The sequence below is a fragment of the Chelon labrosus genome, assembly GCF_963514085.1.
Source record: "Chelon labrosus genome assembly, chromosome: 12".
NCBI classification, from domain to species: Eukaryota; Metazoa; Chordata; class Actinopteri; order Mugiliformes; family Mugilidae; genus Chelon; species Chelon labrosus.
This window is the reverse complement of record NC_140345.1, coordinates 19,901,831-20,023,726: the sequence shown is the minus strand read 5'-3', so window position 1 is coordinate 20,023,726 and position 121,896 is coordinate 19,901,831. Positions and strand designations below refer to the sequence as shown.

General features: G+C 44.2%; 1 protein-coding gene across 3 annotated transcripts; it reads left to right on the top strand.

Moving 5' to 3' along the window:
- The first annotated feature begins 18,372 nt into the window (after positions 1-18,372).
- Positions 18,373-62,170, top strand: znf516 (zinc finger protein 516). 3 transcript variants are annotated; one of them, XM_084557557.1, is made up of 7 exons: positions 18,373-18,395; positions 30,027-30,112; positions 47,063-49,276; positions 51,861-53,249; positions 56,336-56,440; positions 58,965-59,035; positions 62,003-62,170. In XM_084557557.1, exons 3-7 carry the CDS (start codon positions 47,524-47,526, stop codon positions 62,060-62,062), a joined length of 3,378 nt encoding a protein of 1,125 aa, XP_084413683.1. In that variant the 5' UTR covers positions 18,373-18,395; positions 30,027-30,112; positions 47,063-47,523; the 3' UTR covers positions 62,063-62,170. The 3 variants fall into 3 exon arrangements, with proteins under 3 accessions (XP_084413683.1, XP_084413684.1, XP_084413682.1); XM_084557558.1 differs by lacking the exon at positions 18,373-18,395 and adding an exon at positions 20,700-21,112 and having other exon boundaries at positions 47,063-49,264; XM_084557556.1 differs by lacking the exon at positions 18,373-18,395 and adding an exon at positions 20,700-21,112.
- Positions 62,171-121,896: the final 59,726 nt, after the last annotated feature.

Below are 121,896 nucleotides of genomic sequence, written 5' to 3'. Positions count from 1 at the left end.
AGCAGAGCAGCGTGGACGTCCCTACAGTGCGCAAACACGAGGAAGTCGGCGCGCACACACAGAAATGTTTTTACACTCTCTTCTTTCCGTACGTCAGGATCCGTGTGCAGATGCTGTCATTTTTTTGTGGATGAGATCACGAATGCAACCATTTAAGTGACGTGCTCAGGATGAAAAGATGGCAATGCGAAGATTGCTTCTAGTTATAGATACTTGCTAACTTGGTACAAAGAGGTGCAGGTAGGTAGCGAGTACAGCAAACAAGAGGGTAACAAAGTGAGGACTCAGATTGTAAATCCTTTTTAATCACCCACTACATATTGAATAATTACAACAGAGTTCATCGCAATTAGCCTTTTTCACGGCAGACATCTTGGCTCGTCGTTACAGGAAGAGCACACAAGAGCTAATGATGGCTTGGTTCCATCGAGCAAAGTACCAGTAAACCACGACAGTGCACCAGAATGTACAAAAGCAGGACCTCCCCGTAGTGGTATGCAGCCACTTTTTTTTACTGTTAGTTACAAAATAAACTTTACTACAGTATAATTACAGGGGGAAAGGGGGGGTGAACATGGAACCGCTGCATTTTGCAGTCTGCATACTCTATGGGTACGCTGTCATTACAGAAAAAAAAGGCTTGACACAATGCAGCATTTAATGATCACTGTAAAAACATAAATGTGACCGTTGAAATAACATATTGTCATTGAAGCATACATATAAAAACAGCTCCTTATTCCCAAGATAATCTTTTTGTGCAAGCAACAGTAACATGTGTGAATACTTACAGATCTGGATCAACCATGTAATTGTTAAACAAGTACAATTTATTGTTAGATACGTCTTAAATTCTTTATTCACAAACCTTTTGACTTTTTCTTTTCTCAATGGAAAAAAAAAACACATTTACTTTTTTTTTTTTTTAAAGTTGCATACACTAAGCATTTGCAGAGGGACTTCTGGTGTGCGATCTAAGTTGGCACCTTTGACGTGGTCGGCTCCATCTCCTCCTAATTACAATTTCAAGTTGTTTCGATTGGTCTAACGCGATCCCCCGCGATAATTTGCCCTTAATATCTCAATATTATCGCAGTTTTTCCAATCAGCGCCCATCTGTTCAGCCCAGATTACTGTTAAATATTAATACGTCTCCATCTTCGCTGCATTATGAAAGCGCGCTCATCATCACCTCTATCGATTTCCCCCCTGGCTTCCGCACATCTGGATGTTAAATTATTCTGACCACAGACCAGCCTCTCTCTCTCTCTCTCTCTCTCTCTCTCTCCTCTGCCACTAGTAACACAAAACATGCACACACAGTCGCCCTTTGTATTCACGGCAATATTCGTCTGTCTGAATGCAATGTACATAAAGTTACAAGCTCGGGACCTCATTCCCCTGAATGCTAACTGTACTCTGTAGTTATATTTGCCTGCACGGATGCACATAATCGCACACCTGTATGCACACATGCATGCACCCACCTCATCACACTGTAAAAGCCAGAATGCAGAGTTACTGCTCGTGCACCGAGGATGGCGCATAAGGATAATCAGCCTCCTTCCACGTGAAGCCACGGCCCCATGACAGCTCAGATCAATTAGACACCATTAAAGGCCGGTCTCAGAGCAGCCATGGAGACTACCTAATGTCTTCCTTTCCCTCCGCACGGTGCTAACAAAATCCATCTTCTCCCTCGCCCAAACCTAATTACAGGTAGAGATGCACTGCGCGAGATGAAAAGCAGGAAGACGCTTTGATGGATGGCGAGCTCCCGCAAAACAGAGCAAACAGATAATTAACATGACAATGGGGGCGAGGCGGGGGCCCTCGCACAAAGACACTAGTGTGGTGGTGTGGAGTGCGGGAGCAGAGGTGCGCTTATGTGCATTATATGAGGGGACAAAAACACCAAAGTGCGGAAATAAAGGGAGCTGGGCACAAGGGCTTGAAACTTTGATGTGTTGTGAAATGCTTTCGCTATGGGCGCTATGGTGAAGTGGGACAAATAACAGTCTTACAGAGCGCTGCAGGGAGTGACCAGACACTTAATGGAGGTGTTGAAACCTTGTGCGGGGATAAATAATTTATCCTTTGACAAAGTATACCTCATTAATTTTTCATCACAGCATATTTATGGGTGAATCACGACGACGTTATGGCTCTATCAGTTTAAATTGTCGGGTGCATGGGGTGCAGCTCCGGCTCCTCTTCAAACAGTGCATATTATTTTTCTCTCTTTTATTTGCCTGTCAGTTTTGAAAGCTGATCTCAAGGAGAATATGACTCATTTTAAACCGTTAATGTTTCTTTTCTTTTCTTTTCTTTTCTTTAAGTGCCACATTAAAGCAGAGACAACACCGGCACACGCTCCGTGATTGCTCAGGAGAATAAAAACGCACACCTCGCGAGCAATGGATGCACTGGGGGAGTTGCAGACAGTCGTAAATGGCACTACAACATGTTTCCTCCATGGGCAATGTCAGCGTTTCTATGTGAGGGTGGCAACAATTGCTTGGCAGCAAATTTGTTAGGTGGTGTCAGTAGATAGTGTCGGTTTAAACATAGGCGGTAGACTGAATAAAGAAAGCATTTACATTCACTCTGATAATAAACCATAGCTTCCTGTGCGAGAAACAAAGACCTCTGACAATAGATGCGAGGCTCGAACACACAGGAACCCTGCAGCAAGACCAAATCCTTAAACAGCGAGTTCAAATATTTTAGGTGTCGGCTTGGCCGGCTCGTTGCACATGACGTCAAGAGCTGGCACCAAAATCTCATCTTGTGTCTGTAATGACTGTCTATTATGTAGGCAGAAGGTCATACATCCAGCAGCTGTTGACAGCTAACATTGTTCTGAAAGAGCGAGGTTGGCTATTTTAAATCACATGTCACAACATGATTAAATTTGCCTGTCTGGTAAAACACTTCTCAAAACCGAATCCCTCTTCCCCCCAGGACCTTGAGCAAGTATAACTTGTTTGTTAAAAGTATCAGGACTTTTTATGTAAAATGCCATCGTTAACTTGGAGGATAAACTGGATCTGCAGCTGATATGAATCTGAAATATTACCAGAATACCAGTACTGATGCAGCTGTACTGACAAGTATTGTCATAGCTAATTCAGGTGAAGCCAGGATTATCTACTACATACAGCGATCAGGCATAACATTATGGCCACCTTCCTAATATTGTGTAGGTTTCCCTTGTGCCTCAAAAACAGCTCGGAATCATCAGAAAGTGGACATGGGCCTTCTCAGGGTGTCCTGTGGTGTCTGGCAACAGAATGTTGTTAGTGGGGACCTTTGGGTCCTATGATTTGAGGGGTGGGGCCTATCCAGATACTTGATCAGTTTGGGATCTAGTGAATTTGGAGGCCAGGTCAACACCGTGTGCTGTTCTTCATGTTGTTTTTTTTTAGTTGTTCCTAAACCATTTTTGTGTGTGTGTCTGTGTCAGGCTGCATCGTGGTGGGGGCCCCTGGTCTGATCTAGATGGGTGCTACATGTCTAAGTAACATCCACACGAATGCCAGGTCCAAAGGTTTCCCAGCAGAACGCTGTCTTGTCACAAGATGGTCAATGTTATTTGCTTCTCCTGTCAGTGGTTTTAATGTTGTGGCTGATCGGTATACATAGCTTTAGTCCCACAGTTGTGAAACTAAGACTCAGGCCGCTATGAAGGTTCTCAAGATGAAGCTAAGGAGTCAGGAGATGATTAATTGTGCAGGGAAAAGGAAATTCTGAAATTGCATTTTATTTTTTAGAAATTTACACTAATCTTTTTTGTCTTTTTTTGATGTAAAAGATCTCAAATAATTATTAAATGAAATCATCTCAGAGGTTTGGAGGTCAAATGAAACAACCAAAATCTCAAACAAGGAACTGCAACCAGACAACATCTGTAATTAAAAAGGTCACAATTCAAAAAAGGGTTTGAATGCGACAGACATTCCTTCATATGTAAAATGATAGCTTTAGAAGCATCCAGTAAAGCTACAGGGCAGGTTCTTTTACATATAAATAAACGTTCGTTACCGTCAAACCCTTGCCAAACATGCTCAGTCAACGGTGATTAAGCTCATCAGGCCTTAACAAATATCTGTTTTGTAGCATGCTGGAGTTTAAGCTCAAGTGTCTGTGGCAACATTCCCACAACAGGGCACAGCAATGTGTTTTACGTCATTCGCCGATGATTGTTTGTCAGAGCTGAACAGGGAAGCAACTGTAGTGATGGAGACGGGGTAGACAAAAAAAAGAATGACGACGATAGTTACGAATGTAACTACGGTTCTATGAATTTCAATATATCTGGCAGATATGACACAGATATGATGAAATAGGATCAAGGAAGCTTCTAAGAACAATAAAAATGAAAGTCAGAGTTCAGAGGACGGATTACAGTCTAAAAGGAAAGCAATCAATGGTGAGGGCAACACAACACAGTTTACTATTGCTGTGGCTTTTAACGTCAGAGAAGACAGAAGAGAAGGGAATGTAGATTGTATGCATGCATAATACAGCATTTGTGTGATTATTCTCACTGGCACAAAGGGGAGACAAAAGGTCCACACTGTACGGAAAGTACTGCAGTTGGCTTGAGTAAATGTCATCCGTTAGGACAAAGTTTATACTTTTCATATTGAATGCACCTCACCAAGTGTAACAATTTAAATAATCTGTTTTCAGAGGTTTTGAATTTGCGACAACAAGAGACGAGAAGCCAGTGCCAGAATTCAATTACAATCAGATGAAGAGATTTGTATTCACATATTTGTCATAAGTGTCACGGCTAATAACTGGATATACACAGCAGTACACAGAAAAATGCTATGGTTTATAGTACAATAGAATTGCATTGTGATCAGAGGCCCCGCGACCCTTAACAGGAATAAGCGGGTACAGAAGATGAATGAATGAATGAATGTGATCAGAGGTTGTTGTCAGTTTGGGCTGCCGACACGTCTTGTCCGTACTCGGACCGGGACTACTAGGCTACCAGCTCTTAGATGGCACCGGAGGGCTGAAGTGCTTCAGTGGCATTTTTATTTTTTATTTTTTTTGCACAATTTGCACAAAACTCCGCTTTTATCAAGGCTTCCATCAGGTAGTTTTGTAAAATATCAGTCCTAGCAACACGCTTTCATCTGATTCCTCCATTTTGGTGCATACATACATATATATTGTATATGTGTCTATGGTTACCGGAGCTCTGACTTGTGCATCAGTGTAATCGGTGTACCAGGAAATCGTGCACTGACAAAAGTTGCGCGATGTTTGGAATGCAAACTGCACTTAGAGACAAATGCCAATTAATAATGTCACTCGCCACCAAGTGGTCAAGGGTGTGAATTGCAATCTGTCAAAATGATGGAAAATATTCTGTTAACGCGACCCCTGATTGTGATGTACAACACATGTTTCTGTTATTTTAACAGCCCCATTTTAGTCCGCGGGCTATGCTAAATAACAGAAACGCTTCAGTGTTTAATTCAATCCAGTTTAACAGCGCCGCAAACTACTACATCTTGCAGAGTGATCATACAGCTTAATTACCACCTCTCTGATGCTACAGTATTTCGACATAAACTGAACGTTAGAACGGTCGTGAAGGAAGATTTAGTGAAGGACTACTGGATTGTAAGGTATTTGTTCTCACTAGTGTTCCTAATGTGGCAAAGTGGCAAGTGAGCACGTATACGGTATATGTTTCAACTCCTAAACCACAAAAGTTTACTATTTTACATTGCGTTGTTATGATTATACTGCTGTGTGGCTGTGAAGAGAGAGTCTTTAGAAATGTTAAGACCTTGACCTTGCGTTATTTTTACATATCTGCTTTTTTATACACACACACACACACACACATATATATAGAGAACACTCCAATTTGCTGACTGCGGTGAGAGATAATCTACTTAATGTAACATATTTCTCCAGGTGACCCCTTACTGACCCTCTCAAAGGGGTGGGTTATGAGCAAAGCTGTGATCCTTCTCTGTAGCCCTACAATTTGTACAAATAAGATGATGTGTTAACATGCCGGAGTGCAATAAGTTTCATTCACAGCCTAAATAGTAAAATACAGGCAATATAAATTCCAAGCCCCTGCCCATCAGCTTAGATTACATTCAGACCCCAACACACAATAAAATGCTGTAAAGCCCCCCGCTTGATGGCCCATCACATGATTGAAAAACACAGTAATTCTCAGTCTATGGCAGAAATGTTCCTCCAGGATTAGTGTTGCGGGACAAGACTCCTTTGTTTTTGGATTTCAGTGTAGCATTCTCTCCGCTCTCAAATCATTTCGCAACCACAGAACTGCTTTCCGTTCGGGCGGCTAGAAACGCCGAGCGTAATCGGGCCAAATCGCGCCGACCTGTCTCCATCATTTTGTCATTACAAGCCGAGGCGACTAACAAAGATAAGGCCCGTGCGCGCCGCAAATCGCCTTTTCATTACAGTAAATATTTCTTCCCGGTTTTTCAAGCGGATACCAATTAAGCCACAATGACCATGCGTGTAGCGCCAAGCTATATGCCTGCGCTAGCACAATGCGGGGTGTGTATCAGAGCGGCGGGTGTGAATGAGAGACTTGCAAGCGCTCTCAAGGCGAGGAGGGGGGGACGACGCTCTGAAACTTCCCAATGCACATTTGTCATGCTTTTAAGTGATTTACAAATGAGAGGCATTAGGGCTTTGTGAGGGAGACGGACAGAGAGAGTTCTTCAGAGGGGAGCTTTGTGCGTCCCTGCCTAACCGCAGCATATAGATGGAGCTGCAAGTTGTGTTTGTGCGTCATCAGCGGTCATTAAACCAGGATGTACACCAGAGCCACCACCGGCAGTATGGTGATGAAGGGGTCGGAAAGAAGGAGATGATGGGTTTATTATTGAGGCTGCAGGAGGATTTAAGAAATTAAGAATGTAAAACGAATGAGCACATGTTTTTCTTTTGACATTTATCTAGATATTCCAAATATGCCTGAGTGAAATGAGTGCGTTTTTCTCTTCTATCCCTTTCCACTTTGCTTCAACTCCCATGACACCACACCCACTCATTCCCACATGCACACACATATTTTTCTCGCTTTCTCACGCACACACACCACCTAGAACTACCGCGCAACGACAGCAACAGCAACAACAGCAACATCAACAGCGTACAAGTATCTCGAGCGAGGGCACAGGCTCCCAGTCAACGCCAGCATCACGGCGGCTTGTTTTTTTTTTTTGACTCGCGTCTCACTGCTCAGCGTTGCAGCAGCCGCTCGTTTGAGCCGGGCAGCCCTTGAACAAAGATGAGAGGGAAGGAAAAAAAAAAAAGACAGAGGAAGAGGGAGGAGGGACAATCTAAAAGCCACCCATCCCCCCTCTTGGTTAAAAAAAAAAGGTCGCACGAGGCCTTCCTATATGAGGCCTGTGTGGTTTTTCAGTGTTTACTTTGCATATTTAAGAAGTCAAGATAATGCAAAACACTCGGGTGTATCTTTGATTACGTGATTTTTGTGCTTGTGCCTTTAATTTGACTTTAATTTGTTGTTTAAAGTTTGCCACCTAAGGCAACAGGTTCAAGCATCTACCTCTAGAATTTGCTAAACAGTCTTTGGTGTGATCCCGCACAAACTTTTACCAATATGATCTTTGCTTCTTTTGGAAAAAACTAAACCTGACGACTTTAAAGTGGCAGGTTTCTGTCAGCTGTTTTGAACATGGCTTCTGTGTTGGAGCTATTGTCACCGGCTGGAGCTGTGTGTGTGTGTGTATGCGGGTGTGTGTGGGTGATCCGGGCCCTGCTCTGCAGTAAAAAGGATTGGGGGTAGGGTGCTGTGAAGTGGGACGGTGCTGCTGCTGTTGTTGGTGGTGGCGTTGCAGGGTGGGGGTTTGCGGGGCTTCATCCCCGCCACGCACACTCATCACTTGAGTAAAGTAAAAAAAAAAAAAACTAAAAAAAAACTAGATAGTGCTAATTACGAAGTCGGTTTGAGCACTTGGGGGCAATACAAACAACAGCTGTCTGTGGCATAAGTAGGAAAGTCAAACACACACACACACACCTAAGCACCTTGGATATAATTAGCAAGATCAAGATAAGTGGAGGGTAACACAAGCCGCCTGTTATGTGTGTTTTGTGTGTTGTGGAAAATTTTTGAAGTTTCACAGTTGCAGACGTGCGTCAACTTTGTGGTGAACGTTCATACATTTTCCACTGCAGGTAAATATTCCAAAGACAGTTCTAGTAAAATTACTTCATTACTAAGTGTACTCAAAGTATTAAAAGCAGAAATACTTGTTGGCTTATATGTATTAACATGCAAAATGGGAAGCCATTAGACTGAGGGTAGTATTTTAATGCTGCAGCTGGAGGTGGAGCTAGTTTATCTTCTGGCTCAGTCGGCTACATGGCCGGTGGTGGTGGTGGGGCGGCAGGGGGGGCTCAGCCTGAGGACGTCCCCTCCGACGGGTCACAAGATAAATGTGAGAGGTCGTGAGGTGATTCATTTTCTACCTCACTGGTTTAATTTTTCAGACTTTTTTTTTTCTTATCTCCGGGCAGTTTTTTATTATTATTTTATATCCGTCCTCATCTTATATCTTTATTTATGAAATATTGGATTTTTGATTCATAGAGGGAATATTTCTCAAGTATACTGTGTGACATCCAGGTGATTGTACGTCTAAAAAAAAGACGTACGTAGATTTTCTTGAGGCCCTCCGCCCTTCTTTACTCCACTTGAGTGCTTTAGAACGGAAGAAACCACTTGGATGAGTGGTGAAAAGTTGCCAAAAATACTCAAACAAGTCCAGCTGTCTTTGTTTTAGCTTTGTTTCAGATTTATTCATGAATTTGTTGTAGAACCCAAGCCCGAAAAGTTGGAAATCATTGCTTTGATCTGCTTTAGTGATTTCTGTAGTTTCCCCTATGAGTTCACGAGTAAAACCCTAATGAATGCAACATAAAATGGATTTAATCAGGTAGAGGTCAAATGTTCAAAAACTGCACAACAGTATAGTACAGAGTACAGTATAGTATAGTATAGTACAATAAATGTACTTACTATACTCACACCCTTTTGACCATAGTTTTGTATCCACCATAAAACTGCTGTAAATTCTAATATATTAGTTTTTACATTGGAGGATGGTGAATGTACAATAGAAGAATGAAGAGCCAGGGTTTCTGTGCAGGTCTCTGACCAACAACAGGTGATTAACCCGTTCATCCAGAGGAGAACTAATAACTGACACCACCTGCTGCAGACTTTGGCTGGAGTCCCAGGTTGCACACACGTGCCCCTCGATCCTGCAGGAAGAGGGCTCGCTTTAACACATTTCACTCCTGCATCTGCAGCAAGCACAAGGAGGCAGATACCGGGAAAGTATATATTCCACGACACAAGGACGTAACTACAGCCCAGACGCCACAGTACAGCACGCATTCTCAGAAACACATTTAAAGATGAATCAGTGAGGAGGATGTTTATTTTATTCAAGAGATTTTGGTGTTTATTTTATTCAATAGATTTTGGCTTTGTTTTTGATTCTGTTACATTTTGTCAATACTAACAAGGCCCCCCTTATAAAGGTTTTAAGTTGTAATGCTTTATCATTGTTAGATTATTATTTTTTTCCATTCATTCTTTATACATAAGTTATGGTGGTGCACCAGAAAAAAGAAAACTGCATCAGTATGATGTTATGTGAAAAGTTTCTTCTTATAACAAGATATTTTTTTTTTATGTTATAACGTGATACTTACATGTTATAGCAAGAACTTCCCCCTTATTACACTTGTACAAATATACAAAATCCTAATGTTATAATGTGAAACATTTCACCGTATGAAAATATCGCGTTATAACTAAAAAGAACATCTTGTTATAACGAGAGCTTTAACATGATACTGTTCCGTTTTTCTTTTTCTGACGTGGCAGCAATCCATTGATGCAATCCATTAATAAAGGCTCATGGTTTTCCCATTTTCTGATAAGCCATCAGCTCTAGTTATGTGAATAATTAATGAAGAGTTTCAATATACAAGTCTGCTGTTATAAAATGGCTTTTAATCCCAGTCATTTGCAGGAACATGTGCTGAGATAGCCTCAGACGTTTTACAATCTGACCACCCCAACATTAAGATAAGATAAGATAAGATAAGATAAGATAAGATAAGATAAGATAAGACTTTATTTATCCCCGTGGGGAAATTAGGGTGTTACAGTGGGGCAGGGAACAACAGTGCAAGATACAAAAAGATACAAAACAACAGAATAAGATAGACAAAAGAAACTAAAAAAATAAATAAAATAAATTATAAAATAAAATAATAATAAAATTAAAAAAAAGTAAATGTTGGAGGAGTTGAGTGAGCGTGTGAGTAGGCTGCAGATAGCTATAGTGCTGCTTCAGATTTTAGAAGTGTCTGCAATGCAGGAAATATGTGACAGCTGGAATCAGGTTTCCTGTAGAGCTGAGTGATAAATTCACAAAGTAGTGACATGGTGAGTCTCTTGAATTTGTTCATGATTGAATAGACTGAATATGGTTGGAGAATTGCTCATTGAGGTAGGCTTGGATAACTGCAGGTGATGAAGACTGGGCAGGGGAGGGGGAGAGAGGGACACACAGCAGTTAACACGCTAGTAATAGAAAAGAAATTAGATAAGAAATTAGAGGATAGGAGCTCGGTGCCAGAGAAAAGAAGTTAGAGGATAGGAGCTCGGTGCCAGAGAAAAGAAGTTAGAGGATAGGAGCTCGGTGCCAGAGAAAAGACATTGTAGGATAGGAGCTCAGTGCCATAGAAAAGAAGTTAGAGGATAGGAGCTCGGTGCCAGAGAAATGAGATTAGAGGATAGGAGCTCTGTGTGAGAGAGAAGAGAGTAGAGGACATGTGCTCAGTGCATCGTGCCCAAGCAGCCTAAGCCCATTGCAGCATAACTAAGGGATAGTTCAGTCCAGCCCTAACTATAAGCTTTATCCAAAAGGAAAGTCTTAAGCCTAACCTTAAAAGTAGAGTACTTTGAATGTGTTCCAAGAAGTCATCAGTTTTACATCCGTGGGGACTTGGCCTTTTTTTTTCTTCCTTTTTATGTCACCTTGAATCTCTAACATTGTCGTCTATAAGAAATAATAACTGTCATAATATCTCTAAAAGCTGTGCGGCTAGAGCTACTGTAGGGTTGTTACTTTAATTTCTGGTTATAGAAACGTTCTAGAAAATTTAGCCTAATAAATGCAAAAAGCTTCCATTAATATTTGTCTGACCTCGGCCATCACCACCACAGAGTATTTAATAGAAAATGGGTCACCTGAAAGCACTGGTCTTCGTGCCACTTCCGCCTCTGCCGCATCACATCATGACAAAAAAAACGTACAAATAAAGTACCACAGCCTTGATGGGCGTCGAATCAACAAGTTTCTGCAACTTGTTGAACTTTCGCATTACACAATATGTTAAAAACAGCGAGCAAAGGAAAGAAAATCTTGCAAGAAAACAACTTTAAGGGACAGAGGTGCAGCAATTCTCTTTGTCTGCCTTAGAAACTAACTTACACGTGTTTCACTGTGCAGCAGGTACCAGACCAAACAACCCATATGTGATATAAGACTCACAATGTAAATACATGCAGCAAACAGTCACAGACAGTCTAATTAAACCTGTCCAAGTGATTTTTGGGAACATGCAGTGAGGTATGTTTCTATCAGTTTCTCATGCCTTTCTAGGAAATTTAGCTCATTCCTTTTGCAGAAAACCCTTCTATATGTTTTGGTTCCTGTGCTGCCGGTGCTTTATTTAAATCCCTGGTCCTCTTGGGGGTCTTTGACAGCAACACAAGTGTCTTTCTATGGAGCTGTTTTCCTCTGACTGGAGAAATCTTGCTCTTTATCCCCACAAAAAAGAAAGTTAGCTTATACTCCTCAATTAAGGTTAGGCTTGTGTATGGTGCTGCCAACTATGTCTCCTGGAATTTGAAGTATCTTGGGAATGTTTTTGTAAATCACTGCATTTTTGTTTGTTTGTTTTTTTTACTGAAATTATTTTTTTCCTCTAACTTTTCAAGCAGCTCTTTTGCTTTTTCCATATTTGGTACTCACTTTTATTGAAGGGCTTTATGTCTGTATCACAGCCGAGGCTAATTCAGCAATTTTCAACAACTTAAGAAAGGTTACTTTGCACATTTTCTTAATAAATGTATACCACACGGATGGATTTCAAAGAAAAAAAACCTAGACCATCAGGAAACAACTTAATTTAAACCCCTAAACAGTTTGCTTTCTGTAACCTCTAGCAGTCACATAGCCAGCTCACCTTCTAAGATCATTATACGGTTGATAAGACATAAGTAGGAAGAAGTAGGTCTTTAAATAATAATATAGAAATATAACTGTCCTGTTCTGTAACTTAGCCAAAAAAAACAATGAATGCAGGTGAAACGTTCCGCAGCCTCGTTACGCGATCTCACACCTTTCAACAGCGGCGCATTTACTGCCGGTTGGAGAGCCTGCTAAACAGAAATAATAGAGCCTCATGCCAGACAATAATGTGAGTTAAGTCCTTTAGGGCAAGGAGCTGCAGAGATAGCCAAACAAAAGATAATCAATATCATATGGTGTGTCGCCTGGAGTCTAGACTCTAGCCTCTCGCCGGCATACTCATCACATGCCTCTGAGCGCTTGTCTACCACCGCAATTCAATGTCAGACACAATGTCAAAGAGGCAACACGTCCGGGCCGGCGTGTTAATTACAGCATCATCGCACAAACAAAACCCCATGCTATTATTACGACAGGTTTCAACGCAAGGTGTCATTGAGGATGCGCGTCGGGTGCAAATTGGATTTAACAACAAAAAGAAAAGATTAGATTCATATTTAAGCACCGATCAACTTCACGTATTAGTTAGATGTTACTAAAAACCACTTGAAACCTCTGCAAAATTAAAAAACAAAACAAAGCACAGTAGTGGTGGCTTCAAATTGCCGTGTGAGCACAGGATTAGGTTCAGATGCGAAGATGCGACACACTCAACACGCACAAGCTTTATTCACCTTTTCCACACAATCCACCTGCCCCAACCTGAGATTCACCTTTCGCACAAACGAACCAACACCCTTCCCTTTCTCTATGTTTCTTTAGAACCTGAGGTGCTGACAGATTCGCCTTCTGTGTTTGGATTAAGGGGCTACTTGTGGCTAATATTTTGGGCCGTCACCATCACAGTAAAGCAAACCATTCGCGCCTGTTGGCGGCGACGACGGCTTCCTGCCCTCACTTCCTGTCTGCCTTGTGCAAGTCAGACATGGGATCCTCATGTGGGCTCTGCGGAGAATGTCATAAGAGCTAATGATGAAATTCCACGCCGTGATATCCATCATGGCTGTTTTTGTCTTATTGTTTGCTCTCCTGGCACCTTGTGTCTGAACATGCATGGCCGCCTATGAATGGTTGGGGAGGGGGGGTTTGTGGGTGCTGTATGCAGGGAGAGGTGAGCAAGAGTTTTTTTGGCTGTAGGGAATATGTACCTACCATGTGAGTGCGTGCCAGCACACTTTTGGTCACCAGCTTTATCATCAACGTGTGTGCAATGTGCACATACTGTATGCGTTCTTGCAGCGAATGCGAGGCTGCACTCGGCCCCGCATCTGCAGCTGTGCGTGTGTTCAGGACTCGTGTGTGTGCATGTGTGTGTTTTTTTTAGAGTGATAATTCTGCTGAGAGGCAGGCAGACAGTTGGGGAGGGTGAAGGAGGAGGAGGAGGAGGAGGGGGAGGAAGAAGAGGAGGAGGAGGAGGAGGACTGAAGACAATGTCAGCGCTGCAGTGTGATCCTGTATCCATCAGGCTGGCTCATGCAGTCACTGCTGCTTAAAATGCACTGCCACTGACACACACATACAGGAAATGGTCTCAATCACTGTGGCAAACAGTCCACAGTTTCTCATTCCAGATGGGATTATGATGTTATTATTGCACGATTACGCCACATAACTACATTAGCAACAGAACACAACCTGGGACTCCTCAATCAGTCACCTTCCCTTTATACCGAGAGGACTTTTCAACAACCCCTCCCTGCGTGACACAGAGATACACTCTGCACCCACCCTGAACTAACAACAACAACAGGAGTCAGCCGTCCACCTTTATCTTTATCCCCTCTACTGCTGCTACCGCTGCTACTGCTGGCAAATTAGCTTTGATAAGCATGCTTTAACGATGTTTGCGGCGTGACGTATTGCCGTTTTTATGCTCTTACATTTGTGCTGATCCAGTGATGCAACAAGATCTGTGTTGCACTGGGAGCATTTCTTTCTCTCTCTCTCGCTCTCTCTTTTTTTTTTTTTTTTTTTTTGCAGGTGGATGTTGTGGCCCCAGCTGAGAACTGCGCTGCTAAAATAGCAATGAATGATCACTCATGTGGGTGGATCCACCCTCACTTCCCCTCCCCACCCTATGGAATTTGATAAGTTGGACAGGAAAAGTGGACAACCGAAAGAAAAGAGGAGGGATCGAGAGAGAGAGAGAGAGAGAGAGAGAGAGAGAGAGAGAGAGAGAGAGAGAGAGGGGAGCTGGGGTGAAATGAGAGGGATGTGAACGTTTTCAAAAAAAAAAAAAACAAGGGGAGGGGAGGAGTGCAACCAGGAAATAGATGAGATCCAAAAGCTCTTTGAGATCGAGTCAACAAGATAGAGAACGAGAGAGCGAAAGAGTGAGAGTTGAGGGAGCAGCACTTCCTCTTGTACAGTAGTAGCAATGAAGAAGTAAGAGAGCACACTGTACTGTAGCCTTCTTTAATTCAAAACCACACACAGGCATTATGGGAAGCCTTCGCCTCTATTGATACGACACCAAAGAAGAAATAAATGTGGGCAAAAAAGCTGTCGAATGATGATTTGCATTTCTCTAGAGAGTACATTTAGGTTGTGCCTCTCTTCTGTTTAGCTGAAGTGACTGAGGCGTGGCATCAGAGACCAGAAAAAGAACAAAAAAAAAAACAAAAAAAACAAGGAGTGTATTTGTCTAATTCAAAAGAGGGAATGTGATATATCCCATAAATATTTCAGACTGCATGGCAAGAGGTGGGCTTCCTCCTGCTGCTCGGAGATACTGTATGTGCTCGTGGGCTGGTTAGGCAACAAAGCACACACACACACACATACACACACACACACCACCACCCGCACCCCCCCACCCCCAGCACTCCCCGAGGTATCTCCTTGAGGGTTCTCCTTGCACTCCTTTGCCAGCTGACAATTAGCATGCGGTCGCTAATGCACTACAAGCTAATTGAGCACAAGGGGGCTGAAGGTGTCAGTCACCGGAGAAGGCTTGCCATAGCGGCATATTCTGGTGGTGGACACTGATGCCGTTTTAAGACAAGAGGGGAACAACTTTAGAAAGAAAAAGCGGGTCAAAAAAACCCCCATCCACCCAAAAAATATGTGTCACATGTTAAGTTGATTAAATGAGGAGCCCCAGTCCCGTACTACTGCTTAACTTAAATTGGCTTTCTCATATAAATGCCATTAATATATATTCTTTTCTATTCGTGTCAATTCCGGTGCAATTAAAACTGCAGCCAGGTCACACAAATCGGCACCGACACCACGCGCAGTAAGGCAAATCAGTGTCGGCTGGAACACCGAACATCATTGTGTTGATACCAGGGGTAGCTATTATAAGAGCCGCCCTGAGGTGTGTGTGTCTGCCACGCATGCACAAGCAGCTGTGCATGCAGTCGTCTGCAAATGCACGCACGCGTTGTTTATCTGCATGCTCCACCAGCGCAGCAGGAGAATTTCCAAGCCCCTCTTTTTTTTTCTTTTAAAAAAAAAAAAAAAAAAAAAAAAAGGTTAAGGTTCACCGAGGTATGTTTCAAATTGCTGAGTGGGTGCAGGCGCAAGGGCGTTCAACAAACGAAATAGAAGCCTCTCTCCTGCAGACTGGTTCACAGAGAAATGGGGAGAGGGAGACAGAGGAGGGAGAGAGAGAGAGAGAAAGACACAGTGAGGACACCTTGGTGTATGTTTTGCCTGACATTCCCTTCAACTGGGAAAGCAGGAATGGAGAGAAAGGGAGGCTGTTTTAAAGACGGCTCTCTTATAACAGGAAGTATCTGAACAGTGACTCACACACTACAGGGAGAACGAGAGAGAGAGAGAGAGAGAGAAGGGAGGCTCAGTTCATTGTGTGTATCACTAATGTGTGTGTGTACACCCTTTAGAGTAGATTTATTTCACGCATGTAATAATGAACGTCAGTAATGACACTGTGTGTGTGAGTGTGTGTGTGGGTAGGAAGACATCTCCACAGCACTGAATTTGATATTTTAAAAGCCACGTTGCATTTTGTTTTCACATGCATCTTGCGTGAGAGGAAGTCCACATACGTGAACGTGTATTGGTGTGAGTGCACATGTGTGCGTTATGTGAGCAAGTGGATCACATTTCAAGAATGCCGCAGTGCAATTTGGTAGACCTGTGCATGTGTGCGTCTGTGCTCTAGGGGCTATCAGAATGTTCTCAGGTGTGTGTTTCCTATGTGTAGCCGAGCAGATCGCGTTTCATCAAGGACATAATGACAATTGTCTTCATGTCGACGCTCCTCCGGACACTGGAGTTTGGCCCCGGCTTGTTTTCGGAGGAGGCGGGCGGCGCATTTCGGCCCTGATGACACACGTCGATCAATACGGACGGGCCTGTGTGTGTGTATTTTAGTATCTGTGCATGTAAATGTCCCCGTGGAGCTCCGGGAACTGTGTATACAAAGCACAGCGCCGGCCGTTTAAATTCAAGGCCCTGCCGCTGATTAGATGTCCGTGTGTCTTAAGTCACTGGTACATCAGCAGTCAGCAACATGGTGCTGAGCAAACAAGCCTGACCTCCGCACAACACCCACAACAACAACAACAACAACAGCAGCGGAGTGACAGTTATTACACATGACTTCAGCGTACGATGAGCCGGAGTACACTGCATCTGCAGCACTAGTAGATCTGTGTAGCATCACATCTGATACATGACGAGTATCCCAGTACAACACGAGACATACTGATTAGCCACATTCATTGGAGCTGAATAACCACAATTTTCCGCGCCTTTGGATGATCACAATCATTTTTCATGCTTTTCTAGACTTTCCAGTCAAGCAAGGGAGGCACACATCTCCTGGGTGTGTCAAAAAAACATAATTAATCCCTTTATTGTTATTATTATTATTATTATTATTTAGCCTAATATTAAAAAATAAAGCTGAAGCTGTATTAGAGATACAACTAGCAGCAACCATTGTGAGTTGTGACAGTAACTGTAACAGTAATGTTTTTAAATGTAAACTGTCGGGCACAGGTTGACCTCTGGTCATTTCCGGGCCACTCTGTCCGTCATATCTGTGCGGATGCGTGGAACAGGACTTGAAAACCTGCTCGACAGAAAATAAAGCAGACTTTAGTCATGCATTCTTGCGACGTGAAAACGGCGAAAGACGCCGCCTTCATTTTATTTTGCCGTCTTAAAATGAAAAGTAAAAGCAAAACTAATGTATCATACTTTTCCGCATGGATGAATAAATAAATAAATACATAAATAAATGTTTTGCAACCAATGAAGGAGACAGTATTCTGGCAGACTAGTGTAACAATGCATCAGTGTATGTAACATGTATGGCAACGGAGGTAGGAAGTTTTCCTGGACTTAAACAGAGAAGTTTTTCAGATTTTAACTGAGCCATGTTTTCTTAGAATTGTGTTTACTGAAATCAAATTATATGTCACTTTAGATTTAAACAGTTTTTTTTTTTTTTCTTCTAAGAAACATCTGTTCCTGTTCTTCAATAGGGGGCATCGAGGGGATGCATTCAACTGTCAATACAATGACACGGGTTTGGCAAAAATTCAAATTACATCATTATATAATTTTGTACCTCTGCGTCACGTTTTTTTTTTTCTGAATAAGTCGCTAAGTAAGACATATCGCACTCTTGAAGCACTTTTTTTGAGTCCTTAGCAGTATCAACAACTTTTCGCTGATGGGACAATAGCAGACAGTTCCATTTAATGTGGGAGAAACCATTCGGCTGCGGAAAAGGGGTGCCAGGAAATTACCAAAATCGCTCAAACGGGGACGAAGCGAAACGCGTCTTCGCGGCGGGGGGTCGGCGTGTTTCGCGCAAACGCGAGCGGATTTATTTATTTGATATTAAAGCGAAACGTACACGTGACGTGGGGCAAAAAACGGATGAGGGATAATCGCCACGCCCCCTCCACAAGACCGAGTGGACTCGACCTACTCAATCATGCACTTCAGCATACACTGCAAAGAGCATGCTTTCACCTTTAGGATTGTCTATGCTTCTTGAAGTCACCCTGGATTAGTCTTTGGATAAAGCAGGTACGCAGATCTCCTGTTTCCTTCTCTTTTATACACACACACACACATACTGTAGTGAACAACCCTGTGTGTTTTGAATTGGCTGTAGGTGGAAGGCGATTGTCTGATCTTGGTTTATAAATAGGTTACACACTGGCAATGGTGTGTTGTTGGATTAGAAGAATATATATCATGTATGACGTTCTGTCGGTGATCATTACATGCGGCAGCAGACAGGAGAATGTAGGAATGTATTGATCATTTTCACTTTACATAGACTCTCTATGACTTGTGGCTGCCAATCGGATTAATAGCCTTGTCATGTCTGTAAGTCATCATACTTATATCAACCTTAAAAAAGCGGACTAAACTTGTGGTTTTCGGTTTAAAAGTGTTGGGATAAAAGGAGCACAAAGGACTGATGTCCTTCACCGACATCAGTGCAAAGTTTCCACCAGCTCTCCATACACACTCATCTCTTCCTTGAGTAATGTTTGGACAACATACTTCATCACGGATAGAGGGCACTTACAGAGTTGTTAGCAAAAATAAAAAAAAAACTAAAAAAAAAACTAAAAAAAAAAAAAGGCATCTAGGCGCAGGAAACATCCAAAGGTTGGAAAACAATGTTTTATTCACACGGAGACAGGCATACAGGGTGGAGGTGGACGTTAGGGAGGGGTAAAGGAGGAGGAGGAGGAGGATGGGGGTGGGGGGTGGGGGGTGTATCCATATTAGGAAGTGGTGTCCTACATAATAGACATGGCACAACTGCCACTGAGCAAGGCACAGGTGCCAGCAGCCGGAACGGTGGCTCTTCTGCTCACTCACATGAGGATCTGAAACCGCTGGAAGCTCTCTGGTGTGTCGCATTTCTTGTTCTTTCAATCTCTGCGCCTGCTCAAGCTCACGGAATCTGCATGCGGTGCGTGTGAGCGTGCGCGTTGGGGGGGGGGCGGAAACATGTGGCGAGGGAGGGTGTGTGGGGGGGTCAATCGTGTGTTGCGTGTGTGCGTTGGTGGTGGTGGGGGGGGGGGGGGTCATTGCTTGTAACTTTTTTTCCCCCTTTACATGATGATGCACCTACAGGATGTGAGCTTACTGTTATTTTAAAGGGACACAATAGGACTAAGCTGCGACTGCAGGGGAGCTCAGTGCAAGACAATGCGTGGTAATGACGGGTTGTGTAGGCTACACACAGGTGACTGTGCCAAACTGAGTGCGCGCGTGCGTGCGTGCGCAAAAGTAAGTATGGAGCCCGAACCCATACGGTGCCATCGGCATGACATGTCCTTTTTACGCACGGAACCGATTGCGCACGTATGTACGGGGCCACCGGTGAGCCAGGTAGAGACAACTGTTCGGCGTCGCCTCTTCACCGGACACTTTATAATTAAATGCGCGCGCACGTGAACGCGCCAGCTGATCCTCCTCCTCCTCCTCCTCCTCCTCCTCGTGGTAGGAAGCGATAGAGATATAAATGAAACGAAAAGACAAGGGAATTTGTGCGCCCTCCGTGCACGCGCTGAGGTTTAGTGACACTGACTAATACCGCGGGGACAAACTTTCTGCTTCTCCTTTTTTTCGCCCTCGATCTTGCCCTCGCTGTTTCGCACACACACACACGTACACGCGCGCGCACACACACACACACGCTTCTTTCCATTCAGGATGCGTTCAGGTGCTCCCATAAGCTCCGCCGTTCCCATGCTATAGCAAATGTGGTCAGAAATAGCGTGGGGTTGGTGCTGTGACATGGGTGATGTTGGGAGGGAGGGAAGGGGGTTTACACGAGTTTTATTCATAGGCTACGTAGTGCACTTCATTTGTTTGTGCATGAATTATGGGAAATCTTATAGGTCTCAATCATTGTGGGGAAAAAAAGGACAACATTCGTGATTGTTAATACAACAAAAACACAAACAAGAAACTCTCTTCTGTTCCAAACGAAAAATTTCACGTGTAACATATATTTAGATGGAAACGTATTAAACATATTAGCAACAAGAGCAGGAATCTGCTTATTAAAAAAAAAAAAAAAGTTTCATTGCCGATTATAATCTTCAAATCTGAAAGTGTCAAATTCTCATGAAACTAAAAGCCAAATGCAACATGCCTTCTCATTTCGGAGACACTAGCAAATATTTGTCATTTTTTTACTAGAAAAAAAAAAATCCAAATCATCAACATACTTACTTGGCTATTAACGACACATTACAGCTTATCGCCTCTATGGCAATGCGCGGCTAATAACTCACATGACCTATATATGTACGCCTAAACTCCCCCTGTGAAATAATATATACGATGACTTGTGGCTCAATCTAAAATAAGCTTCACCTTATTACCCAAATTTACCACTCCGTATCCGTGAACCACGATATTTCCGACACCACCTGAAGGCAGCAGCAGTGAAACGACAAGACACGAGAAAGAGAGACATAGAAACAGCGAAGGGAGAGAGAGAGAGAGAGAGAGAGAGAGAGAGAGGAACCTGTACTGTTCTACAACACAGGGGGATAGGAATTCGCCAGAGACAACAATAATCATTCTACACTTATTTGAGCAAAGTTGATCCGCGGGTTGCTGTTGTCAGTCGCAGCACTGGAAGACACAGCGGACCTTCCTCTCTATCTCTAGCTGGATCTGGACTCTTTAACATTTGGCTGCTGGAGAGCTGCACCGGTCCCATTTTTTTTTCTTTTCTTAAAACGAGAGCTCAACTGTGTTTTTAACTGGTAAGGAAGTGGCCGTGTATAATTATTATTGTTTCTTATTTTGAGGGCGTGTTCGCCAAGTGCTGCTTTTTTTTTTTTTTTTTTTTGCTGCTGCTGTTGCTGCTGCTGCAATCTTTGGCTATTACAAGAGTCCTGAGTTTTAACCTAGTCATTTCCTTTAAGGGTGTAGAGTAGGGGACTGATTAAGAAACGGGCAGCAAAAAAAAAAAAAAAAAAAAGTATACAACGTGCGGGAGTGGAGATAAGGCTCATATTGAGGAATGCTTGATAAGAGAGTGGGACCTGGCGAAAGGGAGCAATCATGTGATACGAATCAAAGACGAAATGAAGTTCCTGAAGGAATTTCACAGCCATATATATCTATCTATTTATAACAATGTCATAAAGAATCATAAGACATTTATACACCAACTAACCCTCAGCACCGGTCCAAGAGTGTAGAATTGTAGCCATGGCATACAACAACAACAACAACAACAAAAATACACACACACAAAAGATGCCTAGTACTGCTATAAAATAAAAGAATATTGTAGCGAGAGCGATCCTCCTTCAGGGACAACCAGGAGCAGTTATCAGAAGAGATAGTTATGTAAACGCACGGAGAGCAGAGGCAGAGAGAGAGAGAGAGAGAGCGAGAGAGTGCGCGCATGTGTGTGCGTGCGCGCGTACGTGTGCCAAAGCGTGCTCACCTTCATTTTGTTTGTGGAATTGCACTGATAAAGAAAGAGAGAACAACAACAGAGACTAGGTTTTGTCTTTTCACACTTGACACTGAAGCTGTTATATCAAAAACTATATATATATATTAAGAAAAGTTCAATTGATAATGTGTGATATGGTATGTTTGCATGAAAAGACAAATTAGCAACTAGCTTAGCATTTTACCTCAGACAAGTTGGGTGCGAGAGCTTTAACTACTTTATTGTTTTGGTTTTCTGGTCTCTTTACTGCTCTGGTGAGTTGATTGAGAGGTTTTTTTTTTAAAAAAAATGTTGCAAAGAGTAAAGTCCTTAAATTGTTTAAGGATTGAATGTTGCTTCATATCTGACGTGTAATGTGTAAACCGACTATTGTTTGCTGTTACCCACAAAACCTGTTTTTTTTTTTTAAAGAACTTATGATGCCAGTAATACAACAGTTGATATTAGATCTCCCATATGTATGTATATGTTAACAAAGTTTGAACTGATAATGTTTAATATGGAAGTTTTGCCTGTGGTGACAAACCAAATGAAAATCAGCAACCAGCTTAACAGTTTACCCTCAGCTAAGTTGGGTGCGAGAACTTATTGTTTTGGTTTCCCGGTCTCTTCACTGTTCTAGCTGCGTCTCAAAGGTTATTTTTCCAGCTAAGGGCTGCGAATACAAAGTTAGCAACTGGCCGGTGTTTTTTCCGAATTGGTTGAGAGTAAAAACGGAGCAACAAGTCCTTACATTTTTTGTTTTAAGGTGGCACAAAACAATGCGGTCAGATTGAATGTTGCTTCATGTAATGTGTAAACAAACTATTGTTTGCTAACTGTTAGCCATAAAACCTAAACCTATTAAATGAAAAAAGGTTTAGGACTTGTATCTCTTGTGGAAAGTGTCTAGATATCTTATGAAAGATGGACAACAAAGACTAGGCGTTGTCTTATCTGGTGGAATTTTGGCTCCTAACAGTAGCATAAATAAGGGTGGATTTGTATTGGTAGAGTTTGCTCACACACTATTATATAATATTCACTTGCGCGTGGTAACTTGAGTAAGTGTGTAGTCATTTAGGTGTTGCCATTGAGGTTGCATTCGGTATTCATTTAGTGTATTCCAGCAATTATCTTTAAGAGACTAATGGTGTTCGTCGGGTGCAACTTTTTTCCGACTTGATGACTTCTTCTTCTTCTTCTTCTTCTTCTTTGAGATTGACTCTCCGTGGGGTGAGGTTTTTTTCTCTAGCTGTCGAAAGATACAGCATTTGCTTCTGTTTAAGGTCACGCACACTTACAGAAAGAGAAAGAAATAGAGAGCAGAGGGAGGGAGGGAGGGAGGGAAGGAGGAGGAGGGAGGAAGAGAGACAGAGTGTTGTTTTGCAGACAGGATTACATTGTCTCCCCTCACCCTCCATGTCAGATTTCAGACATTATGTTAAACATTTTTTCTTCACCCTGCAGCTCTCGCCCTGTAGTTATACTGGCGAATACAACACCCCACAGAGACGCGCAGCAACAATAAATGATCTAACTTCCCCAAATTGACTGTTAGATAATAAATGGCACTTTAGAGCACCACCTGTTCTGAAATGCATGAATAGTACCAGGAAAAGAAATTGAAGGTAGACACATTTAGGGAATAAGCACATGACTTGCTTTTAGAGCAGATTTCTACTGAAACTTGTTTGTTATGTTCTGGATGTCTGTTAAAGAGAAAGGAAAGTAACAAACATGAAACGCCACCTGAGTTATGTCATACATGTAAATAAATACTTAGGTCACTTGTTGAGGCGAAAGAGGAACATGATCTATGTTTAAATGTGACTTATCGTGGATCAGTTGACCCCGCAGTGAGTCACAGCGTCTGTCTGCACAGCGTTTGCAAAATGACTGAGTCTGTGGAGAAAAATGTGATTTTCAAAGTCACCAAACACACCCCTGGAGAACTCGCACGTGACACTTCAGTGACACTTTTACCATTGTTTGTTTTTTCGCACGCTGAATAACCGCTGCACACGTTCGGCTTCCATCAATAGGACTGTTTGTCTTCTCTACGTAGCTTGTGTGCTTACTACTTTTCCATCCCCTTGCTTACCATGATCAAACTTTCAAGTCCGCCGCGACTCTTTATCTCTTCCAAAGACTGGACTTTTTTTTTTTTTTTTGCAAAGTTCATACGCTCTCTAAAAGCCCCCTCCCCTCCTTTTCCTGTATCTGTAGGAGTAAAATTAGCAATTTCATTTTTTTTTTTTTTGTCTCGTCCCTGTACTATGTGGAAGTGTTTTATTGGTGTGGCGAGAAACAATGAGGACAAGGCAGGGCTTTGTGGTGGCAGAAATGCATTTTTAACCCATGTGAATGAATGGCGCCTCACATTCCACAGCAGCAGGCCCTTTGCTGAATGGCAGCACTAACTCGGCTGTTTTCATTACTCATTACTGCCTTGTGCCTTTTCACCACGGACATAGTCATTTACCTTCACCGTTTGAGAGGGAGGGGGTTCAAAACTATAAAGACCCTGTCATTATTATAGATCTTTTAAGGTGATGTCTCTGGATTTGAAGTGGGGCAAAGTTGTGTTTCTTTCTTTCTGTTTTTCTTTTAAACTAAGTGAAAGGATGGTCAGATTCTGTGACACACGACAGTTGCTATTAAAGCTGCTACTACTAAAAAAAAGTTAACAAAAAAGTGATGGACCCACAAAAAATTAGTACCCAACTTACAGCTTACTTTAGTTGGGGGAGGGGGGCGAGATCTTGAGTGACTTGTAGCGTATTGTTTTGTTTTTCTTGTCCAGTCTATACATTTTCAAAGGCAACTAGCTAACTAGCGTACACATTGCTGCACATAGCGGCCACAAAACCCAGGTATTTTCTATTTCTGAGTTGGCTGAGAGCAAAGACAGAACGAAAGAAAATATGTAAATGTTAGCATTAGATTTACGGGGTGACAAGAAACAAAGGCGGGCTGCTACTGCTGGATGTGTAATGTGTCAACAGACTATTGTTCGCTAACTAAAAAACCCTAAAACCAATAAAGTTGGTAAGTTAGCTTATGCCGTCGGTCGGCCAAAGTCGTCAAAATCAGCTTTCTTCTTAATTCCTGTTTAGTGTCTAGATCTTTTAAGAAAGATTAAAAAAACAAGTTCATTTTCATGTAACAATGACAAGCACTAGCATGGATCCAGGTCTCTGTGGGTGGTATCCCTCCCTACACCTTGAATTCACTCAGAGAGCTTCCAGAGCAAGTTAATTGGGTACGCATAGTTAGGTCGTAAATTAAATTCATTCAGTCCCTTCTTTGACTGTAATTACTACCCGGCTTTGACTGTTCTTTCTCATCTCTGTCCCAACCGCTCATGTTAATGTAGCATGGCTTATAACTGCAAAGGATATAAAAAGTTAAGACATCAAATCACAAGACAGACGTGTTTCCCTAGCAAAGTTTACTGAAGTGCGCGCGCCCACTCCTATTTGTTCTTCCCTCAAACCCGTCTTGTTGCGCTTTAGATTGCATCGATCCGTTCTGCGCGAACGCAAACATGCATGTGCCTTCGCCTTTTAGTGAGAGTCAACAAGTGCAAAAATATTTTAACCATTGCTAAATGTTATTGTTGTTAGCGTCTATTGGAGAAAAAAAAAGAAAACAAGAAGAAGAAATAACTAAAACTAGGAGTGAATCTCTCTCGTGCTGGTGGTCCAGACAGTCACATCATTTTTACATGGGGTCTATTCTGGCATTGCTTCCCTGCCTCATGGTGGGGGTTTCCACTCTGAAAGGGCAATCTCTCTGTGTTAGCCTAGAAACACCAAGCTCCTGGATTAAATTATAAATGAGCCCTCCATGGGAAACGTATTGCTTACTGCCTGGGATAATCAGAAGGAAATTTACATTCGCTATCTCCCTGCACACTTCACGTGGACGTTTAAGCCAAGCCCGCCGCTCTTATTCAGTTATTCTTAGATGCCCGTTTTCTTGAAAAGTTTGGTAACAGGTGGGTAGATAATCCGTTTATTTGGGTCACACCTGCACCCTCCTCACTCGCACGGATCAATATAGTCTCTGCCAATCCAAGCAGCGCTGTCCAGGTACTAAACCGTGGAGCCCGATAGTCTAAATTAGACCCAAAGAAAATGATGTAGTAATCAGGGGATTAAGACAGGAGAGGGGCTAGAGGGGTTAGAGTCGGTGGGGGGGGGGGATAGGGGAGGGCGCTGACCAGGGGGATTTAGGCACCGGGCCATTTTAGCCTTTCACACATTGTAATAACTTTGGGGGAGAAGAATGGAATAGTGGTCTTGCATAATGTTGCGTATCCTTATTTTGTTTTTTCCCCCCATAAAATCTGAAGATACATGACATCTGTTGGGAAATTGTGATCTTCAAACCGAGAATTTTTTAAAGTTCATTGTTACTTTGGTGGAAATTCCCTCTGAAAGAGCATGCACGATGATACTAAGAACTCCCCACTGTAAGATATTTTACATGGATTCTGGAAAAACTACTTTGACAAAAGACTAACTGTTGTGTGTGCACAGTTATATATAACTATACATACACCAAGCCTGGCACAACAGTATGACCACCTTGCAGGTCTCCCTTGTGCCTCCAAACAGTTGTGACTCATCAGAGAATGGACATGGTCCTTCTGAGGGTGTCCTGTGGTGTCTGGCAACAGGATGTTGTTAGTGGGGGCCTTTGGATCCTATGGGTTGAGGGGAGGGGCCTCTGTGGATCATCCCACAGATACTTGATCAGTTTGGGATCTAGTGAATTTGGAGGCCAGGTCAATACCTTGTGCTGTTCTTCATGTTTTTTTTTTAGTTGTTCCTAAAGTGTTTTTGTGTGTGTGTCTGTGTCTGGCTGCATCCTGCTGGGGACGGCTGCTGCCACGTCTGCTCTAGGTGGGTGGTACATGTCCAAGTAACATCCACACGAATGCCAGGTCCAAAAGTTTCCCAGCAGAACATGGTCACAATGTTATTAACTTCTCCTGTCAGTGGTTTTAATGTTGTGGCTGATCGGTGTGTGTATTTATATATATATACCTGCTACAGCTCAGTTTAGTCATACTCCCTCCTTGTTTGAGCCATCTTTATCAGAGCGTTGACAGAGAACAGGTCCGCTCATTACAGCAGCCGCAGCTGAGTGTGAGAAACAACCGACACTAATTAGCTGCAGCTAAGTCCTGCGTTCTTTCAGCGCGCGTTACAACAGCCGCACTATTAGTGCCGCCATGTGTACACATCCGCCGAGAGCTTAAGGCATGGGATTATTTGAAATTGGAGCAACATTAGAATGAAATCGGCGTAAATAAAGCTTTAGCCGACACGAAAACTGAGGGTGCACCTGCTTTTCAAAGACAGCGATCAACACATGACCCGACATGTTCATAGGAAACATTTCCAGTCATTGTGAGATTGCTCAGAGACATGGGGACATTTCCTAAATATTTTCGCGGTGAAGGAATCCAATTGGTGTTAGTGGTAGTTGTGGTGTAAGTAGTTTAACAAGAAGTTACACCTCTTATTGGAATTTCCTTTTACTGTGAGTGTGAATGTATGTATGGTACCTCTGAATCTTTCTTTTTATGTGTAAGCCTTATTGAAATAGCAGTGTGAAGTCATTATAAACGATTAAATAGGAAATCAGTGGCAGTGTGTATGAAATTTTGTCCCATCTTTTGACATGTCTTTATGTGTCTGCAATATTTGAACATGTTACTAGTTGCAGTAGTAAATGATAATTAAATCAGAGGTGCACCACACAGATTGGCAGATAATCTGATAACCAGGGTTTGGATATCGACTCCATTTATCAGTGCCACCCAGATCCCCTCATTTGAAGTGAGCAGCATGAGTTTTGCCTAAAAGTTCAAACGGAAGCCCGTTTACATCATTACAAGCCGCATTATCCATCACCATCGCTCTTGTGATTTTCCGGCTCGCGCGTTATTGATGATCTGGTAAAATAATAAACCTCGAGCACACGTGTCACCGAGCTGAACGCGCCCCCCCCCCCCCGGATTCATTAGCGGCGCTTATCAGTTCTGAGCCGACATAGTGATCATAGTTAATAGATTTCGGGGCCTGCGTCTGCGAGCCCGACGCTTGGCATTGTTGCTGTGATTGCTGCGGGATTAAAGAAGAGAAATAAGCTTAGCTGGGAGAAATAGCCCAGTGAACCACGTGGCTGTGATCAGGGATTGAGAGACAGAGAGAGAGAGAGAGAAGGGGAGAGCTGCCTGCCGCGGGAAGGAACAGCACTCTTTGTCCAGCCCAGATGTCACTGTAGTAGACTACCATTATTGATCCACTGCTTCACGCACACACCCTGCACTCACCACACTCACATGCACCCGTGCTTTTATTTGATATCATTCAAATAAGAGTTCAAAAGGGATATCGCTAATTTTTGCCATATGAGCACATTTTACTGTCCATTTATACTTTTTCAAAATGAATTTCTCAGTGCAAATCATTCTCTTAACCACGATGACCGACGGGCAATGACCGACGAGTCGAGCACGTCCGATCCAGTTAGTGCATTTTGACATATCCTGCACAATACCTCACATGTTGTAGATCAATTGATACCCCGGCTTTTCTTGCCTCAGCATTCTTTCTGCCTCGTCTATGGCGGAGCCTTCTCTCAAACGTAATAGACAAAGATATGAGGCAGACACTTGAAATGTAGGTGTGTGTCTGTGTGTGAGTGTGTGTGTGTGTGTGTTCTGCACGACCCGGTAGGGAGGGGACATGGCACCCAAACTTAATCCAAACTCACAGCAGCCCAGAGGGCATTAAGGGTGGGTGGGGGTTGGGTGAACTGTTTCCTAAGCAGAGAGGCTCCTTTTTTTTTTCGCCATTCTGTTCCAGTTAATAAACACACACTAAGTGGGGACAGAGAATTTATTTAAAGGTCTTAATGTATATGTTTATATAAAAAATAAAGAATAAATAAATGAAGAGCAGTGCAGGAAACTGTGCGACTGTGAGTGAAAAAAAGAAATAAATCAAAAAAACGTTAGCATGGATTGATATCCACTATGGCAGTGGAGAATAAGAAGATACATGTCATTTACAGGAACTTGAAAACCTTGTAAATAGATCTGATTGTGATTTCGGGGAAGTTGGGAGAGGAATTATGACACCAACGAATATTAAGCACTTCAGCTGAAAACTAAACAAAAACATAAAACAGGAAGTTACGGATTGCCGCTGTAAAAGTACGTCGTGGTAAAAGCAATAGTAGTAAATGTTAGTTTCACTTATATGCAAATATGTACCCGCATGTGTCACATACTCCACATGCACACAAACACACACACAATGTTTCCTATTCTTCCAAATTCAAATACAAACTTCCCATCTCAACTGCCCCTTATTTACTGGATTGTTAGCTTCGCCCATTAGTCCCTAAAAGTCTTCTCTCTACTTTTGGTACAGATCCTGAGAGAACTGGAGAGAGTGGATGTAGTTAGTTCAAACTGAAGGCCTGTGATGTTGCATGTCTGACTAACTTAGGGAAACAAGCTGGAAATGTCTCCGGGCTACTGCAGCTAATCATTCAGCCCACAGAGGAACTGATCGTTAGCCACTGATGTCAGCCTAACCTTGCCGCGATGCGTTTCACTCAGTTTTCTGTGTGTGTGTGTGTGTGTGTGTGTGGGTGTGTGTGTGTGTGTTGGTGGGGGTACAAAAAGATGGAAATTTGGACTTTCGTAAAATGTTTACCGATCATTATAGAGTAGAAGTCCAAGATTCATGTTCTCAATTATGGGAATAGGACTCGGAAACGCCACAATTAGCATAACAAATTCCCACAGTACTGTATTGCTTTTTAAATGAGCGGCTCGGTTATTGACTTGTTGTGACCTTTTTTGCTGTGGGAAAGTGGGAAAAGGAAAGAAATGTCTCCGTGGTGGGGCAGATCCACTCGCATGGAAACGCAGAGGGCGGCTCGACTTCTCCCGTACTCCCTGAAACTGTTGGCCGCCTCAAAACGAGTCCCAACTATGAATAATAGTCGCAAAGAAAGTGGACACGTTCGTGCATCGCAAGACGTCGCTTTTATTACAACAAACAGAAAAGGAGCTAGAAAATCCAAACTGGGCCAGCGTTTAATCTGAGACCCTTGTGAATTAAGACAGAGTGAACTTTAAGCCTTCTTAGAGAACCATCGCTGTCAGTCTTACTCTTTATGTTTTCTTATGCTTGCAGTGAAGGGAATGAAGAGACGCTGAGGATGTGGTAACAGGAGGTGCTCCGGCAGGGTCAAGCAGGCTTTAGGGTCACTGAGGACAAAGGTGAGGAGGAGGAGGAGGAGGAGGAGAAGGGGCGCCTGGGGGCTAATTTCAACTGAAATCAACATGTGGATCAGACATATAGTATGAGCATGCCTGTCAGATGAATGTCCACATGCATCCATTATCTATTTCAGTGGGTTCTTTTCAGCAAGGGAGGGAAAAGGAAGCAGGAAAGTTCTTATCTTTGCATCTGCATGTCATAGCGCCAGAGGGTCATACTGTAGTCGGCAGAAAAAAATAGTACAAATGCTAAAGTGTTGTTATGAGTGTGAGTGATATACTGTACATGACGTTACACTCTGTGAGCAAGAGCTTTAGCCCCAGATTGTTATTTTAGTCATTCAGTGAGTGTCTTTCTATTCCACAAGATTCATGCATTACATAATGTTAAAGTGAAAGTGCAGTAATCTTACAAAACTCAAAGTCTGTGTACATGTTTTGGGGAGTGTGTGTGTGTGTGTGCGGGGGAGGGGGAGGGGTGCTGTCTGGTAAATGTCCTCAAGGACTGAGGAAGGAGTCAGCATCTGTTAGGACTGAGGAATACACGTTTGACAGTGAAAGTCTGCCACTCTGGGAGGGTGCCCGTCGGAAAGATGTGCGGCGTTAGACCTCTGCGCGCTGCTCCTCGTCTCTGCTCGCGGCCAGCGGCTCAAGGCTACTACATTAGCCGCTACCAGAATCCCCGACCCGAGTCTCGGTCTGAAGTGTTGGCGGCAAAACGGCGGCATTGTGAGGTGTGATGGTGTCAGAATTTGACAAAGAGGAAGTATGTGTAGAGGAAAAGACACTGGTTGTGGTTGCCATAGTTGAAAAGCCGACAAAAGTAACTGCATTCAGTGTATTTTCCTGCATACTTTATCTTGACCATGAAGTCAAGGAAAGATGTGAAGGAGAAACCATAAGGACTCAGGAAACAGCCATGGGGTTAACAGCATCTTACTGACGAGGCTACATAATTATGTGATGGAAGATGTTGTCGACAAGGGTCTACAAAATTCCACTACTAAAAGCATTTCTAAGATACTTTGGTTTGTTTTGTTTTTTATGGGCCATATAAACGAGGACAAGCTATATACTACAATATGTTATAACGCTGCCTTTGATAAGACAAGGGTTTCTGCATCTGCATCTGCATCTGCAAGAGTAATGTTTTTCCTAAAGTCTGGCAATGCAACAAAGCTCAAAATAAGTATGAATCAACGTATACAGCCTGATCCCAACTTCATAAGATGTTACAACAGCGGAGCTCACGGCTCATATTTGAAACTAAGCCCTTAAATGGAAAATGCAACAATTGCATAATGACCTGCATCCTTTTTTGGTTGTGTTCGCTGGACGATGTGCCGCCATGAATGCCGCCGCTGCTGCTGCAAGGAATTGTGGCTCGGTATTATCGCCGTAAATGACGGTGCGGTGTATTTTACGGTAAAAGAGATAAGAAAGGAAGCATTAAGTTCGAGAATTTAGCCTCCTCTTATCACGGCTGCCGCTTACGTCCTTTAATTTCTCTCACTTAGGAACCTTCCATTGGAGAAAGGTCTCAGTTAACTAGATTGGTTATGGAGGGCAGTCTAAACCTTGAGGTGTTGTCAAGTTATATGCAGTGTATACCCCTTGTTAAGAGCAGAAAAAAAAAAAAAGATTTTTACCTCATCTGGGTTCATGCTCCCACATTGTGCTTCCTGGGCTGCTGTCTGCTGCTTACCTCAGTTCCCAGTTGCCTGTCTGTCAGTCTGTTGCTCGAGGGCTTTGCAGTCAACTACACAGGGAAGAAGAGACCAAAGCCGAGGAGGTTTTAAGCACCCCCCCCGCCCTTCCCCACCACCACCACCAGCACCACAACACACACACACACAACCTTACTGCTCCAATATCCACCACCACAAGTAGCAGGAGCACACTCTTGATGTTTTGTAAAGAATCCCTCCTGTACACTAATACCTTCCCTTCAGCTATCCCCCTGGTCTCTGTACCTTGCTCCCGCATTGTATCCAGATGTGAGGAGGATAGTCGAGGGGGAGGAAGGTGGGGGTACTGGTACTGCCCCCCTTCCCCGCTCCGCTCCAGGCCCCAAACATCCCAAAACCACAGCTTTCCCACTATTAGAAATTCCCTATAAACGAGTGAGACGCGCAGTAAATAATCCAACTTTAATCTTTATCTGAACACTTTCATGTCAATATTCTTTTATGTTTTTTTAACTGTACATGCGGAAACAAACATCTGTCACTATGCAGTCACTGCTCCTACGCTTTTTTTCCCCTCCTGCTACTAAAACCATAGAGATATAAATCTGTTACTTTTCAGCACGGCTGGCTGTGATCATCTAATCCCTGGCTGCAGAACTCTATTTAAAGAGCGTAGCCGCTAATCCCATCAGATTATACCTGACCAACTCCGCAAAATCACCCAATTAATAGTCTTAAGGATGGTCACAAAAAGCCTGTCTTCCCTGAAAAACAAACCCCAATGAATCCCGTAGAAAATTTTAACTCGTTTACAGAGTCCTAATCTCATACTTAATCTCAAACAGAGAAGCAAGCAGGACTCACAGTCAGGACTAGAATAAAAGATGGCAATGGGACAAGACAATATATTTGCATTTTGTGCCAGTAAACGTGTTGCTTTGCACTAAATCGTATTAAGACTGTCTGAGATGTGAATTACATCCACGAAGTGCAGAGGCAACGCTTGTACCATTTCCTAATGCGATCATTTAAGGTTGTAGATGGCTGCTGTGCATATTTTGGCATGACTCCTTACAAATGCATATTGATTTTCACGGCCCGGGTCTGAATCCCAGAAGCAGTTGGTGTGCTTAGATTTAAGTACCTGGGCAGCAGGCTCTGCAGGCATCATTGTCCCAGATAGATCTGAGGTGGATGTTTGCACGGCACACTTGCATGTATTAGGATTTTTTTTCGGGAAGGCTGTCACCACCAGTGCTTTAATTTAAGCAGCAAACCACCTCGGGCAGGTTTGCTGCGTTTTTTAAAAACCGGCAATTTGTTAGATTTTCTAAACTTGAGAGAAAAGATGTGCAAAAAAAAAACGGCTTTTGTTTAAACAGCTGTTGCTAGAAAACATGTGGAACCAATGCGATCCGTTCAGTGTGTTTTGTATTACTTTATTTTGCAATAAATATAAATCAGTTAAGCTGCATCAGATAAATAATGTCAGATGGCATAAGAGTGAGTGATCTCCAGTAAATCAACATTATCATCCTGTTGTAACACATCAGTCTCTTGTGTATACAGCACAACACAAGCTCCGCTCATAATTGCTGCTGTTTATGTGGTATTTACAGTGGAATTTACAACACTGTCAAACATATTTCATACTGTTTTATATTGTTGTGTCAATACCGACTGCCACAATATTTCCTTTCTTTCCTTTCCGTGTTTTTCCTCAGTTCATACCCCGTTAGATTGGCTCGTCTTTCATGCGTGCCACTCGCCTTTATTCGTGTGCGAGTGTCTCATTAGAAGTGAGTCGTCTCCATTTTTAGCAAGCCACCCCGCAGTCCCTTGGCCGCTCGCTACGGCGTGTTGTGTAAAGCTGTCCACTGGTGCGATGTGGAGAGAATGACAGTGCGTAATCCTCAATGTCCTCCGCTCATTTCTTGTGTAACAGGGAGGTTGGTTTTTTTAGCGGCGGCAGGACTGGCTGTTTGCCTGGCTTAGTTAGTGGCTGTTTTCGCTGCCCGGCTGATGCAGGTACCCCCCCCCCTTCACCCGTCCTCCCTCCCCCCTCCCACCCCCCGCTGGGAGCCGCCGGCCTCTCCGGGGAAAGCTGCGCAAACACGACTGGTTGATGCAACATTTGCCTACTTCTGTATATTACCCTCAGCGGCCTTTCCGAATCAGGAGCGCAACATATTAGTGAAGTGTGGAGTCAGGCGACCACAATAGAGAAAACGGAATATCTCATAGGATCAACAATTTGGGTTTTTCCTCAAACTTTTGCTTGTTCAGTATATATTTTTATATATAAATGAAGGTATACAGCCATTGTATACAAAACTGCATTCAAATTCTAACCAGAGATATTGAGCCAAGGTCAAGCTACGAAAAACAACATTTTACACTCCTGTTTCACTTGCTCATTTCTCTCAGTCCCAGAATAATCACAAGTGATTGATTATTAGTGCCTTCTTGCAAGCATAACATTATTTATTTTAAGTCATACCTGTGTTTGTCAGCGGAGAGACACGAGCCTGGAGGCAGCGGCAAAGTGTGTTACATCTGTGAAAGTTATTTCAAGGACGGTGCGTGGCATCCCCCAGCTGAATGATGAGCTGTTCGGCTTCACAAAATCTGTATTGATGGACAAAGTACACGGGCCACGATGGCACAGTGAGCGCACTGTAAGAGCCAAAGGAGAAACAGCACCGAGCGACACTATTGCTCCACGAGGACATAAATGGGCACAGTGCTGCTTTGAGCCAACTGCTAACACGAGGCCCGTTAGCATATTTACAGCTAATATAATGAGATGACGACTTATTTAGCAGCAGGATTTTAGCGTGCAAGCATTTGCCAGTTAGCAGTGGACCAGGACGAATTGTACTAAGTGCACTAAATGCCGCGGACATTCAGTCAGAGGTTGTTTTGCGCAGAGCCAGAATAGTTAAAGTTAATGGGGAGTTAAGGGAGTTTTGTAGACTGCAAAAATATCTTAATAGCTTGTAAAGAAGCAATCAAATTACAGAGCACTGAGCTAATGTAGCACTCTTCTTTGAATCTGTGTACATTTTAAGAGTAAGCAAAACTGAAAAGGTGTTAACCAGCGTAGAGATTATCTACTTCCTGCTGGCATTAGTCCTTCAAATTAATCTTCACCCGATCTCCATGAAATGATAAAATGCACGCTAGAGAGACTTATTTCCTATAAATAACTGTGCAACTTCATAGAAGTCTGAAAACCTAGTGTATCCTATCCAAACTATCCTACAGTTTTCCTTCATTTATAATGATGACACGGTTTCCTCTTGACAGCAATTTGTTACCATTAACTTCTCACTGACATTAAGCAGCCTATTACCAGACAGGTTGTCTGGCACCCTGACATTCATGGCGGTATAGGTGCTGCTGCATATTTCCAGGTGTTGATCTGGTAAACCCGCTACTGTCTGAACACAGTAACTGGTGCAGATCAGGTTGTGCTGCTGCGTTTCAGTGTAAACAGACGGGGCTGAGGAATGCCGCTTGTTTACCGACAGGATGCTGTGATCTGGTTTTTTCTTAAGCCCACCTGCACCGGGATGGAAAAAGAACCGAAGGAGCGGCAGATGCATTTTACTTTTGTCGTTCTTTATCGCATTTACATTCTTGTGCCTCGGACGTAATTCGCTGTAACTAATTTTTTCCTATTTTGAACTCTGCGTGTTTCATCTATGTAGGTGGCGTTTAGCTTCGTTCTTCGTCATGTGTTGTGAGAAGACCTGTCACACCTCAGCTTGTGTCATTTCTAGCTGCTTTCCTGCGATAAGCTTTTCCTATCGAACCTCTGGAGACAGATGTTTTCCAGCTTTACAGACGCGGTTGAAACTAGGATGATTTTTTTTTTTTTTCACGGTTTAATCACAGAGATCATCTCTCGGGAGAAACTAAAACATCGTCAGAACAGAGGAAAAAGTAACTCAGATTTTCTCACCATCTTCGACACACGGCCGCCCGTTGTTTCACATGCACACCTACATGAAACCTGACAAGAACACAAGCGCAAGCATACTGCATTCACGGACGCATTTGCACTTTACTTTTTCGGGTGTGGGGGGGTTGGAGGGTGTGAGAGTGTCACTATACTAGCAGATTGCTCATGTGGGGCTACGGGATAAATGTTGAGAGAATTATTCCTTGCCAGTTTCCTGTGTTGTGGTTATACTGCGACGACTATCTGTTGTAACGAGCTGTGAAGTCTTGTATTGAGTGGTTCAGTCATGATTGCTTAATATAATATTTGGAGGAAAACAACACATAGATTTATTTTCATCTTCTCCTCAGACAGAGCTGATCAATAGTCCAAATTCCTTTAAAAAAAAAAAAAAGTACTCCTGCATGATTTTTGGAGCGTGCCGGCCTCTCCCTCTTTTTCTTGTTCTCTGTCTGCCTCGATCTCCGGCATCACCCTTTCTCTCTCCCTCTCAGTCAGCTCTTATTATCCCAATCCATCTCCTGCTGTGACTTTACATCACTATTTACCACTTATCTTCCCTCTGCTGCCCTCCCTCTCATTATTTGCGCTGCCTTTTCTACTCTCCTTGACATGCATCTCTCTCCCTCCCTCTCCTGATGCTGCCTTGTTTTCCTCAGTATTGGTTTAGGGTTTTTTTCCACTGGGCGGGTTAACAAGCCGGCATGATTTCATCAATGTGAATCAGTCAGCCTGATAAGACGTGACCCAGATGGGATCTCCATCTCTCTTTATACAGCCATCCATCACGATCACCTAGCCACATAAGCTCCCTCTCTCTCTCTCTCTCACCGTAATGCCTGTCAGCCGGCGTATGAAAGAAATGTGTCCTTCAGTTTACCCTCCAGAAAAACTCTTTGTCCCATATAAAACCCTAACAATGTTTGTTATTCTCATCTAGCAGCTCCAGTTCCTGTGTGGTGCCTCTTTTTCTTTCCTTTTTATTATTATTTTTGGCTATGAAGTCCTGGGCAGATGTTGCAGCACACACTAACTTTCACACACACACACACACACACACACAAACAGAACACTCCTATAATATTCCTTTAGGGACGTTCGATGGTCAATAATGAGTTTGGGGTGACCTTAGTGAACTTTGTGGTATTTTGTGTTTCCAGTGGTATCACTTTCATATTCCCACTATGAAAATCCCACCGGGACTAAAAGAATGTTTTATCGGCACACCATTAGAGCACATTGGACTTTTAAAAAAAAACATTAAAAAAAGTTTTTGTTATGCTTTCCTATCTTGCCAAGAACTGGACACCAACAACCTAGCTTCGCACAGATGATTAATCTAAACAGGAAACACCCCAAAGGTACCCACATTCACTTGTCACACGTACGGTCATTTATTAATATCTAAATATCTTATATATTGCTTCAAGTAATGGTGATAATACCTGATAAATGTTAAAATATTAGGTTGAGTTTGCTACCTTTGGACAAAAACTGGCTGGCTTCCTGTTTTTTGTCTTAATGGAAGAAAGTGAACATCAGGAAGTAGCGTTTCTATAAATACAGCCATGTGTATGTATGTATGCAAACTGTAAGCTAGCAAGCGATGTCTGCAGTGACTGCTTTCAAGATTCACCAGCAGAAAGAAGTTCTGAAGTTCTTGTTTTTATATGCATTTGGTCTGATGCAATCTATATAGATATATATATATCTATATAGATTATAGATTATATCCAAAGACATGCTCATTAGGTTAATTGGTGATTCTAAATTGGCCGTAGGTGTGTATGTGAGTGTGAATGGTTGTCTGTCTCTTTGTGTTAGCCCTGCGATGGACTGGCGACCTGTCCAGGCTGTACCCCCCCACGGCCCTCAAGAGGATGGAAAATGAATGAATGAATGAATTAATACTACAAAAATGTATTAATATTTGGATATTGGTTTTCACCGTGTTAAAATGCCCAACTTTGCAGCCTCCTGTAACCGCGTCTCTTAAGCTAAGCTAATTTCTTAGCTAAGCTAATTTCGGTGACGGCCAGAGTCACCACACTGAGCTTCAAAACTGCTAGGTAGTTTAGTTTAGTACACTTATGGGATCATCTTTATATGCAGTTATATAAAGATGGATATATATATATATATATATATAGATGGAGAGAGAGAGAGAGATAATATTTCTAGATTCAATAATTGAGACTGTAAGTCAGCAGTTTGTCAGGGTTTCAGATAGCTGTAACTACAGAGAATTTGTTGTGCCCAAAAAGAAACTAAATCTAGCGGGTACACCATTTTTGTTCTTCCACAAAAAACAATGGTTTTATACACAGTTCACACCTACTGTACACAACAAAAATGGATGAAATTGGATTTTTCCCACAAGTTACTTTGTTAGGAATTGAATTTCTTTATAATGCGTACGTCTTTTTCTTTTGGTGTTTTTTTTTTTTTTTTTTTTGGTGTGTGTGTTTGTGTTTGTACTTCAAATCTGTTTGTGAACCCCTTGCAACAACAGCTGCCTATTTGAGCCCACACACTCCTTCTGTAGTACAGCCATCAGGAGATCTCTGTGGAAACCCTCCCATCCTGGCTGCCAGTGCGTGTTTGTGTGTGCGTGCGTTACAGGCAGTAAGAAAGACTCAAAAGCAGATCTGTTGCCCTGCTGTGTTCCCATATCTGCTCTTGACAACTCTTACAGGATGTGTTCTTCAGATTTTGCCTTGAGGTGAAGGCAGGTTTGAAAACAAGGCGAAGAGCAAGTAACAAAACCGCATAACCAAGGGTGTGAGTGGGCATAAGAAAGTACAGGCATATTGTGTTCATGCACAGCTGCGAGAGAGCCAGTGCATAGACGCTCCTGCATTGACTGTTGTAACTCAAAGCATGCATTGATAGTCAGATTAGCTAAAAAGAAATGAGATGGCAGTGAGCAAAATCCATCAGTAGAACACTTAGTTAAGTTTATGCTAAAAGACTTTAAATACTTTGTTGAATATTTGAGATAATGCTGGTGGAACCACCTGGGTGAGCTTAATTCCAGCTCTTAAAATGCTATAAAGGTGATTTTGCCGTCAGCATTTTTTTTACAGTGACTGAAAGGTCAGCTTTCTGTAAACTGATGCCCTTTAATAAGACACAAAAGTGAAAGTTCTCTTTTTTTTTCAAGCATAGGATGCAGAGTTCCCACACAAGTCTAGCTGTGTGAAATACGAAGTGTCTGCAGTAGATTTTATCAGCTTTGGCTTATTAGTGTTCATTTTGTGAGTCATACAAACTACAAAATAAACCGCTTGGCTGTCGCATTCATCCTGCAGTCTGGACTATTTAGATAGAAACGCTCATTTACACAGCAGTGTAATTAATGTACACTCTCTCATCTCTCATATCGCTTTTGTATGAGTGATGTGTACATGTGCGGGTAAACTCACTAACCGCTAGGCCATCTTGCCTCAGCGAGCAGCAAAATAAAACGGTTATATCAGAAAGTGTGACAGTGTGAAAGACTGGTGGCCAACTTTGAGGTCACTGGTCTAATTACACTTCAGAGAGACTGATTTAGGTTCAGCTGCAGAGGTTGTTCCGGGCTGCAGACAGATGAAGGGGAACACAGAGGAAGAGGGGTGAAGAAAGGAAAGGGGAGTTGTGAGGAGAGTGGACAGTGGAGAGCGGGGGTGAAAGGAGATGGAGGCGTTTCAATTTAGATTTAAATCGAAACGCCATTACTAGGCGGGCCCCTTCTACTGTCGCCGCTGTCACGCCAGCAAGTTGCAGTTGCACTTGTTTTGCCTCTGCTCCTGGTTTCTTTTAGGGGAATAAGGAAATAAGGGAACAGGTTTAGCTGGTTTTTGCATGGATGTAAAGAAAAAGCAATGCAACGCGTTACCTTTCATGGATCACGACTGTTTTTTTAATTTCAAAATGAGGTTTTTTTTCTGTAACCGGAACAGCTGAGCGTTCTTAAATGGCTGTCCTTGTAAGGAACATAAAAAAAGATCCTGTTACGTAAGCACATTTTGATCATCCTTACATCCACTCCAATAATTTAGGATTAAGAGTTGGATTTAGCCATGTGGTTAAATAAAGGTTCAAGTTTGATTTAGGGGGGTTGAGAATAAGCGATTAAAACCGGCGAGTCTGTGCAACAAACACACTGTACTCTACTGTTTGCGAACTACTCCGAGGTGACTTAGATCAGCGTAATGATAGCTCGGTCTCCACTGCACAGTGATAGAAGACCTCACCGTCTGTATATGTGTGTGTGTGTGAGGAATGCTGCCGTGGTTCAGGAGAGGGGGTGGGGGGTGGTGGAGGGCTGGAGTGGGGGCTCCACGGGCAGGAGCACCCAGGGGTTAACGAGCGGTGTGAGAAAAACAGGCAGACTTTGAGAAGGAGGGGGGAGGGAGGCGTATGCGCACACACACACACAACACGTACACACACACACACACACACATGTGCAAACACACAGAGAATCCCAGCGGAAGCTGAAGATGGTTGGGCCCACGGGAGCAAAGCACTGCCTGTTGGCTTTAAATGCAGCTGAATTATAGCAGCAGGTATCACTCTGTGCTGATCAGCTTAGTGATATAATTAAGAATGGACAGTGGAAAATGGAAAACGCGTGCAATGTTCAAACATTTGCAGGTTTAAACAGGCACAGTTTAGACTGAGAAAGAGAGTGTGTTCGTTTAAACTAATCCTGGACCTTTGCTTTCTATTTGTTTGCACCGGAGGAAGTCAAAAATCCCCCACGAAAGCACAGCATCCCATGGTGTAACAGTCCCATGGTACATCTCACATGTCCATGCCAATCATATTGACCACCAATTCATGCAATATCATTTCTTGGTGTCCAGTGTGCACTGTAGGACTAAGTAAGAACTGTCCCCTTGTCCTCTTGACTGGATAGTAATCCCACTAGCACGGACTGGGCACCAAAATGTAACATGACAGTATTGACCCAAACACCTGCCACTTCCTACACACACACATAAACAGAGACCCAGTGGACTCTTTTCTATCCAAAGGCCCTTCTCACGCAAATGGAGTAGGCAGGCAGGATCCCTTCTCAGCCTATTTATCAGAAGGGGGGGTGGTTTGAGGAGGGACAGACAGCGTGGACCCCCTCTATTGTTCTGGCTGGGTTTAAGGGATGGGGGGGGTAGGGATGGAACCAGGGATAGGATGGGAATTGGAGACCCCAACAATGCCACAAAGCCCCCCACTGCTCTTTCTGCTTATGAGAATGACCTGCTCTGACAGAGCAGGGACTAAAGGGAAAACTAGAATATAGCTCAGCCAAGACTGGACCCGAACTGATCATAGATCTGGTCCTAGATTAGATAAAAACAGGAGTCAGTTACATCAATTAAACCTGAATAACACGACCAAAGCTCAGTCAAATTGCACCAAAAGCTTCTTATAAGACACAGTTTAGCATCGGGGCAGACCTGAATCAAGCAAACGGGACTAGAACTACCCCAAAAACACACATTTAGTCTGCAAACTTGTCCTGCCTCGCTTCTCTACACAAACGCATGTATGACCAGATGTGGTTTCAGTACAAATATGCAAGAAATGTTGCACACATACACCATATATTCAAGTTTATGTGTCAACCTACACATATATCAGTCTTAGGAAAGTGCATTTGATATATGTGTTTTCCACTCACAACTTACTGACAGATTTTTTGACATATGGGATGTCAGTGAATCAACAGTACTTCACGGTAGCTGAACCAAAACCTTCTGTCTGTGTGTGTGTCAACCACAAAGTTTGCAAAAAGTTTTTGTGTGCGCTTTCCACAGCTGACAGGTTTGTCACCCTAAAAATGCCTAAATCTACAGTGCGTGTGTTTTGCAAACAGCCTCTAGGTATGTGTGTGTGTGTGTGTGTGTGTGTGTCCAGCTGTGCTTTGCTTCTTTCTGTCTCTTCGTCGTCGAGCGTACAGCAGACCTCTTTGTCTGCCGGTTTAGAGCCGGGTGGGAGGTGAGGAGCAGTTTGTTCATAATGGATTATTGATTGGTCTGAGAATACACTGGCTCTGCACTGTATGTGTGTGCGTTTGTGTGTGTGTGTGTGTGTGTGTGAGCGTGCTATGGCTCCATACCATCGCCTCTGTCCCGCTCTGAGCGTCTCTGAATGTCTCCACTTTATGAGCAGAGGATAGTGAGGTTTTTTGTAAAGTGCTCTCTGTATGCTATGCTCCATGGAGCAATGTATGTGGACGTTTTTATGTGTGTGTGTGTGTGTGAGCGACTCTCTGTATGGGCCGTTAAGCTTTCAATGCTGCCTGTATGAACCAGTGTTAAAAGCCCACAGTGTGTGTGTATATAGACTTTCAAAAGATGAGTGTGGACAACATTAAAAGCCCCCTCTGTTTTGCTTCTTGATTCTTCGGTCTCCCAGCATGTATGCGCCGAGTGTGTGTTCATTTTAACAGAAGGTCCACTCTTCATTTTTTCGCTGCTGTGTTGTAGTTTTATTTTTTCGCCCCCCCTCACCTCAACCTCAAATGCTAGTCTCTGTGCTGCTCTGTGTGGGAGGGAAACTGATCCCATCACGGCTGAAGGATGTCCCACACGAGAACGACCCACGGTCATTACCAGTGATAAGGTGACAGTGTGAGTGAGTCAGTGCGTTATGAAAGCCAATCTCCGCACCCTTGGGTGCGGGAGATTTGTGTCACTGCTGCCTCCGAGATGATTGTCGTGATGAAGGTGCTTCCTGGCTGGGTGACAGCGTTTTTCATCACGGGGGAACAAAACAGCGAGGGCCCATCACCTTCTCCAAACCTTTATATGACTCTTTAAAGAGCAGAATCCTGTATGACCAGCTACGAACGCCCTTATGCAGCTTATCGCACTAAATGTTATCTGTAAGCAGAATGTATGCCCTCTAGGGGGCGCTGTTGAAAAAGCTGTTGAGCTGCCATAGTCAGGGTGCTTCTTAATAACTTTTTATTTTTTCAGTACCACATTAGCATTTCACTTTTCTATAGTATCCTTGGGTTTTTAAGGCTTTTCAACATCACCACTGTGTAAAAAACAAATACAAAACAGAAAACCTGACACCTGTCTGCTGGCCTGCAAGCGCCGTTTGACACTATTTGTTTCCAGATTCACTCCAGATGTGGACCTCAGGAGTCTGAGAAACAGAAATACCCAGGCCTCTCTGTAAAGAGCGGGTATGGATGGGAAAACAAGACTCTTATTTAATCCTCTTGCTCTAGCTGCTGCAGTTAAGCGTTCAGGGAAGCAGAGGGTTGAGCGAGGGCCGCTTTTTGGGACAAACACTTCTGGTGACTCTGTGAAACTACCCCTTTTTTTGTGTGTGTTTGTGGCAGTAAGAACACTGACGTGACATTTTACCCAGCTGGTACAGCAGTGTCACTTGTTTCTTTGCAATATACCGTATCTATAAAAGCCTAGACTTCATTGTGGATCCATATCTCAATGTTTTGAGCCTATCATTAAGCTTGTTTGCACAGTTTACGCTTTGTATACATGTCTTTGACTAATCAACGTTGACTCAAGTCACAAAAGGTTCCTCTTGCACTGGGAAGGTGAAAGTACCTTCACAGTATTAGGAGCTAAAAAAAACAACAACAGAGTACTATCATCGTTCTCAGTTCCTGCAGAGCAAAAACACACACACACCCAAAAACAAACAAAAAAAACAGGGTGCTTTCTCCAAAAGTTCCAGAAACTGAAAACAAACAAAAAAAAAGTTGATGCGGTCCAAAATCTTCTCATGTTAGGAAGGAGAAGGGGAAGAAGAACCGTTCGGTTTTGTTTGTCTCGGTCTCATTATCAGCTGAGTGTAGACCTCGTTCACTCCCAGTGACTCACGGTCGGGCACCTTAAGTGTCCATGAATGGCACGTCTGATATCAGGAGTGGTGATAACAACAAGGGGTATTCTGAATAGTCATTTTCTGGCAGAAAAAAAATTAATAAAATACAAGTCAATGTTATCAGTGTGCAGCACTGAATCGCTAAGAAATGGGTACACCAACTTCAGCTCCAATTCCAGCAACACACTGCCGCTGTCTCCTGTCTCATTAAGTCTTCTTCTGGATGTGTGTGTAAGGTTAATTAGCTGGAGGATGTCAATGACAGTCAAGGTTTACAAAGTGGACCTGTAGTTTCAGTTCATCTGGTGTATGCTATTGGTTTGTGATTGAGCTCAGAAGCCATCTCTCTCGGTTTGTTTTTTTTTTGTTGTTGTTTTGTTTTTGATGACTCAGATGACTGGTAATCTACTCAGTCTCTCCTAGACAGTTTCTCCCTCCTTGAGCCAATTTGTCTTTTATTTTATTTTATTTTATTTTTTTTTTAACCCCCCTTAGCCTGGATGGTGTGGAGCCTGCATTATTTCCCTTCTGGTGGTTAATCTCATTACCTTTCAATTTGCACATGTGACTGTCTGGTGGATGACAGGCTTACTGTTGAGGAGTCTCAACCCCTCCCAGTCCTCCTGACCCCCAGTCAGTGAGGCCATTTAATAGGAAATAAGATCATTATCCTCTGTTTTTAGCGCCAGAACTGGAAGAAACTACTAAGTATTAATGAGCAACATTAACATGAGCAGATGGAACAGATGGTGGGGGGAAAAAAAACTACTGTGGATAAATGATTGGAGTTGGAAGGCTTTGTTTAGCTTATTTTCTTGTTATATGTCAATCACCACATGATTGTTTGTCAGTTTATTTCTTTCTTATAACGAAATAAGTGTGTGATGCTTAGGCCTCTGTACAGTACAAGATAATGTTGATGCAACGCGTTAGTAAGATTTGGAGCTGGTCCTATCCATCCCTGTGCCATAAATAATCAATAAGATGTCATATATAATAAGTGACATTTACAACAGCATGTTGCGGTGCACTTTCATGTGATTGAAACACAGATGTCAAGGTTACTTCCCCTACATGCAATGATGATAATCACAGCAGTTCCGCGAGACTGTACTTACAGTTCCTTGAACAAAACATCAGCGTGGCCAGAATCCCAGCAGGTGCAATAGTTCATTTTCTCTTGCATTAGCAAGAAATTGCTAATTAGCGAAAAGGTATAGCTTCGACAGATAGGAATGCGTTAGTTTTGCACGTATTTAGGCTTAAAATCACCCAAATTATTACAATTAATCCTAAGAAAGACATACATGTTTAGGATTATCAAAGTCAACAGAAAACAACCACGAATGTCTGCCCAGTTTTAAATGTCATTCGCTCTAATAGGTGTTGAGAAATTTCACAGGATACATATTTATCAGGATTAATTTTGTGTGGACCATGGAAATGGGCAGACTTGTTCATGGTAATCCATCTAAAAGTTGTTGAGACATTAATCTGAACTCAAAGCAGCAGACTGGCGGCAATACTTCCTGGCTGTAATATTAGCAGTAGGGGGTTTTATAGATGCAGGCAGAAATACTGTAGGGATCCTCCACCCAGTCAAGATCAACGCTGGTTATAATATGTTTAGAAAGTACAAGGTCAGGATCTGACAGTATACTTTGTTTTTAAAGCAATGTCAGCTACAGCTACACTTCTGGCAGGAGTTGTCCTTGTCCGTTTGGAAGCCCGAGCATAGTAAGCCCCGCAGGAGAAAAGCATAGCGAACAAGGTTGATTTCAAATCCTTCCAGATAGATAGGTGACTCTGCTGCAGGGTAGTCATTTTCAGTGGAAGGGTTTAAGACATATGATTGTTCTTGTGCTAGCGTCCCTCCTCCACCACCTTATCGTCTTATGATTATGATCAATTATCCACTTATAATTAGAGCCTGGCAGTAACTCAGCTCATGGGCTCTGACACTTTGTGTAATAGCCTGTAATAATGTTGTCAGTCACATTTCATTGAGTCCACACTTTGAGGCAGGTTTCCCATGGAAATGTCTTTTCGTGTTTCAGAGTTTCACGAGAGGGAATTTGGAAACGGCTTTCTAGTTTTATATGTAAGATGTGTCTTTTTTTTAATCAACAAAGCCGTCTCGTTTAATGATGTTGATGTTTAGTGAGCTGACGATATAATTAACCTTTAATCGGTGAAAGGTCACAATAAAGAAAGCAATGAAAACATCTAACAATGGTTTTATGGAAAAAAAATGTAGAGAAAACCAGCACAGATTGTTGATATGCAAATCATGGAAGTATTCCACCTCCTGAAACATATGCGGTATCAACTTAGTCAAAGTTGAAGTCTTTGTCTGTCTCTTCTTATCTCTGTTTCTGTTTCTGTTTGACTCTCTAACCGAACCCATTCAACTCCAGTTTGAGAAATAGAGCAAAGCAAACTGTCTGAAGAGCCACTTCCTGTTGTGTACTTAAGATCCCTGTCATGTGATAGTGTCAGTTGAGGCGGGTGCGTGAGGCCAGTACGGGGAGGGAATATGGTGGCACTGCTGATCTGGCTGATGTGAACACGGCTGCCCTCCCCTCCACTACCACCCCGATTGTGTAAAGTGTCGACTCAGCCGGTGTGGCGTCAGAGCCCCCCCGAGCCCTGCACGACCCCACGCACAATCACAGCACACACGCCTGCACTTGCACAGTGGTGCCGCTCAGTGCAAGCTACAGACCAGAGATGTCATACCTTTGCATTGTTCATTACTTAAGTTGACAAAGACTAAAACCAAATATATTGAGTCAGTTTTGTAATTACACAATATTGTTTCAGTCAGTTTTTCTTTTTCCTTTGCACTAAAATGTCTCTTCCCACCTAGTTTTAGTTAACCACCGTATTGATTCCACCGACCATGCAAACGTTGCAAAATATAATATGTCACCTAATTCTGTGTTACACATTTTTAGCCAACATCCTTTCACCTAATTACTATATACACATTGCAATAACCCGCCTCAATCTCAATTTATAGTGGAGTAAACCTTCTTGGAGACTGTTTTACCCCTACATTGTACTTTGAGGTTTATTTTGTGACGGTTGTGCAATCTTTAACCCAATCTTTACCATACCACATTCATATAGCGATAGGTATAAGTACATATATTGTACTTTTCACTTTCACTTGGAACTTGTTGGTGTCTGCTTTCACAGAAACTGCAGCTTCTAAAAGTGTCATCACCAATCAGTGTTTTTGTGGTGCATCAACAACCTGAGGTCTTAGTTTGATCTCTGCGCTAGTAGAAAAGGCATGCAAATGTCACACGCAGTCCACCGACTGTAGCTCGCTTAGCTGTGCATTCAAATGGCAGGCGAACGTGCCCGAAAAGTGAAAGTGTTCTCAAAGTGAGGAAGCTTCGCTAACGTAGTTGCTCTGTCTTTTTTCATTCTCAGGTGGATGTATACGTTCTGCTATAGAGGGCTCGCGGCTGTGTCACACTGAAGCTCGAGACGCTCGCAGCAACCGAAGACGATGAGGCCGGCGGAATGAAGAACAGAAGAGTGGTGGATTAGCTTCAAATGGAAAGACAAAACTCCACTCTGCGACTCCAACTCTCTCCCAGCTGTATACTGTATGCCCGGCCTTTGTTAGCATGAAAAAGCGAATTATTTTTATGGCTTTGAGTCACTGAAGATGGATACATTTCGTGGCACCCATTAACTAAACTTTGCTGAATCAGCTGCGTTGGTAGCGGCGCGATTGTTGTATGATTGATGTGCAGCTGCAGATAGCGTTTTATCTGACCAGCAAAGGCTCACAAGACATCCCTAGATGTGCAGCTGCAGATAGCAGTAGCTTCAATTGTGATTGAACTTGTTAGAGGCCGGATAGACAGGGTAGTTTAATTTACACCATGAATCCCAGAGACAGCGTGGAGGTAATGGAGACTCAGGCGGGAGGTCAGAAGCTAAGTGAAGACAAGGCCAGCCCTGGGATAGAGGGAGAGGATGACAAAATCCCAGGGGCTTACGACTGCAACATCTGTGGACGCAGGTTCCCTTTCCTCAGCTCTTTGTCGCAGCACATGAGACGCCACACGGGTGCACGCCCTTACAAATGCCCCTACTGTGACCACAGGGCTTCGCAGAAGGGCAACCTCAAAGTCCACATCCGCAGCCACAAACTGGGCACGCTGTCCAGCCACCACTCCAACGAGGATGAAGTTGGTGGGGCTGAGGAGGAGGAGATGAGGGTTTCGGAGGGTCTCGATGGAGGCACGAGTCCGACAAAGAGCAGCTCCGCCTGTAATCGCATGATCAATGGGGACGGCGGCGAGGAAAGCCGGAGGAAAGTGCCTGCGAGGAGCATGAAAAGGGAGAAGTCTGTCACCGATCAGCGGCCTTACTGTTGTCGTCTGTGCGGCTACGAGGCCCAGCGGGAAGACCAGCTCCTCAGCCACATCGAGAAGGTCCACATAACAGCAGACACAGAAGAGGAGGCCATTGTTAAGGAAGAGGCTATTACTGAATCCGAAGCCATCCAACCCCAGGGTGACGGGACCTTCCCTTGTGAGACTTGTGGCCAGGTCTTCACCCAGGCCTGGTTTTTGAAGTCACACATGAAGAAACACGCAGGGATCCTGGACCACTGCTGTCGCATTTGCGGGAGACGGTTCCGCGAAGCTTGGTTCCTCAAGTCTCACATGAAGACACACAACACCAGGTCCAGGTCACGGTCAAAAGCAGATCCAGCTGAGCACCCAGCAACCATCAACGATGTGGCCCAAGATCCTGATACTGCTACCAGTTCTGTCGCATCAAGTTATCATATGTGCTCCAAATGTGGGAACCTGTTTCACAGCAAAGAAAGCCTGAGAGCTCACGAAAAAGTCCACAGTCTCAGTTATGGCAGGAAATCCCAGAGCAAATGCAGACCCAGTGATGACGAGGACTCTCCAGCTGCTAAGAGACGTTTCCTTGACTACTTAAACCTCCAGCCTGCTGAGGGACAGACCCTGGATGAAGAGGAAAAACGTGAGAAAAAGATTCTGGGTCAGAGAATCCCAGAGCTAGATCCAGTTTGCAGCTACCAGGCCTGGCAATTAGCCACTAAAGGAAGGGTTGTGGAGCCAGTGGAGCCTAGTTACAAGGCCTCTTACGGGGGAGGAAGCATGGGGGAAGAGGCCCTCGCCGGAGCCGCTGTGGTTTTCGAGAAGGAGAGCAGCCGATATGTCCTGCAAGGTCAGGAGAAACGCGGCTCGGGCAGACGCAGCAGCTCCGGGTTGGGAAGCCACACCTCTTCAGGGGACCGGACACCAGAGAGCCTCAGCGACTCGGAGTACCGACCTTCATCTCGCCAGGACAGGCGGCGCCCGTCGCAGTCACAAGCTTCCTCGAAGTCCAACGAGTGCTTCGAGTGCGGGAAGGTGTTTCGCAGTCGCCACCAGATGATCGTCCACCAGCGGGTCCACAGGAAGGATGGAGGCAGGGCATCCGTGGGGGACAAGGAGAGAACTGCCAGAGACGACCGGTGGGGCTCAACAAGTGATCCAGAGTCAGGCTCGCCCAGCCGGCCCAGCACTCCAGGGTACGGAGACTCTCCACCAGCCTCCACCCTTGTAGACCAGGCCTCGGAGATGGGTACCTCAAACTCTGGTGAGTTCACAGGTTAGTCAACTGTCATTTTCTATAGCTTTTACCTGTTTACTTCCTTTGTACTAAGTACTAATTGTACAAATGACTATTTCATGTGACAGTGACCTATATAAAGAAGTCTGAGTCAAGTTGAGATTCAATTTTCTAGCATAAACACAGTAAAATGTAGATGCAGGAACTTGCTCTGCTGGATTTTAAGTGGCAGAAATGACTAGCCCTTTTCAAGCCTCCCACTCAAAGCTCCTGTCACTCTGTAGTAAACATCTGTTGCTGAAATGTGCTTTGTGGAGGCGCTCCTCCTCAGATCACTATGGAGTGGAAACTGGAGCCACCACGTGGCCAAATGTCAAAATGACATCCCCGTGAGGAGCACTCCAGACGAGAGCTGCTGCACACAAATAAGATCAAATATGATTTTTAATATGACTTTAATTGGCTCTGGGAAGTGTTTACAGCGGCGGTACTATTATGGTTCACAGAACAATGAGGTTAACAGTTACATGAAACTTCCAGCTGCCTTTCAGCCGAGCAGAAGGCATTTTTGGAATGCCTGTCATTTTTTCACCTCCACAACCAATAAACACTACTGGGCAAAAAAAAAAAAAAAAAAAAAGCCTGCCCATGCAAGGGCAAAACACTCACAATCACAACTGAATTATGCTAAAGAGGGGATTCCAGCGCTTGCAGCACTTGAGATATCTCTGGCTCTCGTCTTTTACCTTTCAAACTTGTTGATATCTCCGCGTAGCAAAGATATGTAGTGATTGTTTCCATTCTTCCCTGTTAGTACAGACATTCAAAAATAGCAGCAGCATTTCTTCAAGCTTGATCGAGCTGTGTGCTATTTCAGGTCTTCCTGTCTCAGGAAACTCCCCTCACCCCCCCCCCACCACCCACCCCCTTATCTGCGTGTGAATGTGTCTTTTGGTCTCTGTTTTATGTCGAAGCCCTAACAATATATCTGTGCATTTCCGTTAACTCGCCAATGTTATGTTGATCACATAACAGCCAGTAATTAGCACGAGAGGAAATGTGAACGGACAGTTCTGCACTGCAGCAGCTGAACGCATTGTTAGCTTAATCTATAGCAGTAAATGTATTCTCTCTAACCACAGACATCCTGCTGTCTGGATTCAGGAATTGCATTGTTTTCTTAGAGTAATATTAAAGATACGTAATATCAATCAAATCTGTTGACACATTTCAGCGTCCATATGAGGAAATGCTTTGATTTTAGCGTACATTTAGCGAATTTAGCTTCTGACAAAAGAATATTCTCGTATTAGAGACATAAAGGCTTCTGTCCTTCCATCCATCCTTTTTATTCTCGATAGCTTTCCTCCCCGTCTCCCTCCGACTCCTTCCCAATCTCTAAGGTTACCTCATGTGACACTTCCACTGTCACTCATCCACTCTTCCTCACCACTGAGCCAGCCAGGCTGCCTAATGTCTGAGGGATTGGGTATTTATAGTGCCAATGGAAGGGGATGCAAACAATGGGGAAAGAGACACAAAGGGAACATTCCTAAATGCTCTCACGTCCCTTATGGACCTTTCGACTCATTTTTTTTAGGGGGAAGCAAATGATTTGCATTGCTTCTGACGTGTGGTTTTTAATACGCTATATGCAACACGTACTTGTCCCTTGTCTTAATTTCCCTAAGCATTCACTACTCCAGGGTTAGTGGCGAATGGTCAATAAGTGAGTAATAAAAGTGATAAGCCTCGCCACCCAGCCTGCTAAACTGCCCAGCTCCAGGGTTTTACCTTGGCAGAATGTGAGCTGTGAGAGTTGGCCAGCGTTGCCAACAGGAAGCCAAATGAAAAACAGATGGTAGGCTACTGGTGTTATTGTTAAAAAAAAAAAAAAGGAGGTGTGTAGTGTAGTGGGTAGTACAATAATGTGCTACTAGCATTACACAAGTATTGGATCATAGCAGAATTTACATGCGCGTATGTGCGTGTATGCAACATGCCACAAAGCAGCTCGGCTTGACCTCAGCTAGATTGTGTACAGTTCATGTTCATTTATTAAACTTTTGCATCAGAAAAAAAAAAGAAGAAGAAGAAATAAATAAATGAATAAATCCAGCTCCACTACTAAAACTTCTTCTTATTCACATCTTAATTTTTTGGATCAGAGCTGGAAGGCTTCCCAGTGCTGATAGTGATAGTCACTTGTAAAGATGGCTCATGATCGCCACCTTGTGGGAGATTTAAAGAGCTGCAGCACATGGTCAAATTCATTTAACACACGCTCAATTTCTAACAGCAATTTCAGAGTAAGAGTCTGACAAACCAGCCTTATAAGCTTTATTATTATTATATTTTTATGTGTCTGTAAGGTGTTTAGTCGGCTCTTTGGTAATAGTTTGATATTAGTGTGTAATTGTCCAGATTGTGCATAGTAGAATACAATGACATCTAAAATGAAAAAAGAGGAAATGGGAATACTGTGCAATGCTGTAGCCTGGTGGTTGGTCAACAAAACAACACCATGAATCTCAAGTAATGAGCTCTGAGTTACCTAGAAGTAGAGGTGTTGTTTTCCTGTAGCAGCCACTGACCTTTATGTTGTTGTTCTTTCTCCCTCCAGATGAGAAGCCTTACATCTGCAGTCTGTGTGACTTTGCCGCCACAGACTCACAGGCCTACCTGACCCATGTTCGTGTTCATCACCCCGCTGCCTCCAAAGACAGTCCCCGGCCCATTCCCAGCCCCGGCTCCAGCACCAGCTCGGGCAGAGGCGCCTCTGGTGGATACCCCAAACTGAAGAAAGCTCTTCTTCAGGGCTTGAACAACTCCGCGTCCCCGCCTCCTTACCTTTCAGCCCGATCCTCTCCGCTCGATCCCAGCATGACCCCCGTGGATCTGTGCGTGAGGGCGGAGGGCATCAGGGGCAGGGCCTCCTCGGCTTCAGACACAAAAAGCCTCCCCAGCCACAAGTGCTCCTTCTGCTCTCACTCCACCCGTTACCCCGAGGTGCTCTGGATGCACCAGACTGTGGCTCACCGCATCAACAGCAGCAGCTCCAATCTGGCTCCTAAATGGGCTCTTAAAAACAACTCAAAGGGCTCCAGGGACAGCTTGTTATCCTCCAGGAGACGCACTGGACCTCCGCCAGTCCTGGAAGGGAAGGAGTGTCAACCTCTGCCTCCGCTGATGCACACCCAACGTACTCAGCCTCCGAGCGGCTCCAGTGAGGTTCCGAAGAAGAGCAGGCCAGCCACTGTTGCGGCCACACCATCATCATCCTCATCAGCCTCATCATCAACATCATCATCATCATCCTCTACCCCATGCACTTCATCATCTAGGGGCTCTTTATCCACCTCAAGCAGCCAGGCTGGGAGAGTCCCCGTACGGCCAGGCAGCAGCAGCAGCAGCAGCAGCAGCAACAGCACGAGACACACTGAGGACCAGAGTCATCAGTCTCGCTTCAGGCCCAAAGTGGATATGTACCCCCGGGGAAGCTCAGTGTCATCTTCTAGCTCATTGGAGAAGAACACTGGCACCCTCTCTCGCTCCTCGGCCCCGAGTCCCAGCGCCGCTGCAGGTTCAAGGATGACCGAGCGCTACATGATGCATCAAGAGGGTCTAGGGTTCATGCTGTCCAGCAAGCACGGCCTGGCAGAGTACAGCCGAGCCAGGGGCTCCCCTCATCAGCCGCTTCCCAACTCCCACAACCAGGCTCGGGCTAACACTACGAGGCCCAGCGCCATCACCCACAGTTCAGCAGCAGGGCACAACTACGGCGCCTCCCAGGCACAGGGAGGCATGCTGCACAGTTCCGCCTCCCCTTCCTCCTCCTCCTCCTCCTCTTCATTACCTTCAGAGGCTCGCGGAGACGTTAAGCAGGAGCCAATCGCAGAGACGCCAGAGATGCCAACCGACGTCCTCGGCTTCCTCAAAAACTACAGCCCACATGAACTGGCTGCCCTGTACCACCGCTGGGGTGCAGCCAATGCCCTGCTGGATCCCACTGGTAGGGAGTTATTTTGGTTCTTTTTTCCTTTTGGCTGATTTACATGTGTATTTCGAGAAAATTAGCAGTACCACGATTCAAAAATTGGGAGAAAAAAAAAGGTCATATTACAAAAGGTCTCTCATCATCAGCTCACATACAAAATGCCCAGAGAAGAAAATGCTAAATGTCAGGAGTTGTCGGGGAATGTTTTCCGTAGCCTGAGCAACTTGTTTTTCGGCGCTGAGTGGAACTGTTTAAACTTGACAGGAAAGAGAAAGAAACGAGAAGAAACAGATCCGCAGCTAACACGTGAACCATGCTGAATAGGTAAACACGCTAACTCACCATCTGGCAGGAAGTGATTGACGGACGCAAACACAGCTCCTTTCTTAATAATGAGGAGGACGTCCGTAAATGAGCACACATGTGTGTCATTGCGTGTTTGCGAGGTAAAATAAAAGGCAGCCTGCACGTCCATATGTACCTGGGTTTTTAGATGCAAAAGAGTGTGTGTGGTTTTTTTTTTTTTTATACCGTGAAAGACGTGAGAGAACCTTTGCTACTCTCAGGTCTGCGAGGCATGCCTAGTCTCCAGCTCCACTCTCCCAGAAAGCTGTCACAAACTGTTTGGGTCACGGCTCTGCCTGACGAGAGACTCGCACAGATGCGAATGGAGGGAGGCAAAATACAGATAGAGAGAGAGGGAGAGAGAGGGAGAGAACGGGAACAGAAGAGGCAAAGAGGAAGATGAGACAGAATAATTACCCCACCAGCTGCTTTGGAAATGGTCATTACCAGCACATCCGTATTATTTGCCCATTTTCGGTCGTGTCTCCGAGGTCAAGTGGGGCTGCGCGGAGCCAGGGGTCAGAGACAACAGCCCCAGAGCAGACGCATGACATCGCTGTCACCCGTCCAGGCGCATATCGTCACGATCTGCCTTAGCCCTTTGAGTCACATGCTATAAAGTGACCTTTTTTTGAGCAACTGAGTCTTTCTCCCTTTTTCCCCCCGTAATGTGCGTACGGGTGCGCGCGCGCGCCTTGCTTGTGCTTTCCGTCCAGCTCTGTCTTGTCTTTCATTAGTGCATCAGTGAGAAGGGCTGGCGGCCCAGAGTAGAAGTGGAGTATCCAGAGGCCAGCAGTCGGGCTGCCAGAGACACTCTCTGTCACCTCCCCCCGCTCCCCGTCCTCCTTGTCCCCGCTGTGCCCTCCTCCTCCTCCCCCATCAGCACACAAAAATATACACACTACTAGGGGACACTGCCCAGGTACATACCAGGCTTAGGGTGCTCTGGTGTCTACGGTTTAAGGAGCACCCCGTAATCTCCCCCCAGGCCTTTTGTCTGTCAGCAACAGAGGTCAGAGAAGTCCATGAGAGCCTAAACTATAATCAGAATGTCATTAAACGGATGCAGCTATCTTTAAATGCTACCCACGCCAACATGGTGAACATTCAGTCTAGAAAAACTGATTGAAATCTAACACGAGTGACACGTCTTTTATTGCACAGTTATCCAAATTACGTCTTACACGGAGCTTTCCAGTTTTCTCCATCATCCAACAACAGGTTTCTTTAAGCTGGAGGCCTCACTCAGTGTGCATTCTCCCCGCTTTACCGCACACAGCTGGGCTTCCTTACACTACTTAATTTTAGTTTCAGGTAAAACTAAGTTGATTTTGCCAGGGTTTTCTTTAGTTTTTGGAATAAATTTTAAGAATGAACTGCACATTGCAGTATAAACCATCTTTTTCGGTTTAATTTAGTTCGCCTCTACGCTGGGTGTGTGTAGCAGGATGCTGGGACAAGAAGTAGGAGGATAAATCAAGGAGATATTAGTCGCTTTTGTGATACTCGGTGGTTATATTCAAAACGAAATGAGCCATTCTCTGACGGAGACGCCTCAGCTGGGTGTCACGGTCCGAGGTTTGAGTTGTCGCGACAGAAGCGTTTGTGGAAAGCTTGTAAATGTTTGCGAACCCTGCAAGAAAGTTGGGCTCGATCAGCATGGCTGAATCTTTTCATCACCTCTGACAAGAAAATGACAGAAGTGGTTTTACGTTTAGTCACAAATGTCACTGAATATGAACAAGATATGTCTTTTTGCCATTTAAGGCCATTAACATGTAACGGAGACGGATGCATGTAATGTCCGCCTGCGTAAATGCGGCCACATCCCATGCCTCACTTTCCTCCCTTGGTCCGAACACACATGCACACAACTCTAGAAACACATGCCGACACACACACACACACACCTGACATGTGACACACGGGCAGCGGAGCGGGCACATCACAGCCGGGGCGTTTTAATTGCCTGTAATTTATGCGGCGTGTGTGTGCCGTGTGTGTCTGGCTGTCAGCCTCTGAGATGATGCTGTGTGACAGCTGCAGTCCAGCCCCTGGAGCTAGCCGCTCATAATGACACATTAGACATACTAATGATGCCTGCGCGAGTCCACTACTGATGCTGCCTACCTTCACCGCTCCAGCCGGGCTCCGAGCTTCCGTACACCCACTCACTCTCTGACCATTACTGACCTTTACGTCTTCATTCCGTCTCCGCAAACACTGCCGCGTGAAAATGTCCTCGTACTTGGGGTAACGCGATGCCGGTGTCCGCCCTTTTTGACCACCCTGCACAGAAAAAAAAAGACACGTGTGCGTTCGCCATTTTAACATATGGTTTTATTTGTGAGAATGTATTGTTTTATTTTTTATAAGTTAATTCATATTTTTTTAACTTAGCTGCGTACTGCTTAGCTGAAGGCCAAATTTAGCAAACATTATCTCCCCAGTTGAGGAGATCATTTTTGCCATACTTGGATTTAAAAAGTAATATTAAAACTTAATATATATGTTTATTTTTCATTCCGTTCCATTTTGGATCTCGTCTAAAAAGAAGACCTGTTGATTCCCTCTAAAGTAAGATCAAGCATAACAGCTAAATCTGCTATTGTCATATCCCATATACTGTATATAGTATTTTTTGACTTCTGGAATTAGAAAAGCCTTAGACTGAACCTGTTATATGTTGAAGATTTTGTACTAAAATTGTGTTTTTTTTCCTGTTCTTTTTCTCTCTTTTGTGTGTGTGTGATCAGGGATGCTGAGGTCTTTCATGCGGCAGGGACAGTATTTCTGCCACGAGTGCGGGAAGAGTTTCAGTCAGCCCAGCCACCTGCGCACTCATATGAGATCCCATACAGGTAAATGCGACCGTTCTCCTGCCGCACACCGACACACAAACCCGCTCAGAGGAATACAAAGTGCATGCGTACACACGACGCACTTCCGCTGCGTAAAAATAACTAAAATACCTCACGAAACCAGCCATATCACCCCCACATGGATCACTGCAAAATCATCTTATGCTATTAAATCACCACATTTAATTCAACTTTCATGTACTATTGGCTATAAATCTCTATTTATTCATTGACCAACAAAGTAATCTACACTGTCGACCAACACAGTACTGTTGAACGTGGTCAGTCATGCGCCACATTACAATCGGCTATAGTGTATATGTGTCGTTTTCTGTATTGGGACGCACATGTTCCCTATGTAGGTCCATATGTGTTTGGACACCGACACAAGAGACACCGAGAAGGACAAAACCCGTTTTTAAGCATCATCTATGAGTTCCAGACTTCGTGGCAGTCATTGCCTGCAAAGCATTCGGGAACAAATATTTAAAAAAAAAACTACAATTTTGTTTATGATTAACCACTTTGAGCGCATCAAAATAGGCAACTGTGTCTAAAAGTAGTTGCCGGTACTTTAATTCCCTAATGTCTTGTGTAACTTGAGTATCTTTTGGTACACAGCTAAAGAAGAAATAATAACATGTCGGTGTCTAAACATATATGGAGCTGACTTTTTTAATCTTATATCATGTATACTGTTATAATAATACATCTTTTTGAGATATCCGTGTGTCTCCAGGACAACCAGACACAACACTGTGGTGGACTGGTCGTAAACTTACACGGCAACTAATAGAGGTCTTTGCAGGATTAATGTTTGCCAAGCAAGATGCAAGAACATCAGTCACAAAACCTGTAAAATTATCAAAAAGGGAAAGCTATGACAAACGATCTCAGTGAAGAGGAAGAGCAGTGGCAGCACACAGCAAGCGAGAGGAGGAGCCCAGCGTCCTGCTTTAACCTGTGCAACCTCATTAGCTCACTTTTAACTCATGCAGATGTTCCAATTTTTTTGGCCACTCCGCCATCCCTCACTCGTCCCCACCTGTTCGCACATATTGCCCCTCTGTCCGACCCGGCAACACTGACACGAGGCATTTATATATGCACTGGGATTCACGATATTTCATCGTCTGAGTCTCGCCACGTCCCTGCATTCTAGAAAATAAATCAACGCAGATCTTTCTTTTTTCTTTTTTTTTTTTTTTTGTTCAGCTGAGTGTGACAGCCAGCCTGCGAGTCCTTCCCCGCCCTGGGCTGGGCAGCTGTCTCTATTTTTTAAACTGAAACGTGATTTGCTCCGGATACTGACCTGTGACAAATTGTATACATTATTAATCACATGTCAATTAGAGGGATGGAATTGTGCATTCTAATGAAGCAGAACAGCATTTGTCCATGCCAACCTCGCGAATCCATTTGCATGCATCCCGGTGCCACTCACTAAACAGCTTGATTCAGACATCCTGGCTTTTCCTCTCCGCTCTCTTTTTTTCCCTCCCCAACTACTTTTCATGTCCTTTGTTTCCTTTCCTTTCTCATTTCCTGTCATTTCTTGTCTCCCCTTCCTTTTTATTGTCTTTGATGCTGCATGTCCCCCTTTTTCCTTACATCCGACCACTTCGATTCCTCTCTCTTTTGTCCCCTCACCCTGTCTTCTTTCTGGTTTCCATTATTCTATACAATTCCACTTTTCCTTCTTCTCTTGTTTCCTCAGTTTCTCCTTCTTCTCCTTGTTCCTTCGCTCTCCTATTTCCTTTTACCACATCCTCTCTTTTCACATTTTGTCTCCTCTCCTCTCCTCTCCTCTCCTCCTCCCCCCCTCGCCTTCTCCCCTCTCCTGTCCTGTCATGTCCATCAGCCGGGCTGGCGGTGATCACACTAGACAGTGAGATAAGTAGCTTCTTTATAGAGAGTGTGAATGATATGTGGCACGGCCAGTGATTCTAAGTGACAGAGGCCAAATGGTAAGTGATGCAGTGCTCAGCCTCCCCCTCCAACCCCCCCGCCCGCCGCCCCCCCCCCCCCCCCCCCCCCAGCACCCCGCAAGCCCTATTGTAAACACACACACACGCAGCATTAACACACTCACATGCATAAGGCTCTGTAAACACTCGCAGAGGCTGTAATTAATGTTGTCACCGACAGTTGTCTTCGGCATGGACGTGCACACGCAGAAAAGGCCAGCCACCCCGCGGCCTCTATTAACATGCGTCATATTAAATCACTGACTTGCCTCCACCAGGTTCCATCGCCATCACCATCATCATCATCATCATCATCATCACTGCCCACCCCCCTATTAACAAGCATTAGTGCTGGTGGCAAACGCCTCTGTGTGCTGCCACTGCTGCTACCGGTGGTGGTGGTGGTGGAAAAGAGAAGAACAAAAAAAATACAAAAAAAGTTCATGTGTGGATCTGGTAGAGCGTTTAACCAAATCCCCCTTCCTCCTCTCCCTCCCCTTCTTCCCCTTCCTCCTCCTCCTCCCCCCTCCCCCCCATTCCTCCTTCTCCCCCCACAGTTGGGTTTGATTTTAACGGACTCCACAGAGGTACTGACGCTCACACCACCGCTTCTGAAGCTCCCAAACAAGTATGTGGCACAATGGCTAATCACCGGGCTCCCTCATGGCTTCTGCATGTCTCTTATTATTACTGTCTCACCTCACTTCGCATGTGTATATGTGTGTGTGTGTGGGGGGGTGTGTGCGCGCGTGTGTGTGTATGTGTCAATCGTGCAGGCTCCCATGCTCTGTCAGTTTTTTCTTTTTTTTTTCCTGTGTTGTTCGTGTGTTACAGTCACACGTGGCACCCTCTGCACCTGGCATTAACACCTGGTATTCTCACAAGCTGCTGGATCACACCTGACATTAGTGTGTGTATCCAGTATTCCTATCGCTGTTGTCTTAATGAAAAGATTCTGCTTCGAAAAATAGCAGTGTTGGCGACTTTTATGCACTCATTAGGATTGTGGGTTCGCCTACATTTGGGGTACACACCTTGTTTGTTCTTCTTTATTTGTTAATCGTGCCTCAGTGTCGGTGACAGGTGTTCTTGGGTTGCCTGCGATACCGTCAATGGGATGTCTCGGGAACGCCTAGACTGTGTTTCTTCAAATTTGGCACGAATGTTGAACGAATTGGGGGTCAAAGGTCAAAATTCGAAGCCATTATGACCTCACTATTTTCGGCCTTAAATCAAGAACTCATACGCAATGCGCGCCAAAACGTCACACTGAAGCCTGCTTGGAAATAAAACGTCATCACTTCATTGTTTTATCCTGAGGGTCGACTTCATTGAGACGTGCAATATTCCATCGCCACATACACCGATCAGCCACAACATTAAAACTATTGACAGGAGAAGTAAATAACATTGACCATCTTGTGACAATGCAATGTTCTGCTGGGAAACTTTTGGACCTGGCATTCATTCATGTGGATGTTACTTAGACATGTAGCACCCACCTAGACCAGACCAGGCACCCCCGCCCCATAGCAATGACACTCCTTGATGGCAGCAGCCATCCCCAGCAGGATGCAGGCAGATACAGGTTTAGGAAAAACGGTTTAGGAACAACTCAAAAAAACATGAAAAACGGCACAAGGTGTTGACCTGGCCTCCAAATTCACTAGATCCCAAACCGATCAAGTATCATTGGGATGCACTTGAATAAGCCTGATCCACAGAGGCCCCTCCCCTCAACCCATAGGACCCAAATACCCCCCACTGACAACATTCTGTTGCCAGACACTGCAGGACAACCTCAGAAGGCCCATGTCCATTCTTCGATGAGTCACAACTGTTTTGGAGGCACAAGGACAACCTACACAATCTTAGGAAAGTGGTCATAATGTTATGCCTGATCGGTGTGTACGAGTCTGGACAGACATAGATGTAAGCTGCTTTTTCGACTGCATCTCTATAGACATTTTATAGACTGTTTAAGGGACATCTGTCATAATAAAAACAGTTATAAGTGGCCTTGCATATGAATGCGTTCATGTGTACGTAAGTCTACGTCTAGTTTGCGTATTTCCTTAACATAAATCTGGTATTCCCATCAAATACCTTTCTGTCGTGTATGCACCACCAGGTGTCCAATCAGCTTTTTGCATGTTTGCAAGAGCGAAGGCAAGTTCCTAGGCAACACATTTTTGGAGATGTCCAAGAAGTTGAGTATAACATCTGTGTTTACGTCACACTAATAAAAATGACATCTAGACGAGGCACACCAGGGTTATACTTAGTTTTTTTTAGCAACACGAACATTGCAGCACGTTTAAACACTGTCATCAAAAAAAGAACGCAGAGGACAAAGAGGAAAACGGGACGGGAACATTTAACACACGAGAACAAATTACCGTAACAGTCCCAGAGACCAGGATTGAGGGCAAAGTGAACAAAGGACTAAACCTGCTCTTCTCTGACATTCGGAGAGAGCTGGGCTCCGCGCCCTCCATCACAATTAATCTCAAACATCACCCGCTCACCCGCACGGACTCAGATTTACCACACACTATGAATGATGGGAGCGGGCGCAGCGGAGGGGTCCAATTAGATGCAGTGTTGACGCTGCTTTACGGTGACGATAACCTTTAGTATAATGTAGTGCACCGGTCCCGTCAGCGATGTTTCCTCGCAGGACGGTGTCGCGGAGGTTCTCGCTTTCCTCTCACGTCTCACCCTCGCCGTCGTTCCAGCTGTTTGTTTGTTTTCCGTTTTCTTTTTTTTTCCTTTTTTCATCGGGTGATTTTTGCGTGATTAATTACACCTTTTTTTGTTTTTATCTCTCTCTTTCTTTCTCCCACCCCCCCTCCTCACTTTATTTTCTCTCCGTTGCGTTTCTGATGATGTATGATAACAGCTATATTTCCGTGTTTCTTCTTCTGGGAGAGGGGTGCGGGAGGGGCACGGGGAGTCATTTGTTTTCCCGCTTTGATATTCTTCCATTTATCAAAATGATAATTAGGTGCAATTAAATGGCACTCTCATTTGTTTTATTCAGGTGTGTGTTGCTTATTTATTTTTTTTTCCAGGGGTGTCTGTGCCATTGTAGGTCAGTCTAATTAGAAGAGAGAGTATGGGGTGTGAATGGGGTGCGTTTTGACTGTGTGTGTGTGGTGGTGATGGTGGTGGTGGTGGTGGGGTGGGGGGGAGGCAAGGGGCACTGGGTGGCCCAGGTGATTGAGAGAAATACATAGGGATAAAAGTAGGACTGTTTAGACAGGGGATGCGTGGCACTCTTCTCCAGATGGCAGAGAAGAGGGAGGGGATCCTCCATCTGGGTCAGGATAGAGAACTTTCTAAGTGAAATTATGTGAAAAAAATTAAATGTGAATGCTTCACTTGACCTGCATAATGTTTGCCTACTTCTAGCAGAATGCCATCATGTGTCTTGGTTTACGTTTGTCTGCGTTTGCTTATTTCCCCCCTCTTTTTTTTCTCACTTCTGCCGCAGCAAGTCTCATCTTATATCCTTGTAAATGCTCTGTATGTTATGCGGTCACCTCTGGTCGCCACCTGACCTTTCCACTTTGTGTGTGTGTGTGTTCTCCAGGGGAGAGGCCATTCTGCTGCCAGCTCTGCCCATACCGAGCCTCTCAGAAAGGGAACCTAAAGACCCACGTCCAGAGTGTCCACCATATGCCTTTTGACAACAGCCAGTACCCCGACGCGAGGAGCTTGCTTCTGAGCCAGGAGGAGCGAGGAGCGCCGGCTGACAAACACCCACCAAAACCACAACAATAACAACTCTAAAAAACCCTGGACTTTAGGACCAGCCTGGTCAGGAAAACACCAAACTGTTTTCCGGTTTTTAAAAACCCAAGATTCTGCAATGTAAGGATCCAAGACTTTTTGAGCTTCTCCTTCTCCACCCGACGTCATTCAATGACTTTAGAAGAATTTTCTACTGTGAAGGTTCTTGTAGTTTTTCTGTTTATTTTTATTTTTTAAATCAGCAAGAGACTTATTTATAGTTAAAATTACAAAGAAGGCCCGCAGCAGAAAAGCGTGTCTTATGATGAAAAGAGAATCGCTGGTGAAAATTCTGTCACCGCAAAAAGAAATGAAGAACGAAACAAGTGTCTCCTTAGCGGGGAAAAGGGTGGTCTTCTTTGACATGAAGGTTTGCATCGCCGTGAAGGATTCCTGAACGTAGAAGCCCTCAAAAAGTGAAAAGAGTTGCCTCTTGCTGCCAATTTGGAGGTACCGCCAAGAAAAGTGTCCTAGTACAGCTTTATTGGAAAAAGTTAATGTCTTTATGTAGAGAAATTGTGCTCGAATGCAGCTGCTAGCGTTTTAATCGAGGACCGCGGCGTCGCGTGGCTGCTGTAGTTGCCCCGTCAACACTTTTTTTTTTTCTCCTTCTTTCGCTTTATTGTACGTGAGAGTTTGAGTGCATTCCTCAGGGCGCCAATCATCAACCCAGGGCGAGAGAAGACGCTCAGCAATTCATCAACAGACAACTGGCACATGGCAAGCGAGTCTCCTCTGGGTTCTATACGTGAGAAGACGAAGACTTTCTTTCTGTCTGTCTGCGCGTGCGTGCTCCCAAGTGCGTTAAACTCACTTCCCTCCACTTTGCGGCGTGGCGGTGGGAACGCGGTGACCGGTCTGAGGCTGCGTAGCCGATGATTAGAAGGAGAGAGAAAGACGGAGGGAGGCTGGAACAGAGAGAGAGGAGGGGAAGAGAGAGAGAACGCTAATGGGGGTGTCTGCTTTAGTGCTCATTAAAAAAAAAAAAAAAAAAAGCTTGTGTTTTTAATAGCCAATATAAATGAGCGTTCCATTTTTTATGGCCATTCAATTATTGTCCATTTAAGAGGAAGGCACAGAGTGGAGTTTTCCATCATAACCTTTCATGTTAGAGTGTTTTGACTCCCATCTGATTTTAAATTAGACTGACTCCATAACAGTGGGAGTGGCAGGAACGCGTCGGCTGTGGATTGCGCAGATATTGGTCTGTCAAGCCCTCTAAAGTCTAGCGATTAAATATTTGGGACCAAAATCATCTCATGTTGAGTTCAGACTACAAAATACTTGGGTTTGATAAGAATGCCACAGTGTCAGATGATTAAATCTTGAAGTCTTGCCATAACTTGACAGGCTTCACCGACCAGTTGTAGCCGCATGTCATTTAACAACCTGTGGTTTCAACACAAAGACGAAGGTGCCGCGGGCCATCTGCCAAAAAGATTATAGAAAAACAAGATGCGACAACCGTATACGCAAGTGCAGATCGTGCAAAACAGAAAATCTCACCTACCTTTCACTTGTTTAGTGTGAAAGAACGCCTTTTTGGAAGTTGTCACATGGGGGGAGGGGGTATTTTTGAACCCAACAAGTAGGGTCTTTTTGGTAGAAAGCCAGTCAAAACTAAATTTTTTGGAATTTTTTATCCCTGTAAAATATTGGAAAGATTCTAAATCTTCCTCGTCTTCTGTCTTTGCGCTAGGCTAAGTCAGCTGCCTGGAGAGACCTAACAAAGAGACAGTGGCGTTGCTCCCTTCAAGTTTTTCCCCAGAGCGTAAACCGATTGCTTCGGTGCCGGCGGATTTTGTTTAACAGATCAAATGGACGAATAATTGAACATATCCACTATGTATTAGCATGCTCATCGGACATGCAAACACCAGCGGGCCGGCAGAGCTGATTTTGTTACTAGAACACTTAAGCAGACTAATGAGGCAAACTACCGTGCCGTCGGTTTAATTCATTTGAATGGTGGTTAAGATTTGCATACTAGGAGGATAGAGTGAGGAGGATACAAAGAGAGACACAGAGAGAGAGAGAGAGAGAGAGCAGCCGGAGGTCAGGAGGTCAGGCTTTGGAGAGTTCAGGGACAAATACACAAGGCGGAAGATATTTTGAAGCCTTTTCTGTCACAGCCTCAACGCAGGTGTGTGTGTGTGTGTGTTAGGTGTGTTTGTGAATCCTTTTCAAACCTGTGTACGGTAGTTTCGGTCTACTCGATGCTCCTTCTAGATGCTTTGTATACTAGCCTACCTCCCTTGCAATGAAAGCCAGTTCAAGTGTTTTGGCTGTTTAAAGAGGGACCACTTGTTTTCTTTTCTCTCCCCCTGAAAAAAAAAAAAAAAAAAAAAAAAAAAAAAGGCAACATGATTGAAATTCATGCTTCAGCCTGTCGGGAAAAAGCAAAATTATAGAGCAAGAGCGAAACAGCCGTTTCTTAGATTCACATCGGTTATAGATAATGGTGCATACAGAGTACTGTTCTTTCCACCTGTTTTAAACCCTTTTTTTTTTACACGAATACATGATGTAATGGTTGCTGGTTGTTTAGTTATGCATACAATACTGTGTGCTTGAATAATGCCTAATAATACACAAATGTGTATATTGAAGGTGTGGGTAGTGAAAATACTTGAAACGGATACTCTAGCCTTTGAGGTAGTGTAGTACTAATACCAATGTTGTACAGAATTCCCTTTAAGATTAACTCCTCAGTTACGAATTTGTACTCCGAAGTGTGACTTAGAAAACCTATGAAGCAGGAGCGTATGTAAAATAAAGTGTATATCTTGTAATCCACTCTTACCAAACCCTTTATATACAGCGGTAGAAACCAAATGGCATTACTAGTGCACTTAGACTAGGTTAGTGCTTTAACAATTCTCATTTTGTCCCGTTCTAGGTAAGGTTTCTTTGAGAATGTTTTGTTTTTTAACGGTGCCGGCTAACACACTTTAATGTTATTTCTGGTTTAGAGGCTTTCGTTGTTGATTCCATAGATTTAAATGACAAAATGACTTGTTCGGTGAAAGCTGTGCGGCACAGCTTCTTCTTAGCTACTTTTCCTTAACGGGAAGTTGGATAATGCTATGTGCTGCAGTGCTTATTTTTTTAAAGATGTTAAGAGTGTGTTTTTAGTCTTTCTCTTTGCTAAACTGTAGGATTTGTTCAGTAGCTAGTCACGGCTGCCCTCCCAGAGGGGCTGGCAGGTGTTGTTTTTTTTTTCTTTGGTTGGGTTTCTATCATGCCTCTTAAGTTGTATTATTTGTGTCCGTATTGAGTTATTATTATTTTATTTTTTAAATTTGTTATGAACTTCATGATTAATTTACTTAGAAGACATTATTATTCCAAATGTATTCGGTTGATATCTGTATTTATTATCACTTCAAAAAGGATAAGAGGACGGAGGCAGACGGGAGTGTTTGTTTTAATTTGATTTTCCTGGGGTGTCGTTTTTTTTTTTTTTATACTGTGTAGTTTTCAAGCCAGCAAGCCGATGTGAAAGCTCTACCTCGTCTGAGCCATTCTCAGTTCTGTTACACTTTTGTACATCATTTCAAAAAGATGTAATGTCATGTCCACAATAAAGACACACAAAATGGCACCTGTTGCCGCTGATTCATCTGGTTTTCCTTGTTTGTTTTGAATCTACCTCAGCGCCGCGGCGACGGAACGCGTCCAAGTTTAGATGAAAAAGCTTCGGCGGTTTCGAGATTTAATTTTTTCTCTGTTAGTCACGCTGCTTGTGTGAAACGTACAAAGAACCATGGAGCGGATCGTCTCTAAATACTGACGGTATTAACAAACTGCATGTTTTGTATTCTTTTTCACACGACTCATTCTCGCCGTGATCGTTCAGTGGCATTAGATGTCACTGTCGGTGCCTCGCTCGCAAATCATCAGGTAATATTTTATGTCACAGGAGACGTCTCTGGCCTCAGGCCTCCCACTGGCCACTCAATCACTTGATAAGAGCAGTCAGTCTCACATATAAATCCTCTTCGACTACAGGTCACAGACAGCATGCTTCGATCAGCCACAACATTAAAACCACCGACAGGAGACGTGAATAACATTGACCGTCTTGTGATAATACTGGGAAAACTTTTGGACCTTGCATTTGTGTGGATGTTACTTAGACATGTACCACCCACCTAGACCAAACCAGGTACCCCCCACCCCATAGCAATGACACTCCTTGATGGAAGCAGCCATCCCCAACAGGATGCAGCCTGACGCAGACACACACACAAAAACGATTTAGGAACAACCGAAAAACAGCACAAGTTGTTGACCTGGCCTCCAAATTCACTAGATCCCAAACTGATCAAGTATCTGTGGGATGATCCACAGAGGCCCCTCCCCTCAACCCATAGGACCCAAAGGCCAGACACCACAGGACACCCTCAGAAGGCGCAGAACTGTTGGAGGCACAATGGGGGAGCTATACAATATTGGGCAGGTGGTCATAATGTGTCATTATGTAATCTAATCAGACTATATAGAAGATGGACATAGCCACAATGATGTGATCCACTGGTTTGCAGACAGCTGCTTTGAAGCCTTTTGGCCGTCACCACCTTGAGCCCGAAAGAGCTGGAAGCGAGTATGGGATGGATCTGACTGAGAACCCGAGGATGGCCGTCAAAATGACTCCAGATCAGACCTGTCAATCACACCGGACATCTCTTTGAGGCCTAATGTCTTTAAAAGGATCACCATAACACTGACTAGAAGAAGTGAATTTAGTTAATGATATGTTAGTGACAAATAAATGACTTTGGTCAGAGATTTTGGTCATTTTTGAGTGAGATTGTACAGCTGCAGGAGGAAACTGTTAAAACTGCTGTTATACATTTTATTTAAGTAATCTCAGCATCAGTGGTGTCATCAAAACACATTTGTTTCAGGACTAAATAGTGCCTTTTTGTGAGTTGTGTCTTGTTTTCAAACGCATGCGGGTCAGGTAAGCTTTCACAAATGACCTAATTCAGAGAACATGGGATGTATAAATACAAACATACAAGTAGCACCCAGCTGTCATGAAGTATAAAATAAATTACTCAACCAAAAAGTGGAACATTTTTATAATTACATACTGCATAACCCCGGGCCTACCTTATATGGATGATTTAAATAGTTTAGTGGCAAATACTTTTAGAGCAATCCATTATTTTTATATTTAAACTAAATGTGATACTTTACTTGCAGGTAGTTGGCAAGACAAATGTAGAAGACGCTCATTGCCCACTTCACAAAAGTTTCAGCCAGTTGAATGTTGTAATTTACAGCAGCCAGAAGTAAGACTAACTAACCACCACGTAAGATCTGCTTAACCCGTGAGAGCCATAGTACATTACCAGACCCATGTTCTTTACTTTCTAGCCACCCCCGCTAAAAGCCTGCATCCATCATATTATAGTCATTTGGGTAAACTTAAAAAAATCTCAGGACATCTTGGCATGCAGGCATCATCAAGACTATCTAGTGGAATAGCTTTGCAAGGTGGATGAATACGCTCATTGTTTAAGTCCTCTTTTTTTATGTCCTCATTATAGCAGCCATGGTCCTTCAGAAGTATTTCTACGCTTAAAACACACTAGTCATACTTTTTCACACTGTATTTGTGATCAGTTACACAACTAAAAAACGTGGGATTGCTCATCTCAGACACGTTTACCGTAACTCTGTTACATCCACTTGCTTCTCGAATACAGTGCCGTCTCCAATAGTGCCTTCTGGCTCTGACTGAACTATGTAAATAATCTCCATCTCCAGCAAAAGTGGCCGTGATTCATGAAGTTGAGGTGACAGCAGATCAGGCCCAAGCCACACTGCAAGCTGTTGCCTTTCATAGCACGTGACGTTTGACGGATCGGGACTTTGATGTCTGTCCGGGCTCCGCTGCCACCTTGATGTCCATGTGTGGCCTTGCGGTTGAAGCCGAGCTGCCAAGCAACGGTGACGAGAAACCCACACCCTTCGACTGCGAGGGACCACCTAGGGATCGGCTGCTGCTTTGCCAGTCTCTTTCATGTTTCGGTGTCTATGTGCACCATCTGTCTGTCGCTTTGAGTGACGGCTGAGTGACGGGTTCCCTCTGAGAACATGGCACATAACGTTAATGCCAGGCAGGCCCGCGGGCTGAGGAAAGACTGCTGCTGCCCGTCACTCTTCCCAACCTCATCAGTCACTGCGGAGGCAGACGTGACGGCCCTGAGCTCCCTGAAAAAACCTGTTCGCTGACATCTCTTCTTTCTGTGACACAGCAGAGAGACGCTGGCTGACTGACTGACTGATGGAATGACTGACTGAGGCAGAAAATACGCCGAACGTCAGGCTGACTCAAGTTTGATGGATAGGTGTGTCGGAGAATACAGTAGAAAATTATTTCACATCTTTATGTGTCATAAAAGAAAGTTGTTGAATGTTCTCTTTGGATGTCTGCTTCCCGACAGGTATAACCAAAGGGGCAACTACAGATTGCTTTCACCCATTGCAGAGTGCTTCTTTGTTTTCTAACCCTTTTAAATGATTAGCGTGCAGGATTTAGTATGATCTGTTAGCAGAAATTAAATATAGCATCCACTGCTATTTTAGTGTATAATCACCTGTAACTATGAATCTGTGAGACATTCATATCTACTGGGGGAGCAGGTGTTTCTACACAGATCATGTCGTGCTGCTATGTTTCTACTGTATAGTAGCCCAGAACAGACAAACCAAAGGTGGAAGCTATGACCTATAGTTACACACAAGAATTAACCAAACTTTATTTCTAAATATACACCGATCAGGCATAACATTATGACCACCTTCCTAATATTGTCTCCCTTGTGCCTCCAAAACAGTTGTGACTCATCAGAGAATGGACATGGGCCTTTTGAGGGTGTCCTGTGGTGTCTGGTAACAGGATGTTGTTACTGGGGGCTTTGGATCCTATGGGTTGAGGGAAGGAACCTCTGTGGATCATCCCACAGATACTTGATGAGTTGGGATCTGGGATCTGCTGTCTTCAAGGAGTGTCATTGCTATGAGATGGGGGTGCCTGGTCTGGTCAAGGTGGGTGGTACGTCTAAGTAACGTCCAAACGAATGCCAGGTCCGGTCATAGTGTTATGCCTGACCGGTGTATATCTAAAGCAAGCTCATCACCTGACATCTCACCTGCTATTTGATTCAGCCAACCACACAACCCCAGACGATGATAAATTTGGAAGCAGCTACTGGCAACTGATGGCTACTGCAGGTGAGGGGTGAGGGCTGCTCAGTTGATTCCAGTCTGCGACCTCACCTCTAGATGGCACCAAATCTGACATACTGGGCCTTTAAACACGCGTTTATATCTGCTGGGATTTTACTGACATAGATCTTTGAGACGGAATATTTAGATTTAGTTTGCAGTGGGTTCTCTGTGTCCCAGTTTACTCATTTTGATAAGATGTTCCACAAGAGACATTTGGTCCTCCGTGTAATGCTATTGGCAAAAACTAAAAGTAAAGGAGTGTGGGAAACTCAAACACGTCTCTGAGGCATTATGATTTTGTTGTTTTACAAACCCAAAGCATTAAAGGCCATTTAGATGCAACACAGAGACAAATGAACAAGTTCTGAGGACCAACAAGTTGCTGCTTTCAATTTATTTACTCTAGCTTTAGAAAATCAACATTTTACATTTCTAATTAACATAGTACTAATCAGGGTAATCTTTGAAAATGTCTGACTATGGTGTCTCCCTGAGGTAGTTTCAAGAACCAACAAAAACTTAACTTGACCTTGCATTTCCTCCATGTCTTTGTGGTATCTCCTGTATTTTTGTTGCATGTACTAAGAATAAACTCAGGCCACCCTCTGGCTTCCTCTTTTCCTCTGTGGAGCTTTGCAGTCCACTGTCCGAGTCAGAGAGTCTGATCTGTATCTGCCACCAGGGAGCACTATCCCTCTCTAATGGCCGCTAAACGGTCTTCCTCAGGAGGACAAGGGCCACATCACAGACCAAACGGTTCTTGTATGTGTAGAACGGCTGCGCCAGTGTGGGGTAAATATACTTAAAACACACTGCGGTGTATATCAGCACGGCAGCCTTGACTACAGTTACCACGGGAGAGTCTGACTCCTCCGCATTTCCCAGGCAAAAGGCCAAACACATTTACAACACTTCAAGTGTCTGCGACACAAGAACGCCCTCTCCACTGTGAAATATGTAAATATTGCACTAATCAAAGGGTTGTGGAATCGCAAAATGCCACGGAAAGGTTATGACCTGGAGCCTGTGCTAATAGGGGAGTGAGGGAGGGAGGGAGGAAGAGGAGGTGGTGGAGGGAGGGCTGGGGGTTGAGTTGCGGTGGTGGTGGGAGGGTAGAGGAGTGACAGCTACCACAGGCGTTTCTCCTGCCTGAGGAGGACCTTCACATGCTGACCTCCGCCTCCTGCACTCCAACGCTCTGACAGTAATGAATAGGAAGGGGCTGTTTATGCATATCAAATGTTATTTACTCTCCCACAGTCAACTGTAGCCACAGCGGAAAGAAGAGAGAGGAAGAAAAAAAAAGCAGGATATTCCCAAAGACCGTGGGCTGCCATTAGAACAATGTGGACAAGAATGCAGAGGCCTCTGCGGTGCACTGAGGTTAATCTATCTATCGCAATGAATTACATGACGGGGTTTTTGTGGGGCTTTAGCTCGACTCGCTTTTAAAAATGCTGCATTGTGCGCTGCCTTAATTTTCTTCCAGGATTTAATGCTTGACAGATAGTACCTGCACGAAAACAAGCGCCTGCAAGTTCATAAGTGAACTTGACAATGAACTCCTCTTGATATCTAGCCCGCGCAATTATTTATTTCAACTATCTCCTGTTCCGCCGAGCTAAAGTCTATAGCCGGCGACAGAATCGGGGGGGAACGTTAACATGCATTCTAGTCATGGAACATATTTTTAAGCAGGATTAATTCTTTTCCACACTGACATGATTGGTCTTAAATAGCGCAAAAACCTTAAAGCCAGAGGGGTGGAAAAGCCTGAGCAGAATTATTCAAGGGAATGACGTTCGACGACAAGCTCAAGAAAATAACCTTGAGCGCGAACAATGAAGAATCAGCCGCCAGAAATCGTTTGTGTTTTTTTCCCCGAGCCCGCGTGTCATCGTCGTCGGTTTACAACCTCGTTTTTCCATCACCCCTTTTGAGAATTAAGTTGGATCTTAAGTATGCAAATGAGAACCTATTCTGTGGCCCCCACCCTCTCTTCCACGAATCCCAGGACAGACCATGACATTTAACATCGCCTTCGCTAATTTGTGCTTAATAGCCAAAAAGTGATTAGAATTAACATTAATGACATTTCATATGTCTCCCCTTCTACATTCATTACCCCTTCTCTGCTGCTGATACTTAACCAGCTAATGCTGGTGGCTGCCTCCTGCAGCTTAAATTTCACGTTACACTTTTGGCAGAAATCTTTCAGTTGCCCTTTTTTTTTACTCTCTGACTTCTTTTTGTTCCTTTGCAAGAAGACAACAGAGAAGAATTAAAGTAAAGGAGGGAGTGGGTGTTATAAAGCCTTTAAGTTGGAAATCTATTTTATCAGTCACGCCCTCTTTACCAATTGACATGACATGAGATTAAGAAAGGGTGTGTGTGTTGTCTGTGGTGGTGGGGGTCATCTCATTCCTTGCTCAACCCTTGTTCTGTCATCCTCAGCCGTTCCTTTTGATACAAGCGCTGTCCCACGCCCTTCATCTCTTCTTCAGTGGCTCACTTGGCTATAGTTCCTCCTCAAGCAAAGGCGAATCACGGGGGATAACAGGGCCCGGGGAAATCCTGACATTTTCTTTTCCCTAGATCTGTACACGGCGGAGATTATTGCGTGAAAAATGAGCATTGTGTTGCCATCAAACAACGGCCTCCACCAGCCCTCCGCCCTCCTCTCCGGTTAATTAGCAACGGTCTCCAACCTCGTTCAAGGGCGCCGAGCTTTTTCCCGTTCTTTGGGGAGGTCACGCGGTCCTAGAGCGAGCGCGTGGCGGTGGTGGTTCGACGCCAGCCTCGGCAGCGGCAGGATTTCAAGACGTGACGGCGGCTTTTCTACACATGGGCATTTATTTGAGGGGCGGGAAATGAATGGAGGGATGCAGGGAGGGATGCAGGGATGCAGTAAGAGTAAGAAAATCACAAAGAGTGATTTAGGAGCGTTTTAGGAGTTGAGTTCCTCAAATAGGAGAATTAAGCGAGTTGCATGACTTTGTGTACGTCATCTCTGTTTAAAGTTCGACCAATTCAATAAGTCTACTCCACTTCAAATAATTAACAAGCATTCAGATATTCAGATACTCATATTATTTAACCTCTTGAGAGCAACTAAACAACATTAGCAGCCTAATTTCTTTCTAGTATTATACAGCAACACTACTGTAAAAGCCTAGAGTATTAACTTTAAAACTAAAGTGCTTAATAATGTCGGAGCACTTTCAGTGTTAAACCCATTAATAAATGTGTCTCTGTGATTTTCAAGTCGGTAGTTTTGTGTCATTTAGGTCATCCCGTCGAAGGCAGAGTTGAAACTCTTTTTTTGTTTACCACCACAACACGGCTGCCATACAGGGATGGACGACCGAGTTGGCAGTGACAGAAGAAAACACAAAGGATCGTTGTGGATGAAGGGAGTACAGAGGGTATTTCAGTGCAGGGGTTGGGGAGGGGTGGGGAGGTTGAAAGGGTGAGAAGAGCTGGGGGTGATCATGGGGTAATGGCAGTGGTCTGGCCGCTGAATGACAGGCCAATCTCCCATCTGGACAGACTCAAGAGAGATGTGTCAGTCTCCGCCGGCACCCCGGGCCAGCCGCACCACCGCACCGCTAAATGTGTATTGGCAAAGTGTCGGTGCCAATGCCATTAGCCAGCAGACTTAAATTCCCCCTGTAATTTTCTATGGCGCTCCTCGTTATTGGCACCTCTGATGGGTCGAGTATTTGAATCCTGGTTCACTTTTAATGGATGACTGGTGGCAGGGATCGGCGGGGCGGTTTGTTATCACTCCTACAAGACAGGTCCACACACACACACGCACATTCGCCTTCCCCACCGTCCTTCCATAGACCTTCATGAACACACTCCATTCCCCAGCACATCAGTCTCACTGCTTAATATTTATTTAGCTAGACTTTATTCCAAAAAATGAGTCTGATCTTGAATTAAATGAAGACTCCAGCAAGTGGGATTGAATTTTTAAATATGCTATGATTTTGATCAGTGATAACAAAGTTGATCATGTTGCTTTGCAAATACTTTTACTTGTGTGTATGGAATCTGAGTGTGTCCTCTTAGTCTGGATGCCTGAAATTCACTGTTGTTGTCACGAGGGGAAGTGGAAAGTGCACTCAAACACCTAAAACATCTCTTAAACACACACTTCTTGTCACATCAGCAGAAGAGGATGGGTCTAAAGGCTCATTTAAAGTACTGCCGGACATAGACAGCGCAACCTAGACAGTCTGGCTTGCTCTGTAAAAACGCTAGTCGCTAGTTGGCGCTATGTCTTTTTTGCCAGTTGAGAATATTTGTTTCTACTTCCAGCTTCACTTTCAACAATGACGACTGAAACTTTCGCTAAATTTCGTCAATGAGAAGTTGCGTAAATGCTTCAAACCTCCTCAGTCAATCTTTTCTTCAGTGTGTTCCATTTTAATTGATCCAAAACAATCAATCCGAAGATTGCAGAGATGGATAAACAGCCGGAAATGCTAAAACAAAAACACGCTACTACCAAACGGACCAATCACAGCTCTTGTGATCTACATTTCTGGCTAGAAGCACGTCAGGCTACGGCGTTAGGGTCTGGGTTGTAGGGTTGTCGCCGTAGCTATGGCATCAAATTGACGCAAAGGCATAAACCGCCTACAACGAAGGAGAAAAGACAAAAATACAGAGTTTCTTACTTTCGCCACTGATCTGAGATCCGATCTTTGCCAATCAAACCTCACTCGTTAACTTCATCGGGCACCAAGGACAAACTTGGATATGGTCTGATTGCGATTAGCATTTTAATTTAATTTTTCTGCTAAATTCTCCCCGGATCAAGATACAATGCGTGCTAAAAAAAAAAAAAAAGAGAGAGACATTTTTACTTCTCTTACCATCTGTGACCTAAAAAACACATTAAAAGTGCTCGAATTTTCATGAGCAAACGATTGCGAAGTTGTTTTGGACTCTTGTGGGATTTGTAGCTTTGAATGTCTCTTTCACAATCCTTACAGATCTCCCTCTCTCGCCGCGCTCTCTCCCTTCTAGCGACATTGCCCGTAGTGCATCGGGGGAATACAGCCTTCGTCAGGCCAAGACAAACACACGCGCGAAGAAAAAAAAAAACACACACACACACACACACACACACACACACACACACAAAAGTTAAATAACTATATACAGGAGCAATTTGGCTCCGCTGTAATTTGTATATAGTGTTTGACAACCTTGCTGGAGAAGTTTTCACCCCAGAAATGCTAAGTAGTCCCAGCAGGAGTCAGTCAGGAAGAGGAGAGGGGCTCTTTGCTGTTTAATGTATTCTTCTGCAGCCCAGAGGCCTCCAAAACGCTGCATGTCTTCACCATCCGCGGTACACATACCCACACACTCTCACACACGGACACACGCACACACACTCACATATCTGTCGGCAGTCAGGCTCTGAAGGAACACCGCTAATGGGGCTGTTTTTAATGAGCCAGGGAGAGGAGAGTGACCCTTCGAAGGTGAACATCTCTATTTCTCTCCGTGTTTTGCTGCGCGGAAATGTATGCATGCATGCCATTCACGCAACGGACGTGCACGCAGGTCCTCGTGAATTTACCCAAAGTTGTAATATTTATCTCTAATTGTTTTTAACCGCCATAATTACTCCCGGCTCTCGGGCTCATTCATTCACCCGATCCTCTCATCAGGAGCGAGCGCGTGAGGCATCAGAAGGCAGAAATGTGTGTTTTTTTACGGCTAGAGAGCCTGCATAAATTGTGAGGGTTTTAAAAAAAACAAAAAAAACCCTGCAGCAGTAGTCCACCGCAAAGCCGCAGGAGATCCGTCGATTTCCTCAAGTTCCACTTCACGTTGCAAGGGACATATCCATCCCTTGACAACCATTTCACTTTATTTCACTGATTTTATGATCTTTTCCTGCAAAGAGGGGGGTGAAAGAAAAAGGAGCAGAGAGGAAAACGGGGGGAAGCAGTTCTGCGAGCGGCCAAAAGATGGCACACTATGTATGGCGGCGAGAGCTCCGGGATGAGCGTTGTGGCGGCTGCGGTGTCTGTGTTTAACCTAGAACCTGGAGAGCGTCTGTGTTTCCTCTGCTGGGAATCTTCTGCTTCTAGGATTCATAGACGAAGAGGAGGAGGAGGAGGAGAGAGAAGAAGGAGCTAGGTAGGTGAACGGGTGTCATGCTTCGGCTCATGTTGCTCAACAAGCCGTACCGTGGCCGCTTTTACACCGAAATGAGCCCGAGGATATATAGCTGTGACATTTTATCCCCGCGTCCCCCCCCCCCAGCTCATTTTTGCCCGCGGAACACGCGGAGTTACAGCACACATCTGAGAACTAAAAATAATGGTTACTCTGATGGTTTGTGTTTTTAACGTCTCGCACAGAAAATAGATGCACTGACTAACCAGGTAGGACACATTGTGTGGCATGCGCTAATATATATATATATTTTTTTCTTTTTTGGGTCTCGAGAAGAAATGAGAGAGGAATGAAAAATCGTCTTGGAGCAAAATTTGTCACGAAGCATCCTCATTAATCCCGCCAAAAATTGTCTTTTTATGGGTGTTGCCGATTTCATTTAATCACTCTTTCCTCGTGTGCAGTTTTTACGTCTGTGCTAAACAATTTCTTTTTGCCAGACATGAATGATTGGAATGTCCCCCTCTCTTTTTTTTTTCTTCTTTTCTTTTATTCTTTTCAGCAGGTTAATTGGGAATCATTATCGTTATCACAAAAATACAACATGTGAAAATGCGGAATTGGCTCTCTTAGAATAGATTATGATTCATGATGTGCCAATATTACAGTTTATATTCACACGTGTAATGAGCACAAGCTGATATGAGCGCTCCAAAAATATCAAATGCATTTTATTTGATCTTTTTTTAAACGGTTATACATTGTTATCTCCTTTCTCATTGTACTGTCTACATGCAACGGGGCATTAACGCTATGAGGGAATGTAACGGGTCGATCCTACGGTGTGATTACATTCGCTCTGTTACCTCGCAAACACTTTAACATGCCCCCTTTGAACGTGGACATGCTATACTTTGCACGCCGCTCTGAGACACACACACACACGAGAGCGCCCATGCTACAAGACCACTGCAAAAATCAATGTGACAGGTTTCAGTCGTCCCTCAGTGTACACATCCCCTCTCAGACTCTCTCCTGACATCTGCTCGATTACCTCCTACAGCCACGCACACACACACGCGAACACACACAAACAGAGGCGCCCTCCCCATGGCCGCTCTAAGCCCCTCTGAGCCATATGAAATGTAGTCGGTGCAGGAGAAACCAGATACTGCTGGCTGTGTCACATTGCGTTTGCCGCCACCCGTCAGGAGCGGGCGTGTTTGACTGCCAGACGTTGTGACAGCGTCAGTCATCCTCCAGCTCAGCAGCAGGCCGTGGGACAGAGAAGAGGAAGAGGAGGAGGAGGAGGAGGAGGAGGAGGAAGGGAGAGGGGGAAGAGGGGATGGGGAGCGGGGGGACCTCTACCACCGCAGCCTGACTGGCAAGTAAGTGGCAAGGAAGAGAGTGGGGTCCTGTGTTTACAAAAAGCAATGAGACAGGAATCTCTGATCACGGCGCGTTCTCCGCGTTTGATTTCATAATTTTAATATTTAGACTAAGAGGCTCTTTTGCTGCACCTTGTCTCACACACCTTCTCGTAAAGGTAAGATGATACAGAGCTCCAGATTTGAAGTGAGCCTCCAGTGGCTCGCTAACCTCCTGCATTATGTGTGTGTTTCTGTCTGGCTCGGGGATTTGACAGCTGGCAAGTTGATGATTGAGCTGCTTATCCTGCCAGACCTGTCAGCCAGACTTGCATTTTGATTTCCTTTTATGCCGCTTTATATATATTTTTTTCAGTCTAAGCTGCAGGAGAGTGCAAGGATGTCAGGCCAGAAGGAGCGCAGATAAAAGCCAGCTACCAACACTCATACATGACAGTCAAGGACACACAGACACAAGCGCAAGGAAACACAGGTGTACACTCAAACAAACCCGCGCCTCATGCCTCCCATATACACAGAAGATGTGACGGCAGCTCGGTTTGTCAGGTCATCTGACAGCGCCGTGGGCTCCCATGTGGCCGGAGAGTTTCCAGACAGCAGGACAGGAGGCCCGGACAGCAGCACCTCACGCCCTCGCCTCGCCTCGCCTCGCCTCCCTCCCCTCCCACCACCACCACCACCACCTCCTCCTCCTCCTCCTCTTCCATTCGCACCCCAACCCCTCCCTAGCCTCACCTCCAGCCTCACCCGCCGCTTCTCACAGCGCAGGACAGCAACCCTCCGAAGGGCCGCGGCAGGATGAGAGGTGATGGACGGGCCGTCTCAGGTGTGAACTCTATGGTCTCTCCGGCCAACGTCAACGGACAGGCTCGCTGGCTGTGAGAGGAAGCGTCAGAAAAAGGAACACGTTTAAAGCGGTGATACTTTGCTTTGGTCGCGTTCTCTCTGTGCACATTGATGTCTTTGATTTGTGTTGAGTTGCTATAGGCTCTATAGGTGTGTTCATACAGTTTTACTCTGCGCATCTAACCTACAGTTGTAAATGCATACTTTTTTTGTGTTGCACACTTGAATTTCAGGGCGCCTCTTTATCAAAGCCTGTTGTGTCATATTAGTGATGGGCAGTTGTTAAGTAGTAGACCCCATTAATTAAGTAAATCAAGTAAAGGTACTCCATTATCTCAAAACTCTTATTAAAGTAAAAGCATTACCTGCAAAATGTGCTTTATAGTGTCAAAATAAAAGTATACATTATTGTAATAAACAGTTCTTTATGCATCATTACATTATTAGATTGTGACTGATATACAAATGTGCATTTAGTGTTTTACTAGTTGTAACTACCTCTAATAGGTTTTTGTAAAATTACACTTCAGGATCCCAGTGTGAAGAAAAAGAAACATAAAATAAAGTTCTGTTGGACCAGTCTGTTTTTTTTTTTTCGAATCTTTCCACACGCATTTTATTCACGCGTGGATCGTGCTTTAGCTCCCAATGCGAGATCTTCGTCTGAAAACCGGTAACGCCGGCTGAGAAATAAATGAAGAGTGAAAGATGTAACTGAGCCGGAGCATAAAGTGGAAATAATCATCCATTTGAGGACGGTACTTTAGTAAGTCTACTCAGTTACTCCCCCCTCCTCCCAACCGCTTGCGTCAAACTGACGAACGCTTAAAATGCGAAATGTGTGCGATCGAAAGCGAGCGCTCGCGTTCTGCGCGGACCTCACTCAGTGCCGCTGTCAGTCTCCCTCATAGCCATCCCATGTATCACTAGCTCAGAAATGAAGGCCCTCTCCAATGAATGATTAATAAACAAACCTATTAACAATGCGGCGGACGTTTCACAAAAGGTTCATTTTCGGGAAATACAATCTCCCTTTTGTTAATAATGTCCATTAATCATGTGCGGATGTCACTTAACGCAAGGTTAATGAAACATCGCTAATGCCTGGCTAATCTATCCGCAGTCAGAAAGCGGCTGTAACTGTAATTCCCCCAAGCCGCGAAAACTATTTTCCCGGGGATTCTCTTGGCCGTGTGATTGATGGACGCGGGACAGGGGATGTCCATTATTTTTAAGTGGAACACAGAAGCAGAATGTGGGGGTCAGCGGTGGGCCGAACTCAGAAAGCTTTACCTGTCCAACGGGCTAATGAACCGCTGACAAGATATATGGGAACACTTTGGGGGAGAATTTAAGTATGACATAACAAGTTGATAATGGATTTATTGTGGCGCCCTGAACCATTCATTCACAATCAAGCATAATGTTCACGGCCTCCTTCCTCCATAATCCTCTGACAAAGTGTTGACGGCGAGAGCGACTTCAAATCGCGCTGATCCCAACATGTTGGGAGGTGTGCGCGTGTGTGCGTCGTCTCCGTTTGCGAGTCTTCTTCTTACTTTCCAGCTGTCAGGCCGACCTATTAAACAGTGTATTATTTTTTTTATGTCTGTGTGCATTGTGTCTGTGTAAGCATCGGTGGTGTAAGCACAACATTAGGGGGATGTTTATTGTAATGTGAGTGTCTGGTGCCAGCTGAGCTGAGCTGCAAGCTGTTTGGAGAAGCGGATGACTGTTTGATTGTTTGATGACAATGTGAGCCTTGCATCTCTCTTCCTTTCGTCTGTGCGTCTCAGAAGAACGCTGACATTAAATGTTTGATGTTGGCATGCACAACTGATGTACAAATAAAAAAAAATAAAAAAATCTCACCGTTGAGACACGAGTTATTTTTTTCTTCTTCTTCTTGTTCTTCCATTTTGACAATACATTTGTTGTTTCTGTTGTTTCCAGGTTCGATTCAAGTTTTACCTTTTCCCCCTCTTTTTAAAAAAAAAAAAAGTTTGGATTGTTTTTTATCTCTCTTTCGGAAAAAGTCGCAAAAAAAAAAAAATAAATAAAAAAAAATCCACCCAGGGTTGCATATGAATTTAAGGAATAACTGTTTTCCACTTGAACACCTCTTGGTTTCTAATAGAGGGGGTGTATGCCGCATGACGCTGTAATGCCAGAGAGCGGAGAGCGCTGGTGCTGGTAGACGAGAGGCAGGTCAATATGAGTCCTAATAAAGCGTGAGTTCATTTCCCTGCTGCGCTCCCCCCCTGGCCACCGGCCGCTCCATATACAAGTCAAATCGGCTTTTTGCCTCCCAAAGCCCTGTGATTTATGACCCAGCTCCATTGACCAGACCAGCTAGTTTTCATTTTTGTTAAATCGCGTGGCCCCTTAAATGAAACTATTGATTTAAAGTCAGCTTACTGAGGATTTAATTTGTATTTGGAAAATTAAAGCAGGTAACGCTTTATAATTTCACACTACACTGGAGTGGAACCAGTTATCCCCTCTCCCTCGACCCGCTGTATCCCAAGAATAGACGCTAACCCCCCCCCCCCCAACCCACCCACCAACCCAACATCAACACACACACACATACAGACACACCTATTCCCCCTTCATTTCTCTCTCCATCTGGTTTCACTGGCCTTTTTTTGTGTGGTCATTAATGAATTTTGGACAGAGAGAAGGGGGATTTATAGCCCTGGGACTCCGGCCTGGACTGTCCCATTCGCGGTGCCCCTTTGTTCAGAGCTGCTGCCACAGCACATCAGCACTTAGCTGCTGTCTATACCCTGATTTCCTGCGACCTTGACTTGCACCTGTGTTGTCTCAACTTGACTTTGCACTGGTCAACACCTCTCTGGTAGCCGGTCAGGGCCTTTTTTTTGTGATTTCATCGCGAGGTGAAACTCAAAGACAGGCTTTGTGTCGCTTTATTCGTTCGTTGGTTTGTCACCGCTGCTCCACTTTTTTATTTTGTAACGAAACTTGGGGAAATGATGTATCACAGGCGAGAAAACTGCAAAAACATCACGCCGCACAGACCGCGTTCTGGTATTTTCAAAATGGCACGTGGCGGGGGAAAGCTATTTGTTACTCTCTCCATCACATGTGATTTCTCTGACACCCTTGCCTCCCGTTTTTGACAAAACCTGGAGAAATGATGCGGCTCACCTTTTCAGAAATTACACTTCCTGGCCAAAAGAGGAAGCTGCAATTACAGCTCGAAACATGGTGACATATTTGTTACTGATTGTCCCTCATTTGTGGGGGAGAAGACGCGCTCACTGTCGGCCTGTCTCGGTTTTGTCTCCAGGTCTGCTTCCGCCGTCTCCTCCGCTGACACCGCGGCAGCCAGGAATCCCTCCCCACCTCCCCGCGCCCCTCTCCCCCGCTCCCCTCGCCCCTCACCCTGCCATAAGCTCCTTCACCAAGCCCCTCATTAACCCCTCCCTTTTCCCCTGGCATTGAAAAGGCGCTGTCTTTAAACCTGTCCCTGCATCTTCAACAGAGTTTTCAATAGTGAGCCTGTGGGCGGATGGGTGGATCCCCGTCCCCGTGCCCCCGCACTGACTGTTTTATATTATATTTAGTAATAATAATCACAGTTATCGCGCCTCCTCCTCCTCCTTCCTTTTTGTTAAAGCCTCCCGCTAGCGGGGCGGTGGGACGGCATGGCTGTCTCTCTGGCCTCCTCACCTCCGAAAGGGCTGTGTGTGTCGCTCACCCTCCATAAAGGAGAGGGAGGAGCGGCGGGTGGGGGTGGGAAGCTCTAGGGTGTCATTAACTCCTTTCTTCTCACCAGGAGGAAACAGCGGTTTGACTACCACGATCCTGGCCCCCCCTCCCATCCCATCCGACATCCCTCCACCCTGCCCTCCTCCACTCAATGCCTTCACCCCTCTTGCTTCCTTCCATCCTCGCGACCCCCTCTCTCTCCCCTCCACGCACCCCCCACCCCCGGGGCTCTCCATAACTGTTTATTAACACGTCTTTGACTTCACTAGACTCTTTAAACTGAGCTCACCCCTCCACCCACCACCTTCACTCAGGCGTCTCTTGAAGCATGCGCTTTCCCTTTCATTATCAGGGACCTGTTAGAGCTCGGGATTCTTAACCTTACAGCTCGGTTCATGCAGGGGAATTTCCCTCCGCTTGCTTTTGTTGCCCTCATTGCTGTCCGTGTACTACACTTGGTGCAGCCATGTTTTCTTATGTACAATTAAAAATGAACATATATGCATAACTGTGGGGTCACGTAGAAAAAATAATAGTTTAAGCTTCTTTTGTGCATTTTTAACCACTTGAATTTATCGATTATTGTGCGCTTCTTAACTAAAAGGCAGTGGGTGTAAAGTGGTGACCATTCCAAACACAATGCATAACAACTTCGGCTATTTTTTTGTCAAGAAATTAGCCCACAAACACCGCAATATGCATTTCCCCCCTCACACAACTCAGTACAATTAGCAAAATTGCCATAATTAAAGAAATGACTGATATTAAATGACTGACCACAGGCTTTACTGTAAATAAACATGTCCCTAGTATTTCCAGAAACTGTTCAAAATACGTAAAATTACACCAGTGAAACTTATTCAAGGAGCAAAAGTGCAACTATTTACAGTACACATACGTAATTTACTGTAAACTGTATGTGGTATTGGTCTTTTTATAAAACTTCTTGTAAATGTCCTCATATATTGGGCACAGCTGTGCGTCAGGTCTGGCTCTGATTGCCCGTCTCTCTGGAGGCGGAAGTTGCGACAGCGTTTTGGGACGATCCAGGACAGTAGTAGTAGCTGAATGACTGTATGAGTGTCCCAGAGGGAGCTCGCACAAGGGTCTTTGGGCTGGGCTGCCAAGCTCATATCTCTCTCCTCCCATAAACATCACAGAGCGCTGATGTCTTTAAAAGGCCCTGAATGACATCTGGGAGTGCAGGAACACTGTGATTAATCGCCGAGTTGATTCTCATGGAAATCACCCCGGGTCGACGCAGAAAGAGGGGAGGAGGAGCCGAAAACCGTGTGAAACCAAGTCCGGCCAAATACACAATGATGATTGCTCGCGAGGGGATTTTTGTGTTATCAGAAAAGGGGGGATTGTGCCTCGTACAATGGTCCACCTCGTGCGCCAATGTTTAACTCCATATTTCAAAGCTATAGCTAATAAATCGGCAGCTGAGATGGAAAAGCCTCACATGGAGCACGATGAAACGATGTTTAAATCATTCCCTAATCACATGCCAGCCCTTGAACCAATGTATAGGATTACAAAGAGGAGTGGGAAATCTACAGGGGTTCTTTTACATTTAAAAGTTGCTGGTATGAATACTTTTTTTTTTTTTTTGTTTTTTAATAAACATGTACATTGTGACCAAACAGGCAACATCAATTAATGACACAAGTGTTGTACTTCAGGATAAGTGTTAGGCGGTAAACGTCGGATTACACTTGATTTAACGGCGGTGTTGGGTCCTGAATCAGCGACTCTGATTTCCCACAGGAAAAAAAAAAAAAAAAAAAAAAACTCTATCTATTGTAAACGCTGTGCATGTACCGGCTTAGGTAATTCATCCGGGGGATCACTCAAATAAACAGATCTCGGTGATAAATGCAGGCTTCGGAAAGACATAGACAGATGCGCGTTCCTTAAGAAGAAAAAATAAATAAAAAAGGTGCGCGCCACATTTGAGGAACGGTGGAATTCACAACAGTACTTCTTCATAACAAAGCCTTGGAAAGTTGAGGCTGACACCTCCAGAAATGAATGAAAGTTCAATGGCGTTCTGAATGTTTGTCAGGAGGTGCAGTTTATACTGTTTGGCATAACTGCCTTCCCCGAGCCATAAGTCTATGCCAGCATTAAAAACAAATAGCTGGACAGGAGGAGAGAAAAAAAAAAAAAAAGCGGGGGAGGAAGAAATTTGCCCGTGTGAGGAATTGATTTTGTCTGGCCCAAGAGAGTACTTCATTCTTGGTCACGGCAGCAGGAGGGCTCCGAGATGTGTTTTACTAACAGGAGAGCAAAGGCACCCATGCAAAACTATTTTTTAACAGCGCCTGGAAAAATCACCCACTCCTGTGCGCCATTTTTTTTTTTTCTTCTTCTTTACAGATGACACAATACTTTCCAGTCACTCGTCACTGGGAGCACCTCACGGCCACTTTTCAGATTTAAAGCTGCAGTGGTGCAACATGCCATCTTTTGCTATGCAAGCAGGGGGGAAACATAAGCTTGGCATGTTAGCGACAGTAAAAGTCGACATTGGACTCTCGCAGAGACGCGGCCGATTTCCCACCGGACATATATGTGTCAAACTGAACACTCTCCCCCCCTGAAGCTTCGTCTACCGTGTTGCACGTGCCCGCATTAACGGTAAAGCCCTTTATTTTTGTTGTTCGATACTATTTGCAACAGGCTATTGATTTTTATTCCGACGGATTACGGCGAATGATGATACAATTCTCCCCATATAATTGAATATCTCTCCTCTTACTGTATCAAAACGCGGGATACAGATACATCGTACGCTCCGGCTGTCACCGTTTCTGTCCACCTCAGCAGAAGCGGCTGGTTTTATAGGGCTGGTAAGGAGCGGAAAATGTGAATAAGCGAATTTGGAAAGCCTGACTCTCCTCTGCAGTGCTAATTTAGTGTGAGAGCTAAGTGGCTCATTTTTATGTGAACACCATTGTGTTCCTAACTGTGCAGCAAACAATCGCTGTTCCAAGGCAAAGAATGACACAATGTGAACAATGGAACAATGAGGGCCTTTTTTCTCTCTGTTGCTGCCTGGAGGAAAAAAAAAAAAAGAAAGAGATCCCTACAAAACAAAAAAAAACTGGGCTGGTATAATTGTTTTCTAAGGCTGTGATTTGGATATGTTAAGTATTTTTTTATTTTTTTTTATTTTTTTCCGAGGGAGGAGACAGGATGATGCTGTGCACAAAAGAACGGCAAGTGTGTGTCTGTTGCGCACAAGCCCCGCGGGGGTCGTGCACACGTGCAAACACACTCAGGTGCACGCATACGCGGCGAGCGTGAGCCGGCGACGCCTGTTGTCATGCGTGTTCGCGGCGTATGTTGACAGGGATCAGCGATGGGTGTTAAAACATTTCAGGCCCCTGCTCTCCCCACAGCCATAGCATTGACAGTGTGAGACCTGCCACTGAGCAGCCTAACCTGACACTATCTATCACAGGGAGCATGCAGGAGTCAATGCTACACTGCACACACCGACACACAATCTCCCTCACTGTCTACTGCACTCTGTCTCACTTCCGCCGCTTGGCTATTTCATTCCCTCTCTCTGTATTTATGTATGTCTCTTTGTCCCCCCTGCTCCTGCTCCTCTCAAAAACAGTGCAGTTCACACACACACACACACACACACACATCCATGACACAGTCTTGGATTCTTGGAAGTCTTGCATGAATGTCATAAATCAAAACGATCATATCAGTCTTGCGCACAAAGCTGCATTTATTGCGAGCAGTGATGATACAATAGATTTCTTCCTCCTCGTGCTCCGCTCGACAACACGTCAAACTTTGTGTGCGTTGTTTTGCCCCGTGTCCCGAGCCGCCAGACTTCACTCTCTCCTGAAAACCATCCCCCGGGGCGGCTCTTATAGGCCTACATCTGTTTGTGATATACAACGTAACACAACACCTCACTGTCACAGATTCACAGTACGACAAGGAACTGACACAGTGTACTTTCCCAGAAGGTCTTGCACTCGACGGCTGCAACCAACCAACTATGCACGCACACACACACACACACACACACACACACCCTCCCCTCTTTCAGCTTCTCACCCCGCTAACATGGACAGCCCATAATAGCAGACATGAATCTGTGTCTCCCCTTGCTCCAAACAGATGCTGGCTGTCCATAAATCACATGCCTCCATTTTGTTGAGGAGAACAAAAAGCGTTGTTTCCGTGGGTCTGGTAATAATCCCTGTGCCCCATGTTGTGTTTTGTCTCTGGGCCGGCTTTCGTCTCCCCTCTCCTCTGTCACACTCCTGCTTCTCCACATGCATTACAATAGGGGCAGCCAGGTGATGAATATTTGTGTCGGGCCTGCCGTTAAGATTTCATTAATCACCCCAAGACTTGAGACCAAAGCAGCGTACCTGGCCGGCCAGCAGGCAGCGGGCCTCCGTATACAACCTCCTGGGGACGACAACGCAGCCATGTTGTGTTATGTTATGGCAAGGCTTATTTGTTGTGTTTGTCTCCCCTCTGTCTTTCTGTCTCGCTGTTTACATGGTTCCGAGCAACACTGCTTCTCCAAAAAGAATGAATTTGCTGAAATGAGCAGAAAGAAAAGTTTTTACTGTCCAATACAGCACAAACTAACCATGGTATGTCAGCAGGGGCTTGTTATGGTTGTTGATCAATATCAACTGAGTCGACGATTATTTGGTCAGGCGAGGACATTCCTGGCTTTCAGGATGTTGTATTTATAACTACGCAGTGATGGAAGACGATGCTACGAGCACGTGACTGGAGTGGCCGCACATTTCAGCTAAAAGGTTCTACAGAGGATCAAAGATTTGAATGCATTAGCCTCTCTACACAGGTTAGACTGCGAGACAACTTGATTGACTCCACTGGAAACTATTACTGCTTTTAACTCTTAAGTCTTAAGGGTCAAAGGTTACTACCTTTTAAACAAAGGGATCAACAACTATCCAAGGGTTTCCTCTACATGTTCTTCTTCAAATGGCAAAGCACAGCCTCTCGGTTGGTCTGTCGCTTCGGTTCAGACGGAAAAGTCTCAATCTCTGTCCACTTTTCATTCAGTTGCCATTACATTTTGTGAACACATTCATTGTCCCCAGAGGACAAATTCTATTGACTTTTGTTGCTTGCCTTTTCCTCTGTTGCCACTATAAGTGCGTCATTCGTCAACCTGAGTGAAATGTTTTTACGCGTACTGATATAAAATTCTGCCATCCACAAGATCAATTCTTGGTGAACCTTCTAAATGATCATTTTCAGCTACGCCCGTCAGCCTCAACTGTACTTTGTATTTAGCGCTATTCAGCGCTCAATCAGCAATCATTGTGGGCATGTGAGCAAGCTCAAATTAGCAGCTGGTTCAAAGCTGCCCTGCTGCAGCCTACCTTGCGAAAGAAGAGGCATGATACTGCATTGGTGCTACAGTTTTCATCCCCTTTACAGTTTATGTCAACCATTCATCAACCTATGGCTGGTAGCTTGATGCACGCAAGTGACTAGCCATAGCCGTCTGCAACGGTTGTATTCCCATAACTGCGCAGAGCTAGGTATTGATCTTTAGGTATAAGAGTAAGTACACCTAACAGACATTCATTTTAAGATCAAGTGGTGCAGTTTCAAGAGTATGTTAGCAACTTAACCTGAGCAAAACTTCTGGACTCCAAAAATTGACTTCAGGCACACAACACAATCCCCTGCCTTTTATTCTCTTTTTTCCCTTCTTCCTTATACTCTTTTTACTGCACTGGTGAGGCAGTAACAGATGGAGAGACAGAGTGCAGGGATGATGAGGACGTAAAATGTGCAACGTTTACTCATTCGCTTCTTTATTGTCTTTCGCTGCAGGAGTGGAGTGAGGGAGTGAGCGGAAAACAAACCGGTGGGTACAAGGACACGGGCCTCCCGAGCCTCATTCACCAGCCAATCGGCCTTGATAGGATCCACCAGCTGCCAAGGATACACCGACTCCCTCTCTCTACTTTCCCTACCTCTCCGTATCCACCCATGCCTCCCCACCTGTTTTCCCACTGTCAGTCAATTTCTACTCTCTTTTTGCTGTCTATTTGCACCCCCCCCCTTCCCCTTTACTGCCCTCCCCCCCTCCCTTCTTTTCTTCCTGTCTGTAATGCGGAGCGGTGATGGATAGACATGTGCTGGCGTACAGAGGAACCTATTTGGACTGGTGTGTCAGCCCATCTTTATCAAATGTTGCAGAGGTATATTCTCTTGCTATGCTTCATTACTCTGGAATGGCGGGCCCTGAAATGTTTGACTGCTCTGTCTTCTCTCCTCAGACCCCCTCCAGCCCCAGCCCCCTTCCCTCCCTCTTCCCTCCCTGTCTCCCCCTCATTTAGCGGCCGTGAGCTGTAGTATTGGAGCTCCGGAGTGAGTGTGAGCATTGCTGTCCTCCCTCCAACGGCCGGCCGGGGGAACACAGCGATGCCTCGGGGGGTGGATATCGATTCCTTTGCATGGCTGAGGCGCTAACGAAGCCCCTCCTCTCCCTGCCCATTCTCATGACAACCAGCTGCCACACCGCGACGCCATTGGCCGGGTCGTAGCGGTGCCTCTGCCAATCAAAGCACCACTGACAGTTTGAGCATGACCTCAGGATGACATCACTGGAAAGGCATTAAAGTAATAAAGAGCTTGGTAGCACAATACAGTAAAGGGCAGCGCAACATAAAGACTCATCAATCAGCGCACACCAGTTCTAAATTGAGGCGTTTCACTCTTAGTCCAATGAGGGGGTCATATCTCCCAGAGTAGCGTCTCGTGGAAAAACTTTTCTCTATCCGTCCTATCGCAATATTCTCAGTATATCTGCGCCGCACACCTTGTCAGTAAAATCGAGACTGATAGTGTGTGTGTGGATGAAGGTATATCACCTCGCAGGAAGTGGGGATCAATAGTAAATCCTCCTGAGCTGGAGGTTTTTCTCCTGAGAGGTGGGAACTCTAAGCCAAATCAATGAGGAGCACCAGACAGCGTCTTGGACTTGATGGAAGTTTGGAGTGACGGGAGTCCGGCCACCATAACGGACGGGACGACGCGTGTCCGAAGCCAAAAAAAAAAAAAAAAAGTGCTCAAACTTTAGGTGGAGTTCCAAAACAGAAATGTCTCCATCGAAGCAAGTTCATTGTCTTATCTTCAACATTATTTCAAAGAATGAGTATCAACCGCGTCGGAGCCAAACTGGAGGGCAGCCAGTTCAACGGTTAGATTTGTTGCAGTCATATCGAAGCTCTCCTCGAGGCCAGTGGAGCCTGTGTTCTTCCACCAGCCCCATTTGGACCCGACTGGCCTTTCCCCAAATAGCCCGTTTGGCCCTATAATCCGTGACAGGGGATGGGGGCACTACGGGATCAAAGGGAAAGCGAGGAACCCTAAAGAAGCCATAACTCCGGGGTTTAATTGCGTTTCGAGTAAATGTCAGAGCACCCCAGACGTCTGGGAATCATCTGCCTCCCTTTAATGCCAGTTATTGTCATTCTATCAAACAAAATCACATTTGAACCAAAATATTTGGAGAAGTAGCATGTGGGAGATTCACTCCACGCCGAGCACTAAATTAGAGAATAAATGTAAACGGGGAGCTGTTTTATGACACACACTGTAAACATGCTGTAAATTGGATTGTCATTGGTTCATTTCTTTAAAAAGCTGCAGAGAAACGGGCGCTGGATGTCGATGGGGGAAGTTGTGTTGATTGTCTGCGGCGAGATTGCTTTATAACTAGAGTGAAACAGAGTGGCTCGTGTGTCTGTGATAATTAGGACTATATTCTGTTTTGCATAATCACCCAGAAAGATTAAAAAAAAAATAAAAAGTTGAGATGAAGCATTATCAAAACAATGATAACTGCAGCGGGGTGGGGGGTGGGAGGGGACGTTATCAATATATCTGTTTCACATCCCGAATCCTCTCATATTTTGACAACCTATATAGCACATTTAACCTTCGTTGTCTGTTTCTCAAAATGAAATTGCGCCGAGAGAGAAAAAAGAAAAAAAAAAAAAAAAAAAAAAAGGGAAAAGAAAGACTCATATTACCGTGAAAAAAAGATGGCTTTTCTCTGGAACAATAAGCAGTCCTTGAACTCCACGTCATTAAAGTGAACGCCATCATTTCCTTTCATTAAGATGACTGTGTGCAGACACATATTGCAGTTGGAAGGCGAAGCTGCGGCAGGAGACTCATTTAAAAACCGCCCTAATCTGGAAAATGATTCTAATGTTTCTCAAATGTTATATCCTCCCAACCTAGCATGTGAAACGCTTAAGAGGGCTGTAAGATTTTTCGAGGCGTTTAAACGAGTCTCTCCTTAAAAAATGCACCCTGAGAGCTGCTTTTTCTCCTGCCTTCGTATATATTGCCAATATTTTTGACAATAAATACTGAAAAACCGAATAAAACTCATATCCCTTTCACCGCCAGAGATTATGGTTATCTCATGCAAAAAAGGCCTCTCATAAATTGTGAGCCTCTGTTGCCGCTTTTCTGTCGGTGTCAAAGTGTGGAAATAGCCGTGCCCTCTCCTGTTTGCCTCATTTGACTCAACGGGTGTGAAACAGTCCCTCATATCCTTGTCTTGTCTGCAAGAGATGAAATGGCTTTAAGACTGTGCAGTGTTGCCACAGGCAGGTCGGCTGAAAGGCTATTTCAGGAGAAAATGGACATAGACATAAATATCCTTGCGGGGTGCTTTGTAATAAAAAAAAAAAAAGAAAAAACACAATGTTATGAAACGCAGCGAAACATAAAGAAGAAAGAAGGAGGGGTGTGTGCGTGTGTGGGGTTGGCGAAGGGGAAATATCCATCAAATTAACACATCAGTGGCTTTGATTGTAATCTCTCTGCCCTGGCTCTCGCTCTGCCACGCTAGACAAGCAGCCAAACGTGATTTATCAATGCAAAGCTAATGGCATCAATATGAATCTAACTAAAAATCAATATTTCATTACCAAATTGTTAGCGAGAATGAAGAAAAATGGCCACGGCCGGAGTGTTCTCCAGGGTAGGAGCATCTGGAGTTCAATGTGACAAGATGAGCGATGCGTGACTCGGGGCTCGAGGAAGGACACGGCGAGGACAGGACTCAGTCTAGGCACACTTTGAACTCTCCCTCTCTCTCTCTCTTCCTCCCTCCTCCTTGTTTCAGCCGCTCCAACAATGTTCCCTCCACTTTATTATGTTTTCACTGTTCACTTCCTCTCCCCCCGTCTCTCTCTCTCTCCCTCTCTCTTTCCTCCTTTCATATCTTTATCACACCGTTTCCTCTATCAATCTCCCCTTGTGTGTCAGCGAGGGTGTCGGCGGAGGACCACACAGTGTCTCACATTCCTCCTCAATTAATGACCAACTCGAACATGGAGCCACTCAATCTCCCCCTCGCCCCACCCCACCCCTCCCGCTCACACACTCACACACACACACACACCCCATTTCAATTATTTTTGCCTCCTTTGAAGACAAGTCAGCATTTTTTTATCTATTCCCCTTCCCCTTCAGTCTCCCTCTACCTCTCTCCCTCCCAGTGGATATATCTCCCAAGGCTCATCACACGTTCTCCTAACCAGCACTGCATGGCTTCTCCTGTAATGAGCGTGAGAGAGAGAGAGAGAGAAAGCAGGGAAGAGAGACAGAGCAAAAGAAAGAAAGCAGAGAAAGAGAGAGAGAGAGAGAGAGGGAGGGAGGGAGGTTGGGTTGATGGGAAAGACACCTACCTCTGGACTAGATCACGCCTCCCTCAGAAGTGACCTTCACTTTATTTATATTCTAGTTTTTAGTAACGAGTATTTATTAGGGAGGGCCTGTGATTGTGGAGCTCTGTCAGGTAAGTAATGATGCACCTTTGTGCTTGTGCAGCAGCCCCGCTTGCAATTAAAAACAAACACTCTTTCTTTCTTTTCCCTTTCTGCATCATCCCATCAGCGCCCCCCCTCTCCCAAAAAAAAAAAAAAACATATGCACACATACAACATACACACTCCCTCCCTATTCCTTCAGTGTTTGGACACAATCCAGTCCTGGCTTCTTCTTTTTCTTCCTACAGTCTCCCCCTATTGCCACTCGCTCATTTATGTCTCCCCTGAGAGGAGGTGGTAATGTCCGAGAGGCCCATTTCTCTCCAGCAGGAGCGGACAGGTCCACTCCTTCGAATGAAAAGGGGAAGGGGGTGATTGTAAAACATGTGTCATTACAGTGTCAAAACACCAAGCAGGCACAATGACTCCATCCTCCATCCTTCGCCTTCGATGTTTCGGAGGGAATTCATCCCCTAATTTATGGCTCATGAGATAAGCATCCCTGAACTGTGTTGGTGTGCTAAAGGGCTGGCAATGACGAATATCATACATGGGAAAGGCGGCTAATATGAATGCTAATATCGCCCCTGACATACAGTAAATCGACCCTGGGTGTGGAACATACGCAGCTTTGGATAAAGTGCTCATGTTTCCATGTGTTGGGAGATTAACCCGCTATGGATTTTATTGACATTTTAGCAACATGGAGCGGGAGTGTGGGAACACGAGTGTGTGGAGGGGTGTGAGATACAGAAGCGTTAAAGGAACTGCAGTGGAACTGGAGAATAAAAAAATGTTAGGCCTCATTTACACTATAGAAACACAAGTATAGACTGCAGGAATGACCTGCAACACCTTCCTCTTCTAACAGCACAAGAATCAAGAAAAACCCGTCTCAATAGAAACGCAATACACATCCAAAGTACTTTTGAATAAATATCAGCAATAAAATGTTGACGCACTATTCAATTCAGTTTTATTTATATAGCATCAATAACAATACAAATTGTCTCAAGACGCTTTACAACAACCGATCTGAAACCCAGCCTGAAACCCCCAGAGCGAGTCTGAAGGCGACGGTGGCAAGGAAGAACTCCCTCTTTAACAGGAAGAAACCTTGAGCAGAACCCAGCTCATGTGGAGGGACCCATCTGCCTCAGGCCAACCGGGTAGAGACAGAAAAAGAGAGCAGTGAACAGCAGGAAAACGAAAAGTAAAAAATGTTTCTCAATAAATCTAATCTCATCACAATATATCTGCATTATTATCTCAGATATATTAATATATAAACAGCAATTTCTGGTTATGGTTATGTTGTTTTAGTATTTGTAATAATTGCCAGTGAAACCTTAATCAAAAATCAACTACTTTATAATTCTAAAAACAAATTCAGTGGAACAGAAATTAAGTAAAACTGAAGACCTCTGTAACTAAAAAGAATTTTAGGTCCATCTCCTGCTCGACCCTTTAAAGGGCCAGTGTGTAGGATGTATCGCCATCTATTGGTGACGTTGTAAATTGCAACAAATAATGAACAGACCCCCCTTTCCAAAAATGGAGTGGAAATTACTTCAACCAATTTGTATATCTTTGCATATTATATATATACACATATTACCTTTTTATACTTTGTATTCAAGACGTGCTGACTTGTGATATCCTTCATGTCACTGTGCATGGATGCTACCAGATACTGAAGTAGCTATCTATCTATCTATGCTAAGCTAACAATAACACAACTATTCATGCTTGCAGGGGATCATAATCGTAACGAAAACGTAAACCCACTTCTGCTAATATATCCCCATAAATCCCACACACCAAGGGTGTAACAGAATATAGACATATAGAATAAAATTTATAGAAAAAAAATATATATAGTAATAAATATAAAAAGGAGGTCGATTTATACAAGATTTGACTAGAGTTAAACAGGACAGAAGAAACGGATTCACTTAATTCTGTTAATAATAAACGCTAAACAACCTCTCTTAGGCCTGAAATTCCTCATTCTTGTCTGGCTGACCACAAAGGGGAAAAAAAATAATCACGCTTCAGATGAAAAGAGCATCATCAAATAAAAAGTTAATTATTGCCTTTTTCCTACAGTCATATAATTAAAGTAATCACCAGTGGACTTGTTGCTCGGGCTGCAAACAGTGCGGTGGTCCTCTGTGGCTGTGTGTAAACAGGAGTGCATTACAGCGGAGCGTAGGATGACTCGGGCTCGTGTCTCAGAAATGAGGCTAACAAGACTTTCGTTTTGTCTTAATGAATAAATTAGAAAAGATAATGCATAATACATTGCTGATCCCATGTCGGATGGAGTGATAGATAATACATATCTTTCATTATTTATTTAATGACATTAACTTCGTCGGGAGGTTTGGAGCCAAGAGTCCAGCATATATAGAGCCTGATTAGAGTAGCAATCAGGATGAATCACCTTCCCTCTGTCCAGCACAACAGGCAATCTGACTATTAGGGGGAATACCCGAAGTAAGAAAACCAAACTGCTGTCAGGGATTGTGATAGATTTGGCTTGGAGAAGTAGACGATTCACATGTTGAACTGTGTTGCATTTAAAGTGAGAGTTATTTAAAATGAGTGGCTATATTTACACAGACAATAGTATTCTGCTATTAATCAGAATAATAGCCCAATCAGAACAAAAATGTCTCGTTTGAGTACCTCAATCTGAACAGACTAGCCAGATCGTGAAATATTAAAAGGGGTGATGTCATGGATCCTATTATTTTTCTGTTGTTGGAATGAATATATTCTTTCTGCGCATGGTTGATCCAAGTGGGGTGAACATTAGGTAACGTGATAAGGTTCTTGGGACGAACAGAAACTTGGCGGTGCAAAGTACAAGCCAAATTGGATGTGGGCAGGGCGGTTGAAAACCTACAATCCTGATTATCTTTTTTTCCGAATGAAGTCTTGTCAATAAATTTGGGAGAACAAACTTTATCCTGTCATATCTCCGACACATGTTATATTCATATACACAAGGTATATTCCAAAAGATGTTCACGTAAACCCACACTGGAATCCATTACTGATTCATTTCATATTTGGGTTGAATAAATATTGGTCTTGGTAAATGGTCTTTTACAGTTTACAGTCACATTGACACATCTACCCATTCGTTTACACAAGCTCAAACATTCACACACACCAGTGCCAAGCACCGGGTGCAACTCTGGGTAAGGCGTGTTGCTTATGGACACTTTGGCATGTGGTCCGTGCACCGCGGACCGAACCGCCAACCCTCTGGTTTGTGTCCTGCCACAGCTGCACATTTACGAATGTCAACCATACACCGAAATTACAGCCAGTCAATATTAAGAAAAAGTGATTCATTAAAGTCTTAGGGATCGTATGATTGTAACTTGTATGAGTTTTTCTGTGAGACACCAGAAAGAATCAAGTTTTTTTCCTCTGAACTTGTAATATTGGACTATAATTTTCAGATTAACTTTCAAAGCAGGGACAAATGCAGTAAACATATAACATTTTGTTACACCCTTGCTTTGACTGCCAATATAATAAAAACCAAACTGTATTAACAGGTGAAACAATAAAGCCTGAAAGCATCATCTCAGTGTCTAAATCTGGCCGGACAGTGAGATGTTTTATACAGTCATTTGGTTAGCAGCGGTATCTCAACCCCCCGTCTCTTTTTCTCCCCCTGTAAGCGATTACAGGTTTTAATCAGGCATTCAGCCCGAGACCAATTAATTGTGGAATAAATTAGGCAGTTTGGTCCAGGCCTCGCCACTCAACAATAGAGACAGAGCAGGGAGAAGAGGGGACCTGATGGTGTGGGATAGGGCAGGCCTTTACATGGAGGCAGTGCCATAAGGTTGGAGCCTATAAGGCTCCACTGAGCTGATGGTACTGGTGTGTTTCATATAATATATATATAATTTAAAGCACTTTGAATGACAGCACATTGTAGCTAGAAACAAGTCTCTTACTATCCAATCTTCAATTTTATAATAAAGTTGTCCCATTTTATGACATTGTTTTACACTCAGTGATTTTTTTTTTTTAATGAAGATATATATGAAGTTAAATTAGATCAAAGTAAAAAGACAATACTCTCTATGTGGAGATATTTTTCACACATGTTATCAATTTCCCCAGATCAGAAATTTACTGACATCAGCGTTCAAGTGTCCCATTAGAATTTCCACCATTTACCTGGGGTATCGAACCAATCAGCCGCTCTGTGGTCCTGGAGGTGGGGGTGGTGGAGGGGTAGAAAGGGCCTCTAGGGTTTATCTATGGAACATTCGAGGAATCTTCATGGAGGCAGGCAGGGTTTGATGGGCGAGGCACACTTTAGTGTACGGTGAAGGCAGTATGACTAATGTGTGGAATGGGACATTTACATAGGAGAGGCAGGCTGTGCTCGCAGCCTCCCAGAGGTATGTATGGCTGGCCCAGCGCTGTGTCTGCTGCCTGTCCTCAGGGCTCCCTCTGCCACTTCATTTCCATGCTCCATTTTAGATCAAGGCTTCTTTAATATTTCCACATTATCCAAGGAGGCAATCTAAGATTGGAATTTGATCCACTTTGAAAGGATGTGTCGTCACACATCCACGTTTTTTTTTTTGTTTTTTTCTTATGTGTGTGTGTGTGCACCTGCTATGACACACCATTCAGTAATTGTTGTTTATATACACGTAAATACTCTAAAATTTTAATGAAGTTAAAATCATTATTATGTAGGATTAATTTACTTCCTTCATTTCTAGCATGAATCTCTGTTGTCACATCGACGCTTCTGTTTTTCCTCTCTCCTCATTTTCACCTGTGACAAATTTCACACCCAAAACAAAAAAATGATTTACTTAGCACCGGGAGACAATCACATTGCAATGGAAATTGAAAATTAGGCAGAAACAACAGTAGGTATTTATACACATCTTGTGACTACTATAACTCATTCTGCGGGAAGTAATTATTACCGACAAACCTTCTCAGCTTGAACATTATTAGTGCGCATTAACTAGCACTCCCCTTTGTAATTGTACACGGCAAAAGCAGCAGGTTGGAGGGTAAATTAGTGGAGGGGGAGAGCCAAAGGGGGAAGGCAGAAAGGATTGGAAAGTTAATCTCCAGCAGAAGATGGAGAACCAGAGGGTACAGACAACAAGAGGAAGTAGAGCTGGGGGAACAATGGATGTGAATATGATAAACCACAACGCGGATGAAACTGCATGTTTTGCAGGCCGTCTCCCTTTGGACCTGTTCTCTCCTCTATACCATATTGCTGTTGTTTTAATTAGGTGTGTGAAGAGTGTTTGTGCTTCTATGTATTGTATATGACTCCACGTGTATTTATGAACGATTTTTTTATGTTTTTTTTTTTTTTTTTAGCTGAGATGGATGAGGAGAGAGATGTAATGAGAGTTCCCCTGTGTGCCTCTAAAACCCAGCTAATGCTAGCGCTCAGCCGGGCCTGCTATCCTGACAACCTATTTTGATTCAGTCCTTTGCTATGCTTTATGTCCTCTAAGTGTTAAAGATAAAGAATTACCTTACAGAGCGGAGAGAAACTGCCTTCTGAAAGAAGAATAAGACAGGTAGTTCCCCCCCCCCCCCCCCCCCAGTTTTTAGGATTTACCAATACATATCATGCAAATAAGGTTGGTGCAATTTCAGTTGTCCCTGGGGCTCGGATTGTGTTGGAAAACCTGCATGTAAAAGAAAGACGAGAGATGCAAGCAAATTCAAATCAGTTTAAGAGCAAGTCTATTGTGACAGTAGACTAAAGAAAATCACACTTTGTCTGCATCTGTCTTCATAGCTTTTACTGTATGTTACTGCTTTTTATTTAGAGTTATAGTAAGTTATGTATCTATTCACTATCCCATAGTATACAACTACAGTCAGTGGGTGATCTTTAACTTACAACTTAGGTGTGAACTACAACCCGATTCATTTATTGATTTTATTCAACCTTAATTTATACAAGAAAGTCCAGTCAGGGGCTGTATAGACAGTAAAGTTGGGCAAAACCTCCGTGACATTCACCTATAGGTTTCTTAACAGCAGTTTTGAGGCTCAGTGTGGTAGCTCCGGCCGCCGCCGTCTTCTCAGTGCCTAACTCCGCCTAATTCCGGCTAATCCAAGAAAAGACAAAGAGGTGGTGCAAGGTAGAGTGGGTGCGAGGGGCCTGTGATGGCACAAACATCCTCAAATGATGAAAAAGTTCAAGCCTTGATACAATTTAAATGAGTGAATAACATAAAAATAGAGCTGAATGAGGATAGTAGACTATTGAGCCGTACCAGGCTGTGAACACGTTTATTTCCGCTGCAAAATCGGGCATTTTAACATACAGGACTGCTCTTTAGGTGCAGTTCATGCTCACAGGACCATATAATCGATGTGGAAATCAAACATTTAGCATCTGACTATTCAATACAATTTAATATAAGACCTAGACACACTTCACACAGCTGCCAAACAATTGTAAAAGAATTGTGGATTCAATTAAAAGGTTCATGGCCATATTACTGAATTTAATTTCCTCCTACAGTTTACTCTGAGAGGAGGGACATGTTTAAATGACTTTGTTTTTAATGTGGGAACTTCCACAATGAGAATCAGTAAAGCAGTGACATAAAAGTGACAAAAATAAACACTGTTTTTCTTGAGAATTTTCTTATATGAGTAAACCCACTGACTGAAACATGTCACACACTGACAAAGGATTTCACATTCATCGTGTTGATTTGAATATAAACATTAAAGAATTTAAACGTAGTTAGCAATAAATCCAAAAAGGCAACTCTTGCACAAATATCCTCAAATGCTGTTCCTTTCATCTTCTTTTCTTTACACTAGCATTAAGTCAAGTTTGACTCCGGATTGGACATCCTAAACACACACAGAGAGGCAGCCAGAATGCCGTCTTGTTGTGCAATCAGCAATCTTTAGCTTAATACCGTCCAGATGGTGGAGGTGAGGACTGACATCCACGAGAACCCACAGGCCCAAATGGCGCTGATGTGAACACAGTGGAGTCATTCAGGTTCCTAGGGGACCACCATCTGCAACACCATTAAATAGGATGCAAACATCTCCAATGTAATTAACGAGGCCTAACACAGGATGTTCTTCCTACGTCTACCATGGCCAACATGTCAACATGTCACTGCTGAGCGTGGTCTAACTACATCAGCCGTAATGCCTCTGCCTTTTCTCAGCGCTACAGGATGTCATTTGAGAAGTTGAGAGGTTAGTGCGCCGCTGCCTACCCTCCATCAAAGTCCTGTAGGATGGCAGAGAAAAAGAAAAGGGCAAACAAAATATGGCTGCCGGCTCTTTCTGGCCAGACAAGCACCTATTTGACATCTTACCCTCTGGAAGACAGTTCTGGTGCATCACTGCAGCACCACCTGCCACAACAACAACTCTCCTCCCAACGGCAATCACCATCCCATCTCAGTGTGCGGACCCCCACCGCTGCACATGTCTCCCTGTAAAGCCTACTCCCTCAAGTACGAATGCTGTGCTGTATACAGTATACAGACGGACCCAGCTGACTTCCACAAGTAAAAGACAAGCTTTATTTTGTATGCATTCACTCATGCTGCTACACACATGGCAAACTTACATCAGTAAGCATCTTGGGAAATGCAGCTATTAGGTTTTTACGGAGAGTCAGATGAGCAGACGGGAAGATATAGTAGCTGATGTTTAGCTTAGCACATAAACAGGAAATGGTTAGCCTGGTTCTGTCCAAAGGTAAGGGTAACCGTGCCACCAACAACCTCCTGGCATCTCTGCTGGTTGCCTGGCAACCTCACAGTAACAACCAACACTGACTCCCATTGTCTCCATTGTTCTTGCTAAGCTGAGCTTTTCAGCAGGTGGCTGTGGCTTTATGCTGACAGAGCGGCATCAATCTTCTCCTCTCATTTATCAGAAAAAAATAAATAAAAATGCTTCCAAAACGCTGAACTACTGAACTGCTAGAAAAGTACTGCAATTAAATACAGAGAAGAAAACATGTACCTACTTCTATGGAAGCAATAAAGCAAACACTAAACGTCTTGTCGAAATGCAGAACATCGTCATTTGTGCCTTATACCCACTTGTAACCGAGAAGATAAGTTTAACCTAAAAGCTCAGATAATTTTTTAGGAATTTACAGTTTAATGTCAAGGTAATAAAGTGTACACAAACCGCCTTACAACAGCAAGTGAGCCCCAGTTCTATGTAACTGGCTGACTCCAATTAACCAGATCAAATTCCTCATGAAACCATGCTGCTTACTCAAAGTGACTGATTGCAATTTTGATTAGGGATGAAATTTACAAAGCTCTGGCCATTACCAAGACAAGAAGAAAAAAGAAAAAAAAGTGCCCTTCTTTACTTTTTTCCCCCCTTCTTCTTCTTACGAAATAGAGGTCATGAGAAAAAGTGGCCACATCCTCTTGTTTGCTTGCATTCCCAGGCTAGATGTCCTTCTTTTCATCTCAGACCTCTTCCTCGTCATGTCTTTTTTTCCTTCTCAGTCTCAGTCTTTCCGCTCAGCAATGCAACATTGGCGCAGCATGCTGCACACGGCAACAACAGGTTAATTTAACACAGGGGAGACGCAGAGGCATTCTTTCTCGAGGCAGTAAATACCACAGTTAAAGTAATGTATTCTGGCTTGGAAAACCACACAGATGGAGTCATTTCTTTATTGCAATGCTTTGTTTTCTTGTACAGTTTTTTTTGCATGAACACATTGCCATTGATATAATCAAAGCATAAAGGTTTAATATTCTGGTGTGCTTGTTGTGATGCACATTGTAAATTTTGTTAAAATGACTGACGTGCTCTTCCTTTTGATAAAGACTTAAACAAAGCACCAAAGACATATTTTATTATTTTTTTTTTGCAAATGCGAAGAGAGGCAGCAGGAAGTAACCGCTTGCAAATGCAGCGTTCGCGCTGTGAGTGGCTTGCAGAACGTGGGTTGTCGAGGCTCGCACATGGGTGACACGGGGCGATGCTTGGCAGAGGAGGGAATGGGGAGCGTGGGTGAAGCCTCCTTGACCCTGAGATACGCAGTGGGTGTGGACGGGTGGGGGTGAGGGTGGCCTTTCTGGGGCGCTAAGTGCTCCGCTTGTCCAGCCCTGGCAGGTGAACTGGCAGGGGCTTCACCCTGGGGTTGGAGGGCTCCGCACTGAACACTGGCACCGGATAGGGGTTCTGGGATACATCCTGACTGAGAGCGTGTGTGTGTGTGCGCGCTTATTTGGTTGTACAAGTGCATATACATAAGAACACATGCTCATATGTGCCTGGTTTGTGTGTATGGCCGTGCCACTCGGTGTTTAGCCCCTAAATGATGAACGCCCTGGTAGTACCAGTTGGCAGATGGGGACCCCCAGCCCTTACTTGGAGCGGGGGTAACATGCTGACGAGTGTTTCGGAAGAGGCTCGACAGGCTCTACACCGACGCATCTTAGGGGCCCTCTAACCTCTCTGTCGTCTCTGAGGGGCCCTACCAAGCCTCTGCGGTGGCCTTTTCCAGTCGAAGGGGCGTACAGTCTCTGCCCTCAGGACCCTGCTTCTCCGCCTGGCATGAGGGTGACAAAGAGGGCAGGGGGAGTCAGCGGATACGAGGGTTCACCTGGACAGGACGGAGAGGAGTAACACGCCAAGCTACATCGCCCTGCTTCCCGAGCTGACATGATAAGAGCTGTTCTTGAGAGCCACTTTGACCTGTTTTCCCTTTATGAGAGGAAGATAATCCTTTGCCTCCTGAAACACGTTTGATGCGGAAGTGTGTAACACTTTCCGCGGCACATTACAAGTGAATCCTGTCATCGCGGAGCTACAGATGAGCAATTTCTCCCTGCTTTGATTTCTTCTTTTATATTTCTCCGCTCAAAGTCGTGTACTTTTATGCTTCCACCTCACCATAAACACGTGTATGACAAGTTTATAATTGTAGCTCCAAATCGGCGTGTTGGTGTGCGCCACATGGAGGCAGAGGAGGCCATAATTGGCATTCCTACCTCTGTGTGCCAGCCGGCTCTCTCTCCCCTCGTCAGAGTGAGAGTTGACAAAGAGAGCGCCAAGCGTTTCCAATCCCACATCCCTCACTTTTTTTTATTTTTTTTCTTCGCGGCCTGTGACGAGAAGAAGGCGAGATATGTGTGTGTGAGTGTGTGCGTGTGTGTATGTGTGTGTTTTGGATTAGTGTCGTGCTGCACAATAAATCTTTGTTAAACAAATGCAAAGCAGATGGCACCGTGGTGTCTCCGCCGTGAGGAGACGAAGAAAGAGAGAAGGAGAGAGAGAAAAGGAGAAAGAAAGAGGAAGAAAAAAAAAAACCCCGCACGCCTACTCCTTATTCTCATCCTCCACAGACACACTGATCATGCACATTACACAGACGGTGACTGTGTTGAGCTGCAAAACACTTAATCCTGGAGTGGAAGCTAAAGGTGGTGTCTGAAAACTGACGGACACCCAAACACATTCTGTTCATGAGAGAGAGAACATTTTGTTTATCAAAAGTGACTTTCAGCACGCCTGTTGATACTAATGATAGAGCCGACTTTTTTTTTTTTTGCCCCAACGCACATGAAAGAAAAAGAAAAAAAAAAAAAAGACGTGACCGGGCCACTCGCCGCATTAAAGCAAGGTAAGGGGAGGTAGAGGACTCAGTTATGTCTCTACCTTTTCATGTAGAAGTGGCCTTTCCTGCATGAGGCCCGGCCGCGCTTGGCCCCGGCTGTCGCTGAACGTTATGGATCCGTCTCAAGGGCTTGCGTGTTCCCTGACACAAAAGAACGAGGAGGCCCCTGGGCGATGTTGCGCACAGCAGCCGCATTACAAGATGGCCGGAGACGGTCGCTTGGCGAGACTGATTTGCTCGTCAGGAAGCGACACGGAGGAATCCGGTGACCATTGTCCAGATCAGACAAGTCTCACAGACAGCGGGAGGGCCGCTACTGGACTCGGGGCAAATACAAAAATTCTTCTGCTTATACTTATTTATTTTTTGCTCATTATAATATTCAACCTGACATCGTGTCCAGTCGGCCCTGTGTAACCTCTGTGAGGAATCATGGGACACACATATTTAAAAATAAGAACAACAGAGAGCGCGGTCATAATTCTGATGATAGGTGACAGTGTTACTGAGCCAAACATCATCGCAAATGACAGTGGCCTGTGTGTTTATATTTGCATGCAGCCGCATAATACTGCGCAAAGTGAAAATGTGCTCCTCCGGATTACCACAGCTATTGCTCGGAGATATGTTACGTCGACTGATTTGAACCATTCTGCTTTGTACAGCCACAGTATTTTACCTTCACTGACAGTGGATAGAGATTAATTAACTATTTAAGCAGCATACACCAGGGACTTGATTATTCACATATATTCAGGGAGTAGCCAGTCGAATGGAAAGAACCATTATCCATGCTGACAATCCTAACATCAAGGTGCTGTTCTGTTAAAAAAAAAAAAAGAGACTCATCCATGGCATATATTTTTAGACTCTGCGTCTGACTGGGAGGCCGGATTGAACCACGTATTTCAGCACTGCAATCTTTACTCCTTTCATCTCGCCTGGAAATGGAGGGAAAGCATCACTTAACATTGCAGCTTACCACACAATTACCTGAGTACCTGTTCTCACTGCAATTACAAGCCCAAGACAAATAATTAGTCTGACAAATGACTGCTGGGCACATCGCCCTTGTTGTGGTTGAGCCGTGTAATTTGGAGCCCCAGCTCCGAATGCTGGCACTGTGGCGGTAATTAGCGATAGGCGATGTAACTTTACACCCGCGGAGAGTGTATGTGCACAGAGGTGTAGGTGCGCGTGCACTGGCGCGCACGCCACTGTGAGTTCACGTGTCACCGCGGCCTCGTCTGCAATCATAAGCTTCAGAACGCCGAGTCTGGGTTGCGGGAATCTCTGCATGTCAGCCCTGATCTCCCAGTCAGTGACACAGACAGCAGCAGCCCACCTGCCAGCCTGTCACGTCTCCCCAGCAAGGGGCTGACACCATATTGTCAATGCCACAGATTGAACGGCGATCTTTTTTACAATCCTCCCCTTCACTCCATCTGCCATCATCTGTGGTCTGTCTGCACATCGCGCCGTGTGTATCTGCACCTTCCTACCTCCCTGCCTTCATTCACTCAGTCCCGGTTGTCACAGCTGACAGCGGCTTGTCAAATGTTCCTGCAGCTGCAGGTTCATCCATCATTAAACGGCTGAGGAGAATTGAAATCATCTCTATCAGAGCCCTCAGGTAGTGTTGGCGCCTTTGGAGACGCGGGTCTGTAGACTACGAGGCCTCGCTTGTAGAAGGCATCATTACTTCCACATCTGTCAGATTTGAGTAAAAGGTTACACGGTTAGAGGAAAGAAGAAGACTCGCGCTGGCAAATTCAGGATGATAGAGTAAAGTCATAAAAGTAATTTGAACTGTCTGCCGCGATACATCAAGTCTTTCCCGCTGAAATGTAGAGTCTTCACATAATATGCATGCACATCCACATATGGCTTGGCCCTTTTATTGTAAATATACGCAAACAAACAGCCCCCTCCCCTCCTTACACACATGTTTTTGGGTTCCCGTGGGGCCTCTTTAAGAACATTGGTTCTCAGAAGTAAATGGATCGCAGGTGTTTTCTTCCTCATGAGAGAGGAGATTTTGCAGGAACAGAGACCTGACCTCTCTATGGGGATTAAGTGCAGGTAAATCCAGGGTGTGTTCCCTGCCTGGTCCTGGCTGCCTGGGAGGCCGCATCTGACTTCCCTTAGTGAGTCACGGAGGCCCTGGAGCCACGAGCTCACACCGGGCGGGCTAACCTCCACCCTGGAGGGCAGCGCACAAGTACACAGTAACCGCTCAGACACAAATAGAGGCTTGCAGCACAGGTGTGGAGCCAAGCAAAACAAAAATATTCCTAATTAGGTTATTTTTTTTAATCTATGGAGGCAAGGAGCCTAATTACTACAAGGTGTAAATACAGACGTTTCCATATTTACCGCTCATGAAATAACAGAATGCTACGGAAAAACAAAAGGGGAGGATCAGGGAAATGTTAAACACAACATAGAGAGAGAGAAAAAAACTCCAATGAGAATTAACAAACAAAGCCCTCTGTTATTCTTATCATGCTATCTGATCAATCTATTTTTGTTCCTCAACAGCTCTAATCTCTCTCCCACTCCCTCCCGTGTTGTGCCGAGAAACATTTTTGCACTTCAAGAGATAAAAATCACAGTCTTCTCATGCACTCCTCTTCTTTTGTCTCCATTTCACACAACAAAGAGATAACACACCCACGTGTGACGAGTCCACCCACATCCATCAAACTTTGCTCAAGTCTGCCAGCGACGGGGAAAACAAAAGGATGACTCTTTCATCAGAGACCGGGGCCGGAGAACATCGATCACTCTCAGAGAGGCTAAATAGCGGGAGGTTAAGTGGTAATGGATGGAAATGCAACTGACCCGTTTTGCATTTTAGATTGATTTTAAACAACTTCTTCGCACCACTTGTGGCAGTTGTTTTACATTACACAAGATAGTTTTCAATTATGTAAGATGTGTGTTGTTTTTGCTTGGTTTCTCCATTCAATTGCTCAAAGACTCCTCAATCAAATAGTGTGGACTGTGTCCAACTCTAATCTACGATGTTTCTCTGTGGGATTTTTTTGTGGGTAAAGTTCTTGTAGTAAACATTTTTCATGATCTGATCAGCCACAGCTGCTGTAGCTGCTAACCACCAAGCACTTCTTCTGTGTGTTCTGTCCTCTTTTATAACAAACCACTGTTGATACTCCCATAAATGTAAAACAGAACCCCCCACCCCCTGTGCACTAGAGAGAACTTTTCCAGTAAAATGCTCAAGTGACAGGAGGCATTTATTATGGGGAACGTAAAAGCTTTCATGAATCAGAGACGGAATGATTAATTATTTCATTGTAGTGCAGCTGACTTGTTTGTTATGAAAATGAATGAAAATTACAGCCGACTGCCATTTACAGCCGATTCAGTGGCACTGGCTTCTTCTAGAGAAACGGTCCTCATGCAAAAAACGCGCGTTGTGAATTGTGCATGAAAGATTTACAAATTAATCAACTATTGATTTAATGCAATTTCTTATTGAACAATCTGCAGCCATCTGTGGAATAGCAACAATGTAGCATAGCTGCAGATTAGTAAAAATGATCTTCTGTTGAGTTGATTGAGCAGTTTGGTCTGTTTGGCAACAGATTTATTGACGTAATTTAAGTTAGAGTCCATAGAGAGCTGGGGAAGAATGAACATTGAAACTAAACTACATAAACCATAGATGGTATAAATACGGACGATGGGACATGACCACGAAAGTGAAGCCAAAGCAAGTAGAGCTCCCCCTGGTGGCTGGCTGGAATATAGGTCATAAGCTCCACCCCGTTCATGTTAGTGGATGGGACTAACTAAAACACAAAAGTACATCTCAAATAATTATTTTTAAGGATATTTCAGTCATTTAAAGGCGTTAATATAAGTGTCCATTAATCTGATAAGCCTTGTTTTAGTTAGTTATTTAATACTATAGAAACAGGATGTGACATCATGATCACTACAAGTTGCCATGCAAAACGCTCCGTGAAGACCGTGAGAATAGGAAATAAATAAATAAATAAATAAATAAGTACAGTATATAATCCAACATTTCTTTGTTGGTGTGGTGGAGGTTGAGCAGAGCGCAGTATTAATTAAATAAAACTGGTGGAAGTGTGGGCGGGTCATTGATAACGCGTCTCAGCTAGTCTCCGATTTCAGGACCGTAATGCGCAGACTCTGGTACCAAACTCGCAAGATGGTGCTGCCCACATCCGCGGGAAACTAGCATTAGTTTAGCCAGTGCAAGGAAGTGGGGACCACATAGTCCATATTTATATACAGTCTATGACATAAACATGGAAGCTCGCTCTGCATTTTGAAGTGGTTAAGGGTATACATTTTTACAGGAATGTTAACAAATTCACAGTCAGCAGTCAGCAGCCAGACTTTGACAAATCTAGAGCAAAGATATGCTTTTGACTTGACAAAATCATCTCGACTGAATGAAAACTGAATAAAGAGAGGTAAAATTTCAAATTAAACCAAGCTTTATTTGCCACACAGGAATTTGTTCTGTTCATTTAACCCATTCAAGTGAGGACACTTGGAGCAGCCATGCAAGTTGGGGGAGGAGTTTGCGGGTTGTTAGATGCTTGCTTGAGGCATCTAAATTTAACACCAACCACTGGCCTAGTAACCTCATGGTCACAAATATGCTTTTCTCTATAAATTACATTTTCAGTGGTTTAGGAACAGAGCTCTTCTGGGGCCAGTATGAAATGCATGAATAGATGCAGCGAGCAAAACTCCCCTTACAAGTTAAAGAAGGAACATACCATCAGAAGATCACACTAGAGGGGAAGGCCTTCCTGGGTTGACAAGTACTCGGTGAACAGCACGACCGATGGAGGCCTAACTTCTTCGACAAATAGGGACGAGACTACGGTTACTTTTCAAACACAAACTGTTTCACGTAGCCACATCCAACAACACACAGCAAAAGCAACGTCAACAGCTGACTGCTAGCAGCTAGCTGTCTTTTATACCCTCCATGCTTCAGGTGATCAACTGGAAGAGTCTACTTTTGGCCACAAGTGGGCATATGTAGCCCTAGATGTTTGCATTAAACAAACACTTCATAAAAATGGAACACAAAGCATAAAGAGTGGCATAAAGACAGGTTCATTCAAATGATTCAATAAAACATACTGCATGTTCAACATCTTTATGTAGATTAACACTGCTTCTGCCTCTACTCCAACAACCCTTATTACAATGGTTTGTTCCAGGAACTCTAAACATGTGATTGGACCTGCTTGTTGCTTTTGCCCTCCTGAGAAGACAACCAGGAAGAGGTGAGTGCTGTTGTTGTTTTTATTTTTCTGCGCACATAATGATTTTGCCGAACTTTTAGAAAACTTTAAAATTAAGCTTGCGACACCAAATACAGGTTAGAAATGGTCAAAGTTTCCTTTTCGGCACAGACAGCATGGCCTGTTCCTCTCTGTTTCCTCAATCATCATTTGCCAACGGTGACAATAGCAGAGTGTTTCAACATGTCTGCTTAAGTTAAAAATATAACAAAATTAAATAAATAAAAATCCTGATGTATGTAAAAAATGATTTAACTTGCATTGTCAGTCATCCATGCTTGGACTACTGTAATACCACAGCACCATACAGGGTAATGGGGCCCTGTCTACCTCAGCCCTTACCAGCCTTCTCGGACCACAAGACTTTTGGTGCTGTACCCTTTCTGGTGCCCCGTTTGCACTAACCAATATGATGTTAATAGACAATTGTTGTAAATGTAATTTTCAAATCATGTTTAGTGGTAAACTATACTATCTATGTTAGATAACCAAATACAGTTTCAGTTCAGCCCTTTACAGCCAGTATTGTTAAACAAAGGGAACATTTAGTGCCGTTAATGTGAGATTAACTGCTTTTTTTATACTGATTCAGCAGGGTTTTGTGTTGTTTTTCACCATCAAAAGAAATGATAAACTCCTGGTTTGGTGCATAGTCACCTTAGTGCATGACTAATAAGTGATGACATTTTCGCTGATATGGTTAATTCAAATAAGAAGAAATTGAGCACAAATGGAAATTTGTTTGTTTTAGAAACAACTTATCTAGAACAGTGGTGGTGGTTTCCTCTAATACCCCCTATCGAAAACGCAACATTGGCGCAGTTTCACGCCTGCTCACAGAGTTGGTTCAATCTGCCAACCTTTTAAGAACGGGTTTGGTTTTCTTTTAACCACCATAGAGTCACAACGTTATGTCACTGTATAAATTTTATTTTTTTCCTTCAGCGCTAGCGACAAGCACCAATTACCTTGTAGCCTAAGTGTTGATGCTGCTATACAAGTAGTTTTTATGGCTCAAGCCTGGTTTTTAGGCCATCAAAGGGTAAAGAAATGATTAGGCACCATGTTAAAATTGTCCCTCAAACTTCCTTGTTGGAAAATGTGTGAGAGATGCAGAAGTATATTGATATCATTTTTCATTGATATCGACGTACCCTGTACTTCTAATAAACTAAAACTATCTTCATGGATGGACATCAGTAGAGGTAGGTAAGAAGATATTCGGGTTATTTGGATAGACAGCAGAGTAGAGCTAGACATGTCATACTTTTGACTTCTGTATATAAAAAAAAGCCTTTAATTTGGAGTAGTTACCGACGTGGACGGTGAAACAAAGACATTAATTCCACAGCAGATGAGCCATCAGCAATGTGATACACCACAAGAGAAGAAGGAAAAAAGGTCAAGGTAAACCGGATCGGAGATTTAAAATGTTCATCACAATCACAGCTTGCCATCAGCTATTAAGCGTCCGGCAGTGGACAGCCACACAAATCCAGGCCTGACTGCCTCTCACAAAACCTCCTTATCTCACCTGTCCACCTGTCCCGCTCACTCGTCCATCTTCCACCCGCCGACCGCCTTGATTGCATCTTTAGTGTTACTACCGAAGCGACAGCTCTGCTGCAAAAGCAACATAAAGTCGGCCATTAAAAAAAAGAGTATTTATTATTTCTGAGACACAAGGAGACAGGGGAGAGGATTGCCTCTTCCTTTAGCCACGTAAGGGTACAGTGATGGAGGTGATGGTGAAATTAGCGGCCTGGCAGAGATGTGTGGGCCGGGGAAGGCCTAAATTGGACTTTATTCTCATTCTGTCTGGCCATGAATGTAACTGTGCGTACGCCATTATTTATAATGCTATAGCTAGTGTTCAGTTATAAAAAAACGTACATTACAGTTAGTATAAGAAGTATTTAAATCATTAATTTAAGCAAGAGGATTGCGTTTGAAGCACATGAGTACGTGTTATCTGCATTTGTGGTTGACTGCTCGTGTTTACTCCCCTGTGTAGTGGATATTTGAATGTTTAAGAATGCAGCAGATTGATGCACTTATTTATTTTCACCAAATACACATTTTTGTGATATCTGTATTTTATTATGCAGCGCTACACAGTAGTGTACTCATGGCATTATACAGTATCTGTTTGTTAATGTCATGTGTTATCTCAAACGGGTCAATAAGGAGTTTTCCGTGTTTTAATACAGGGCTCAGCCTTGGACAGAACAATAGTTCACTGCGCTTAAGTCCCACAATGCGTGTGTTTCCCTTGCTAAAATTGACTATATCTGTGTTGTCTTGTTTGGTGCCGGGGGGCGTTAAGGGCTTTAAAGTCAACGGGTGTCGTGCTACTTCCACCAGGCAGCCACCCGTCTCTGAAGCCAGCGTGCGTCACACTTATTGACGGAGGAAGTTCCACGTGTTTTTTAGCGGACAGCCCTGTCTGCCCGCGCTTCCCCTTCGCTGTGCTGAGATCCATCCCTACAGAACGAGGTCAAGCCTGCATAATGACCCTAACGAGTCAAGATTCAGCGGATTAGATTATTTCAAACAGTTTGCAGAGCTACCGTTTTGACAACAAATATCCCCGAGCCAGAGAGTGATGGTCGTTCCCTGGCTGCTTCTGACATTGCAAAAACAATGTGTTGATTTGGATTTCACGTTCAGCCGCTCGTCACGTCCACATGGCTTATGCGGAGAGATATGTCATTCCGGGGGTTAGGCTAATTTCAGCCAGGCCATTTTAGATGATGTCAGCGGGCGCGGGAGAAAATGGAGCTGACCTCTCATGCCCCGTGCTGCTATGCTGCGTTAGACTTTCTGTTCACCAAATTTGGTAAATCTGCCGCATTTATTTCCCCGAGTGTCCACTTCATTATGGCGCGTCTCAGACATCGGGTGCACCATCCCATGACAGATCGCCGGCCTCCACCAGCCGAACAGCGCCATCCAGCTCTTGTAATGCAAAGAGATGGGAGGCGATGTGAGCGCTTGGTTCAAAAATAAAACGCATTGCTTCCTCTGTCAGTCTCCTCTTCAGGAGGCATTTGGCGAAAACGTCGTCCTAATCTGCCTTGTCTTTGGCTGTAATTATCAACCCTGTACTATAACCAGGCCTCTGCCTCTCTCTTCTCACATTGTGTCTCTTTTGTGTTTCGCTTTTCTCATCTGTTTTTTTGTTCCCCTTTCTGTCTTTTGATTCCAGCGGATTGAAGAAGAACAGGCCTGATTGTCTCGCCTGAGGTAAGATTTCATAGGTTTACATATCAAAGTCTATAAATAGATAAGAGCTTTTGAAAGGGAAAGTGAGCAGAGAGAAGAAAGTGCGTGCGTGTGTGCGCGCGCGTGCCGATTTGTGCATGCGAGTTTTGTTTGTACGTCGGCGAGTGTACACACGTGCGTGTGCAAAGATAGAGGCTTTCCCACTTGCATACACAGCGAAAAGAGCCTCCACCAAAACAAAAGGGATTATGGCGTTTCAAGGGTGTTGTGTTTGCTGTGTTTATTCACATAGCTCATGGGGCTGCGCAGGACCGGCAATGAATGTCAATGTCAGGGAGCGAAAACGCTGCAACACAAGATAAATATGATGAACAATAAGCGAAGATTAAGGCTGAATATGTCACGCTACATCACGCGCAGATCCCGAGTCTCATGACATTAAGTAACCCTTGGAAGTGTTGACATGATCATGTTAAATTAAAAAAAAAAAAAAAAAAAAGAAACGACGATGCTTGCTCGCCTCGAGTGCGCTGCCACAGACGAGACCTTCTTCGTGTGGGTAGTTCGGTGAATTCGGGTGTCACACCTGTTTAACCCAGTCCTGGAAGAAGCAGAGGCAGCTTAACAGCGAGCGGACCGTATTAGCAACGATCACCGTGGCTTAGAGGACAGCAGAGATGAATGCATCAAGCACTGCAGCTGATGGAGGGAGTTGCTTTGAATAAACTAATTAGGCTGGAGTGTGTATTCTGCGGCAGGTGCAGTCGGTATTGCAGGTGCAGCAATACTCACTATTAATGCGCGGGGAAGGTACACAATCTACGTAATCAAAATGATGCCTCAGCAAACACACTCTTACCTATACATTTTTCCCATGCTCGGGAAAAAAAGTTGTGCAGGGAGCAGCGGCGGCGCCCAGAAGATAAAGCCCAATGTGGACAATATTGCAGCGTGTTCGTTAACAACTGTAGCCTTAACTTTAAGTTAACCGATTGCGTTTCCTTTTCCACCTTTTTTTTTTGTGTGTATTTCCACATCTAATTACACTTTCATTCATCAATGTTGATTAATAGGTCCTGTGGCACGCCTGCCTCATTTTACTCTCAATTAAGCTGGTTGATGCATGTTCTCATCAAGCAAGATGCATTGGCCTGGTTTACTTGAGGCGCTATTAGTGGACACTGTAATTAGTATCCCAGCACATAGAACTTCCCCCACCTCCTGAGCCCCTCTCCCCGAGCTGCCATCCCTGGCCTCTTTTAATGCCTTCCAAATAATGAAGATAACAGAATAGATGAGGGACGAGCGGTCCGGCTCACGTTAATCATCTTCCTCGCCGCAGTTTTTTTCCCCTCCTTTTTCAGTGGGAGAATTATGGCTTGTAAAATCACCAAACTCCCGATGTCTTGACAGACCTCCTTTTGTGTGCCAGCCACTCCAGCTCCTCCCCGCATTTTCCTTATCAGTGGGGAGATGTATGTCTTTATCACATTTCACACTCAAAAGGGAACAGCCAGCTTGATATATTTGCCAGTTACTAAATGTGGGGCTTTATCGAAAATATCAGTCTAAGTTGTGCACATTAGCCCTCATGCTCTTTGAGAAGCCACTTTAAAAGAGGGCTGATTACACGCTTGTTGCTGTCGTGATACCAGCTTCGGCGCTGGAGCCCCTTTTTCTTGCTCAGCCAGCTTTCCCAGAGCGCTCTTCTGCCTCTGATTCCCTGCACTTCAAGGGATCTCTCTGAGGAGGGCTCTGGGGGCCTCAGCAAAGAGCCTGGCTGGGCAGGCGGAGACTAAAGGATGGGTGAAAGATGGAGAGAGAGAGAGCGGCAGCAGGGGTAATAAAGCCAAGAGAAGCAGATAGAAAGGATAGCAGCCACACGGCAGCAGTAGGGCCGCTCTTTGTGCTTCAGACGCTGTAGTAGCGGTGGCCACGTCTCGTCCCCGTGTCTGCGCAGACGGCTCCCATGGGCCCCCGCGCCGAGCTTGTAAGTGCTAATTGGGCCTGTTAGGGTCAGCAATTAGCCGGCTGCTATTGAAGGATCGTGACAGCCAGGCCTTTCACAGTCCTGTCATTCTTTTAGGGCAGAGGGAGAAAGAGCAGAGCATAACTTGGACAAGGCTGATGCTCAGACAACCAACAGACAAGAAGCAGAGGAAGATGAACCAACAGGATATCCCACAATGCAGCGGGCAGACTGAGGGTTAGGGGGACGGTATGAGGCAACGTGGCTCCTATTGACTTCAGTCAGAAGTGGAAGGACTGATGCAACGCTCTCCTGCGAGAAATAATGCATCAACTCGCACTTTCCTCTTCCTCTATCAAATGAATAGAGTTTGCAACTGCAATTCTCTTTGAGTGTGATGTGGAGCAGTTTGACTTGCTTTTGGGGGTTGTGGTGTCTGACTTTGTACTCCAGTTACTCAGCCACGGATTTCATCGCTTGCTTCCCAGTTTGGTGCAGAAGAGATTGCTTACCAAACTGAGGCAGGTCCATCAAGGACAAGGTCAAGTAAGGGGAAAAAAATCTAATTTTTTCCTTTTCCTCTTAAGTGAAAGTTCCTAACCATGGATGTTAAAACAAAAGATGCCTAAGAGAGGAATTTATACTTTTTGATTTTCTTTTATTAATATAGGGAAATTAAACATACGCACCTGTAAGCACCACCGCAGAAGTAAGTGACTATCAGATGTTAGCGACAGGAGGCAAACTGCCCAACAATCACTGCAGCCGTGGAGACGCTGACGAGGCTCCCTAATGAATATGACAGGGGGTCATTAGCAGATTTGGCCTCTCGCAACCACAGCTGTCTCTTATTGTCAGGCCTTCCGGTTTTCGCGTGGGCGTGTTTTTAGGATTTTGGAAGGCAGCATCTGCCGGCTGCGGGCTCAGCAGGCTCGTGGCAGTGCACATGCACACAAGTCGCGGAGGTTTCGTTCTCTTTGTTTTCTTTTATTGTCGCGTACCACGCAAACATTCCTCAGCGCATCCGCAAACATGTCATTGTTAGCCAGCCGGTTAATTGTCAAGCCGCCGTCTTTTTTTTTTCTTTTTTTTTTTGACAAGATGTTCTAACGCCAGTGAAGTGGCAGGTTGAGAAATGAAAATTCAAGACGCTGGCACGGAAAGGAGGCTAATCTCTGCATGCTCAAGAAGAATCGGGCACATACAGCAAATCAGAAATGCCGCTATATGCCACATTTTGAAAATTGTGATGTTGTTAAAATGCTAATTCTTCAAAACCATTTTTTTTTTTTTTTTATCGGTATCTGAAACTTTGTTAAAAAAAGTTATCATAGTCCTTCGGTTCTTTTTGTAAAATCACTCAATGCTCAATGTGGATTCGATTGATGGGTTGGCTTTTACAATATCATAAATAATAATAACACAAAATTTAAATATGTGATCAGACTGCAGTCATTTTTGCACAACAGAATGCATTTTTAATAAGAGTCCAATAAAGCCCTTCTAACGAACCAGGCCAATCTTGTCTCGGATTACGCCAGTGAAGAACAACATTAACATAAAGTCATTTTTCTAAAAGCAGTATGAGCCACTCAAACGCAGCGCTTCAGCTTCCAGACCCTGCTTCACGTTGTGCCTAACAGCACCTCTTAGCTCTTCTAAATTCACTGGAAAGCGCTGCCTCTCACCGCTCATGGCCGACATCAAATAAGACCTTTTACCGCAAATAGCCAAAAACGAGGGGCACGGATCGAGAAAAAAGGCGGCAAGGTTACGGAATATTCGTCTCACAAGTGGCCCTCAACCTGTATTTGTGTATTCCCTCAATATTATGGCGCGGGATCAAAGGATCGCCTGAATGCATATTTGCGTTAAAGAGCAGAGCGGCAGTGCTGGAGGGGGGAATGATAAAAATGTATGGTTTCCGCCTGAAGTCGTCATAGCAACAATGCCATTGTTTTCTTTAAGCCTTTTCGATTTATCATAGAGTGGAGAGGAGAAGTTACTTTCTGTGTGTGTGTGTGTGGGTGTGTGTGCGTGTGTGACGGTGGGGACTTGTTGTGCTGTGAGAGAGTGATGGGTTAGGAAGGATGACAGGCTGGCACAGGGGGCAAGCAAGATGGCGACTGAACATGCTTGGATCTGGGGAGAGGTGTCAGTCCTGCAGCCAGTCAAGCGGAAACACACAGGAACACTTAGGAAAAGGTGATTCAAAGAGGAAACAAACAGAAGCTCTGCTTTAAGTTTCCCTGTGAACCTGGAGGAAGCGAATAAAGGCACATGAGGTGTTTTCTTATTTTTGTGAAACGATGAAGTGCTGCGCATTTGCTTCCTGGAATAATGGGTCCATTTAACTGATAGTTAATTGTTACAGACTTAAATTTGGCACCAAAAGCTTTTAGATAGATTTACATGAAGCCCTCCCACCATGGAAGTCCACAACAGTGACTAAATTCACGTAGAATTCATTGTGCTTCATTTATCTTGCACTGAATTTGGTGGAGTTGCAGTTGAAAAATTTAAGAGCAGGTTCAATGAACTCAAGAGTTTACTGATTCGGTATTAGAAGAAGATCTGATTCTGGCCCGGTGACGGGAGCAGAGTTTTACCTCCCTCTTATCCATAGAGCAAAAAAGAAAATTTTAAGTTTTATGGTTTTACAAATTTGGCGATGTATTTTCAGGTGGAGGAGGACTCACCTTTCGTCTGATGTTTACCCTCCATTAAAGTGGTAAAAACAACACTCAGGCCGCTGCCTTGTTTAAATGTGATCTCCATCGACAAAGAGCAAAAAGAAGACGTACCATCTGTTCAGATTCATAGGTGATGAATCGTGCTGCCGGCTTCCAGCCATCATTTTTGGAAGAAAAAATCCTCACGGTCACAGTCCATTTTTTATTTTATTTTTATTTATTTTTTTACATTAAACAGCAGTGAGATGCTCAACTTGTAGTCTCTCTTAGTCATGGCTAAAGAGCGATTTCTGCTTCAGCTTCATCGTTTACGTGGAGCAAGGGGGGAAATTAATCAAAGCTGAAGAGTGATTTTTTTTTTTTTATTTCCGCAGCTCCCTCGGAGAATAAACATCAATAAACATTACTTAATACCCTGCAACACAACCCCGCGGGGTCCCATTTAATTTCACTGGTGGAGAACGCCTAAAGTGCTACTGTTTTACACCAAATTACATACTCTGAAAGTTTGAAGAGGCAGCTAGTTTTTTCCCGCCCTTGAGAAAGAAATTAAATTAGCTCAAATAAAACCATGCGGGGCAAAAAAAAAAAAAAAAAAAGAAGGAAAAAAAGAGGCATACAGTAAATGCAGCTATTTGTCTGTAAAAGTTCAGTTTGACACCCAAGTTGTTTCTCAGCGGTCTGAATTCTTGTATTTTTCAATAAAAGACCGACGCAAATTCCGAGTTAGCACATAAATGAGAAGCGAAATTATCCGTCAAACCGCGTTTCCCGCGTCTCCGGCCTCTCGGCGTTCGCATCACTTTGAGCTGTCGCGTTCGCCGGCTTACACGTTGACAGCCGTCACAACACTTCACATTGTACTTTTCACAACACACTTTTTTTAAGAAAGCGCTTTGACTGTAAATTAATTACAGCGCAATTACCTGATGCCTTCGTGATGTGATCTCCGCGGTTAAAAACAAGCCGTGGAAGTGAGTGACACGGAGATGTGAGGCGGTCTGCTGGCCTTTAGCGCTTTATGTATTTATTTATTTTTTCAAATGATTTTATTTGTAGCTTTGGAAAGCACGCGCGCTTCCATTTAAACCCAGTGGTCGAACGCTGTTGCCGCATTGTGCACTCGCGTGGGCACTCTGCATCTGTTTGGAAATAGACGTACGGCAGGCATGTTGTCGGCCGAGGTGTTGTCAGCTCTGCGCGTTTAACAAGGTTTGGCCTCGTGTCCGACATAAAATGAGTTTGTCACATTTCATCATGCTCCTCCGAGATGTTCTGAAGAACTCCGCAGACATCTCTGGCGTCATCAAACGCAGACTTCCAGATATTTCTGTTGGAACATCTCTGTCAGTCAAAGCTGTCACAAGCTCTCGTCTGATTTATCTTGGCGTGTTTGTCTCTTTTCATGATTTCCTGCTTCTTGTTAGGGTCGAAACAGTTGCCTTAATATTCGAGGGATTCAATCCAATATAATTTAGTTCATTTTTTCATCCTGTGGTGTGAGAGAAATCGAGAAAAGTTTGAAATGTATGGCTACACCCAGATGATAACATCTTTAGTCCTCTGATATATTACTGATATGAGCAGGTCGCAAAGTTTCAGCTGCAAATGACACCAGATTTACAGACTCTGCCGGAGTCCCTGCAGAGTCCCTTAACGTTTGGTCCCAAAAAAAGCCTCATTATAAAAGTATAGACATGGGTTGGGTCCAAACCACAAACTGTGCAATACGATAAATAAATAGTCAGCTAATGCCAGAACTGCTGTGGCACACTTTAATTCTAAAACAAATAAAAACAAAACAGAAGGAACGATAAGAAAAGAAAAAAAAGAGCGTTTTGATCCAGATTTGCTAATAAGCCGCAGGAAACCTGTATCGAATTACACAAGGCTGAATCGTGACGGGTCTGGAGCACCTGATTGTTGTGTTCTTTCGGAGAAGGAACACCTGTCATCCCTAGCCGTCCATCCGTCCATCGTTTCCCAGAAACCCTGGAGGGAATGAGGGCGATGCGTGATGAACTAGCGGTGCTGGCGAACACCCAAGCCAGTGATATCTGATCCGCCTCCCACATCCCGGCACAGGCAGAAGGACGAAGGAAAAAAACAAAAAATAAGTCAGATCCCAGCCCTGAAAACAGAGAGAGAGTTTAAGACATGAGAGCTGTGTTTCCTGTAACCTCCGTTCTCCCCCTCCCACCTATTTTGATTTAAGAGCTTGGCCACTTTAGAAGAGATATGAGAGGAGGGGGGCTGAGACGCAGTGACAAGGCCTGACAACAGATTAAGCCTTCAGCCTCATAGCTGTTATTGGAGAAGATACTGTATGATCATGTCCGGTAAAACACATCTCAAGCGTTTACACGACGCTGCAGCTCTACATTACTGTCAATTGAGATTCTCCTTCTGAAGGAATTTAGATAGTTATGCTAAGAATTGCGGGTATTTTTCTTCCTCAAACAAAGCTCAAGTGTCCTCGGACCTTTTCTGTAACAAAGCAGAGGGCAGACCAGACAAGTGAGAAGGAATCCAGAAATATTCATCAGTGAGTCGTGTTTTTCTTCACGTGTTTGTATCCTTCAGCTGGAGCCGAGCAGCTGTGTCAGCAAGCATCCTGCCTGCAGACGGCTCTTTGATCAACACGCCGAGTCCCTACAAGCTGTTCCGCCGCTGACCCTGACCTCCGACCTCGGAGAAGCCAAAGGAGCACGCAGTGTCCCTGCAGCGATCACTGAGGTATTACAGGATTTCGCAAAAGTCTCTCTGACTCGTAGCAAACAGTCTGCTCTAATATTAGAAGATTGTTAACCGCTAATGCGGCTTTCAGTGAGTGTACATATGCAGGCAGTTATTTATTGCTCGGCCATGGCTATTTAAAGAAATGTGCACAAAGTAAGTGGCTCCAGTTCATTTTACAAATGAGTACTGTTTCAAGTGATTTAACTTAAAGCTGACTTTTTTTATATATATGTGGCGTAGAGGAAAAACAGGATTCAAAGACACACGGTTCAAATGTAATACAGCATACACTTTCAGCATGTGGAGCACATAACACTAAACATACTGTGTACGTATATTCATATTTAAGTAGCGTTTTTGCCCAAGAATCTGTGTTTGATCACAGGTGGTTAGCTGGTGCCTCACAGCAAGAAGCTTCTGGGTTTAAATCCATCGGCCGACTGGGCCTTTCTGTGTGGAGTTTGCATGTTCTCCCTGTGTCTGCGTGGGTTCTCTCCGGGTACTCCAACTTCCTCCCACCGTCCAAAGACATGTTCATTAGGTTCATTGGTGAATCTAAATTTGCCGTAGGTGTGAGCGTGAATGGTTGTCTGTCTCTCTGTGTTTGCCCTGCGATAGACTGGTGACCTGTCCAGGATGTACCCCGCCTCTCGCCTAATGACAGCTGGGATAGGTTCCAGCCCTCCAGAGGACAATCAGTTACAGAAAATGAATGAATGAATGAATGAAGTTGTTAAATTTGAATTATTACCCATATGGTGTACAGGGAGCTGTTTGGGGGGTTTGTGTGCCTGCTCGACTGCAAGGGGATTTAAACCGGTGACCTTATGGTCTATAACCACTAGGCCACAAGCTCCCTGAAGCTATTGTGTCACGCTGCACAATCATGATCTTTTGACTTTTACTAAACCGACATTTGCCATGCCGTGAGTTTTTGTCAAGTTGGGAGTCACTTCCTGAACCGCTGCAAAAGGTGCTTCTTTTGTCCCTCTACAGTAATTACAACAAGTGTTTATTACACCTCGATGCTAATGTAATGCGGTCACACTTTTACATCATTTATTAAAACATGTCTCAGGTCATATTGCAGCAACGGAATATCCCAGGAGTCTGGGTGAGAACGAGCGCTGGCGGATACCGAGAGCGTTTAGTTTGACATCTCTCACAAATTTGTCAGTGTCAGATGTGTCTCATCTTAATATATGATTGATACTGTATATGATGAGCTGATTCAAGGCAGAAATTTAAATTTAAGAAAAATCATTAGTGGGCTGCCTATGTTTTGGATTTAACTGTTATAAGGATGAGCATGCATACTGCTTTACCACAACTGACTTGAAATTTCCAGACATTGTACGGTAAACTATTTGGGGATGGTGAAAGATTGAGACGTTGACACAGCACATGCCCAAGCTAGCAGCACGTGGGTAGCCCCTAGCTCAGACCTTAATCACTATGTGTCCTGTAACATTTCTCATGTGTTAAATCTTATGGATGTGACTTGCAGTGATTTAACAATAGTTCATCAGGCTCTGTTTACGGTGGCAAAATCCATGCCCGATATTACATGTCCATACTGTATATACTGAATGTGGGGATTTTCCCTGGAGGAAATCTTTCTGCTCTGATCCTCTTATATGTTTTTTCCTTCTGCTGATGTTGCGTGAACAGTTCTACCTCAAGGCCATGCATGTTTGCTTGGAAGGCTACAGAAAGCTGCAGGAAACGCTCGGGGCAGCGCTGGAGCACACGCTGGCGCGTGGAACGGGAAGATGCAGATGTAACATGAGAAAACAAACATCGGACATCAGAAACGGGGATAGCTCAGTCATCAGACGAGCCAATCGGTCACATTCATTTACATACTGGTACTGTTCATGCTTTATCTACTATATTCCTTGTTACAGTCAAGAGCAGAGCGGGAGCGCAACATGCACCAATCAGGCATAACATTATGACCACCTTCCTGATATTGTGTAGGTCTCCCTTGTGCCTCCAAAACAGTTGTGACTCATCAGAGAATGAACATGGGCCTTCTGAGGGTGTCCTGTGGTGACTGGCAACAGGATGTTATTAGTGGGGGGCATTTGGGTCCTATGAGTTGAGGGGAGGGGCCTCTTTGGATCATCCCACAGATACTTGATCAATTTGGGATCTAGTGAATTTGGAGGCCACCTTGTGCTGTTTTTGATGTTTTTTTTAAGTTGTTCCTAAAACATTTTTGTGAGTCTGCATCCTGCTGGGGATGGCTGCTGCCATCAAGGAGTGTCATTGCTATGGGGTGGGGGTGCCTGGTCTGGTCTAGGTGGGTAGTACATGTCGAAGTAACATCCACACGAATGTCAGGTCCAAAAGTCTCCCAGCAGAACATTGTATTGTCACAAGACGGTCAATGTTATTTACTTCTTCTGTCTGTGGTTTTAATGTTGTGGCTGATTGGTGTATAGCAAATGTGTCTCATTCTGTCTTTGATCCTACAAACTCCACCTCCTCTGTCTTGTCACATCTAAAGACAGTTTTTTTTTTTCTCATCAACAGGCACAGTTTAATTTGCATATCATCACAATCATCATCATCATCATCGTCTCTCCTTAAGATAAATGAAGAGATTGGTCACTAGTAATCATCGCGGTGTCACTGACTTTTCAAAAAAGAGAAAGGGGGATAATCTTTGAAAGAGAGAAAAAAAAAACCCCGATAAGCTTAACAGTCACTGCATTTCATTTCCTCCTCTGCAGGGATGGAATATCAAACAAAAAAACATGAAATGTGTTTTAAATCACAGGAGAACGGTGACATGATTGTTCCCAGCACACACACACACACACACACTCACACACACTCACTCTCACGCAGACAGCACTTCCCTTTTCTTTTTCCCCTCCCTTGTACGTAATCTGCAGAACAATCACACCGAAGCCACACATCACAGTGACAGAGATGCACCTCCTCTCTACCTCTCTGTATCGATCTCCCATCCAATCTAAATGACCCTGTTAACCATTCCCTTAGCCCACCCCGCCTCTCCTCTTTACAACCCCTCGCTGCTTTGAGCCCTACTTAGTGGCAGCACTGACCCCCCCCAACCCCTCCTCCTCCTCCTCCCCCTCCACCTCCTCCTCCCCCTCCACCCGCCACCTTACTCCTCTTAGTTTAAAATGGCCCGGTGTGAAATAACTCACATCACTACAAGAGGGATGAGGTCATTAGAACATGTGACGCCCTCTTGAAACAGCAAGCATGATTGAAAAATCAATTTTGATGCCTGTTTTTTTTTTCTTCTTCTTCTCCTCCTCCTCTTCTCCCCCTCTCCTCTCGTGCAGCCTTGTGTTTGCATCCAAGCTCTCGGCGGCAACACACTTCCACCATCGAAATCAAAAGATATAAAACGACCATTACAGCAACTCTCATTGTACTTCAAATAGCCTTTATCTCAGTCTACCTTTTCTTTTTTTTTTCTTTTTTATCCTGCTGCTCTGATTTCTGGTTTTGAATATGCAGGGAGAATAAATTTCGCCCCAACCAGAAGAAGTTGCGGGAGGGCTCCGGAGTACAAACTAGGCTGTCACACTCAGATGATGCTGTGCTAATATGTTATCATATACATAACATGCCCCCACCACCACCACCACCACCACCACCACCCCTTCTCCCTTCTTCTCTCCCTCCTCAGTAATATTTCAATCTGGCTCATTACTCCGAGCCTCTCGATATGACTGCGGTCTTTTGGGAGTGCAGCAGTGGCTTTGAGTGATTTCTGAGTTTTTTGATCTTTTTAGCAGATCGCTCCAGGTTAGCGCTTCCGCTCACCTTACATCTCCCATCCATTAAACCGGAGTCATTTTGAAACATGTTCTTATTAAACAGCTCCTGTGTTCTTTTTGGTCGAATATTTTCACGTT

Excerpts from the sequence above, each read along its gene's own strand:
- znf516 (XM_084557557.1), top strand. The coding sequence starts at position 47,524 with ATGAATCCCAGAGACAGCGTGGAGGTAATGGAGACTCAGGCGGGAGGT. Across the intron at positions 49,277-51,860 it reads AAACTCTGGTGAGTTCACAG|ATGAGAAGCCTTACATCTGC; the intron begins GTTAGTCAACTG and ends TTCTCCCTCCAG. Across the intron at positions 59,036-62,002 it reads CTTCTGAAGCTCCCAAACAA|GGGAGAGGCCATTCTGCTGC; the intron begins GTATGTGGCACA and ends TGTGTTCTCCAG.